Source organism: Pithys albifrons, chromosome 6 (genome assembly GCF_047495875.1).
Source record: "Pithys albifrons albifrons isolate INPA30051 chromosome 6, PitAlb_v1, whole genome shotgun sequence".
NCBI lineage: Eukaryota > Metazoa > Chordata > Aves > Passeriformes > Thamnophilidae > Pithys > Pithys albifrons.
In genome coordinates, this window is record NC_092463.1 from 50430639 (window position 1) to 50574817 (window position 144179).

General features: G+C 41.6%; 2 protein-coding genes across 7 annotated transcripts; one reads left to right on the forward strand and one right to left on the reverse strand.

The window, feature by feature from the left end:
• Positions 1–1412: 1412 nt before the first annotated feature.
• On the forward strand, positions 1413–81947 carry PTPN5 (protein tyrosine phosphatase non-receptor type 5). 6 transcript variants are annotated; one of them, XM_071558842.1, is made up of 14 exons: positions 1413–1495; positions 24557–24667; positions 47917–48098; positions 48960–49079; positions 50880–50963; positions 53236–53474; positions 56215–56404; positions 59763–59847; positions 62409–62488; positions 62978–63115; positions 66381–66491; positions 73236–73396; positions 76109–76222; positions 79903–81947. In XM_071558842.1, exons 2-14 carry the CDS (start codon positions 24568–24570, stop codon positions 79994–79996), a joined length of 1698 nt encoding a protein of 565 aa, XP_071414943.1. In that variant the 5' UTR covers positions 1413–1495; positions 24557–24567; the 3' UTR covers positions 79997–81947. The 6 variants fall into 6 exon arrangements, with proteins under 6 accessions (XP_071414943.1, XP_071414941.1, XP_071414940.1 ...); XM_071558840.1 differs by lacking the exon at positions 1413–1495 and adding an exon at positions 1765–1966; XM_071558839.1 differs by lacking the exon at positions 1413–1495 and adding an exon at positions 1765–1962.
• Positions 81948–109917: 27970 nt separating this feature from the next.
• Positions 109918–138062, reverse strand: TMEM86A (transmembrane protein 86A). Its single transcript, XM_071558846.1, has 3 exons — positions 137955–138062; positions 120835–121099; positions 109918–116744 (listed from the first exon to the last, which is right to left on the reverse strand). Exons 1-3 carry the CDS (start codon positions 137973–137975, stop codon positions 116317–116319), a joined length of 714 nt encoding a protein of 237 aa, XP_071414947.1. The 5' UTR covers positions 137976–138062; the 3' UTR covers positions 109918–116316.
• Positions 138063–144179: the final 6117 nt, after the last annotated feature.

The window sequence follows — 144179 nt, forward strand, 5'->3', positions numbered from 1 at the left end:
TACTGATTTAAAACAACTCAGAATCTGATTCTAGATTCATGGGACGAAATCCCATGTTTATTGATTATGTAACTGCAAATGCAGATTTGTCTCAAGTGCAGCATGCAATGTATCTAACAGCATACAACAAGATATTCCATGCATATTCAGAAGTAGAAAATGTCCTGTTCAATTTGAATTGTATGAGATTTAAATAGATAAATACTACTGGATTTTCTAATCAACAATTTCAATAGATAATGTTAATACATAAAGTATTAATTAATGGATTACTGACCTTCAGTGAGTGGACACTGAGGTAATTTCACTGACTTAGCAGGCCACCATTATATGAACATTTAATTCTCTGATTCTCCAGTAAGTTAGATTGCTAAAACTATCACTACAAACCAAACTTAACAACAGTCATGCAAAAGCACTGGGAAAATCTCTGTTCTTCGGCCAAAGATTGTGAAGGATGTGTTTCACCAGTCACAATCATTTTTGGGACAACTGATCTTAGCAGAAAAAAGGATTACAAGGCTACCTCACAGTACCAACTAAACGCTGGGAAAACCATGTGGTCTTAAAGCAATTTTTTGACATAGTTTCCTCTCTCTTATTACTTCTGGACAAGAATCCTGTTTCGGCTATTAGGTGTTGTTTTTATCAGTATAAAATGGGTTGCCTTTGGTGCAGCAAAGTGGATTTATAGAGGAGGAACCAGCCACTTGCCTACGCAGCAGTCCAGAGTCAAGGCTCTGGTCTGAGAAGGCATCAGCCGTTCACTTTCTGCCAGGGGGAACAAACGCCAGAGGAGGCATAGGAGTGTCTTCAAAGGGCCTCTCGGCTCTGAGAGGAGATGCTGGGGGTGCCGCTGGCAGTCTGCGGCCGCCGGCGCCCCCCACTCAGAAACGGCAGCGGGGCCAGGGGCTCCCCAGCGCTGCCCGCCAGCCCACCCTCCTGGGGCGGCCGCGGAGCCCTCGCCCCCAAGAGCACCACTGCGGCAGCAGCTCCAGCCCTCTCGGGGGCCGGGCCGGCGGCTCCCGCTCGCTGCCTGCCTGTTTCATTCATGCTTTCTCCTTCGCCATCTCCCTCTCCGACTGAGGGGAAACGGGAGCGCGCGTGGGCGGCCGCTGGAAGGCTCCCTGTCAGTCAAGCGGCCGAGCTGAAAAGAAGGCGAGCGAGGGAGAGAGGGAGAACAGCTTTCCCGGGGGAGGGGGGCGGCTGTTGTCGCTACCAGCCTCGCAGCCCCTCCCGGGGGCATCTGCAGAGACGGGGTGGCGGGGGGAACGCGGGAGCGGTTTTGCACCGCAGATCTTCCCGCCGAAGGGGGAAGCGGCTCTTTCCTGCCGCTTGTCACCTGTACCCCCCCTCGACACACACGCACTCGGTGCCGACGGGGCGGGGGGCGGCAGCCGCCCTGTCTGGCAAGCGCGCCGGGCGGAGGGGCCGGTGCCCCCGGCGCTGGCTGCCCGTACACGTCTGCCGGGGGCTGCGGAGGTTGGCGAGCCTGGTGGGTGTCGGTGTCGTACACGGGGCGGTGTGTCTCTCTCAGCTCCCTCCGGAGCTGGGGAATTTCCCGATGCTGAGGGGCGCTCCGTAGTGTCGGCAACAACCGCAGCACTGGGGATACGGGGAACTGGTGAGGAGGTTTTGAGGGGAGGCCGGGGGCTGCTGAACGGCTTCGGGCGGGGGGCGGCCCCGCAGCGGGCTGAGGTGGGCTGGCGCTCGGTACCGGGAGGGGCGCGGAGGGCTGGCGGCGGCGGGAGCGCCGGTGCGGTGCAGCGCGGTGGGACTGGGGGCTCGGCGGGGGAGGACCCGCTTACCCACCCCTGCGCCGCAGCGGGCGACGCTGCCTTTGTGATCCCTCTGCACCTGAGCGCCAGGCTGAGAGGGACGGCGCAGGTGGGGGCGGGCACGGGCACGGACACGAACACGAACACGGGCGGCAGCGGTGAGCGATCGCCGGAGCCGGGGCGGGTAGGTAAGGCAAGGCTGTGCTGTGCTGCGGCGGCCGCTCCCGCGGCTGCGGGAGGCGGCCGCACACCGGGGGCTGCGCCTCCGGCCGGCGGCGGAGGCGGCGGGCGGGACAGGTCCCTTGCTTGGCTTTTCCTGCAGCCGCTTCCTATTTCGTCCTGCTGCACAGGGAGAGATGCAACAGCGGCAGCCGGGTTCCCCGGGGAAGGACGGGGATCGGAGGTGGGCGAGCCGCCTCAGCCCGGCCAGTGCGCGGATGGGCTGCCAGGCGAGGGGCTGGGGACGGGGGCAGCAGCCGCGGGTAGCGCTGCGGGGGCCGTAGCCCGTCCCCGCCGGCGCCGCTCGCATGCCCGGGGCGCCCGCTCCGCTCCCCCCTTGCCCGCCGGGCGCAGGGCCCGGGGCGCGGTGGCGGCGTGCACAGGGATGGGGATTTTCTCTGTTTTCCCCCGCCAAAGAACACCACGATACGCGGAGCAGACGCTGGTGCAACCGCGTAGCGGATCTCGCTTGGGAAGGGGGTAGGAGTTGTGAGGAGGCTGCCGGCGCGGTCGGTAGTTAACTGCCGGCTGCAGTTAAAATTTTAGCATCAGCAACAGCTTTGCGATGCTTTCCGGGAATACTGCTGTCTGGGAGCTGATGTTCCAGGCAGTCCGTGGTACGCCGCCGCTTTCTCCTAGATGGCAGTGCTGAGAGCAGGACAGTTGCTAATATAGTGCTGGTAAGCTGGAGACTTATGTGCAGCTGGATTTTGATGGAGTTATGGGTGGAAGAGAAAATAATTCACATGTGCGCTGTGAACTTACTTGCAATTAAGACGATTTTTTTTCAAACTTTACATATGGTTATCTTGCTATGCAATTACGTTTTGGTAAGACTGTTATTGTCACATTATGGTAGGGAAAAAAATGAAATTTAGGAGGTTAAGCCCTTGTATTGTAGCATTATTTATAAAGTTGCCAAGGTTCAGACCCAGCTCTTCTGGATGCCACCTGATCGGCAAAGATTTACAGCTGATGATGAGATTCTGTACTCATGTTAGAGCAATAAATTACGGATTCAGAAGAAATGAGGCTGCATCACTTTCTTTTCTTTTTTTATTTTGTAAGTGCTTTATATACTGAGGAAGCTATTTTTTTTGTTTGATCACAATGTAAGTCAGTTTGAGATGATAACCTCTTTGATGTATAAACTATGCAGTTAATGGATCAAGTTCAAATCTTGGACAGACCCACAGCTCACATTAAAATTTCATCAGAAGTTGTGTGGTACATGACACAGTGCTGAATTTTAATGTGTAGACTATCTGAAGTAAATTTTCTCACTATTTGCCCTACACTTCCAGTTTGTCCCTTTGGAGTAGCAGAATGTAGTGATTTTTGCCAAAGTTTTCATTGATATACTTGAATTAGGATTGTATGTCCAAAGCCAGGGATTGTTCAGGGGCTCAATATGTGCCCATTGAGAGAGAAAATTTAGCCCATTGACCTGAATGTGAATGAAATGGATATAGATGAGTCCAAATATTTTCCGTAGGTACCTGCTGAAAGGTAAGCACATCACATTCACTTGCTTTAATCATTTTGTTATAATTGAACAGGCATTCTTTTTAGTATTTTGTTGTTGCTTTGTAGAAGTATTTTTGCTTCCTATTTAGCACTATGCTTTAAGGGCTAAGCTTTAAAATGTTTGTCACTCCAGTGCAAAAAGAGTTGCCAACTGGATGTCATGCATGTGAAACCAGAACAAGAGCCTTTGAATAGCAAGACTATCAATTTAGTAACAATTCAGTATGATAAATGGCAGAATACACAAAAAGAATGCTAATTTGAACAATTATAATATGCATATTTTAGTATTAATATTGATAAAGTACAAAGCACAAAAGCAAATAAGCACATACAACTTTTTAAGTAAGCAAGCTGGTTTGAAATGGAAGACCTGTCTTCTGTTAGGCAGTTTATGCTTTAAAAAAAAAAAGGTGCAGGATTGGGAGAAGACCAGCTAAGTTTTTACAAGCATTTATTTTGTTTTCTGGATATCAAAATTCCATTTTGTAGCAGGATGCTTTCCAGTATCTCCTTTCTCAGTATCTGGAAAGGCAGATGTTGCTGCAGCAGTAGCAATTACAATGATCTGCAGCACAGCAGAAAAATACCCCTCTGTTCTGAATTTCTGCCTCTGTCTAAAACAGTCAAACATGTTGCTCTGTTTTAGTCTTGTCAACAGAAGAGATGAGATAGGGAAGTTAAGTTTTTTCAGTGAAGGAGGTGAAGCTAATGTAAAATTAGGAAATTTCTGTTTCAAGAATAAGTAAGTTTGCCTAACAAATTGCATTGAAGAATTCCATTTGCTTGAGTTTACCTTGCAAAAAGTCAGGGAGTTTTGCTAGGTTTGGTTGCTTGTTAACCAGATTCCTTTGTCCTGTGGAATGAGGAGTCAAAAGGCAGAAGAGGCAGCAGACTACAGCCCTGTAGGCTTTTGAAGAAGAGCCTTTCAGACCTGTAGCTTTTTAAAAGGGCATGACAGATTCCCAGCTTCACTAAAATGATTGAGAATTTTGCTCTCACAGTTTCTCAGTTCTTTTTCAGTTTACTTCTTATCCTGTGTAGGCCACAGCAAAATGTGACTGATGTGACCAAGATTCAACCTATGATAGGGAATGGATTCCTGGTTTAAACTGATACTTAAAGAGTTTATCTTTAGTTTTCAGAGATAAAGTGTTTCTACTTTAGAGAATATTTGAGACTTCCTGTAAACAAAACATGCAAGTAAAATTTAAGAACTGAAGGGCAGATTTGTACTGAAGCATGTTTAGCAGTATAAGGTCAGAAGAGATGCAGAGTATGTGTGTGCTAAATATATGAGTGCTACCACATAGCGAGTGAGCCATGATATTCAGGAAAGGCAATGATTTTTAATATCTCTGGAAGGTGACAGGATTTTTTATCTCACAATGGAGCTCATGCTTTTTTCAGACTCTTCCCTTAATCCTATGGAAGCAACCTGTCCTGTGATTTTGAGCAACATTTTGAAGAACTAATATAGTAATAGTTTGTATGTTAGAAATCAAACTCGAGCTCCTGTGTTGTGAGTCCTGATTTGTGACCACATAGAATGACAGTAAGTGGTATGTTACTGGTTTGTGTCTTTTTTCCTCTTAGCCCTTCCTTGTTTAGTGACCTGCTGCATGAAATTTGACTGTTAACCTGTTAGGAGCAGGAGCAGCCTTTTCTTACTTTTTTTAGTGGAACTCAAATCTTTCTTTGCCACTCTAAGAGATGGATGTAATAGAAAGTAACAGACCCTGGTTTAAGGTCATGGGTAGCTGCCCAAAATATTTAGTATTTTTAAGATTTGGGCTTCTAGTTTCTTGTTTTCTTTGTGGTTCAGTATCATAACTAGTTTCATTCTGTGTTTCACTGCAGTGTTCATGGGTATAACAGGCAGATAGTGCAACCTCCTGTATTTTTATAGCAATTCTGACCTGTGGACACAACTACATGAGCAAACAGGAACTCTGATGTTTGACACCAACTCACCTTTCAGGTGTAAGCAACTTGATTAAGTTACAGGGAGATTGTGACCTCCCTTATCTATCATCAGATAAACACCTTCAGACTAGCCTTGTCAATCACTGCAGTATATAATAAAACCATTTAGGCTATTTTAGAAAAGAATATCTGATGCTGGGTTCAAATAGCAGTGAGTGCTAGAATGAGTAAAAACTGCATGTAGTATCTTTTATGTGCCTGGACTTCTTTAATATGATACCTGTCTTCATAATTCTGTGTGTGCAAACTTGGTGCTTCTAAACGGCCCATGGTTTCAGACAGGTTTTGGAAGCTTCAAAGAGAAATTACTAATCCCTGCAGTGTGCAGAGCCTGTTCCTTGCTAGTTATGCCCACTGTCAGACCCACAGCTAACGTGTCACTATCCAAACTGATGTATGTGTGCATACACTGCTCATCAACCTACATAAGCTGTGACACAGCTAGTCTTAATTACGCTGCTTTTTAAAAAATCATTCAAATGTTGTAATTTATATAGCACTAGAATTGTTCTAGAAGATCATGTTTTGTTAAAAGTGCTGATGAGCACTTAGGACTCTGAAGACAGCAGTTTTGTGCAAGATAAGAATGTTCTTTAAAGAAGCTGATGGAGGATAGAGCTCCTGAGTTCCTGGCAGACAGTGGCAGCATAAAATGGCACCATAGTCTAGTCTGAAATTTTAAGGATTAAATGTCCTTGACTTTACAAGAAGTTACTGCATTGAAGAAAATTAGTAGTGGGCTAGAGACTGCTTTCAAAACCTCTGTATGTAAGTTTGTTTCTGTTCAGTTACACTAATATGAGTATGGAGCAACTAGTTTTTCTCTACAAGTGAATGTGAATTGAATCCCTCTACATTAGAGGAAGTAATTTTATTTATACCTGAGATAATTTATTTTATATATACCTGAGATACTTTTATAATTTTATAATTATAATTTTAACCTGAAATCTGCACCCATCAGTTCTGAATGACTTTGTTTCTAGAACTGCTAGTTAATTGAGGAAATGGATGGTGTAAACTTTACAGCATAACTGAAACTGCTTTTGCCAAAAGAGTCTCCATTTCAAAACTGTGTATTCCAGAGATGTTGGTTCATTTTTGGAAGGCTGTTTGAAACCTGCAGTTGACAAAGGTCATGAAGTCCGTGATGTCACAAAATATGCACAGTATCTCGTATGAGTGACTTCCACACCCTTGCAAAAATTTGTTTTTATCACCAAGGCCATTTGCAGTATAGAGTCCTATCAGTAGGGAACAGATTAGAAGTTAGGAGTCTTGGACACATGCACTGCATAAGATTCCTTGAAATACACTGCATGGTTGTTACCCCACTGTTAAATACAAACCCAATTCTATCCTTGGCAGATAAATGATTGATCACTGCTCTTGAGGAAAAAAAATCAGTGGATATTTTAGTGGGCAAGTCCAGTGGACTTAGATTTTTTTTCCCTTTGAAAATGTGGAAGAACTTATCTCTGTTTTCCATTTCCTTTCATCTTCATTACACAGTTCTTGTAAGAAACAATAAATGCAGAAAGAATCTTGCAAAGTATGTGTCTGTTTGTAAGTAGGCCGTTATCAAATGCTGGCTTAGATTCCTATGATACCCTGAGAGATGAAGGAGATGTATTTCATTGGGAAATGGAGGGCTAATTTACATATGGAAATTTGCTAACATTAGTGTACCAAGCTTATTTAAGCTTGCCTCTTACTGAACCAGGCTGTGAACTGGAAATATTTATGCCTAAATAGACAGAATGGCTATTCTGGTAGATTATCCTGTGTAGACAGATCCTTAGATTGAAATTACCCTTGAAGGAGTTGATGAAATCAAATCTAAACTTAAAGGTAAACTTAACGGAGAATAAAACAACAAAAGGTGTCCAACTGCAATGCAAGTACAGATGTAACAAGAGCCTAAAGATCTTCAAAGTACATGTGCTTTAACAAATATACATTTTCATCTGTGAACCCAATATGAGAATTTAAGGTTAAATATCCTCTTAGATATCCAGTCCTTTGTTTGTTCTGTATGTGTGTAGTGAACAGAATACTTTCTCTTTAGAAGAATAGATGCTGATCTCTTCTCTGTTGTGACCAGTGACAGGACCTGAGGGGATGGCCTGAAGTTGTGTCAGGGAAGGTTTAGGTTGGATATTAGAAAAAGGTTCTTCACCCAGAGGGTGATTGAGCACTGGAACAGGCTCCCCAGAGAAGTGGTTACAGCACCAAGCCTGACAGAGTTCAAGGAGCATCTGGATGATATGGTCCTGCGCAGGCCTTAGAGTTGGACTCGGTGATCCTGGTGGGTCCCTTCCACCTCGGCATATTCTGTAATTCTGTGAATACTGTGTATTTACTTCTGTTTCTGCAGGTAATGGTGTGTCACATGTTATTACTGCAGCAGAAGCATGACAGACATTTGTTACTTCTTGAAATGCATGTTTACTGAAATCAGAATTATACCTAGAAATCAATGTGTCTCCAGATCCTGTGAGTTTTGTGGGTCTTGAGATTTACATGCCTTTTTTCAAATGCAAGGAATACAGGTAAAGATAACTTGCCCTATGTCCTATTAAGAAGTAAATGTTGAAAATTGATATAAGAATAGCACTAGTCTGTAAACTGAAGTCAGTAAAGTATAAAATTGTATGAAATAAATGGCAGAGGAGGAGCAGACATGGGATGGTAGGGACTGTTGATGCAAAGCAGCAAACAAGATATTTGAAGGAAATTGTCCTTTCAGAATTGTAGAAATTTTGTTAAAATCAGTAAGCAGTTTAAATTTACTTTGTAGTACAAGTTATTTCAAGCTCTGAAGTAATTGGCAGTTATTTGCACTGTGGGACCCCATCAGCCTATGAAGTCATTGCAAAGGAGAGTCAAAAGACATATTATAGTAAATTCAATGCTGCCTTGTGAGGTAAAATATATTCTAGAATTGTGATTGAACTTAAATAGAAAATATTTTCTAAAATAATGTTTTTATTGAGTAGATATAATTTGGGATATTTTGTTCACCTTCAGTTATTTAATTTTTGTTTTGTTTTGTTGTTGATTTGATTTTTTTAACAACCTACCTCTATTGTTTGTGACATTCTTAGAAGCAGTAACTTGAAACTTTCACATACTTGAAGACTGAACAGGACAGTTTGTTTTTACTTATACTTAATTTGTGCATACCTTCTATCGTTATCAAAACTACAGCATACTACTTATGTTACTGTTCATGCAAAGTTTAATTCCCTTCTGATTTCACCTCTTAGAAGGGGTGTCTTAGGTGAATTTAGATGATGAATTCATTTGGGCCAATGTATACCTCACTTTCAAAATTAGATTGTATCTAGTTTTTTCCCTAATTTCACATTTCAGAAAATATTGATCCTTGTGGTTTATACCCTGAGAGAAACATTTCCTTTTTCCCTGTAGGTACTTGCTAATCCCTTTCAGTGGGAGACCATATTCTGTTTCTAACACTAGTGTTATGATCCTCTAAACGTATCATAGCGTTCAATAGAAAATACAAATGATGGTATTTTGTAAAGATGCAGAGAACTTTTTCGGCTATCACTGAGCAACCAAAACTTCTGGGGAAAAAAAAGAAGCTCAGAATTTTGCAGTGAGGGTATTTGTTCTGAATTGTACCTCTCAGTTGCTATAAATAATAACCATTTTCATAATAGATGACTTGAAGTCTGTAAAAGCAGGTCATTCCAATTACTACCTTCTTTCTCTTCTTGCTGTTTCAATGGCAGGAGATTTTTAGCAGCCAACAGCATTGCAGACCTTTTTAGGTGGAGGTGACTGCTTTATAGATGTGAGAAAAGAAGTTCCCCTGTGGTATAACAAGCTTTGTATCCTTTCAGAAGGCAGGATTAAAAAAGCTAAGCAAGCAGTTACCTTGCTTCTTTGTAGCCCCATTCCTGCCGCCCATCAGCTTGCCAGGACCACAGCTCTACTTCACTTGTGTAGAATGACAGTTGTTAAGTGAATAGTAAGGGGATGGGTAGAAGAGTGCTTGAGAAATTTCTTCTTTGGTTGAGAGAAGTAAAAGAGAGGCGAACAGTCTGTTGAACCTACTCATTGACCCCAGCTGGTGTCTGAAAATGGGTTTGTGACAAGCAGTCCATGGGTTGTAGCTTCACAGTTGTCCCATGCAGCTGTGGTGACAAGACAAACAGCAGATTTTCCGCATAGTCATTCTGGAGATCTGTTCTTACAATTCTCTGCTGCCTACTCAAAAGACAGGCCACTGGATCTCCTTGACTGTATTCCATGTATTTCTCAATCAGTGATAAAATTTTGCAGCTCATACTGGTGTCTTGGGCTTGGCCAAAGTTTGGGCTGTTTAAAATACAGGCATATACACTCCCATGAAATAGTAAGGAAGGCAGATTGTTGCAGGCCTGCTAATGGTAGGGAGAATCCATGTGAGTTTGAGGTTTCATTTTTCTCTCCTCTTGCAACATTTAGGTCATAATGTTTAGGTCAGGACACTGACCTAAGAAGAAAGCTAGGCGTCTTGATTCAGCCTTCCTAGGAGAGTACTTGGTTTACCAGAGATGTTATTTGAAGCATTCCCTTGGATATGTGATACCACTTTTGAGTTTACTGTCAGTTCACTGAAATACACTTGCCTGTTTGTTTTGAGGGGGGTTGTTTGCTTTTGGTTTTTTATAATACAGGTAAATAAACTATGCCTAATATGGTTTTTTTTCTAGCAGCATCTAGAGATTCTGGGAACAGGAGACTATTTTATTCATCAGGCAGTACATTTTTACTGATGGTTCTGCAGAGTCCTTTTTACTTCTCAGAAAAGAGAGTTCCTGCTTCCTTCCTGTACCTTGTCTGGTTGAGTATGGCTAGGTTTGGTTTTTCTTTTCCAGAACATCTTCCTTTTGAGACTCCAACAGCACCTGTTCCCTCATTTTCAGTATCAGTTGCAGCACATACTACCAGACTGGGGCTTGGCTGTAGCTGCTCCTTTAGAAGCAGAGCCTCCCTTGCCGGTGGAGATCACTACCACCATTCCATTACACTGACCGAAGCCTTTGCTCCTTAAGTCTGACAAAGCAAGCCAGAGAGGTGGAATAATTTAAGTAGTTGTCTTATTTCAATCCTCTTCCAAACATGGAAATCGGAGCCTGCAAACACTCGTGAGATGAAACATTGTCACAGATATGATAATTTCTGTGGAACTGCAGATGTGACTACTTTGTTATGAAACTGCTGGGAGGTTCAAAAATTATTGTAACAAATCCTGTGACTAAAGAGCATGTAACTGTTATTTTATTCTGCTGGTGATTGCTTTAGCACTTCAGAGCCTGTTTAGAATGGTCACATAATTAAAAGATCTAATGTTTTCTTTTAAAATAGAGGAGAACTTCTGTCATACTTAAATGATGCCTAAGTTGCACTGATATACACAAGGAGCTGAGTGTCTAAATGCTGTGTTTATTTTAGCCTGTTACTTATTGTCTTAAACCATGTTTTCAGATGGTACTCTGTGGTAAATTACTGCAGGCACGTGTAATATTCTTTGTGCTATGTACATTTTCTAACATGCCTTATTTCTTAATTGTGTATTTTGTCCCTGAACAGTCACTGTCATTTGCTCTTTTATCTCTTTTGAGCTTTATGCATCATGTACAACAGTGTATAGCCTGAATTTTTTAGGAAAATATGTCATCCCTTTGAATTTCCTATGGGCTTTCTGACACTCTAACCCCTCAGACTCCTGACTGGAAACACTGTAGATCTTGAATATAGTTTTAACCATTTGCCACAGTTCTCTGTGTTGCCAGCAGGCAGCAAATCACAAATGGAGATTCAGTGCTCTAAAGTTACGTGTTGATGAGAAAACCAGCAATTAAGTACCAACGTTTTATTTGCAGAGTAGTCTGTACAACTCAGAACATAAGTTTTCAGTCTATCCTTGAGTGGATTAGATTACGTTATATTAGTTTGTGTAAGTTTAAATTGAGAACTGTTGCTTTGTTGTTAGTCCTGGACATAACTTTAAAATTAAACTTACTAACTTTAATGAAGGAGTTTTTCACCAAAAAAATTGTGCCAGTGGTAAGATACTGATTCAAGCATGATGCTGGTTCCAGTGTTCAGACAGAAGAGCCATTGTCCTGTGTATCCAGGATTTAGAGAAAGATTCTCTTCTGCTTGGCAAGCTTGCTTAAAAGTTCTGCTAATACTAACTCTGGCTTCACTGTGTTCTGTCAGCCTATTGGTGTCTGTCTTGTGGCCTGGGATTTGTAGAGCTGGGCCTATGCAATTGCTGATTACACTGGGAAGAGAAGGCAGTCCAAAGATAGCTGGAATAGTGTCTGCTGTCATTTGGGAATTTGCTTTATTAAGGCATCCAGCTTACTCCCTTGGTTGTTGATGCTGAACAGAAGTAGAATTTGAGAGTAGATGTCAAAGCTAATTTACTGTCTGTCCTTGAAACCAGATGTTTATTCCAGTTTGGAATATAGAGTTTCCTTTCTATGTCTACAAGCTTTTCTTCCCTTTTTTTTTTTTTAACCATTCTCTGCTGCTCTGTGCATGGCTTTCACCCTGTCCATCTGTGTTTGTCAGCTCTCTGGTCCAAGTGTCAGCTCTCTAGCTGTGTATTTCTCTTCCTCTCAGAAAGAGCTAAGTAACCTGCCACAAAGGCTTCAAACCAGGGAAGTACAAACCACCTTCTTTGTCCACTACAACCTGTCAGATTAGCAGCTTCTGATTGATATGGATATTGTCCAAGTTGAAAGGAAGCAACGTTTTCCCAGAAGGTAAAGAATCCCTTGTTTGTAAGGGCTGAAATGAGCTGATGGTCACCACTACAGGATACATGAAAGTAATTTGCTTCTGTTTTTTTACTCTTTTGCAACTGATTGCTATGGACATCATCTTGATTCTGAGAACACAGCAGGTATTTGGAAATATCATCTTGATGTACTGGTGGAAAATGCCACATTAATCTGTCCAGCCATTTTTAGACCAGTTTCCTGGAATACTGAACTTAAGCATTGCATTTACCTGGTTGTGATTGCCAATTTTCTTCTTTGGTTGCTGAATGATTTTAGGACCTGATGCTTCATAAGTTACTACAGGAAGAGACAAGCAGCAATCTGAGGTCCTACTAGCATGCCAGGCTACATAAAGCCTTTCTTACTAGTCACAGTGATTTGCATGGTATTGGTCCTTTGTTCTAGAGAAATATTTTTTTCCTGTTGTTCATGAACTGGTCTCAGATCTTGGATGAGTGTAATTTTCAGTGCTCCTCTGCTGTGCTTTAGTTGTTAATTGATGATAATTCTGAATGCTTAATGCATTTAGTTTGGTGATTTCTAAACCTTTTTCTAGCAGACTATTTCTCAGTGACATTGGTTAATGTGGAGAGTGGTTTTGGGGAAGCAAAGGGATTGGAAAGCAAACCAAGCTTTTTCTCTTTTCTGTCTTTTGTGTGCAGTGGTGCCATGAAAAGCAAGAGCTGGAAAGGGTGAAAGACTGATTGTTCCTATTCCACTCTGCACCTGCCAGGCTTTCACATCTGAAAAGTATGATGGAGAAGCAGGGCTCCATCTGCTGATGTTCTCTTTTATGTGAGATATTTCCTTTAAAAAGGGATCTTACATAAATGACTTTGCTGACCTTTGTTTCTGTGTATATGCCACATCACATCTGTGGGTGTGTTGTTTACTACTACAGAAAAGGAAAAGGGAGAAATCAAGTCAGTGCTAGAGCTGCAGAAAATAAGTAACCCCTCTTAGTTGTGTGCAGGTTATAATTTCTAAGCAAAGTTTAGCATCTTCACAAAACTTGGACCAAGGTAACTTCAGAAGTTATGCCAAAATGAAGCTTAATTTCTCTTTGTGTTGAACTTTGGTGGCAGAAATCCCCCATATGGCAGAGGGAACAAGATCAGACTACATGGTGTTGGCTGGCAAGCTGGGAAATTTCAAGGCCTGTCCACACAGGGCATAGGTATTTTTTTCTGTCTGAAGGGTTCCTGATACTCAGCTGGGGGGTAAAAACTGCTCTTCTGTGTGGATTTGAAGTGGTGTCTGGGGAAGAGGAAAATGGTATTGACAGGAGCTTCTTTTGCTTTGAGCATTATGTCTCTGTATTCCCTGGAGAACTCATTAATTTTTAAGGCTGTGGCAGCAATAGGCTAAATGGATAAAGTAGTGATACACTGATGGTGCATTCATCCCTTCGGGATAACGAGTTCTTCTCCCTTCAGATATGTGTCTCACCCCAAGTTCAGTGGATCAGTTGAACCTGATAAGGCAGCTATTTAGCAAACAAGAAGATGACATTTGCTATAATGGTGGAAACAAGAAAACTGTTCTTTCTAGAGCATTGACTGCCCTCCGATTCAATCTTTCTGAAGATTTTTTTACCGTGCCGGTAAATTCTGCCTGTTTGTGGAAAGAAGGGAATTATGCAAGGCCAGGCTCACCATGGTTTATGCTGAGGAGACTGTGTGGAAGACATGATTCTGAGTTACATTATGATTTCTCATCAGTAATTGCTAGTCAGGATGAGTGGTAATTGTCGACTTACTGGGTCTTAATGTTAGTATGTTGTGAATTGATAAGCTTTTCACACATGGATATGTTATAGTCATGTTTCATGCAAATGAATATACAGCCCTTTGGTGGTTTGTAATGTCTACATACTTAATACAGTTAAGCAAAATTAAGACAATACTGTCCTAATGTGTGGGAAGGCTTATATTGGACAGGGTGGGGAGCTCCTGAGTCCTGACCAAGGGCCTGAGTTGTTATACCCAGCTTCCTTTCCAAGAAAAGTCATAGCAAATGCTACTGCCTCCTGAACTACACCCTGGACCCTATGAGAGACATACTGCCTTTTTTTCAGTAGGTGGGTGCTTTGAAGGGGTGGTAATCAATGCTGTGCTGGCAAAAAAAAAACAAGCAAGGGAGTCTGCGTCATGGCCCTGGAGCCTGGTACCAGTTTGCTGTCACCTGTCACACAACCCCAGTGCATAGGGAGGATAAAAGGGGGTCCTTGCATGCCCCGCTGTGAATTGGCTGGGGTTCACAAGGGGGACAATTGCCTTGGTGGCAGCCAAGGCCTGTGGCACTGAAGGTGGTTCTTGAGCACATGTGCATCCCTGTGAAGGTAACAGGAGTATTGAAGGATACAAAGTGATGCATCTCAGAATATTTAGAGGCACTCAGGACAGTGAAGGCTGGAAGCAGTCAAGCAGTGGGCCTCCATTTAGTACTGAAAGCACTTGCTGGCTTTACTTTGAGCTTTCCATCCTTACTTTTAAGTTTTCTGGCCTTGTTTGAGTACTGAAACCATTCAATGCAGACTTGGATGGTCTTAAGTGCCTCTGTCCACTCTGATTGTTCTCCTAACAATGTCAAATGTTGCTTCCCCTCCCCACTGTTGCAATCCATTTCCAAGAACTAGAAGTCAGAAGCATGCACTTTGCTCTAGGTGGTGGGGCTGGAAACATAGGAGCTCCAAATTTGATACTGTATGTTTTATAGTTAAAAAAACAATGCCAAAGTACTGTGAAATACACCACATACAAACATCAAGGGGAAAGTAATGGTCCATCTAATGCAAAGTGTACTCTGTGCATAAAGGTCTTATATGTACTGTATATTTCATCATGTTTGCAAGTTTATAGTCCTTATCTTCCAGACCTTGGACTGTAGACATCTGCAGCCTTGTATAGAAGAAGCATCAAGCTTTCTAAACAAAGAATAACAGAGAAAGTATAGATGGACTGTGATCCAGACCACAGAAGCAGCTCTGAGCTGTAACAACTATTGGTACAAATGTACTCAGACACTCTTGATCTCTCATGCTTTGGGGGGATGCTAGTGACTCATATGTCCCACTTACCACCTCCAGGATTCAACCTTAAATACCTGCCAAAATGTTCTCTGCCTTTGGAACTTGAAATGGTTCAAAGCTTCTCTTTTTTGTGTGTTTTTGAATTAAAGCATGAAATCTAATGGACTGTGGTCTAACACTTTCTCCCCACCTCCTTTCCAGAGTCTTCCTGGATTGGAACTCTGTATATCATGTTTCAGTAAAGCTTCAGGATTGTTCAGCTAACATATAACGATGGATGTATAACCTAAATGCTGACACAACCTTAACTAGCCTAATGCAAATGTGACACTATTCATTAAGGACTCTCTAGGGTGCAGTATGCTCCTTGGTGGACTGGCTTCCTGGAAATTTAATGGCAATTTGCGAATTGGCACCCAATTTTGTTTTTAGTCTATCTCTTGCTACTATGGAAAACAATTTTCATTCTGATAATGTGAGAGGTTCTGTTTTACTTTACTTTCACGCTGTGCTTTAGGAAGGAGGATGAGTCAGCTGGTGAGATCTTGGAGAAACAGTGCAAAGAAAGATTGCTTTGAGTCCACTTAGTCTTTTAGAAATTAAGCAGGATATTCGTGCCCAACCATCAGTAAGCAGCTGAATTCCTCTCTCACCTGTTGGTGAAATTCAGTTAAGTTCAGAAAAGGCATCTGAGACTTGTGTGTAATTCTAGCTTTTTTTCTCTTCAGTAACTTTATGGAGGTTGAGATAGGCATTATAGGGTGATGTGGGATTTACATAGTTCTTAGTGCATCTGGCTTGATTATTTTGGTTCATGGCAGAAAAGTGTTGAGTTGTTTTTATTGTGGTATGCTACACTATTCTGCACTACTTACGTGTTGTCCATACAGTGTCATTGTGCAGTAACTTTCTAAATAACTTCATGTACTGACATAGACATTCTGGGATAGTTATTTATAAAATACTCATCCTTCTATACTGTGACATAATTTGTATCTGTAGACAAATTCATAAATGGTAAGTACTTTGGGGGATCTCTACCCCTAAGACCCAAACTGGCCTTTGTGGATAAAATACCATCTAAGATCAGCCACTCTAAATTTGTTGCTTGCCAAATACTTTGCAGCCACTTCATTTAAATACTTAAGTGAGAACCAGTATTTCTTACAAAAATCTATCTCCTTTTTTCTTTCTTTTTTTTTTTTTTAAGAGAGAGTAAGTGAGTTAGTGGGTTCTTTAAAATGCTTCACTCTAAAAACAACTGTCCCTTTTCAAGCAATTTTATAGATTGAAAATGCGCTGCCCTGATCTCCCTGCTCCGGTTTAACATTCACCTCAAAAATAGCTTAATTTTTAAAAAAAATTATAGATGACTACTGAAAACTAAAACTTACTCAGTGATGACATCTTTTCTTCTGTGTATTCTGCTGTGGTTTGACTGACTTGTGGAAATACTTGACTTACACTATTTGAACTGTATGAATACTGGGGAACCATGACAGTTTTGGCTGCCTTCACTCAGTTCCTGCAAAGGGTGAAAACAGGTGAGGCAGTTAGGATCTGCAGTGCAAACATGGTTGTCAGTGGCCAGGGGGTAGGAATGTGTCCAGTTCTTTCAAGGTAAGGCTGGTGTAGTGAACTCTGTTTAATAAAATCTCCACATGGATGAGTTTGATGCAAGTTCCTAATGTGATGTTAAACCATCTGGCAAAAGTATTTCTTCATGTTTCCACAAACCATTTCACAAGCTCTCTGGACATATGTTGAATTCAGAATTAAGTACTTGCATTTGTAAGTTGTCTGTGATGTGTCTTTGCTTTGTCCCTTAAGACCAACCTGTGCTCTGGCTCACCCAGAAGCATGCAGACAAGCATACACCTTATCTGATCAGCTTAAAATTCTGTAACCAAGTCTGCACCACTTGTATTGAAATTTATTTGGGTGGTAAGAGGCATTACATCATTTTATCCAGTCCTTAGTTTACAGCTGAAGAAAGGGGAAAGTGATGGCTGTGTGGAGAGGTGGATGCAGAGCTGAGTAAAACTGGTAAAAGGGTGAAGGGTCATGTGGCAGGACAATAACTCCTTTTTTCATATCAAATTTCTTTGATGCTGCTACACTGTAGATCACATGTGTCAGTGCTAATGGCCAGAAGGTGTTTAGCCCTCTTTAGCCTCTTAGAAAGATGACCTTGAAAGATTATGTGGATTTTGCTGGGCTTGTAAGACTAGGCTCAAAACTGTGCACTCTGTGGGTCTGGTATTTTTAATATTTTTAGGAGTCCTAGGCAAAAGAATGTAATAATTTTGATGCCTACTATAGTGCCTTGTGAAATCCAGTGAGAGGAAATTATCTTTACTGCGCGAAGACTGAGAACTGATGGGGATATTGTGACCACTTGTGGTGGCAGCCTCAGTGGCAGGGTATTTTCTGTTATGTGGGAGGCTTAGGTTTCATCAGAGTGGAGAATTTAATTTCCCCATTTCACTGAGGTTGGATTTTTACAGAAATGTAACTCTATACCTTGCAGGATCTGCAGGAGAGTGGGGCTGATTTGTGTTGAGACAGATCTCCCACACGACTGTGAAGACAAGTGCACAAATTCAGAGTAGCTGGATGTAAATCTGAAGTAACTGTCATGGAGATTGATATTCTCTCTAGGAGTTAATCTAGATTTACATCAGGGTAACTGTGACCAAAATCTCCCAGGATTCATCTTTGCTAGACTTTAGTAGCTCCCTAAATTAATTGCTAATTCACTTGAGATGGTTGATTATTGTGGATGCTTCCCACATATTTCTTCTGTGTTACCATCACAGAATTTAAAGACAGAGCTCCACTAGATCAGACCAGATCTTACCTATTCTAAATTCATGCTTGTCAAATGCCATTTTCTTTACCTAGATACGAATACACTGAATGCAGTCAGCAGATATTACACGAAAGTACTGCAGTCCTCAGGAATCTAAACTAGTGCACATTTGGGTCAAAACCAGCAGAGACATGACAGTCCATGTTGCTGAAGGCACTTAGAATAAGGAAGGGGTTTAAAGACGTCCTGCAGGGTAGTCCCAGATTGCCCTTGAAGGCTGGCCTTGCCAGTTTCTACAGTGGAGCGAGGCAGTGTGAGACTTGTCCTTGGCATAAGTACAGTAGTCAGCGTGAAGTGGTTTCACCACTGAGATATTGAAGAAACATCATGAGCTACCTCCACTCAAAACACTTCTTTCCTGGAGTGTCAGAAAGCAGTTGCTTTGGTGCTTTGCTATTTCTATACAAAACGGTTTTAACATGAAATATCTCATGGTAAAATACTAATTTGCAGCATCCAAGGCCACTGGGAGGGGAAATGATCAGAGTCATTCCTTCAAAGTCTGACGTTGAGGCACCTGGAAATTCTGCCTCCCTTCCTCTTCAGATTTCACCATCAACATTACACTAAAAAGGCACACCTTTCTTTTACATGTTTTGTATGGTTTAAATGAATTTGGGATGCCAGAAGGATGGGTATGTCTGATCCTGCCGTAGTTGGGGCAAGGAGGTATTACGACAGTGTTACTTGAAAACTAAATTCAGGTTCTGCTCAGGTCCTTCCAGGATGGAAGCAGAGCAAAACAGTTAAGTTAGCTTGAGAACCTTTAATGCCATTGAAAACGGTAAAAAGACCTGCACCAGGTTGGAAAGCAAAATTAAATTAGGCCTCTATTCAATAGAAGGTCCTTATTCTGAAATAAACATGTTAGGTCCCACCAGTAAATGTATCTAAACAGCATGAATCTAGAAGTTTCCCTTGTCTTTAGAGATGTGCTTAACAATCTCCCTGGCCCTGGACTTCACTTTGAGCTGGTTTGACATCTAACAGGCTGTAGTTTGATTTGGGAGGGCCTGGTCATGCTGACTGATGAACTGCAGTGAAGATGTAAGGATACAATAAACTGGTGATCATCTTCCCTGCCTGCATACCAAAGTAAAGGCATCGTGCCAAGCAAATATGCGCATTAGATGACTAACAGCTCCCACACTGTCAGTGTAGGCAGGGAATATGCAATGCAGCCACATATGTGTCTCAGAACCATACTGAGTGCTTTTTATTCTTAATGTTTGGTTTTGTTTTTAAATAGGAGTTCAGATCTTTGAGCAGGATGTTTATCTCTATGCACAGAAAACAATATTGGTCATAGTTTTAATACACAGTCAAGTTTTTAAAACTACCAGCTGATCTATCTGTTGTGAGTGACATCAGAATTTCAAACAATTGCTATAAATGTTTGCTAGGATAGCTGTGCATATCATGTATAATTGTCTGACTTTACCTTTATTAATGGCTGGAAGACACTTTTTTTTAAAAAATGAGATTTTTTTTCCAGTGGAAATGTTATTTTGAAGTTTTGTATTTAACTGCCCTGATTGAAATTTGATCTTTCTTTCTTTGATAAAATTACTGTGAGGTGTTCACAAAAATTTGTGTGCTGTAACAAAGGAGTTGAATTTCATTTGAGACTTGCTTAGCCATAGTTTTAAAATGTACATGTAGATACTACTGAGCTGAACACCTAGGGATGGCCTGTAAATCCCAGTAAGCAGAGTGCAGTTCATCTTGGCATTTAACCTAGCAAGGAGCTTCCACTGAAGAGTGCCCTCTTTTCATTCCTCCAATGGTGACTAATCCACCCCCCAAATTAATTAATTTTCTGTCAGCTCTGCAACCTGAAGCAGCAGCCTTGTTGCTGCATAGATAGGCAAGATAGGGAAATATGATGCAGTAGAGGAAAGTGAACAGGATGAAACAAACCTCTTTCTTTCTGCAGCACTATAAGGTAAGATCATCTTAAATGCAACATGAAGTGAACCGTAAGTGTTGGTGGTTTGGACAGTGAACTCATTTAAATTTGTCCAGAAATATTAAGAACCTGCTGAGCTAAGAACTCTACAAACACAGAATGGTAGGCAGTCGCTTGATCTGAATCTTGAGAAAGTGGAGAAACAGGAAACCAAGGACAGATTCTCAAACTGCTAAGTTATAGTTTTGTGGCCTGACAATCAGATGATCAAGTATTCAGTGAACAGACCTCTGATGTTCCCAGAACTAAAAGTTCTCCAAGTTTATCATGCTTTCACTGACATCTCAGAAACATACAGTATTGCAGAAAGCAGACTTCCAAAATACAGGTAGAGAAAGGCTGAAGTCCTCAAATGTTTTCCCAGGACACTCTCATTGACAGTGGCAGAATCTGCCAGTATCCATTTAGCACTCAAGTACTGTCTGATGGCAAACTAATTTTTAGGAGTTCAAGAAGTAACAAAGCCATATTTCCCTTACAGAGCTAAATAGCCTGTGTAATGTGGATTGATCTCTATTTACTCTGTTTAAATACCATTTCTTCTTTTTTGATCTGTCTGTAAGTTGGCATCTAGATCCCTCATCCCAATTACATTTTTTTTGCCAGTAAAAATTGCTATTATATGCACTACCAGTTAGAAGGGGTTGTGTGGAATGACTGGGGTTAACAGTCCACAGATAGTGGAAAGCACAGTTTATATAATGCAGACTCAGATGATTAATTAAACTTGGTCTTCAGATCCCAAGACAGAAACCACTAATGTGCACACTTTATTTTAATTACATGTTTCTGTTCCTCTGCCCCAGGAGACTTGGCCCAGTCTTCCAGTTTGTCTGTTCTCAAGAGGAAGAAAAGGGACTGTCAGAACAAAAGGAGAGCGTGTGGCTCTGTGTATTCTCTTCTCGGGCAAATAGTCTTGTCTGATTGGAGGTTGTAGATGGAATGAGGGAACATCTTACAACATTGCTACAGATTGCCTGAATAAGGTGTTCGTTGGAATAGATTCTATGCCCTTCCCAGAACAGGGAAAAAATGACAGGGAAAAAGTGAACAGTAGCAATAAACTATTTTATGATTTTGTGTTCCACCCTCTGGATTTGCATTACTGTTCTGTGATGATGACCCTTTACATTAACCAGCTCTGTCAGTGCCAGGGTATATATCCAAATAATTATGTGTACAAATTTTTCTTGCATCTGGGCAGACCATGTCATTGTTTTCAGCAAAAATTAACTTGGTAACTTAAAAACATGGGATTTTCTCCATTCAAAGCACAAGGCAAAGTCACTCTTGCTTCCATGAAATAGTCTGAATGTACTTCTGAGTACTTTCTATGAAAAGTTTTTCAATTGCTTTTCAGTCTTCTATGGCACATCCTCTAGAGGTTTTACACAGTGCTAAATTAGGTGCCAGAATCTTCTCTTAACTTGGACCCTGATTTTGCTTGTGCTTATACACATGGTAAGTGCTGCTGTAACTGGTTTTGGCTGCTCATGTCAGAATAACAAACAACATGCAGGAATTCTAAAGGGAAGGTCATGCAGTTGTATTGCCCTTATTGTTTAAGGTGGGTAAAAGTACTGTGCCTTCACAGTTTTACTAGTGGTCATGGGCAGATGAAAGTCCATCTTCAACATCTCAGTGTAAAGTAGGTGTAAAATACTGCCAAACTGGAATATTGTATTCACATCAGTTATGCATTGATAATAACTGCAAGGGGTAGAGAATAATTGAGAATAATAATTGAGTAATAATTGAATAATCATTGAGAATAAGCCTTTATGCATTTTCAGAGGCAGGAGTGATTCCTACCTGTCCTTGCTTTAGTGGTATTTTATTTTGATCATTCACATGCTGTTGGAGAGACAGAAGGTTAAGGTCTGTTAGGCAATAAATGGGCTTATTTCCTTCAACAGTGTAAAACCACACTTGTCCTTAAGTTACATGGTGGGGAAAGGGGAAGCAGTGGAGAAATGCTTGAATTTGGAGTCAATGTAGAGAAAGGATTTCTCTGGCAAGGCACCTGTACTGAATGCAGACTACAACAGTAGCATATAGCTTTAGGAAAGGTAACTCTCTCTTTTTAGAAAAGTATAGAGCTTCAGCAGTAGTTCTTATTTGTTTGGCCCCTCTGGAAATGTTGTGATACCAAGTTCTTTGAACACCATGTTCAAAGAAAACAGGTTTATACCAGCATTAGAATATTGTGGCGAACTGCAGACACTAAGGAAGGTCAAAGAACAGCATTTTGGGCTACTGTCATTGCAAACAGCTTTTATGTTGAAAACTGAGACATGATCAAGTTACCTTGTGTCAGCTGAACCACAGAAACTATGTGTACAGATTCTTAGTCTGCTTTTGTGAAAGCACTAAGCACTTCTGACTTAAATTTTAGCTATCTTGTCTTCCATTCACATTGGACTGAGAGTATGCAGAGTTAATTACATTTCCACTTAACAGAAGTAATAAACTTTTATGCTGGGGTAACCTGTTCAGGTACCAGAGCCTTTCATCTGGTACATAAGGAGAGATGGATAAAGAGATATAGCATCCTTTATTAGATCAGTTGATGTTATTTGGGGATATAATCTGGCCTTCAGTAGTGAGTCAAGAGGCACCAATTCCTTTTATGCAGTGGCAGTCCCTTATGAAATGCAGTTACTTCTTGGTTCCCAACTCATGGCCATTCTGTTGGGGTGAAATGATGCTTGTTAGTTGTTTTGAATGGCACCTGCTCTTTAAAAGAAGGTTGACTCCATTTGGGACTTGCCTGCAAGACATCTTTTCTGGTTTTGAGCTTTGACTGAAGAAATCTCATCAGACAACAAACTTAATAAAAAACATCTAGATGAAAATACTAGGTTGTCATATTTTCCTGTGATGGAGGGAGAGGTGCTTCTAAGTGGCTATAAAAGTAAAAATACCATCTGTATGCTTTATGCTTATTTTGTCTGGTTTTAAGAATAACTTTCGAATTATGTTTTGACACACTATGTACACAGACAGTAATTCTTATTCTTGGACTTACATAGTTCTTCCATACTATGTTTGTATTACAGTTGAAAGAGACAGGATGTATCCAGGCCTTTACAGCCAGTTTCATGCTTTTACTTAGTAATTCCTTGTCCTGGGTAGAAGAGGATTACTTACTACTAAGATGTGCTATATTGGATGAGGTGATTTTTTTGCAGAGTGTGTCACATGTTACTCTGCTGACTTGCTTTTACCTGGATGCTGTCTTCTTGTGTCCTGGTGTCTTCTAAGGATGTGACTTGCTTTTAAATACATATTTCTTTAACATGTGGATGTGCTTATCTACATGCAGTGATCAACTTGAGTCCCAGTGTCAGAGGTGAAGTCTGAATGTCTAAATAGTCTTGAATTTATTTGTCTGTTCAGAACTGGAAATATCAGTTTCTAATGAAAGGATTTCAACAATACCTCTGTAGAAGACGGCACTTTCAGAATTTAGCCTTTTATACTCTTGTTCTTCAGGAGTCATCTTGATTGGGTTTTGTGAGGCACAGTGTATTGGCATCAATAGTAAGACTTTTATCAGCTTTGAGGACTTAGGATGAGACTGTGTATGAACTGGCCTGATGTTCACAGTGTGAGGTCCTTTAGAAATAGATGACAAATCACATGAGCCTTGAAGGCAGAGCACTTTATAATCTAGACAAAAAAGGCATCTCTGGCCCCTTCCTTAGCTGAATGTGTGAAGAAGGAAAAGATCCTTGCAGTTCTTTAGAGGTGAATTGCTTTCTACGTGCCTGAATGACTCTCTTTTCCCATGTCTGGCATACTTGGAGTGGCATGTTGGACATATGTTCTCTGAGGCTATGGTGTTCTCTTTCCAAAATATGTATTCAGTTAGCCCCACTCTGTGGTGGGTATGACACATTCAACAGTTCTTCACAAATAAGTAGTAAGCTTTTGTCTTGTGCTCACAGACCTCTAAGCCCTCTCTGAGATTTTCATGAAATTACGATTTCAGGCGAACGCTTTTTCCATGTGGTGCAGGTGGCATGTAAAGGACCTTGGCTTATGGATCACCTCTTTTTCCTTAAATACTAGAAGAATTTATGGTACAAACCCTTTGGATACCTGGAAGGTTTCATGTAGTTTCCAGTTCATATACGCAGGCAAGAAGCAAAAGCAAGTGTATCAGTAACAATACAGGAATACACTTCATTTCCTTTCTGTGTTTCACTTCACCCCACACATCAGTGGCTTGACATTTTCTTTATAGATGGACATCACATCATGGTCTTTTAGAATTTATTGTCAAGAAAAATTGGGTGTAAAATCCCTGAATGGTTCTAAGACATCTGATAGTGTTAATGCTTCAATTTTGCACTTATTTTTCAGGATTCTAGTGCATGAAGGATGTAAATGATAATCCCAGAGGACCATCTGTCCTGGAGCAGACATTGGAACCAAGCTACTATGTGACTGGAAGAACTGAGTGCAAGTCAGATGGTAAGTGAGACAAGGAAGATGAGATACATCATCCTGTACCTTCAGTACAGCCATACACTCTTTCAGAACTTGTCCTAATTTTCGGAAAATTCATTGCAAGTTTTGAATGTTTTGCAACATCCTTTTAGCATGAAAGGACATTTTTGCTGGTTTTTTCATAGTGAAGTATATATTTTAATTTATCTGTGGTTCTCACACCATTCAAAGAGCCCATTTTACCTCTATTGCCTGTTTGATGTCTATAAAGTTCTTTCTAGCTTAGATTTCTAAGGTAGCCCAAAGAATTGAGCCTTTGTCTCCTAAAAACTCCTTAAAAAGTCCTTTTTAAATTCAGTCCATAGCTGTGTCAAAAACTTTTTATTATTTTTTTCTTTATTTATGTATGCAGTAAGTACATTCATTTTGTTTACTTATCAAGGAAATGGGTGTTTTCAAGCCATTTTTCTAAATATATTCTGTCTCTTATAGGAAAGTGTTTCCTGTCTGCACAGTGAGGGCTCTTGGAGTAAAGGGGCTTTGGACTTTTAATCATGCATCCAATGTAGATAAACCTTTTTTTTTAAAATTGGTTAGCAGATTTATTTACTGGTTACAGCTAATGCTGCACTGGACCGGCCTTTCATACCATCTTGCAGACTGTTGCAGTTGCAATTGCAATTCTTTTTATGATAGAGGAGCCAGTTCAGCTGGATGTGGGTGAGCTTTTGATATCAACTCCACACTGTGAAAGAGGCCAAACTTACGAAAAGAGGATGCTGAAAGCCTTTACTGGGCCGTGTTTGGAGGGCAAAAAATGTTCTATATCCAAATAAGCTGTAAGCTGCATGGGTTCATTCCACTTGCTGTATGCCTTACTTATGAAAAACCCTTTTTGAGCTGTGATCTTTTATTATTTATATAAGAATCCCGAAAAGCTTCAGGTAACCTCCAGATATTTCTCCTGAGCATTCACATTCTCTTTACAAATTACATATAAGTGGTCATCTTTGGCCAACTAAGTCAATGCTTGCCATTCATTTGATGTCAGAAAGTATACACTTTCTTTTCTGTAAGCTCAGAGAGTCATGTTAGTGTTTTACACATTTTGGTGTTCCTTACATCCTTGTCCAGACCCTTTGAGGTGCCTGTTATACCTAGGCCTTAAAATACCAGTGTTATCTAAATTTTTATTGAGGTGGTGTGTTAGTGTGCCAAATAATTGGAAGCTTCATTATGGTAGAACATGTACAAATACACAGTAAATGACAAATACACACTTTTTGCCTCATAGCAATTTCTTGATAGTTTGACAAAAGTGGAAACATGATGTTGTATGTTACATGACCCTGGTAGTCGTAGACTATATTAATTTCAAAGCAAGATGTAAACACAGTCCTGCTGGTTATACAAAATAATGAATTCAAAAATCACTTTGCTGAGTTTATCACATTTATCCCTGCACTGAAATTTGTACTAAAATGAAGTTAAAATATGGAGTTAAACCATGAGTGAATTTGTTCCATCCGCTAACAAGGAAACACACAGATCCTGTTTTTAACTGATATTTAAGAAAAATTCATTTATGTGCTGTAAATCCAATATATGATTCTTATGGATAATGAGTATATTCAGAGGTCTTTCACATTTCATTTCCTATGAACCATGTATTGATGCACAGAGCCTGCAGATTGTTCATCGAAAAGATCTTTGATCCAGCAGTGATACTGGCTTACTCTTTATACGTGGGCAATACAAAGGGAAGTTTTTCAAACAGTTTTGTTTTTATTTCAGAAGAAGGTGTGGGTAGTTCTGCCTTGCAGAAAAGCTTAGCCAGGAACAACCTCATGTGGGAGGGCAGAAAGAAAAGATCAACAATCATTTATCATGTGACATTGAAATGGAATAGTTACACCAAAAAGACTTGTGCTAGAACTTTCCAGCTGAATGTGAGCTGAAGGTCATGCACCTGCCTTCATGTTAACATGATAGGGCCAGCATGGAAGCATTGGTAAAGTACTGTGGAAGAAAGTCTGTGTGCTGGCTGAAAACACACCCTGCAAAGTCCTCTGTCTGAGGTGGCTGAACACACTGGTTTGGACACAAGAGGCAAAGATGCTTAGAAAGTATCAGTGACACTAATTTTAGGGATGGCTCAGATGTATAAAATGCAAATCCATGCCTTTAAAGTTGATGGTAAATGCTCCAATAAATGCTTGAGGTAAAAGTTGTCCAGGCATTGTCAGAGAACTGTAGACCGGCCCTTGTTTCAAATTTGGCTAAGAAAAGGGGTATCGTTCCATTCAACTGTCACAAATGCACTACTAAACTTCAGTTTGCATAAAATGCTATATAAAATGTGGCCAGACTTTTTTTTTTTTTGGTAGTTCTTAAGTTGAGCCATGAATAAACCTCATACAAAGAAAATGTTTTCATCATAGGTCATAGGAGCTAATGAAAAGCTTCTAAGGCATGGCTTGATTAGTGTAGGTTGGAGGCCTAATTCAAATTCTGAAAGATCCCTTGGAAAACAGTTAAGATATGTTTATGCCAGCTGATCAATAGGGAAGGTGAAACCATAAATGATTTACTAGATTGAAAAATGGTCGTTTTAAATAATTGGAAGGCTATTTATTTCACAGAACTGCCTCATGTTCACATGCTCACATCCAACATGAAGCAGAAAGTATGCAGAGTGAAATTAAAACTAGAGAGTGTTCCTGGAAGATTGTAGTTTTCTTGTAGCTGCACATCATAGCAATGAGCTGTTCTTGTGCGGGTGGAAAACAGGATACAGATGAAAGAGGTCACATGAGTCTGTGGAGATGAGCAAAATTAACATGCTATTTTTGAAGGAGTGTGCACTCGGGGTGACAGTTTGAAGCTGAATTCCTTCAGTTAAATCTTAATGGAAGCAAGTTTATTCTGCAGTGTGTACACAAAACACTAGAAAATAAAACTGATGGAAATCTCAGTTTGTATCTTAATAACATTTAAGAATCAGAGAGATGAAGAGGATGAGGCAGTTTGCAGTGCCAAAGTATGCTCTAGCTACAGGGACCATGATTTCAATGAAGAGTTAAAATAAAAATCAGTCTATTCTTTTTGACAGGTATCTGTTCGGCAAATTGTCATGTGCCAATTTTAGTTCTATGGTCCTTACTGATTTAGTACAGTTTCTTTCAGTATTATCATATCTTAATGTAGGGCTGGATGAGGTCTTAGTTTTTGGGTTTGTTTCTGTATTTTGTTTTTATTTATTAATTCTTCTTGTACTTGATACTTTTTCAAGCTGGACAGGTGGCAAGTGACTTGACTTGATGCTGCATAAAATGGTTATCTTGCTTCACACTAAGCAAGAGCTATAACTTTGGTAAACTGGCATTTGTAATTTAAAGACTTGAACCTGTGGATGCTGTCCCCTGATATATGTTTACTCCTCCGTCAGCTCCACTGGTCCAGCATAGCAGTCACAATGTCAAGGATATCTTACTGTTTAATACCAAAGATAATACTCTGTTATTCAGACTGGGATTTTGAGGCATGTAAGGGAACTGATTACTTGCTTTCCACTGAAGTTCCAGTGAAAGCTGGAGTTTTTGGTTGTATTTCCTGCATGAAAAGACAAGAGAATCCATTTGCTGCTATGTCCCTGGGTCTCTATGTTGCTAAGTACCTTTCTAGGTCACATGGAGAAATTGCCATTCATCGTGTCACTGAAAACAGTGAAGTTGGCTGGTTGCTGGCAATGCTGACAGCGTGGTATTGGTGCATTGTCAGATTATAAACTGGTACAGATATTTACCTGGAACTTCAAAAGGCCTAGCAGGCCACATCAACTGGATTAAAACCTGCAGGTTTCTGAAGACAGCAGTTTGCAGTGGTATGTTGTGAAGTAGTGTGTTGTCTACAACCTAGTAGCCCAAGTAAAAGATATACACAGGCTGATCTAGCTGTTTTGGTGCAAAGCTCCAGCTTGTGAGCTGGGTTTCCCCTGCACAGGTATTCTCACCACTGTGCTGCTGTTCCTCCTCCAGCAGCTGTGAGTTTTTCCTTGCTTTCCAGATGATGTACATCTGTTTACCTCCTGGTGCATTCCATCCTGCTTCTTTCTTTCCCAGACAGGCACTGCATTTAGAGTTGCAGTGACAGAATGATTTGGTGTTTTTTTCCAGATTGACAAGATGAAGCTGCCTCTTGTTTGCTTGGTGAGTCAGTACTGTGCTTGCAATGGTGAAATAACCAACTGAAGTGGAATGCTCCTGAGTTTGGCCTCATGTCCATATTCATATGATCACACCAATTATTTGTTTTGGTTTCAGTCTTTGAACCTTAATGCAAGAATGTCACTTAAAAAGTTTAAAGCTTTTTTGAGAATCATGAGCGTATACTGACAGGACACTGGGGCATACTTAATATGGTATGATTCAGGAGTGCTAGCAGAAGTAGGCAGCTGTATTTCAAAGGAAGATCATGGTTTGGGTTTTTTGCAGAGAGATTGGGGTCCTGAGGCCAGAGTAGGAGTACATTCTACTGTGTCTCCACTACTACACAGACAGCAAAATAGTATTTCTGGGCTGCCACTCTACTCCAAGGATTATTCTGAGCTGTTCTGTCAGTACTCCTTTCACCATTCATATTCAGACAGTTTTCCCGTCATTGCTCTTGCTTCTGTGTGTACCTCCTGCCTTGTAAGCTTGATCTTCAGGAATGGGGACTGTACCAGAGGGTAAATCTGACCATGTGCTCTTTGTTAGAGTGAAGTCTGGAGAGTATCACCTTTGTCCATGGTTTCTGGTGAAGAAAACATGGGTATATGGACTTGAGGAGAGCAACAGCACACTCAGTTATAGTGCTGCTGCAGATGGTCATAGGGATGAAGAACTGTGGTTGTAGTTTGTTCCTGCTGTGCAGTCAGATGGAGCTGTGCAGGTAGGTGTGCCAGCCTATACACATGCACCATGAAAAAAAACAGGTGGGACATGGTGGAATATTCCCTAAATGGCATTACTTGTCTTGGCATATCTGCCTGTAAGGCCGTTTTCTGCCCCCATGAGAGCTGACAGAACTGAAGTTCTATTAGGCCCTGGCTTGCACTGTAATACTTCCCCACATGGGACTTTCTCAGATTTTGTGCAGGTGCAAATATCATAAACATCGCTGCAGTTTAAGGTTTGGAATGATGGGCTGTCCTCACACTGCCCAGTTTGTAATATTTGGTGTTCTCACAACTGCACCTGTGTTTTCTTAATTGTGAGTGACAATAGACACATTTCTGTGCTGTATTCACAGACATGCAATTAAAGGAAGCACATGGTAGGCAGCAGTTTGAAAACCGTGTCAGTCTCAGTTTCAAAAGCAACTCTGCGGTATTGTATCACTGTCTTTTAGTGTGAAAGGGATTCCATTTTTTAAGATGCTTTTGAAAATGAAATTTAGGCCCATGTTTTGAAGAACAATTAAAGTTGTTTCAGCAGAACTAGGGGCTAATCTGGCTGGATTGAGACTTTTGAAAATTTACCAAGACCTTTTGAAAATTTGGCCTCTTGTTGCCCTAATTGAGCTGGGGAGATATATCCACCATCATGTTTCCTACTAGAAAAATGGATCAAAATCAAAATCAAAATCTGACTTCTGCAGCCTTGCCTTTGAGAATTTTCTTTAAGAGCTCACACTTGAAATTGGGAAATAACAATAACAGAAAAGTTTAACTAGATTTTTTTCTCTTTCAGGGTTTAGAGCAAGATATTTCAGAGGAGAGGAAGGGAAGAATGTCTACCCTAACTCTGAGGTTATTTAATTCCCAAGAGGGAGGAAGTTTTCAGTGTACTGTACTTCTTGCATATGCTACCTTGTTTCATTTGAGCTATTGCCAGATGCTGTTTTTAGTCTCCACTGAGTCCTTCTGTCAGGCTTTCACACTCCTCCTCCTATGGGCTTCTCTTCTATGGCCTTGTATTTATTTTTTTCTTTCATCTCTTATCAGATATTCTCATTTCCATTATTCTCAAACATACACCTTCTTTTGTAATCTATATTTTATCTTTTTCTTTCACTGCTTGTTGCTGCAAGTATATCGTGGAGCTTAACTGATGAGAGTGGTTTTATAGGACCTGGTTTAATGCCACAGAACAGACATTTTATAAGTCAGAAATACCAAAGATCCTGTTTCATGGATGTAAGATCCAAAACAGTGCAGTATGTTGAATTGGTCACATTGTTACATACTAAATTTTATGCATGCCTCATGGTTGCTGTTACAATTGGTAGACTAACTGATTAATTAGTGGACAAATTAATAGCATGACTACATGTCGAAATAAGCTGAAAATCAGCCTGGTGAAAAAACTAGTCATTTTTCAGAACGGAACATAGCTGACACATGTGTGTCTGTGATAGTTTTCTAATCTTGTTTTAGCTGAAGCAAACCACCCTTTCGAAGTCTAACATCATCACAGTATTTCAAACCTCTACTGTTTCTGGAAATCATGCTTTCTTGACTTCTGCCTTACCAGTTTGGAGATTGGGGCTTCATGTTTTCCTTGCACCTGCTAGTGATGTCACCATGGGGAGATGTAAGACATTCAAGAAGCAAAGTATTCCAATAAGGATAGTATTAGGAAGTGAGTTGTTGGGGAATACCATCATCAAGAATTAGTTGTTTTAGTGATGAAATGTTTTTTCATTGTATCACTGTTCTGTCTTGGAAAAGAAGTCTTAGGAGCCTGAGACTTGCTTTATATTTGTGCATCTTCTTATGTCTTTCTACCTATACATGATCTCTGATCTTTGTTAATCTGTGCTCTGCATCTTCACAAGGTAAAATTCTTAAAGGAAAGAGGAGGTACTGCAAGAATTGGCAAGTTAACAAAGGTGATGGAGAGCAGGCATTGATTCATGTTGAGCTGTCCAAAAGCAGTGAGGAGCAATCTCCCAACTCTGCTACTTGAAAAAAAGAGATGATCATGGCATGATCTCACCCATTAGGTGGTGCCATGTGTTGCACCAGGAAATTTGATTGAATGCAACTTGGGAGTTCCCCATGGCTCTTACACCACAAAGTGCACCTTCCAATAAAGGACTAGCTGTTGCAAGAAAAAGAGCCGTATTCAAGCATATTATTGAAGGAAAGAACACAAAGGGGAGTCTGGCTTGGTGAATATTCCTTAGGAGCATTCAAAGTGTAACTGAGAATCTTGAGATTAAGCAGATTAAGAGAAAAGAGAGATTCAAGCACTTCATGAGAAGAGCTTTTGGGAGGACAGAAGAGGAGTTGAGTAAATACTGGTGTTTGACTGTTTAGTGGTGCCTTTTTGCAACATCTGTCAAGCTTCCTTTAAAAATACCCAGCAATCTATGGCTTAACTGTGGATATTTTTCAAACTTAATTCCCAGTGTAAGGAATTGTCATTTTAATTTCGCAAGCAAATCTACCAGCTTACTAAATTTATCAACCTACTCATGCAAATGGAAACCCAGTAGATTGATTTTGTTCTGTGCTTTTTTGTCATAGCTTTCTGGTTGTCTTCTAAGTTTTACATGGTCTATTTTGGTCAGGTTCTGTGTTGCACTGTATTCTGTATAATTTCATCCCTGAAATTGCGCCCACTGCTACGATACGTGGTAGCACTGAGCTATTATACTGTTCTCCCCATGGGATCTGAATGCCTCTTCACTGTAGGCTGTTGGCTTTCTGTGTGCTGCACCCCATGCTGTGGTAGCAAGCTGCCTGGATATTACCATATTGTGGTTCTTTGCACCTACCAAAAAGAATGAATGCTTATCAGGTGTCCTTAATGATGTGGATCTAGTATTGCTTTAAACTCAGCTGTTTAGCTAAAAGAATGTGTTATTCAAAAGAAAAAGGCAATTTTACCTGAAAGTAACTGGCGAAATGAAGTTTTACTTAATCCCTACAATAGATGCCATTTGCTGTTGATGATTGCCATCATGGCACGCTTTAAGTGAGAACAAACATACTACCCCCCTCCAATACACACAAGCCTTTTTTCCTAACAGATTTATTCATTAAGCATATGTTCAAAGACTACAGCTATTACCACTTTTAAATAGAACCATTTTTTCATTGCTTTTCATAGATAAAATGCCACAGCATTATGAAAAATCTACTAATGTTCCAGGTTTAATTAACATATTCTATTAAAAGTCCTTTCTACTCAAGTTGTCTGACAATAAGCAGATAAATACTGTCTGTTGGAGACTGACCTTCAAATGACAGTCCAAAGTTGTTGCTTTGCAAAGTCTTTAGCAGTTTGAATGCTTTTACCTTCCCTCTGTGTATGTTTAAAAGGTCTCCACTTCTGAACCCAGACATAGAAGGGGAGGTTGTTAGACTGTAAGGCTCAATCCTAACAGGGTCTGAATGTCCTTTACCAGCACATTGAAGAGCCTGTGTTATTTTCTGTAGGGAAAAACGCTTTTGCAAGAGCTCTAAGGTGAAACTTCCTTTGTTCTGGAGGTTTTTTTGCATGCTATTAAAGTGTTATTCCTACTGGGTACACCTCTGGGTTTGGTGTTGCTATGCCCCTTCAGCTGGTAAAACCATTTCAAGATCTGTAGAGATGAAAAGGTGAACTATGTTATAGTTACCCCTCAAAAGTAGGAATTGATACTGCCTTGCTTCATCTTTTGTCTTTTATGTCTCTGCTCAGCATATCTGAAATAGATCACAGGGCTTCTTCCTGGGCCATGCATCAAATGTAGCTCTTGTCCATTCTTCTTATGATCTTCCCAATATAATTAATGCTGTTGTGATGGTTTGGCCCTGGCTGGAAGGCAGGTGCCCACCAAAACCACTATGTTGCTCCCTCCACAACAGGATAGGGGAGAGAAAATAAAACAAAAGACTCATGAGTTGAGATAAGGGCAGGGAGTGATCACTCACCAGTTATTGTCATGGGCAAAACAGACTCCAGCTTGGGGAAATCAGTTGAATTTATTAGCAATGAAAATTAGCAGGATAGTAAGTAGTAAAACAAATCTAAAAAGCACTTTCCCCTCACCTCTCCCTCCTTCCTGGTCTTAACTTTGTACCTGATTCTCTACCTTCTCCTCCCCAGTGATTCAGGAGTGGGGAATGAGGATTGCAGTCAGTTTATCACAGGTGTCTACCACTGCTTCCTCCTGAGGGAGAGGAGTCCTTCCCCTGATCCAGCATGGGATCCCTCCCATGGGAGACAGTCCTCCATAACCTTCTCCAATGTAATTCTTCTGCAGGCTACAGTTCTTCATTAACTGCTCCAGTGTGGGTCTCTTCCAGGGGATGTGGTCCTTCAGGAACATGCTGTGGTCTGATGTTGAGTCCACCACAGGGTCACAAATCCTGCAGGCAAACCTTCTCCATGCTCCTCTCTCCATGGGTCTGCAAGTCTCTGCCAGGAGCCTATTCCAGCACAGACATCCCATGGAGTCACAACCTTCTTTCGGCAATCTACCTGCTCTGGTAGGAGGTCTTCCAGAGGCTGCAGGTGGATTTCTGCCCCCCTGTGGACCTTCACAGGCTTCAGGGGCACAGCTGCCTCACCATGGTCTCTGTGGGAATCTCAGGTCCAGCACCGGGAGCACTTCCACCCCTTTCTTCTGCACTGACCTTAGTGACTGCAGGGCTGTTTCTTTCACATATTCTCTCTCTTCTATTCTCTGGCCACATTTACTATTGTGATGTAACTTTTTTTCCCTTCTTAAACAAATTATCACAGAGGTGCTACTACCATTTGATTGGCCCAACCTTGGCCAGCAGCAGGTCCATTTTGGAGCTGGCTGGCATTGGCTCTGACAGACATGGGGATGCTTCTAGTGCCTTCTCAAAGAAGCCATCCCCATAGCCCCCCACACTCTGCTACCAAAACCTTGTGACATAAACCTTTCAGGAAGGGATCAAGCAAGTTTGTTGTCCATAATTGTCAATGGGAGTTGAGGGTTGCAAGGAAAAACAGTTCTTCTGGTAGAATTTTCAGGTAATGTGAAGGAATACAGAGGTGGGGTGGCTTGAAAGTGCTGTACTGGTCCTTAGAAGCTAAGAATGAGATTTGCAAGATTAGTCAGTACTTAATTCTTCATATTGAAGTAAAGTGTGGGAGGAGACTTGGTATGAGGAGTTTGGCATCTCCTGTTAATGCAGATGAAGTGTTCTGGATACCAAGGCAGAAATACAGTTCTGTGGATGAAATCTTACTTCCATTGACACATACTGTCACCCACACTTCATAAAGAGCATGCTATGGAAAGCAATTGACTACTCATGTTTCAAAATATATATACAGCCTTTTTCAACATGGAGACAAAGCAGTGGGGCAACTAAGAGTCCTAGGGATATGTTTGATGCCTTTGTGGTGATTGGAATTATAAATGTTATGAAATCAGGAACTTCTGAAAAGAAAGAAATGCTTCAGTCAAGATCTGAGTAAACAATGTTTTTGATTAGTCCCAGTTTGTGTTGCATAGTTGAGAAGGTAAAGTAACTTACCGTCTTTTCATTCTTAGAATAGGGAATACTGTGAGAACTTTTATGCTGCTAGCAATGGGAGGTTTTGAGTGTGTCTCCTTGGCAGCTGTGACTCCATCAGACACAGCCTGCCACCTGCTTCCATGCAACATCAGATCATATTCAAGTCCTCTCCGGAAAGGTGTTGCATTAAGGTATTAAAGAGCATTTGTGCAGTATTTGCTGAAGTACAGAATGAAAATCCCTAGGCTAACTGTAATCCCAGTCTGACCCTAGAACTAGAAGTAGAAATCTACACTGATGCAGGATCCAAAATGGTTTTCGCTTACCACCTTGGAGATCTGTTGATTAATGTCAGCTCTTGCTAAGGTAACTCAGCATGAGGCTGTGTGGTATGAAAGTCACCTCAGGTCAAGCAGAGCCTTGGGATATGTGTGCCCATGAGAGGTTTGTTTCTTTGAATTGTTTTGTAGAGTGAAGCTCAGGACTGCAGGCAAGTCATGCAAAATCCTCCTGGAATAATTGCAAAGCTTATCACCAGCATGTGCCTTTTTCCTCTCACCTTCTCTGACAGAGATCCATAACAACTTGTGCATGTCTACTTCTCTATCTAGACAAAACATTGCTCAGTGCATGTTTCCTTTCTGGGAAGAGGAGAAGGCAAGCTGTTGCATTTTTTTAGTTTACTATTTAAAGCTGTGTATCTGTGTTGATAAGCACAATACAGAAACCCTGACAGACTAGGCACAGGTAAACCAAGCGGACTGTTACCACCTTTTACATGCACTATTCCCTTTTTGTGCTTCTGTATGGATAGCTGGGGAGAAGGAGAGGTTGAAACTATTATGCTTACCACATTTTATTAGCCTAAGCATGCCCCTAACATGAAAGGACTGCAGTTACAGAGCTAGCAGAGCACTGAACTGGAAGCAATGATATTTAATTGTGCAGGTTTTGCATTAATGGAGTAGCCCTGTATGACAATAGGGTTCTAATAAAAGGATAAAGTTGAGTGTGGTCATCCTGTTGCTGGATGTCCATGCTCCTATCTATAGAAGTGCTTATTCCGAAGCCTAAGTTATAATATCTGAGTGATGCTGCTGCTTTCTGGGGAAGTAAAGCAGTGCAAGCATAGTCTTTTTAAATGCATGAAAGAAAGTGAAATGCTTATGCTTGGCATAGTACCCTTGGGGCATGTCTCAGGTTTGCGGCTGAAGATGATTGTTGAGACTGGTCTTGATATAATTTACTTGGCTCAGGAAAGAGAATGTCTTTGAAAGAAATCTTGAATGTGATAGTGGTTTTCCTAAATGTTTTTGGTGAAGGCACTAGGGCATAAGATTTGAGTCACTTAGTAAAGCAGGCTATCCCCAAATGAATGACATCAAAATGTTCACATTTGAACCTGGCAGGAAGCCAGCATATCACCCATCTGTTTCATGGTGCAAACCTTCTCATTCACCAGAGCAGAAAGCAGATTAATACCTACAGAATGCCAAGCTAGTAAGTCACTGAAGAGAAATTAAAAACACGCAATGATATTAGAATTATGAATGTAGAAGTTATTCATTTATCAGGAGAAATATGCTTTTTTTCATCAATACCAGTGTGCTAACACCAATTCAGATAGTAGTATGAGTTGTAAGTACTTTCCAAAGTGTGTGATACCAGAACGTGCTTGTTGCTTTTAATTGTCAGAGTCACTCTTGTATTCCAGAGGTTATTTGACTGGTTTTAAATTATTGCTATTTTTTGATTATGCATTCGGGCACATCTAAGTATATCCTGTAGTTAAAGACTAAAGGCTCAAAAAATATAATTAGAGTTTGAAAAAGGAGAGTTGGTTATCCTGTTTCAGAGAGTTTAAGCCTGTACATTTCCATCTGCATCACTGTGCTGCTGATGGTTTTCCCTAGCTGTGTTGCCTGTGCAAGGCTGATTCATGAGCAGTCAAAGCCTTATCGTTTCATCTATGGAATTACAGAGCTGCTTTGTGGGTTTCAATTTTCAGTGTTAAAGGGAGTTTTCAACCTGAGATTAATTTGGGACAATCAACTCCACTGAAAGTCAACTTGTAGTCTGTTTGCAAAGGCTCAAAGTGCCTCCAAATTATCACCATGTACTTGATAACATTCACTGAAGAAAACAGCATAACAAAGAATATATTCTTTATTAAAAAAACAATTTTTAAAAATTAAATCTAATTGTTAAGTGGTAATCAGATGGACCTTCTGTGAGGGTGTCAACAGGAAAGAAGGAAAGAGCCTTATGAAAAAAACCCAAACAGACAACAAAACCAAACCAAACCAAAAAAGCTTTGAATACAACCCTGACTGAAAGACGGCAAATGCTAATTATGTGTGCGTGTGATACATGTTAATATTACATGTGTCTGCCCATTGAGGGTTTGCACTCACTTAAGAGCTGTAATTTGACACCTTTTTTTTCCAAAACAAACACTGCTCTAGGGGCCCTACCTGCCATGAGAAATGTCCTTTAATGTGACATTTCACAGAAGAAAGGGAAAAGAACACTGCTGGCAGCATATCTTGTGGTTAAGCACTAGGAGAGTCATTGAGAATAAACCTCTTATGTATTTGATTTAGTAGTGGGAGTATGATTTAAATGTGGACGAGGGCACATACAAAATTAAGAGCAACTCCCCCATTATTAGTAGAAACATGTCAGTTTATATTGAGTGTTGGACCTCACCAGTCAGACCCTACTGATGGTACAGTAGCTCTCATGTACTTCCCATATGTTTAATTATCTGACCATCCCTTACTGCTTCTGATGGTTCCTAGTAGTTCATCTTTGCTGTTTTTCTAGAGCAGAGAGCCTGAGGTTTTTGTTTTCTTCTCTCTCACTTCTAAATGAGGCTTACACCTGCTTCAGAATGGTGTCAGCTGAGTGTGTTCTCAGCTGCTTCTGCCTTGCAGCTTTGTTTCTTATGAATTATTATGGATTAGAGATATGGTGAGATGATCAGGTAAGTTAGTTTCTTACTGGGTGGGTTAGATATTTTATAAAGCAGTGAGTAGCACTGTGTGGGACTTCAAGTCTGGGAGAAGTGCTGTCTGGAACATTTCGTTCCTTCCAAAAGGGATGAGTTTGATGACAGCTCAAATGAAGTCTCTCGTACTCACCCTTGAGTGAAACAGTCTCTGGTGTCAGGCTGCATCTTTCCCCCCTCAGGAATGACTTCATAGACCACAGTCCTGTCTTAAAAAATCGTGTTTTGCAAATTCTTTTGATTATTTGGAAAAAAAAAAAAAAGACTGTAGGGAGGCAGGAGAATTTGAGAAGGTTTTGAGTTTTGCTTTTCTCTTTCCCATATTTTCTTTCCTCTGTGGTTATAATATTTTCATGAACAATTTCTTGAGCAACACCATGATGAGCCACTCTGTGGGATGGAGAGTGGAAGTTGATATTGAAAGGCATATTAGTGCGATGTCACTGAACTCTGAGTTTGGGTTTTGTCTTTGCATTTCAGGTCTGTAGAGCACAAACACATTTTGAGGCAAACAGATTTGCACCAGAATTACTGAGAAGCAAGACTGAACATTATGTAAGAACAGATTCTTTTTCACACGGCTTACTTTTTGAATCACTAATTCTGTTTAATAAGACAAAATCCTTATTTAGCTCCTAACAAGCCCTCAGTTTTTCTAGTGATATTAACAGTAGCAGCAGGTTAAAAATTATTTTGAAAATTAATCACAATTATCCTGGTTTACTCAGAAAGTTAGTTTCAAAAGTGGTTTTTCAGAAATTGATTTAATAGATTAGGAAGCTTCTGGGCATTTTTTCCATGACCTATAGACTCTACTGTCCAGAAATTTAATCATAGAAGAAAATTCTACCTTCTTAATTTAATTAAATGTATGTTTCTATATGTACAGCCCAACCTAAGAGTAATCTGAACTCTTTGTAACCATGATGAACATGTTTCTGGCCATTGATAGCAGATTCCCTTTTCTGTATAGGAATTTAATAGGTAGTAGGAGATGTTGGTTCCTGTTATGCTTGGGTTTTATGGACCCTGCAAGTAAAAGGCTGGGATTTTCTTTTCATCTTCTTGAATGATGAAGGTTGGAGCTGGTGGACATTTCTAGCACAACTGAAGATGCCCTTAGGAACTGGAATCTATCCAGATGGTATTTTCACTTAGCATTGTGGCACTTCCCTGTGGCAGCCAGACAATTACTACACAGTAGCTGCTGGACTTCTGAAAAAATCACAACTTGAAAGCTCTTAAAAGTCACAGAAAAGAGGGAAAACCTCAAGGCCTCATCTCTACCCTAAATTCTCAGAACATATCAGCAAGCGCATAACATCAGTGACTGACTGGGAATCAGACGAGGTTTGCAACTTGTTTGCTGGCCAGTCTTCTCTTGTTGAAGAAGAGTGGGAGGCAGTTTGTCTTGCAATCTGGTATTTCTGTCCTCTATCCTTCTATAGCAGCTTGCAGGCTTGCTTTTATATGTGACCCTGTGGTCCTGGGTGAACATGAACAATTTTTTTGACTTCACCTCTTTTTCTCTCCTCCCACCCATCCCAGATGAAGTGGCAGGTGGACTGAGTGGGAGCAGTGTGAAATGAATGCAGAGAAAATGTGTGACTCAGCAGTTCATCGGGGAGCTGCTGAGTGGAAGGGCAACAATTCTCCTCACACACTGGCATCAGGTTCCTGTTCCCTCAGAGATGAGAACAGGCCATTTACGGATGGAGCTGTGTGGCCCACCAGCATGGTGAAGGGTCTGCTTATTCTTTTCAGTAGAACTTATTTCAAATAGAGAGAAAAGTTTTGATTGTGTTTAAAATGTTGCCAGGGAAAGGGGAGAAGCACTGAGCTAGAAATACATAGACCTCGTTTTGCTGCCTGGCTTGCTCACAGATTTTCTGCATGACTTTCCCCCTTGCTTGCTTTTTCTCTTGATGTGTCTTTTGCTTTTGGTAATCAGAGTTTGGCTTAAGCAGCAGCCAGACTCTACCAGCTGAGCTTGAAAAGTGCAAGTCTTCAGTGCTTTTCCTGGGTAGTAGATGACACCTCTTTTCCTCTCTGAGCTATTGTTCAAAGAACTCCATGGAGAATGTTTGTCTTCCTCAGAAGGAGGCTGCTGGCTTTAAGCATGCTGGGAGCATGAACAAACAAGTGTGAAGGAGAATTAATATTTGTGAGTTGTCTTCTGTTGCACAGGGGTGAATTAACCTTCTCATTTCAGTATTAGGGAAAGACCGTTTCTAAGTGGTTTTGTAATGTTATAAAAATTTTAGTACTTTATTACCAGTTTCAGTGTCTGTCCTTCAGAAGAGAGGACTGAAGTTGATTTTGCTGTATAGACTAATCAACAGCAAGTAGACATTTTATATCAGTGTTTGTACTTACTCAAAGCTCAGTTTTAAAGCTGTAGTGTATGATGTGTACCACACATCATTCTCATCAAGTTTTCCCAAAACACACATGCCAAAAAAGCAAGCATGAGGAGGTGTTCTCTCAAATCTTTAGAGAGCTTGAAACAGTGTCACTTGAGAGCTGTTGAGTAGCTGAATTGCTTGTGATGGACATATCAACCCAGAAGTCAGAGCGAATGAAATGCAAATATTCTTGGCTACTTCCAGTGTGATCATTTTAGCAAAAATATTCAGCTTTTCCAAATAGAATCCTTAAATATTAGAAATCTCAGTTTTTCTCCACACAGTTCTGAATACCTGCAGCGTGGCCCACCTTGTTCTTGCAGTTCAGGGTACATACACTTAGTGCAAAAGTAAAGCGTTAGAAATTCTAAGCTGAAATTAATTTCAGATTAAGTAACATAGGGGACTGATAACTAAGTTGCTGGTATGTAGACTGAATCTTGGTGAAGAGGCTTCCATTCCTGTAATGTGTCAGAGAGGGTAATTCCAGTTTTTTGGAGCTCTTACTTAAATTGATAGTATGTCAGGCTTATTTCTTTATTTCTTCTTTAAGTTCTGTTACACAGAGGCAAAGGAAATCTGCAGTTACAGTTTGCAGTCTTACAAAGGATTACTGGAATGATCTAACTGGCTTCCAGTTAGAGACCAAAGAGATTTTAGAATTGCTTTGGTGCCTTGCAGTGTTTAGTGGTAAACATAGAGAGGTACATGGATCTGTCTGGGTTGTTGCTGGTGTTTGAATTAAGCTGTCTTACTCCTTCAGAAGTAGCTCTCTATGTGGTTTTGCATTACAAATGCAAGATCTACCAACCACAAGTTCTTGGCAGCTAAAACTTGGACTTTATCCAGAGAGGAATTGGAAGTACTGAGGCTATTAAATTGTTGTAAATCCCTTCTATCTCCAGTCAGTCAGTAGTTGTAGCTGTAGGGTGCATCTGCGAATATTTTTCTTTGCAGCTCTTAATCTGGATATGTTTAAGGACTAGATGCCCTCCTCCTGAGCAGTGTTCTATTCAGCCATTTGGAAAGCATAATTGTATTGCACTCTTGTAAGCAGAGCAGGTCAGGGATTAAGCAGAGTAGCAGTTGTCATGATCCAAAAGGTCAAAAAAATTAATAAAGGAGGAGGATGCATGCTTAGGATAACAGCAAAAAATATTCCCAGCTTTCAACACAGATCATTCAATCTTTACTGTAGTTTTCAACATAACTTACCAGTTGAATTAGGAGTAAAGAGAGCATCAAGAAGAAACAGACTTTGCTTGGTGGTGAATTTTATCTGTCTGTAAACAATAATGATGCAGCCTGTCATGTTTACTACTTAATATATTAGATTGCTGATTATAAAGAAGTTCAGTAGAAGTTTCAGAGTTATAAAATAGTAGCCCACGAGTTGGTTTCCTGCAGAGCGAGGAATGTAAGTACACAAGTTGTATTTGCTATGCAAGCATGAAAGGTCCCCTTCCTCTTACCCACTTCCTCCCATACCACTGCAGTGCTAAAGAAAGCTCATTATTCAGTTCCCATCCTTATCATGCTGCAGTGGCAGCAAAAAAGGGAATGTTTTCTCAGCCAATACCTTTGTCCCAAAACTTTATTCTTTGGATAGGTGGCCTGATTTTTTACCCTCCAGCACAAGTTGCCTCTTGTTCACGTGCACTCTGAGACAGTTCATTCAGCTTTGATGTGTCTTGCCAGCACCTGGACTTGCCTACAATCAGGATGTCTTATGATATGCATAGTTAATAAGATCTTGACCAGATACGTGAACTACAATGCCAAGGGCTGTGTCCTGCACATGCAGTTCAAGTGCATGTCAAAAGAAGCAATAGGCTTGCAGACCCATATCAGGAGTGTACCTTCATCTACTGTTCTTTCATCAGTAGCAGGTTTCCCTAGCAGTTAGATGGAAATTGGAGAGGAGGATTTCAGTGGATAGTTGCATTTGGATATATGAAGATCTAGAAGCTATACATGTATGTATGACTCTGATGTGAAGTGTTGGTAATCTTGATGGATGTGAAGTTCTGCTGGCATGTTCATACTTTGTGATGCTGTGGTCCATTCCTATAAATTCTTGCCACATATGGCCATCATGAAGATACAGACATATTCAGAGGGATATATATCTCTATACACCTTAAACAATCATTGGACATTGCAGCTGAGCTGCTGTGGTGTGTTGACAGCTGCAACTTGAGAGCTGGCAGAATAGGTGAGGCCCATTTTTGCCTCTTCTTGTGTGTCTGGCAGGTAGCTCACAAAACTTGGGGATTCCACCACTGGTGAAGAAGAAGCCACTGTTAACAAAGTTTGTATTTCTCAGTGAAGAGGGAATACCATTCCAGAAGCATAATTGCCACAGGGACAGTGTAATGGATGTACATAAATGTCTAATAACTGTAGAGCAATGTATTTTGATTGATGGGGTGCATTTTATTTGTTGTAAAAATAATTTCGATGAGTAGCAAGTCTTTCATACATTATTAAATTGTGTGCCAAAGCAGATGTGTCAATTTCTCGAGCACTAGCACCTATCACAAAAGAAGACACAAGCTTCTTTCAAAGTGTTAACTTCATTAGAAAATACGCCATGATGTGTGGTTCTGGGGAGTTGTTTTTTGTTTTGTTTTGTTTTTCACTGAAGGCCTTAAGTATGAATCAGTTGAGTTCCAGAACTGCTAATGCCTCACCTACAGCAGGATTTGATGGGATCGTGGCATGTTTGTTACTGCAAGGTTTGTTGACTTGCTTGTCGTTGCTACAGTGCTTTTTAGTGTCTCAGTTAAGCCTAGTACTCTAAACAATTATTTTCCTGAGAGTGGATATAGGTCTTGTTTCATCCTTCTGCCTTTTATGTACTCACATATGAAGTCAGAAAAAAAAAAAGATATGGAGACACAGGGGTTTTTAAATGGGCATTTTCAGAGTTACAAAAGCCAGCTTGTACCTTCTGAGTGGAGAAAGATGTTTCGTTATACATATTACTCCATAGCAAAGTGTTGTGCCAGTGTATTTTTGGCAGCTTGTATTGGTGGCAACATTTAAGGAAAGAAAACAGAATGAATGGATCCCTGGCATGATATGTTCATCCAGGAAGTTCCTTTCCCTGAACAGCATGGATGAGGTTAAGTTTATGGCGCTGTTTTGAAATTTCTAGTTGCTTTAATAAGCCATATGGCTGCTACAGATGTCAGAGACCTTTTAATTCTTCCGCCAAAGGGTTTTTTTCTAGCAAGCATAGTCCTGCACCAAAGCAGAAGTACTTGTGGAACTTGAATCCCAATCTCCATGATGCAGGAATTGAAAAGGATGTCATGTGAATGTTACATTTAACTGTCAGTCAAATCAGTAGCACAGGAGGGGCTCAACTCACTCCTGGATGTAGTCATCTTTGCCAGCTCTCTCCAGACCTTCACATTCACCTTGAGACATGAAAGCTTTAGTGATGTCTCACTCATTTATTACCTCATCTGCACACTGAAAGAATCCAGGGTCCATTAGGGCAAATAATACAGGAATATAGGACTGCAAGATGAAGCGTGAGTGGTAATTGAAGTATTGTTTAAATCTGACATGGTTAATACAGAATGTTAGGTGAGCATCATTATGTTTGTTAGAATCTAATCTTTTGGGATTTGTAAGAGCAAATTTTTGAGTGTACTATAATTAATACAAGGTCTTTTCTTTATATATCCACGACATGTATCTTAATCAGTTCTCTTATACATACGAATATAGACAGTTCTTCAGTGTTTTAGTTCTTGCCCCTCCTGTCTCTTATTTCATTAGTGAAAATATCTGTTAATTAACTGTGTCAGTTCAGCAGAGCTGGAAGCCTGTGCTCTGAGGTCCACTGATTGGGTCTCTACCTTATGCAGTGAAAATAATTGAAAGTAGAAGTAATCTATTGTCTTTCATATAGGGCAGTCATGTGACTCCTGCAATTGTGCAGGTGATACTAAACAACTCTAAAATTCCAGGAACTGGACTTCTGGGCTGTAGAAAGGCATAGATCCCCATGGTTACAGATGCAGAGCAGTCCCCTAACTTTGACATCTTTGTTCCAGAAGGCATGTGGTTAAGTGGCCTCCACATCATTATATTAGACTCAGGGCTTTGTTTCCAACCTAGACAAAAATGACCTTGTAAAATCTCAGGCTGTTACAGATATGAAACAAAGAAATTCTGTTTATTTGCTACATAAGGCAGGTGAATGAGCCTTTGGTCAGTTAAATATTCTGAAATATCAAATATTATGACTTACAAAAAACAGTTGAAAGCTGAGCTTGAAATCTGCATTCCCTGGCTCCTTGTTGTGTCTTCCCAAGGATGTTTTAGTTCTGCACTCTGTATATTTTATTTGGAGCTTTGGAGATGAATATCCAAGAAAGGAAGTCATTAGAATTTGGAAAAATAATAAATATGTTCATTAACCATTCTTAGGGATAGAGGTGCATTATTTAATGTAGATAAAGAAAAATCAGAACTTAAAATATGTTTAGTGAAAAATGGAAGGCTAAAGACTTTAGGAGCAAACAGTAATAACTATATGTTAACAGATATTTCTGAAGGTTTAAATCTCAGCCACAGGTGCATGTCTCTCTGCAAGGATTATAAAAATAGTTACTGACATCAAGGTTCTGTCTGTGCTAAATTTCAAATTCATATTCCAAAACACAGAGCAAAAACATCGCACAAAAATGGCAGGACAAAAATTGGATATCATTAACAAGTGTTTTCCGCTCACTTCTTGTTCGAATCCAATGAGACATGAAGAAGTTCAGAAGCTTGAAACAGTTTTAACTGTGGGTGTTTAATGTGGCTGCTGTGTTGACCTGCTGGAGAACTTCTGAGTCTAGCTTTATGTAGTGTGGTATCAGAAGTTGGGCGTTAAGCACATGGTCAGTGACCTTGGACACCAAGGACCCTGTCTGTGCTCGCTGTGTTTCTTGTGGAGGTTTGTCATAGGCTGTAGATTACTGTAGGCTGGAAGCCTGAAGGAGTGAGAGGTAGAGCTGCCATTATCTCTTGAGCTGTATTCCAGAAACTTTGTGCTTTTTCTTTGAAAATCACTGTTTTCAAGTGGTTGTCTTCTAGCATTACCAGACACATTGGTGAAAGTGAAGGGTGGGATTGTTGACACGTGTGATTTTACCTCATCAAGTTCCATATTTTTCCCTGTTTTTTTGACTGTATTTAATATGAAATTTTGGCAGTGTTTGTACAAATTACTGAGTCCTTCATAAAGTGATGTTGCTTGGAAGGGACCTAAAAGACCATCTTGTCCCAGCTACACTGCCACGGGTAGGGACATCTCTCACTAGACTGAGTTCTCAGAGCCCCATTCAACTTGGCCTTGACAAATAGTTAATTTCAGCATATACCTGTGGTATGAGATACATGGGTGTATGACTGTTTAGGTGCACATTCTCCATGTTTCCTGAGAAATATCCATGTAAAGACAACGAAAATAGTTACATATAACCAGTTATACTCAGCATACCTTGCTGAGGCCATTACCCATCATGAACTGACTGGAGATACTTTGAGAATGAGTAACCACTAATCTGAGCTCCTGGGGAAGTGCGTGGTAGTACACTGCAGATGCTCCTTGTGTCTTTGGGTCTCCCCAGTCATTACACAATGATGACCTTTTTGTTACTGGGCAGCTGTGGGAATGGAGAACCTTGTAGATGAAGCTATCGGTGTTTTGTGAGCACCCTGTTCTCATGTGCAGGAATGGATGTCCTAAGGTTTCTTTCAGTGAGGGAAGGGAGAACAGTAGCAGAGTGGGAATAAATACCTCAAGTTCCCGTCTACTCTCACATTTTTCTATTGTAGAAATCCAAATGCGATATTTGTGTGAATTCTTACTGTGGCGAGACCCTCAGCTGTTACATAGGTCCTATATTTCATTTTCCTAATAAGAGCTGTGGCTACTGATGCCTTAGGAGACCACAAAAAACAGGACTCCAGCCAACTTACTGTAAGATAAGATAAAAAGGTTCCTTTAATGTCTAGGCCTAGGGCAACAAGACTAAACAGAGTAATTGCAAGGCATTGATATGACATAGGGGTTAGAATGCATAGACATTGAACTTAAGTTGCTAAGTATGCTAAAATCTGCACTCACTGCAGTTGCTTCTAAAATCTATAAAAATTACAACACGAAAAATCAGAAAAACCCCTGAGGCATCACTACTTTATGGATGCCTGTCTGACTTGCAGTTACTGTTGTGATAGATTTAGAGAAATGCCTGTTGAGAGAAACTTTTTATAGAAACCTGACATCAATAAACAGTTTAGGTTGGATATTAGAAAAAGGTGCATCACTCAGTGGGTGGTTGGATGCTGGAACAGGCTCCCAGAGAAGTGATCACAGCACCAAGCCTGAGAGAGTTGAAGAAGTTTTCAAATGATACTCTCAGGCACATGGTGTGACTCTTGGGGGTGGCCCTGTGCAGGGCTGAGGGTTGAACTCCACAATCCTTGTGGGTCCCTTTCAACTCAGTGTATTCTGTGATTCTGTGAAACCATGGAAGGACTAATGATGTGGCCTTTCCCTGGGACACAGCTGGCTGGCTTAGACTTAAGGCTACAGTGTTGTACAGAGGGCAGCCTTGGGGCTTTCCTCATGTAGAAAGTTGTAAATCAGTTGTACTTACATCAAATGGATCAAATCTTTCACTCCTTTTAGCTTGTCAATTAATTTTTATCTACACAGACTCAGTGCGAAATGCTGTTGCTGAGGGACTAGCCACTCCTGTGGTTATTTCCAACAAACAGAACAACATTACAACATTATTAAATAGCTCTTAAGTATGAATTCATCCAAGAAGTAGGTTATTAGAATAAACTCTATTTTATTAGTGCCTTAGGACACTCAACCAAAACCCAGAGCCCTTGAGCACTATTCAGACACATAACATGAAACAATCTCTACCTCAGAAATGTATAATCAAATTAGACAAAGCAGACAAATAAGGGGGAATAGAGAAATTGAGGCAGGAAGGGACAAAATGGGTTCTCTACCACCACGTAGCTGGGAAGTGTGTAGCTAGGCAATTGCACAGATAGTTTCTTTTAAAAAGTGAAAATGAAAAGATGTAGCAATGTAGATGAGAATTTATTAACAACAAAGCTGAGAATCTGCACCTCTGGAAAGAAAGGGAAATAATTTATCCGCCCACACTCACTTTTTACTGACGAAGGCAGGTGAATAAAGCTGAACTAATAGAGTGTGACGCTCACAATCCTGAGCTGTGCTTACTGATGCGGAACTGAGAGGTAACCATCCTCTCTAGGAAAACAATAGCCCTCACAAGCCCTGCAGTGCCTGCAGGGTCACACACTGTTCATCCCCTGCACATGTCATTTTCATGCGAAGGTTGTTCCGGTCCAGCTGATATGGAGTCAATGGATGAATCTGAAGGACAGCAAGGAGAGCTGAACAGGAAGGAGCAGTCCCTGAAAACCCCTCAGAAAACAGCAGTGCTTGGTTGGCCGCCCCGATGGAATGGATTAATACCTGGAGACAGCATGTATCTGTTTGTCCTCTCACAGATACTGGTAAGGCAGCTTGCCATAGCTCTGAAATGCTGAGACCCTTCTTTTAAGATGTGTTGGCTTGGGAGGTTTCCTCCTTGTTCATTGAAGATGTAGCAGTGGAAACAGATGGAGTCCTCTCATTTCTGCAGCCACCTCTCACAGTTTTGCCTTGTGAACAGCCCCTGCCTTTTGGTGTCCCAGACTCCCATCCCATTTACTGCCTCTCTGCAAATGCCTCCTTTGCCCAATGACCGATCTCCCACCAAATCATTTTCAGTAGGTGGTGTGTATGGGGGTAAATATCCATCTTGTTAACAAGTGGACCAAGAGGTGTATCCTTTAAAGTTGTGGTGTCGTGGATGAGTTTATACCTCTCTGTGAGTGTATTAAGTATAGCATCATTGCTTTTGTACTTTTATGTTACCACTGGTGGTTCAAATGGAAAGTTCCTGTGTGTGTCTATTTATAGTCATGTCTATATGAACACAGCTATTTGTGAAAGCTTTGAGAGAGGCCTTAATAGTCTTTTGATAACATACTAATTTAATTGAATTACCAGTTTTGATCTAAGAGAAATAATTCTGAAAGTTTAGAAGTCAGAGAAATCTGTTGCTCTTTCAATGTACAGACATCCTGGGCAGTCCTTTTGCTAGTGTGGATCAGAGTAAGCCTGTGCAACTCACTGATGCATATGTAGTTAATAGTGGCTGAGCACGTAGCCTAGAAATCTACAGCCTAGAAAATACCTGACTTCTTAAGGCAAAACTGATAATCAACTTAAATCAATGCTAACTAAATTAGTTAATTATGCAGTCTTGAAATGAAAATTAATGTTTGTATAATGAGAAATTCTCATTATGTCTTTTCTGATTGATTGCACAGCTTCTCTGCCTGATGCTGTGGTACAGCACTTATGGGACCATCCCAGCAGCTCAGAATGCCTTTGACCTGCTCTCGTATTTACTTACCCCATTTAAACAGGTTTTGTCAGATCAAGGGGAGGTAAGTCCCTGTACTCCTCTCTGACTATATAGCTGATGTCAGTAACCTTGGGTGGTGCTTCTAATCTCTCTTGTGATTACAAGTGTAATACGCATGTATTTCATGTATTGTAGTGACTGCTGTAATTTTTGTGTCCTGAAATGGTAAAGAGTTTTCTGAAAACAGAGCAATATTTTATCTTTGATATATAGGGTTGAATTTTTTGTCTATTATGTTAGGTTAGTACAGCAGATTTTTCATAATGTGCTAATGATTGCAGATGAAACAAAGCAGTAAGAAGCCCACTAAGGTGTAGCCCACAGTAAAGGGAGAGCTGGAACTTATTTTATTAGGATTAATAGAAGATTAAATTCTGGAATAATGGATCAACCCACATAAAAGATGCAAATCACAACACAAAAATCTATTTTTGTTGAGTGTTTAGAATATATCTATGTGCAGTAAATGTATTTCAGGTGTACTAGGTGTACAGATTCAATTGTATCTGCAAAGCTACACCAGTAAAATTGCTTAGCTTCTCACCATGACATAATGACACATATACCAGAGTGATTCATCTGATAAATTACTGGTAATTATACCCAGTGCAGCTTTTTCTAGTGTGGACAGAACCTTAATTAAATAGTGAACAGCTACTTTCAAAACTCAGATGGAATACACTGGCTATCAGAATGCTTAGATTTATTGTATATAATCTTTGTAGCAGAAGCTATGAGGTACAAATAGAAAATCTGATTCAGTCCCTCTTTGGACTGAAGTACAGTGGCGACTGTTTTCTGTTTCCTCTTAATGTTTATGTACTGCATGTCACCTACTCCTTTTTGGTTGGTTTATTTTTTTGGAAAGAAACACTTTTTCTTTGACCTTTTACATTTGAATTTATTATGCACAGAACTCTTCATAGACTATTACCTGCATCTTATTTGCAGCAGCTGAATCATTAACAAATTGTTGTTGCTTACAGAAAATCACTGATTTGTGTGATTTTGACTTAAAATAATTGTTCAGCATGGAAGAAGCTGATTCCAAGAACTTACTACAAGAACATCTCAAGTATGACTGTGCAGATGTTTGTGCATATTTTTGAGGACTGTTTATTATAGCACTGTTTATCATGCAAATTTAGAATTGAAAACAGTACTGGCAAAGATATCTTCTGTCATTAAAATAAACAGCTTTTTCCTTAGCTATACTAGTGGGACAGAAGCAGAAGCACATTAGAACTGAATTTTGCACCTACTACTGAGAATAGGCCAAACTATAGACTACTAAATATGGCTAAGACACTGGAATTAATTTCACTGCCAGTGGTGTGATTTAACCTGATGGTATTTCACAGACTGTATAGAAAACATAGAAAAGTCCTCTGTGGCTGAATTTTGTGTAAGAACCCCCAAACACATGAACAGTGCTAAACTTTGTTCAAAGCCCTTTGCCAAAGCATAAAATTACACTGACTACAGCCATGAAGCATTGGGTCCAGGCTGCAAAGTTGAAATGTGGATCTGGATCTATCTCAGTTTTGGCAGTGCATGAGGGTAGGAAGCAGAATTCTTGTTTGCCTTCATAGTGAAACCTGGATTTTAGACTCCCTGAGGTGCTGGGTCTTGGAGATGGTTTCAGTTTCAGTCTTCTCCAAAGCTTGGAATTTTTTTGGTGCTGGTGGTGGCTTTTCCACAGGTGAGTGTTGTATGACTAAATCTTCATGGGAAATAATACAGTTTGCCAAGAACATGCATGCAGACACTATACTGTGTCCCTAAATATTTTACGAATCATTCTCTATTCTTTATTTCACAGAACCTGACAACAGTTGGGAGCATTGTGGTATCATACATCCTGCTGTCTTTAGCTTCTCTTGGACTTCTTTTTGTAGGATCTCTGGTAAGTTATGATACTATGCAAACTATATTCTTAGCCTTTTTCACTGAGTTTTTATAAGATGTCTGATTTACCTGAAGTTGTTGGTATTATGCCCAAGTTGTAAAGCAACATTTTTGGGGGCTGTTTCTATATAATTATCTGCTTGCTTTATGTAGAGGAGCCACTTAACCTTACTCAATTTCTTGATTAACTGGGGATCACACTGATGATTTTTATTCTTTCCATCCACAGATGGGCTATTTGTACTTAAACTGAAGGGATGTGGTACAGTAACAGGATCTTAATCCATTGACTTCAGTGGCAGAAAAAGCTGTTCCAGAACGCCAGTGTACTTCTGAATGTAAAGCCCCTGTAGATGTAGGCCAAGGCCCCAGTTGCAGAATAAGCTTAGTGTCATGACTGCAGTCAATCTAGTTAGCTGTCAGCTGTTTGGTAGCAGGAGGAATATATTGAGATTCTCTGTTGATTGTGTAACTGGCACAAAGCTGTGTGGTAGATGGGAAAGCTACGAAAAATTATTTCTTTTTAGGGAGCTCTAATTGAATGTAACTTTTCATACTCCTATATGCTGTTCTGTTAGAGTGGGAATGCAGTTACTGAAGATACAGGCCGAGCATTACCTCCTGTCCTTAACAGAGGTGTACCCTCAGGTAGCTTAGGAAGCTGAAGCTGTACTATTGACATGCTGTTTGAGTGATGAAGTACATCATAGACTCATGGGACTTTCAGTGGGAAGGGACCTCTGGAGTTTGCTAGTCTAACATCCTGCTCAAAGCAGCCTGTTGCTAACACTCAGTTAGGTCAACCATGCATTTTTCTGTACAAGTTTTGAAAACCTTCAGGGAAGGAGATGTATGGCACTTAGGGGGAAGAATTTTTTCATAATGTCTGGTCAGAATTTCACAGAACTAAATGTCTGAGCTGAAGTTCTGCAGCTTGTGACCATTGTCCCTTGCAGTATCAGCTGCCACAACCAAGAAGAATCTGTCTGCATCATCTCTGGAGCTGCCCTTCAAGATGTTGCAGGCCACTGTTAGACCGCAACCTCCTCTTTGCCAGGCTGAACAAGTCTAATTCCCTTCACCCTTATCAAAGGTCCTGTACTCTATACACTTGACCTCTTTTGCACCCCTCTATCAGGCCCAGTTCAGTTTTTCCATATTTGTCTTAAACTCAAGGACTTAAATTTGTAAACAGTATTCAAGGTGCAGCTGCATCAGTTCCAAGAAAAGGGGAATACCTCCTTTGATTTACTGGCCACACTCCCTGCTAGGAAGTATGTCATGTCATATATACCACGGTTAAGTTCACTCAGAGGCAGCATAGTGGCAAAATCTTGTTTAGTGTGTCAGGTGAATGTACTTTCTAAAAACTATTCACAAGGCAAAGTAATTATAGTTAATGCCTCCATTACTGTGATCATTGATGCAGGCAAGAAAGTTAGCTGGGTTTATGCAAGGACTGTATGAAGGATTTAAACAATCTACTGTTCTGATTTCCAAATTGTCTATCCTTCCACAGCATCTGTGCAAACCAATGTAATGCAGAAATTTTTGAGCTTCATGCCATTTCAAACATTCCATTAATTTGTAGTATGAGCTTTATTATTACATTTATTGTCCTTCACAAGATTTATTATTTAATGTTTATACCATATTTAAATCAGATAATTAGATTGTAAAACAGTCTTTGCCGCTGGCCAAAAATTTATTGGCTATTCTGAGCCTCAGAATCAGGTACATCAAAATTGAGGCCTTTTTAAAAAATGATGGGTTTATACATAAATTTAGGGTATAGTGCCAGGTTATCAAAGATGTTCAGTTCAATTATATTTACTTAACTCAGTCATATGTAAGTTTTAGATGGAGAATGATTAAGTCAGGAGAGGTATGATTTGTAGAATATTAGGGTAGATTTTTATTTTGTAAACAAGCCTAGGAAGGATAAGAAACTGAACAAAAGGACAGTGATATCACGTTGGCTTGCATATGATGGTCACAAGCACATTCCACTTCTACTGTATGCCCGAGTTAAGCCTGGCCAGCTATGTGGAAACCTCTGTGGCTGAAAGCAGGTTTGAATGGGTAGATGTGAATCCTTATAACAAGCACCACAGAGCTACTCCTGCATGGAACATTCCTGTCCTCTTCAGTACTCTCCAATTCTAATACACTGTAGTGAGCTGGGATGCTGCCCTGAAGACCCATCCTCTAGGCTGTATGGAAGGGCTGGCAACAAGCAGAAGGCTTTTTTAAATGTTTGTTTCCTTTAGTTTTGGCATCTACTCAGAGCCCAACCAGACCCATCCTTTCCGCTACAAGAGGACAGGCGCCAGTCTGTGAGCCGGCAGCCTTCATTCACGTACTCAGAGTGGACAGAGGATAAAAATGAGGATGACTTCCTAGATTTGGATCCTGTACCGGAGACTCCGGTCTTTGACTGCGTAATGGACATTAAAGCGGAGACAGATCCAGCTACTCTAACGGTTAAATCCGTGGGCTTGCAAGAAAGGTAGGGTAGATGTGGCGAATAGGGGAAAGTCTGGTCCCAGATTTTGTGGATTTAGGAGTTCTGTGAAAAGTAGGAATCTTTATTGCCTTTGTGAGTGTCACTTTAAAATGGGGTTTAAAGTGAAGCATCTGCTTTATTTTGTGTGAATATATATATTTCCTGTCTTGTTTTCAGTCCAGTCATAAAATGTAAGCATATTAACTAAAAAACATGCAGTGTCTAGGCAGCTGTCAACAAGTACTATTCTAAAATATAATTTCTTTCTTTTGAATATATCTATTTGTGTTTGGTCAGGATTTTGCCATTCCTCGTGGTAGCAACTGCATAGCATGAAATCCATGATAGGGTGGCAAAAGCTTCTACCTCCAAATGAGTTGGATCTTGGATTTCTTTTCTGTCACTCATGCTGAAGGATGATTTTCAAAAAAAAACACCATAGGAGGAGTGGTCATCAGCAGTAATTCTTGTATAAATTAGTTAGTCCAAAAGTAATTGAGTTTGTTTTAAATTAATCCAGTAATGAAACTTTGAGGTGAGCTGGTGTTCACTGATTTAACCATCAGTGCAATGGAGCTTCTCAGAGAGATTAACAGCTGATAAAAGGCAGTTTCAAGACAAGATAAAGATCTTTTTTCTGTGCTTCTCATTCTCTTAGTGAAATCGAACAGAGGTCTCAATGATATAATTCCTCTGTAGAAATTCTGCAAAGGTGATGATGTTGTAAATATGAATGAGGTTACTGAAGGGCCCAGCATGGCAGAGTATCACCTTTCTTTATTTCTAGCTTTGCAAGTTTAAATGGGTTGCTAACCCAATTAATTCTCATACCTAAAACCTAAAACAAAGGGCAGAACTCAGATGTTGAGAAGTGTGATGCTGGGTTTCCAAAGCTCCACAGGATGCAGGACACAGTACAAGGAATGTACAGAATTTGCACTCTGTGAGCTTAGAATTTTTTCTCTCACTTTATACTTTGTTATAACATTTGTCCTAAAGTCTCCAATCTCTTATTGTTATATTCTACCTTTAATATGAGATTGCAGTAGCCTCTGGGGCTTGTCCCTGAACCTGCTGCTATCAGTGAGTTTTGTTATTTCTTTCATTATGGCAAGGTGAGGTTGAAAAGCATGAGTCATTTGTGTTCTTCACTATCCCTTATTTCATTCCATTTCAGTCATTTTAAAGGTACTGACATTTCTCCTCAGGTGACTGCTAGCCTGCAGAAAAGATACTCACTCTATCAAGAGAGATAGAGAATATCAGTTGGGGAGTAATCAATTGCTTAAAGTAATGAATTGTAATTAAAAACCTGTCAAAGAACTAGAGGTGGGGAAAAAGAAATAAATTGCTTAAAATTCTCACAGTAGGTAGAATGTGTACTAGGCGTACACTTAAGATTTAAAAGAAACTTGTTTTCAACATATGTATGTGCTTGAGAAGACAGACAACATTTGAGTTTTGAACTGTGCCCTGGCAAATTTAAATTAACGTTAAGCACTGGTCACTTTTCCTTTGTTTGTTAACAATGTTGTTAAATGTTGTATTAAATGATCTATCTATCCTCTTTGGTACCCATTCTGCTTCTCTATCTTATTTTCTTCTCATTCTTGGACTACCTACTCCATTAGAAGGGTAGTAAGTGTTGTTAGAGAAGAAATAATCTCCTTTCCTTGTGACGAAGAACTATTCATGAGTGTAGCTTCTTCTACCTTGAAAGAACTAAAAGCATTTATTATCAAGCGCGTCTGTTTCTGGGGAGAAATGTGGTAACTGTTTAATAGCACACAGCAGGGTAAGGTCAAAATCCTTTGAAAGCTATCACTAAAGATTCAGTGTCTGCCACTAGTGGTCATCTTTCATCCCAAATCATTTCCTCATGACTGTGAATCATAGCAGGATGCTAGCTGCATGTTCCTTTGGAAAAACTCCTGAACCCAGGAAAGGGCTGTGACACAAGTAATGACTTCTATGGTCTTCTCTGTGAGCTGGTCATGCCTGCATGTTTCCACTATTTTTCAGCAGCTCCTGCACAAATCTCCTAACTAGATTTTCCCAGTTGAGATTCATCAAAAATAGGTTTGCTGTGTGGATGTGTAGAACATTTATCTAGTATTCATTGTGTTGTGGGACTTTATTATTATGATAAAGATATTATATTAAAAATATTTACAGATAGATTCAGTGATGGCACTTGAATCTTACTTTTGTCTATGATATGCAAGATTGGCAGAAGCTCAGAAGTACATTAAAACTGTATTCAATAAACAATGTAGACATTCTGACTTCTTTTGTGTTGTTATGTGGCTAACTTATAATAAAGCCACTAAAAATTCTACTCTCAACAGTATCTCTGTTTTTAATTGTTAAGATGTTGGGACCTTCATTTTACCCTTCTCATGTTGTACAGTTGTGGAAAGAATGTTTTTCAGACAGAAAAGTTACTCACTGCAGTGGTTGGCTTTTCATATCTTTATTGATGTTGGATGGGTAGTCTATCCCAAAATCCTACCCCACTGATCAAAGTGTTGGCCTTTATGTTTCAGTGCACAAAATCCTCTTCTGGTCTTGTCTACACAAGAACATGATCTGTTTTTTACGGTTAGTGACCAAAACGTACCCATCAGAACCAGCTGGGTACTTTTCTAAAGTTGTTGATATGTAATTAGGAATGTGTCCATTAGTGGCAATGGTGGGTGTCTCTGCTCTATTGTAAGCAAACTTTGACTGCTCTGTTTTGCAGGAGAGGTTCAAATGTTTCACTCACCCTGGATATGTGTACCCCAGGCTGTTCTGAGCAAGGTTTTGGCTATGTCATGTCACCACGAGAACAGTCAGCCCGAGAATACCTCCAGACAGCATCAAACATCCTTACTGAAGAGGAACTGCACAAGAAAGCACTGGATCCTTTCATACTCCAGGCAGAATTCTTTGTGAGTGTCTGACCTCTCTCTTTTAGGAACATCACTAAAAATGAGATGTTGTCTCTCTTCTATGAACATTGCTGTTATTTTCTACAAGTCTAAAAGTAGTACATAGAAACTCAACTTCTATCAGTGAAGCATTTAATGCAATTCCCAAATTTATCATCCCTTCAAATGACAATGTCTGAAAGCTTTCACTCATATTTTCACTTTAAAGAATTAGTTCGAGCAACAAGAGCAAATTTTTCACAAGTATTTTGGGGTTTTGCTGCTGGTGTGCTACTTTCTTATAAAAAAAATTCCAGTACTAGAGTACAGAAGAAAAGCCATGTTTTCTATAGGCATAACTTTTTGAAATGTGTCTGGAGTTGCTCTAGGGATGCAATGACAGCATTAAAGAATATGCTGAGTTGGAAGGGACCCACAAGAATCATCAAGTCTGACTCCTGGTGCTGCCCAGGACCACCCCCAAGAGTCACACCATGTGCCTGAGAACATTGTCCAAACTCTTCTTGGACACTCTCAGGCTTGGTGCTGTGACCCTTTCCCTAGGAGCCTGTTTCAGTGCCCAGCCACCCTAATCCACCCTGTTTGCTGCTGGAAGTTTGATGTGAAGCTACTCTGTGTTCTCTGGTTAATTGAAGCACAGCATGGCTATTATTTACTTGTCATAAGCTTCTCTGTCAGTTACTTTTGGGACTCTGAAATCTGTTTCTTGGGCTCAGTGTATCCACTGATGCTTTGGCAGAAAGATTCTTTGCTTCGTTTTGGGAAAATATACTTACACAGATGATGGAAGCCTTTGAAAATTAGGTTTCTGAGTAGTTTAGGATAAAGGCCTGATGCATTTTGGTGTAGTGAGTACCCTAGCTTTTTAGATCTTTGTGTAGTACAGACTCTCCTCCCTAATTGCTGGAGTGTCGATGTAATAAACATTGTCATGTTTGCCGTCTTTATTATACCTGACAAAAAAATAGTATGCAAAATGCTGCAGTGGTTGTATTGTCTACTAGGCAGGGTTTTTAATTCCTGCTCAAGATGGGAGGTAACCTGGGCACAGACTTTGCATGCTGGGGTGTTGCAGGGCATGTGATCAAGAGCTACTGAAGTTAATACTGCCAAGTCAAATATTCTCTTAAGCGTGGCATCTCAGCAGAGCAAGAGAAAGACTGTGTTTTGCAACATAATAGCCCTTTCAGCCTGCCCTCTTCATGGCGTGTAAGTGTCTGAAAGGGAAGGAGTAACACTGAGTATCATTTGTTGTCCTCCCTCCTTGTGCAATTTCAGGCTTTTTTTCACTTTACAAGAAGAGGGGGATAGTCTGGGCTTCTACTTTAAAACAGAGCACCAGCTACCTGTGGTCTTTAATTCACTTAGTGCCATACAAGTTGAAGAAAAGCAGATTTTGTGTAGGCAAGCCCTGATTCTTTTGAAGTAAAGCATCTATTCCTATTTTATGGAGGAAATGTTCACTTAGTGCCTGAACTGACTGCTGAACTGGTCCACATACAGTTTCATCGGTCTCTGAGGTACACTGTAGCTTTCAAGCAAAGAAAATAATGTTAGAAACATGAAAAAATAGGCTTTGTTTATCTAAGAGATTTGGAATTAGTTTTTTCCTGGTGTTCATAGGATCATTCAGCAGCCAAACTATCCAAAGCTATTTTCATTCTTTAATGAAAACTGAAAAAACACTGAAAAATGCTGTGTAATCAAAATGCCATATCTGTAATTTAAAATTGTGAACTAGTTATTTTTTTATGAAACAGTTATCACCAGCCAGCTCTGCACTGTGTATTTTCAGTCCAGATCCATGATGAAGCAAGCAGCTGTGTTTAATTTTGTAAGAGAAGTCAGAGGGGACATTTGCACTACTAAATCCTGAAATTCCTACAAGGGTCAGAGTTTTTACTCAGGCAGAATTCCTGTTGATTTAACCACAAATTGGCTTGAGCAGTGAACGACTTAAGACCCAAAACCGACCCTGGAGCTTGGCTCAGAAAGAATTTGGGGTGACTAAATATCACGTAACAATTGAGAAAAATATGAAGGTTTTGTTCCCATGCAGTTCTCTAAATTCATAGCAAAGTACTGCAACAAAATGTTTTTATCACAGATTGCCACTGGTTAAACCCAACGGCATTCTCAGTGCTATGTAAGAGACAGAGTGCAGACAGTCTTCTAAAGTCCAGAACTGGCCTCAAGTTGTTCCAGGGAATGTTTGGATTGGGTATTAGGAAAAATTATGAGAAGGCTGCTTAGGCACTGGAACAGGCTGCCTAAGGAGGCAGTGGAATCACCATCCCTGAAAGTGTTCAAAAACGTGGATGTGGCATGTAAGGATATGGCTTAACAGTGAACATGGAGGTGCTAGATGAGTGGTTGGACTCAATGATCTTAGAGGTCACTTCTGATCTTAATGATTCTATGTTTCTAGAGTCCATAGCTCTGCTCATCTTAATTTTTTCCCGGAGTGAGGCTTGTCTTATTCAACCATGACTCCTGTTACCAGTATGCCCAGTAGTGGTGTCTCAAATCAGTGTGCAGCTGGGAGGACCAACTCTGCTTCCAAGTTCTCATGAGCCATATCTCTGCTAAACCTGGTTAACACATTTGTTCCCATCACATGCCTACTGACTACTACTGGTGTAAGGTTCCTGTTTGCTTCCTGTTTGTTCCTGCCTGGCATTGGCCGCTTGTTGCTTGAGATAAACAGTGGAGAATATGAAGGCCATCCATCTTTATGTGTTCTTCGCATCAGCAGAGTAGAGAGCAGGTAATCCCTGAATACTTATTTGCTGTCCTTTTCCGTGAAGCTTGACAGCATGATGAGCAAAACCAGTGACACTCCCCCAGCTCCACAGAGTCAGGTCAGTATGCCAACATGTCATAATGTGTGTCATACTTTGTTGCTGGTGCAAGTGCCTAGCAAGCTATTAACTTCCACCCTCAGAGAGGAAGCAATATGAGTCAGAAAGGATGGTGTCTGAGGTCCGTCACTTTTGGAGCAGTGTCTTGCATACCACCTTTTGCTTAGTTCTGTGCCTACACTTGCAATTCAGTTCTAATATTATTAGGAGTGAACATAACGCCATTGCGCACATTACTCAATGAATTAGTCCCTATGAGCGTTTTCGTATTAAGGATTTCAGAAAAGAAAGCCAGTGTCAGTAAAAGGAAACATCAATCATACTTTGGTGGCAAATTTCTAGAAGTACTGTACCATATGTCTCAGTTGACTTCATCATTTTGCTTCCCTCACAGGAAATAATGGGCTTGCGACTTTTATTCCTCTTGTGAATATAATAATACTACCTACTGTCTTTTATGGTTTTTTGATGATGTTGTTGTTGTTGTTTTTAAACAGGAAATTCCAATGAACTTTGTTGACCCAAAGGAATATGATATTCCAGGCTTAGTGCGTAAGAATCGCTACAAAACAATTCTCCCAAGTAAGTTTGTGCTTTTTAAGTTGCTGGGTAGGGTAGTTTATTCCACATGCTGGAGGGCTTTGCGTTTTCCTTTCCAGATGCATGAAGTGTACTGTCACCACAATGTATTGTCCAAAGGTCATGTTTATGAAGCAGCAACATGGTTTGAAAGTGTAAATCAAATTTCCAAAGAGGTACAGAGCATGAAGAACCTAAGTGCTGATGATTTTCAGTGAATCTTAGGTTTTTATCTTACTAGAATTGCATCATTTGGTGCTACTTAAAAATTTTATCTAAGACCTTGGTGTTTATTCAGGGGTTTTTTAGTGGTTTCTTTGACTAAACATTAGAAGGACTGAATTCTGGCAATGTTATTTTCCTCACTGATGTTTTTCTCAGTATCATGCCTCAAATGCAAAATGAGAATATTGGGAACTGGCCTGATGGCATTAAGATCACACAGAAGATAGAAATATTTTTCTTTTCTATTACATTAATTTTATATATAGCTAGGAATAGGAGTTTTGAGAAACATTTTGGTACAAACTTTTATAAGTGTCATGATTTCCCCCTCTGTCACACTTAAAGTTACTTTGAAAAGTGATGCAATTGGATATCATGGCTCGTTTTTGCCCTAAGTCGTTGCTGGAAGATGTCACCACTAGCCATAGTAGCACTGTTTGCAGAGTGCAATAGGCTCACTGTCAGGTTAGCAAAGATAAGTGCAGAGAAGTCAAAAATATCTAACATCTTAGTCAATGAACCTGGATTGGAAATGGTTTCAGAAGAAATTTTTTTTAATCTGTCTTGAAACTCCAGCAGTTGCAGCCCAGTGTGTGCAACCCTTCTGATGACTTTGTACTCTACCTTAGACCAGAAGTGTAAAAACATTAATCCGCCTTTCACTATTGCAGTACTAATGACTGAGGTGAATTTTTCAAATACTAATTCCATGTTTTTGCTGGAAAGGGAAGATTGCAAAAGTGGTTAATGATATCTAAGGTGCCAGATTTTTAAGTGATCTATGTATTCTGAATTTGGTGGTATCTAATGTGTACTTTGAGAGCTAGATCCATTTTAAACACGTCATATTGGATGTATAAACTGAAACATCAGAATTGCTCCCATTTTAAAAACCCTGTTCCAGAGTTGTAATCAGATGACTGAGGGTGGGGCAGTACCATATTTTATTAAGAGTGATCACTCAGTGGGTTAGTTTTTTGCTGCAAGCTTCATCACAGCCATATGGATATCTGCTAGGAGCCATTGTTGTCGCTTTGACCTCTCCTCTCAGCAACCGAGTTTCTACTCTGCCATGTCTTTAAGTGTTAAAAAGCATCTTCTGGAGTTATTATGATCTGAGTATTTTTTCTGAATGAATTCAAAAACTAGTAACCTCTGTGCAACTTTGTCCCTGCCTGTGGCCAAAGGAGGGCTTGATATTGCTGAGAAAGGAAGAGGACTAAGTGTTCACTTGTATCCCACTACCTCCATTCCAAAGGGCTTGGTGCTGGCATTAAAGAGGGTAGCAAGGAGAGCTAAGCATTCTCTTTATACCCCAAAGCCAAGGTTCCCAGTAAATATGAATCTGATCTGTCTGATGACAGCATTTCATGCAGAGTCTGTTCATAGAACTGTAGAAATTACCGTGTGCTTAGTCCTTAATATGGTAGTGGGAAAAGCACAATTTTTGTGTACTTTTTTTTTCCTTGTTTCTAATCAGAGTGAGTTTTCTTACAAAAACATCATCTGTGATTTGTATTTAATATTATCCTGGTGATACACACTGTTGCTCTTCACTGAAGCCTCTGTCAGCAGTAGGCTGTTTCTTGTCAATGGTAACAAAATGTGTTGCACTTGTGAAAGTGGATGAACATGGGCCTGTGTCAGTTCACATTGAAATCATTGGAACAGCCCTTGACTTCAGTGGGAATGGGACCGAATTTCTGAAGTGAAATAATACTTTTTTTTTGTCGTCTTATTAGAACAGAAATAATGCTTCATAAACAGCCTCAATGAAGGAGACTCAAGTACTGAAGAGAATTAAAGTACAAAAGACTGTTAATATTCTTTAAATTATCCTTAACCATTATATTTGGCAATAGCACCTCATGGAGTATGGTTCATTGCAAGATGAAACAGGGAAAGAGTTACTGTCATCTGGCTTGCCTGGACACAAGAAACACATGTTTATGGTTTGGGAGAAAAGCTGTTTGCTGTCATTTCACAAAGAATATTCTAATGTCTTTCAAACTAGAATGAGTCTGTTGACCTAACACTCTGAGAAATAATTTCCTGGAGCAGAAGACTGCTTTTCCAGAGTCATGCTGAGACACTGACTCTGCAACAGGACCAATTAAGCAGGCTTCAGAGAGTGGATGGAACTCTTAGAAGAAGGCAAATTACCCCAACCATCCTTTCCTTTTTTTATGGTAACTTCTTAACATGGGAGTTCTCCAAGGCCACTGACATCTGTTGATGGCCACGAGTGTATGTAAATGTCTTGCTGTACAAAATAATTTTGTGTGTCTCTTTCCTCTGAGGAACTGATAAATTATTACTTATCTGTTTACACCTTTCAGATCCTCACAGCAGAGTGTGCCTTACCTCAGCTGATCAGGACGATCCCCTCAGCTCTTATATCAATGCTAACTACATCAGGGTAAGAGCTCAGTAGTCCAGTGTGTCTGCCTAGCCGCTACCAGCTGCTGTTAATGTAAACAGAAAGAATTGCAACATTCCTTGGCTTTTAAAAGCATCCTAGCTGATCTGATTGCTCTTCTTTCCTGCTTACATTAGCTGAAAATCAAATCTCAAAGTGCACCTGTACAGATTCAGACCAGACAGAAACATATTCTGCAGTTCTTGATGCAAATTCCTTGTCAGCTGGCCTCACCAAGGTGCTGGATAATCAGCCTGAATAAGGCTTTGACCTAGCCAGAGTCACCTCAAGGCTGTCAGACAATTTTCTGGAATTATGTGAGTCCATACTGTGCCTTCACTCCATGTACACATGTTCAGGAGAGGGAGAGAGGAGAACTCATGCCACAAAGTCCCCATTTCAACCAGTTTAGCTCTCTGTTTTAAAGACTGAACCTTCAAGGTTATGCTGGACATCCCTGTTAAAACTGATCTCTCGTTTTGTTGGCAGGGCTATGGAGGAGAGGAAAAGGTATATATTGCTACTCAGGGACCGATAGTTAATACTGTCACTGACTTCTGGAGAATGGTGTGGCAGGAGCGTTCTCCCATCATTGTCATGATTACCAATATAGAAGAGATGAATGAGGTAATGGTGTTACATATAATCTGATTTTTACCTGTACTCTAGTAAGTACTTTCGGCAGACACTAAGCCAGAACACAGAAGTTACTTTAGTGGCTTATGTAATCAGAGCCAGGATTAAATTCTTCAGGCCTAGAGTAAACGTGGGCTTCTCTTTCAGTTCAGTTTACTGTAAGTCCTGTTTTGCTGTCTGACTTAGGCTACTGCTCATTTTGCCATTTTTGTCTCCCAGCTAAACTGAAACCGCTCCTAACATACCTCGATTTGCAGGCAGTCTTTGAAGTTCTCTCTAAAGGAATAAAAAGCAATAGCAGCCCATAACTACTAAGGTTAAATATCTTTAATCAGTAGAGTTGTGCTGCTTTATCTTGCATTTCATTGACAGTGTACCTGAGTTCTGAAAAAATGATAGTTATGATAATTAACGACTAGAAGTGATTTGGATGTGGAGAACCTTTTCCTGAATGCATCTAGGAAATGCTTTTGAAATACTGAAATTAAGATGCTGAAATTGTCTATTTGCCACCTACTTCCAGAAATTAAATTGTCATGATATTTCTGCTAATCTACCCGCAGTGGATTTTTTTTTCAGTTTAAAATACTGCTGTGCTCCAGGTGTTCTCTACTTACCTGCTGAAGTATTTGCCCTGTAGTGGAGTTACAAGAACTATGTGCCTGGGCTTCAGCTTACAGACATGTGGCTGAGCTTACATCTGCCTTTATTGGCAGTGTAAGATGTGAAAAAGTGGTCTGGGTGTATGTTGTGCTCTGCATTGTCCCTCACCACTTCCAGTAAGGTGGAGTGGAGTTATCCAAATGATGTTTCTTAACCTGCAGCAGCAGTGTATGTCAAGCTTGTCCTTGGTGAGAGAGTTTCCTTTGGAAAGACACTTTAGACACTTGGAACTCCAAGGATATGGGCAACATCCAACATACACACAGAGTTATAATGGCTTATTGGCTAGCTGGAAGCTTAGTGCCCATAATCATGCACATGCACAAATCTTTAGCTTTTCACAGTTACACAGTAAATAATAGTTAACCTTGAACTTCATGGAAGAAAAGGACATGGACAAGACTGACACTGAATTATCAAGTTAAAAAGGGTCAGTTACTACAGCTGGTTGATTGAACACATACTGTCAAGGCATTGCTGATGCAAAACAGAGTATGTTATTGATCTAAATGTTTTGTTTTCACTAACATTTTAAACTTGCACCTGCCTGTGTCTGAGCAGCAGCACTGAACTAATAACTTGCTTATTGATCAAAGTTGCCAGTTTCTGGCATGTAAGATGTTAAAACGTCATCACATAGTATCCCACGATCTTTTGAGGACTTTGAGGCTTAAAGAAGAAGAAGTAGAGGAAATGCTGGTCCTGAATGACATATCTGGTGATAAGTTCTTCCACTATAGTTTTCATAGCCAGATTTTATAACACAAATGCAAAATGACCTTTATGTCTGAGTTGCCTCTTAACTGCATAGGCCAGGTATGTCACTCTTCATAGCAGTCTTGGGAAGCAGCTCACTGCAGTGCTGATTCTCTGTATAACTGGAGCTTGCTATACAGCCTATATATCACAACAGCAGTGCTGAGTCTTTTCTGATACCTTTTGTGTCAAAAATTAAATGGTGTCAGGAATCTCAGGCATAAATACAGGGTCCTTTCATGTAAATGTCTTCTATATTCATTTCCTTTTTCCATAACACATATATTAAAATATGAATAACAGGACTCAGAAGTACCTAGATTCAAAAGGAAAACCTTTGTTCAGCAATTTTGCCAGTAAGAGGGGCTTTGTGTTCCTCCTCGGTGCAATGACTTCACTAATGTGAGTATTAAAAGCTCTGTACCTCAGCCCTCTGTCACTTCCAATCTGAATTGACAGACAGCCCACAGAAATGAGTGGGCAATCTTACTCCACTCCTTTAAGCAGAGCAATGTCTGTGCTATTGATAGCTGCTAGCTCTCTTGACAATTTTTACAGTGGATTCTGCAGTTTATGGGAAAAAACACAATCTGCGTAAATAACTTTGCAGAGAAACAGTGGGCCACACTCCCAGTGGGTTATTAACTGATGCACTCTGCAGATGGAACAACACTGATTCTCCCACACAAGAATTTTGACTCAATAACTTTGCAAGGTACTTTTCTGTTGCTAGCCTTTCTCCTGAAGCAGAATTAATTTTTGGTGGGGGAAAGCAAAATGATCCAACTTGATTCCTTCAAGGTTGAGTACAGCTATGTAAAAGAGGAGTCCAAAGAGCATCATCTTTATTGTTTGTTGAATAACAGGTATCTACTCTTCTGTGATAACAAGATTCTCTTGTGATAATGCAGGAGGCTTCCTTTTTCTCAGACTCTGCCTTGTTCACATCATTCTTTGTCCATGAATTAATTTGTGCACTGTCTTGAAATGCCTGTCTCTGCCTTTGCATATTGATTAGTTCAAAGAAACTGCATACAGAAAAAAAGACAGTCTTTTTTAGTCCTCTGTACAGGATAGGAGTGCTTGCAAATTTTCAGCTGCTTATCTGTAGTGTATTGGTACCACAAAGTAGATTTGCAATTGGAGTATAGTTTCTGCGTCTCTAATTGTCAGGTTGTGCTGGCTATATTCTAACTGGGTTTTGGCTAAATCAAATGTAGTGGTCTAATATCTCTCACTGCTATTGCTTCCTTTTAGTTCCTTAGCTTTGAAAGATTCTTACTGATGATTTTAAGTAGATTGTGATACATAATCTATTTCCCAAAACATTCTCAGTATATTATTTTATACAAAGCAAATGATCATTTTATATTCAGAGAGCACTGAGCTTTTATTAAAAATAGAAAAGTTGTACTTATGTTTTCACATCAGTATATATACAGCACAGATGTAGTGGTAACTAGTGAATATTATACAAATCATTATCTTTCTTAAGAAAGGGATTAGTCTAAAAACACAAGCACATTGCCACTGGTCTCTCTAATGAACCTTCAAAATGCACATCAGTTGCGCAAAGATAAATAAGGATATGTGTATTTAAAGGCATTAGTTAGTAATTACTTGATTTGTGCATTTTTAATCAAGCAATCAGACTATTATGAATGCAGCAGAAATCAGCTGAAATGTGGTCCCTGTTTAGAAAGAGAAAATTTGTACTTATTATAGAAACAAAGTTTATTCATATTCATCTATGCAAGTGCTGTATCCAATTTCAGAGGAACAAAAATGAATCTCCCTTGATACCTCCTTAAGTAGATTTATTTTATATTCCACACAGAAATGCACAGAATATTGGCCAGAGGAACAGGTCACCTATGAAGGAATAGAAATCACAGTTAACAGAGTCATACAAGCAGACGATTACCGTTTAAGGCTCATCACTCTAAAGGTAAATCATTCCAATGTACTTACAGTAGTTTAGATGTCTAAACCTATAAATTGAGATGTTCATGGAGAGTTCTGTAGAAATGTTCTACACAGTGTACTGCTGTACAAATACCACATTTCATTACTGAAGTCACCATAGCTTTGCTCAGTTCCTCAATATGAAGACTACAGTAAGATAAGTAGTCAGAGATTTAGACTGCATGTGTACAGTCTGAAAGCTACCAGGTCAGTTTTGTAGCAGGATGGGGTTCACTTGGTGAGAAACTCATTCTATGTCTGTGTCCTCTGAGTTCACTGATCATTTAGAATGAGAGGTTAGCTCACAGAGAGCTGCTTACTAGCCTTTGCAAGTCGAACTACAGACAGCACTTGTGGAGTAACACAACTAAACTCTGTGATGATGTTCTGTAGAATTCAGAGATTTGTTTGTTCATTGGGTCATGGGCTTGGGCAAAGAGCTACTGAATACTAACAAGGAATTTTTAACCTCCATGGCATGTTACATATTTTGCGTTATGCGTACACCCCTAAGAAATATTCTTGTCTTTTTATGGTCATTATTAGGATTCTGTCAGACTTAGCTGTTTATATCTAAGATGACTTGTGCTACTAACCAGAAGTGGAGGAATTGAGAACTGAGCAAAAGTTTTCAGTTTCTCTCAGCACTGGGACTACTGGTCTGCTTGGCACTTGCCAGTGGTTTGATAGCACCACTTTTGTTCCCCAAGACTAAACTCCTTTTAATAGGTACTATGCTAATTCATTCTTTGAGTTATTTGGCTGACTTGACTTCCAAGATACTTTAAGGGATCATTCCACTCCAAGACACTAAAACTGTTGATGACCTTTAAAAATATTTTCTCCACGGCATTCTCCATGCTTACATTTCTAAATATTAGTGTCTTTCCAACCAACTGTATATGTAGTTCTATATACCAGTAACCATTCTATCATTTTGTGGATAGAAAGCCTAAACACAGGTTTAATTTTCAAAGTACTTAGATTCTACTTAGTCTAAAGTAGCAGAGCCCTATTTTACAACTGTTTTCATTGCTGGGTTCTAGAATATCAAGCTACATGTTTTAATAAGAACAATCTATTTACATAAACTTCATACATCTTTCATCTACCAGATCTACCCTTGCCCTCAGTATAACACTATAATGTCTTTCCAAGCTGAAAAAACTCTCCTTTTATCCAACCAGTTCCAAGTTTCTTCAGCCATATGCTAATAGGCAGAAAGCCAGCGTATGATATCCCATGTCTGGATTCAGAGTGTGGAAGTCTGTCACTCACACTTTTGGCTAAGGCAGCAAGGAGAAAATCACACTCCCTGACAAGTAGGAAGTGACATGTTGCAGCCTTGCAGCTTCATCCAAGTTAAACAATGTTTTTGTTGTCAATTCTAGTGCAGCAATGTCTCTTTCTCCCCAAATGTGAGGATGTGAACTGTTGAGTTCTAAAGCTGAAATAAAGATTCCGTTTGTTAAGTTACCATTGCCTAGATCTATACATTTGTCATCTAGTAGTAATAGTGGAGTAGCAGCTTCAAACCATGCATACATTAAGTGACTTGATAGTGAAAACTGGACAAGCCATAAATAGAATTCTGTTTTTCCTTAAACAGGAGTGATCAGAAATGTATGATACCACCACCAGGAATATATGATTACTGCATAGAGTGGACTGTAACATTTCTCTCAGCATAGGGGTCAGGATTTGACAAGCTTCAGGAATTTGTAAAAAGCTCAAGCAATAGGGAAGGCTTGTTTTCCTTTCTCAGAGAAACCTGATAGTGTCTAGAGAAACCTGAGGTCACTGATTCATGACCTCAGCTACAGCATATGAGATGGTAGACTTCAAACGGTCAATTAAATCTTCCTTCCCAAGTGTTCTCTGTCTCAAGGAACATTTTGAACATATTTTGTTAAAGTCAAAGCAGAAGAGCACGGAACTACACAAGTCAGGGTTCTCTAAGCAGAAGTGTAAAACTTTTAACACTGTAAACAAAACTGAAGACATCCAGAGTTCATCACTAGAACTTAGGTTGTTTTCTGGTGCTGTCAAATAAATGACTTTATGTAGTAATTCATGTTTTTCTTTGGATTATTTTTATACTTCTCTTTTTTCTCAGTATTACTGACAACATTTTTATTACAATTTTTCACAACTGAGCTAAGAATCAGGTGTTCCTAATTTCTGTGGTTCACACATAGTTTCACATTCAAAAGCAACTGTGTATGTTCCTTTTTCAGAACAGTTATTGTTACTGAAGTGAGCTCAAGTACTGTTCAAGACAACTGGTTATGCACTCTTAAACGAAATATTTTCTCATTAGGGTAAATAACCTAAGGCCAGGCTCTGTGCTACAGCAGTAAGATTCTCTTTTCCCAAAGTGAGCTAGACATAGCCTTAAGGTTCCTATGGCTGTTCTTCAATGAGCACTTTAAACACAGTGTAAGATGGAACAGCATCTCAGTGAAGCTGAGCCTCCTGTTGTGCAGCTCCCTTGTTCCTACCCTTGTACCATATCCCATGTCCCCTGGCAAGCATTTATGTGACTGTGTGGTAAGCCAAATCCTTCTGAAAATTAATCCATCTCAAGAAAGTAGAAAGATGTATCTTGATCACTTTCCCAATCTAGTTCACCGTGAAGCTGTGCAAAAGCTCTGTTAACCAAAGAGAAGGATGGAAAATGTCACAACCACAGAGTACTCTTAGCATTCAGTCACTGAGGGACTTTGGAATACAGATGACAGAAGCTATTTTCAGATTTTTGTGCCTAGTTCTGTAGAAAGAGCCAAATTTGTCTTTTTTTTCTCCCCTCTTCAACTCAGCCAGCCATGTGTTGAAGGGAGGGTTGTGGAAGCTAACGTTTCTGTTTGCAGACCTTTGAAAACATTTACTTAGCCCTGTGCCAGCTGGCTTATGTAATGGCTGTAAGGCTAAGGCCAGTTCCCTGAGCACCATGTTCCTATTTTGCACCTCTAATAATCAGACAGAAGAATATCGCTTTGAACATGCAAAATCAGAAGCACACAGTGCTACTTGGCACTCAGAAAAGGAAACGGCATATTTGCTGTATTCATAGCCATGCTGAGACAGAGAATCAGAATTTGTGTCTCTCCAAAAGCCATGGTCTGCAGTTATAGACAACTCCAGCCTTCCACAGGGTCTCTGAATTTCTCACCGTGTCTAAAGGAGGAGTAGAATTGACAGGAAACTGATGTAAGTGTCTCTGTCAGAAGAGATAAAAAAGTAAGCTCCCATCTTTCCCCCTTATCTATTTATCTAGCTATCAGAGACAGGGATATGGCTCCTGGCTCTCTGTCTGTCAAATACATTATGAAAGCAATTATGTCACAAGCACAGCTCTGGCTTTGCTGAATGAATCTTTCAAGAGGGAACAGACTGCCTGGAGTGTTTTGCACACAGCTCTTGGCACTAAAAGAGCAGGATAGTTGGGTGGGGGGTGGAATTGGTTTTTAAGGCTGTTTTACGAAGTGCAGATATGATATTTGAAGTCCAGACTTCTACGTTGTGGGGCTTGCAATATGGATTTCTCCACTTAGCATTCTCATAATGGTTGGGATTGGAAGGGACCACTAGAGATCATCTGGTCCAAGCCCCCCACTAAAGCAGGTTCACTTAAGCAAGTTGCACAGGATTGTGCGCAGGTGAGTTTTGAATATCTTCCAAGAACCTCCGCAACCTCTCTGAACAACCTGTTCCAGTTCTCTGTCATCCTCAAAATTTTTTCCTCATATTCAGATAGAACTTCCTATGTTTCAGTTTGTGCCCATTGCCCTTGTCCTGTCACTGGGCACCACTGAAAAGAGCCTAGCCGCATCTTCTTGGCACCCTGCCGTCGGATACTTACATACATCAATAACGTCTCCTCTCAGTTATCTCTTCTCCAGGCTAAACAGGCCCAGCTCCATCCCCAGCCTCTCCTTATAAGTGGGGTACTCCAGTGCCCTGATCATCTGTGTGGCCCTCTGCTGGATCCTCTCCAGTAGTGCCTTGCCCCTCTTGAACTGGGGAGCCCAGAACTGGACACGGAGCTCCAGGTGAGGCTTCACTAGGGCTAAATAGAGGGGCTCATGGATTTGTGGGTGTCAGGTTTACCTAAATGATCTCTAACCCAATCCTCCTCAACTAAAGGAAAGTTGTCTTTTTCTCCAGTCTAGCCTTGGCAGTGAAGACTGAAACAAAGAAGGTGTTCAGTAACTGTCTTCTCTGTATCCTCCATCACCAGGGCACCCACTTCATTCAGCAACAGGCCTGTCTTTTCCCTGGTCTTCATTTTGCTACTGATATAATTGAAGAAAGCATTCTTGTTGTCCTTGACATCCCTTGCAAGATTTAATTCCAAATGGGCCTTGACCTTCCTTGTAACATCTCTGCAAACTGATGACATTCCTATATTCATCCCAACTGGTTTGACCCTTTTTCTACAATCTGTAAACTTCCTTCTTCTGTTTGAGTTTTTCCAGAAGCTTCTTGATCATTGATGCATGGCTCCTGCCCTCTTTGCTTGGTTTCTTACCCAGAGGGATGCACTGATTTTGAGCTTGGAGGAAGTGATGCTTGAATATTAACCAGCTGTCTTGGACCCTTCATCTTCTAGGGCCCTAACCCAGGGCATTCCTTCAGTTAAGTTCTTGAAGAAACCCAAATTAGCTCTCCTAAAGTTCAGGCTTGTAATTCTACTTCCTACCCTCGCTTCTTCTGAGCAGGATTCTGAACTCTACCATCTCATGGTCACTGCAGGCAAGGCTGCCCCCAAGCTTCACATGCCCATCTAGTCCCTCTTTATTAATACAAGGTCCAGCAGCACACCTCGTTGGCTCCTCTACTACCTGTTATATATATAGTTAAGGAAGATGAGGAGAAGGCTGAGGTACTTAACACCTACTTTGCCTCAGTTTTCACCAGTAAGACAAGTGGCCCTCAAGACAACTGGCCTCTGGAGCTGGTAGACAGGGAGAGGGAGCTGAATAGCCCTCCTGTATTCCAGGAGGATATAGTTACTGACTTACTGAGCCAGCTGGATCCTAACAAGTCTGTGGGACCAGATGGGATCCATCCCAGGGTGATGAGGGAGCTGGCAGAAGAGCTTGCCAAGCCACTCTCCATCATCTTCCAACAGTCCTGGCTCTCTGGGGAGGTCCCAGAGGACTGGAGGTTGGCCAATGTCACCCCAATCCACAAAAAGGGCTGCAAGCAGGACCCTGGCAACTACAGGCCTGTCAGCCTGACCTCCGTGCCTGGCAGGGTTATGGAGCAGTTCATCCTGAGTACAATCACACAGCACCTTCAGGGTGGACAAGGGATTAGACCCAGCCAGCATGGGTTTAGGAGGGGCAGGTCCTGTCTGACCAACCTGATCTCGTTTTACGATCAGGTGACCCACCTGGTGGATGAGGGGAAGGCTGTGGATGTGGTCTATCTGGACTTGAGCAAGGCCTTTGACAGTGTCTCCCATAATATACTCCTGGAAAAGCTGGTAGTCCATGGCCTGGACAAGTGTACCCTCTCCTGGATTAAGAGCTGGCTGGAGGGTCGGGCCCAGAGAGTGCTGGTGAATGGAACTGCATCCAGCTGGCGGCCAGTCACCAGTGGTGTTCCCCAGGGGTCTGTATTGGGTCCAGTCCTGTTTAACATCTTTAGTGATGATTTAGATGAGGGGATTGAGTCCATCATCAGCAAATTTGCTGATGACACCAAGCTGGGAGGGAGTGTCGATCTGCTGGAAGGTAGGAGGGCTCTGCAGAGGGATCTGGATAGACTTGAGAGATGGGCTGATTCCAATGGGATGAAGTTCAACAAGGCCAAGTGCCTGCAGCGCTACAGGCTGGGCACAGAGTGGCTGGAGAGCAGCCAGGCAGAAAGGGACCTTGGAGTACTAATTGACAGGAAGCTCAACATGAGCCAACAGTGTGCCCAGGTGGCCAAGAAGGTCAATGGGATCCTGTCCTGTATCAAAAATAGTGTGGCCAGTAGGACCAGGGAAGTGATCCTTCCCCTGTACTCTGCGTTGGTGAGGCCACACCTTGAGTACTGTGTTCAGTTCTGGGCCCCTCAGTTCAGAAAGGATATTGAGGTGCTGGAGCGAGTCCAGAGAAGAGCAACAAGGCTGGTGAAGGGACTGGAGCACAAGTCCTATGGGGAGAGGCTGAAGGAGCTGGGGTTGTTTAGCCTGGAGAAGAGGAGGCTCAGAGGTGACCTCATCACTGTCTATAACTACCTGAAGGGAAGTTCTAGCCAGGTGGGGGCTGGTCTCTTCTCCCAGGCACTCAGCTATAGGACTAGGGGGCTCTGCCAGGGGAAATTTAAGTTGGATATCAGAAAAAAAATCTTTACAGAGAGAGTAATCAGGCATTGGAATGGGCTGCCCAGAGAGGTGGTGGATTCACCATCCCTAGAGATTTTTAAACGCAGATTGGACGTGGCGCTGAGTGCCATGATCTAGTAGATGAACTAGAGTTGGACCAAGGGTTGGACTCGATGATCTTGGAGGTCTTTTCGAACCCAATCGATTCTATGATTCTATCATTCTATGATTCTGTGTCAAAAAGATACCATCAGTGTTCTGCAGCAATCTGTGTGTGCCCGACTGTGTTGCCTTTCCAGCAGATCAATTGAATCACCTCATTCTTAACGGGAAGGCTACATTTCCATATCAATTTGCAATGAGAAGTTCTTTTAAAACTTTGTGGTGTTTGTCTTGACTGGATTGCAGAAAGGAGAAGAAGTCAGAAACCTGAAACATTACTGGTACACATCTTGGCCAGACCAGAAGACACCAGATCAAGCCCCTCCTCTGTTACAGCTAGTACTGGAAGTAGAAGAGGCCATGCAGAATGCAGAGGAGAAGAATGCCCCAGTGATTGTTCACTGCAGGTAAATAAATGTTATATCTGAATTGTGAGGGCTTCTTCACATACAGTGGCGTAGCGCAGATAATGTCTTTTAGGCCATCAGTCAGACATAGGACATCTCACCCAACTCCTTTCAAAATATGCTTGGAACTTCAAAAATTTAATTACAATAGATTTTTATTATCAAGTGTTGCATTCAGACACAAATTGAGCTGAACACAGAAGTTGGTGGAGGTTCAGTTACTTATAAGAACAGTTTCATTTCATTTGCCTTACCAGTAATATATGCCTTAAATAGTCTTTCAAAGGCCAGGTTAGCAAAGATCAACATACTTGTGGTGAATTTGAGTTGGAAGACACATGCAAGCAGAAAAATAAGAATATTCAGCTTTAAATATCAACACACCCCCCCCCATTTTGTATATTCATACTTTGCTTTACTTTTTTAAAATCATTATTAGACCAAACACAATAATTTAAGTATAACACATAAATGAAACAGTGGCAAAGCTGATTGCAGCAAGTACTAACCAAGAGTTGGGAAATGTATGCAATTGATAGTAAAACTGAAGTATCAGTAAAAAGCCCTGGCAAAGATGAAAACTTCTTATATGGAAGGAGCAAAATCCTTACAGTGGTTGAAGCCCGATGAGAAAATTATAATTATCATTCAGAGCAGAAAAAAAATAGATGAAGATAGACGCCTCTGTCTTCAGAAAGAAGTAGAATTATGTACTTATCACTTGTAGACACTGCTAACTTGAGAGTGTGCTAAGCAAGAACACCTACTGACCATTATTAAATCAGATATACTGGATGATTTTCATCCAAAGGTGTCTAAAAAAGTTGGTTCACAGATTCTAAACCATTACAGTTTGTAATATCTATAGTTCTTGGAAAACTGGAGAAGTTCCAGAGGGCTAAAAGCAAGTCCTGTTTTGCCAGTGTTTAGCAAGGTTAAATGTGATTACATGAAAACTACAAGTCAGTTGTCAGAGCAGGTATTCTAGGTAAATAGCAGTAAGACTGATAAGAGATGTAGTTATCTTGCTAGTGTAATCTTCCATAATTTCAATAAAACACGTTTTGCCAAATTGATTTTTGTAAGGAATTTTACTTAATTTTGCATAACATTTTCTAGGAAACAGCAAGTGGTTGCTCTCCAGAAGCTGTGGTAAATGGGTATTATACAATGAGAATGTTTTTAAAGAGTCTCTTGGCATGAATGTTTGATTAGCTTGGTGCCACCAAAGATCCATCTATAAGCTAATATGGAGTAAACACTAGTGAAAAATTTGTAGGATAGCACATGTCCAGTTTTTCTGCCTGTGTTTTTAAACATAAGGTGTTGTCCAATTTGGGAGAGTTCAGATAAAAATAAGAAATGGTTTTTAAGAAGGTCCCCTTTGTCCTTGAAAATCTGTGACTGCCTAAGGTTCTTTGAAACATCATGGTATTTGCTGCAGGTGAAGCTGCTGGTCACCATGTCACTCTTGCTATGCATATTTGTTTTGTCCTCTTGTATGGTTCATCCCTATAACAAAGTAATAATCTGTAGAGAAACTGGGCACTTTTATTTGAAAAAAATACTAAGAGACATGGTGATAGGATTATAAAGTGTTTTATGTGGATAATGTGCCACTCTCGTGCAGTCTTGGAGGGATTATGATGTTGTCTTCGCCACTGAGACACCTGCAGCTTGTCCTGGAACAAGTGCTGTCCCAGTGCTGCTTGCTTTAAATAAAACTAGGTGGTATTCCCTCCCTTTGCAAAACTCTCTGAGGTCTGTGGACAGGAAACGGTATCAAGAGCTATGTGCTGTCCTCTGTTTGGTTATGGCCACCTGGAAAATGAAGGACTTTGTGAACAGCAGTGAACCGCGAATTCCTCTGTTGATTGTCCCTTTGTTGCCACTGGTTTTGCGTTAAGACTTTCTCACCATGTAAATGAAAGCAGGATTTCTTGTACTTGTGTCAAGTAATTATTCCTGAGTATGCTCATTTAATTACTTCATGCATAAGAAGGGCTTCCAGCATTTGCTGGTAGTTTTATAGGTGATAAGAAGAATTCACAGCTTCTATAGCACTGTGCCTTTGAGAATAAATTCAGTTCTTGTCGTTAACCAAGGACTGAATTAGATACAAAGGAGTTTGGGAAAAAGAAAGAAGTGTCTTTAATAGTGAATTTGTTGTATCCTGCTCTAATTCAGAGAATTACTATATTGTAGATCTGATCAGCATATGGCCTCACACTTACTATACTGCTGCTAGTGTTAAGTATTTAAGCAAGAGTTGGGTTTTTTGATGAACCTGTGAATGAAACTAACTTTCAAGAAGCTGTTAGAATTAAAAATATCAAAGCAAAGTTTGCCTTCAAAGCAAGAGTTGCCATCAACCCAAAGCTAAGAAACACAGTTTAATTGCTTTTTTCAGTGGTTCAGTGTCAGGTTGAACAACATATTAGGTCAAATGGTATCTAATAGTCCATTTTTAGCACTCTATGTGCAATGTTCACCCTTTTGCTATGAGTGGCTCACACTTAATTGTGTCATCCCACTGAAGTTATTATCTTTGCCTAGTTAGGGCTTTATGTCTGGAAGCACCCACCTGGCAAAAGTTGGAGGGGAAAAAAGGAGTAATGGGGTTTGTTCTGGTTTAATACCGTTTGTTTAACAAGAAAGCTCCAAAGTCATTCTGACATTTCCACTGCCTCTCTTTGTTTTTCCCTTCCTTAGTGCAGGCATCGGGAGGACTGGCTGCTTTATTGCGACTAGTGTCTGCTGTAAACAGCTGAAGAATGAGGGCATAGTTGACATATTGCGAACAGCCTGCCAGTTACGGTTAGACAGGTAAGAAAGCCTGCTTCCTTTCCAGAAAAATAAGAGGAAGATGATATTACTTCCCTTTATTTAAGGAGAAACAAATGGAAAGAGGGGAAGAACAAAGGCAAGTAGAAGCGAAGAGAGAACGTTCCTTGCAGGAAGTTGTCATGTTCGAAACTGTTCTGACTTGTAATCTTCGCCTGTTTTATGAGCAGTAGACCTTAATGAACAGCTCCTAGAATTGAGCTAGATTCACAGCTGGCATAAAAATCTGCTTAGCTGCCCATCTATGTGCAGCAAGGTATGACCTTTTACCAGCTGAGGAATTAGCCCCATTCTCATACAGAAGCAAAGGCTCCAAGATTCTCCTTTACTTAAGTTCAGAGACACAGATCATGCCTTTCCTCCCAGGTGGGGTAAATAAAACTGGTCTTACGTGCTTGTAGGAGAGACATTGCTTGGAGAGAGAGAGTATGCATAACCTGAAGTATTTGCAGACATATGAAAGGAGCTGTGAAAATCTCCACAAATTCAATGGTTTCCAGTTAAGCATTTCTTAACACACCACCTTGAGTTTGATTATGAAGTAAACAGACTTGAGTTTTGCACCAGAGATGTTATTTTTCCTCTCCCACTGGTTTCAAGTGCCATCAAAACATGTCTCAGCACTCTCTCTAATGATAATGATAAATGTAGTCAGGGGAAGAGATGTCACGAAAAACATACCAAAGATTTTTCTAAGGGAAAAAAAGAACCTCAACCCCACGCTGAACTTTATTTCAGATGAGAAATTATGCTCAGTGGGAGGCAGAAAATTAAATGCTTGCTGCCCTGCTGTGGCTCTGATAGACAGGAACCTGCAGGGGCTTAGAGATTTGGCTGTTTCAATGGATTTCAGGCTAGGCAAGGAAAGGCTTCTTGAGGAAAAGAAAACCAGAATATGAATGGTGAGTGCTGATCATCCACAGACCAGTGAAACATCTATCTGGATGTAAAATATCTTGTCTCTGTGACTAATGTTACACAGAAAAATAGCCATACAAATGAAGGTTGAAGATGCCTGCTTACGAAGGAGTGTGATACAGAAGGCCAATTAAAAATACTAGCTTTGCAGGGAGAGGGGAACTGGCAGTCATTTTTAGAGGCTGAAGAAGGGAAATCACACTTAAAGGACACCACAGAGGGAAAGGAAGACTGCAGAAACCTCTGTAGCTGCCATGTACCTCTCAGGAGTGGGATGGGATAAGAAAAAGCCATTTAAATGTCATGGGATAAAATACGAAAGATGGAAAGCAGATCACCATCCTTCCTACAGAAGTGGGTGGTTTCTTCAAAGACTGAAAAATGGGCCTTGGAACTCATGCTGCCATCCACTCTCATTTTAAGTTAACTCCTGCAAAAGCTCCAGGTGACTTCAAAAGTAGCATGATATGACAAGACAGTGTCCAAGCAGCTGTAGGAAGGGAGACTGTCTGTGTCTCCTCCTCTTGCCTGATCATTACTGGCTAGAAAACAGGGTGAATGGGAAGGAGTCACCAGCTACTAAGAGATAGTTGCATGCAGGCCAGAGTAGATGTGTAAAGGAATGCAACCTCTGTAGAGAGGTTGGCATTAGCCCTGAGAACCACCTTTCGGGTTGCTATGGGTGGGAAGAGAACAAATGTTTCTTTCCCTTCGTTCCCTCACAGATCCCTTGGAAAATTCCTATGCACTGAGCCTTGCATCAGTGGCCAACAGTTGATTCTAAAATAACCTAGTATGACTGAGGAGAGGAAGTAATCATTCCCGTATTCTTCACACAGTGCTGAGAGACATTTGCTGTCATTGTCCACAAAGCAACTCAGATTTGAAAGGTTTCTGTGGCAGAAAGGGGTGAAAACATTATTTGTCTGTCTTTGCCAAAGCCTGGACAGCAAGCACATGTCATGGCGTGCATATGTGTGGGAAGGGAGGAAGCCACTGCATAGCAGGGAGTTGGATAAAAATGAAAATAATTTCCTGTGGTCTGAAATTCAATGGCCACCCTAGTGCTTGTGTTGCTACAACTTCAGGCTGCAACCCCACCGTTAATGGAATTGGTTGGGGACTAATTGTCATATATGACTAATGTTTCTTGTGTGTCACAGACTGATGTAGATGTATTTCAATGCTGTGTGCAGCACAGAGGGACTCAGAATCTGATCAACTGTGAGCTTGTATTAAGTAGCTAGGAAATACATTTTTTAGAAACACAGTGGATGTTTCCCACCTTTGCTAACTGATGAGGGGTTGTAGCATGGGTCCCTGCCCTTCCCTTCATTGTTAAGTGTTGTTTTAAGGAGCTGCTTAATAAAGTAAGTGTAAGAGGCTGAAGGAGGAGATTGTCTTGCCTGCTCACCTGTTCCCTACTGGTATGGTTATGGTGTGATCCATAATTGTTAAGCTGAACCCCATAGAAGAGGGCAGTCCCCTAAGAGAGTGTTAGCAGTCTGCTATCCATTTGGCTCAGACAAAGAAACTTCTCATTAATTTCCTCTGGTGAAGGTTTCTAAGGAAATGCACCACATGTGCTCTTCTTCAGACTGACAGAGTCTGCTTGGCTCTGGTCACCCACGGATTAACCATGTTGCTCAACCCCACTTGTCACTTCAGACTCCTTTTGGCACTGTGGTCCTGGGATCTGTGTAGCAGCACCAATGCTGGCACAATTCTGCATACACTTTTTGTGAGTGTGAGCCATGGGTTTTAATTGTTTTCATAATGGATTATCAAGAGGTCATATTCACTTTTGATGGGGTACTCTTAGCAGAATGTTAACTATCAGTAAAATCTGCTTAAAATGAATGACTTTATCCTGATTCTTTTTGTTAATTTCTGTCTCCCCCTGTAGTGCCCATGTGTTGGTTAATACATTACTTGCAGAAATAAATAGGCTAATGATATCTGGAAAATCAAACTGGTTTTGCTCCTGCTTACACTTTCTTTGAGGTTTGCAGTTTTAAAGAGAACAGTAAAAGCTGAAAAACAAGCTGAACCAAAACAGATTACTGTGCTGGGAGTCTTTGACTTTCAAGGTATGCACAGAAGTCAGCTTAGTTACAAATCTGAGTAACTCTTCTAAAGTTATGTTTTCTGTTCCAAAATCCTGCTAGCTATCCCTAGAGCTCCCTGGTGAAGTTGACAATAGCATGGTGTGGGTGTCATAGAGAAAAGAATCCTCATTGCAGAATGAGAAATTTGCATTAGTTGTCTGGCCTGGCCTACCTCTCTATAGCCTCAAATTCAGTCCTTAGTGCAGCTGTGAAGTCTTGGATTAGCTACTTCCCCTCTTTATTCCTTCTGCTCCCATCTATCTCTCTATAGCTTTAGAGTGGAGATTGCTTTTCATGGTGTTTAAAAGGGTGCTTGGAGTACAGGTCCTCATAATATGAATGTAAATGCTAATGATGTTGCCTTACAGAATAAGGACCTCTGCTAAGGAAAATGAACATAAAGCCCATTCCTGTTCTCACTACTTCTGTTCCTTGCTTAGCAGAGACTTTTAAAATGGAGCTCGAGGTCAGACTGCAAGCTGGGTGCAATCAAGGGGCACTTGTCACTCATTTCAGGAAGCTTTGGAGTAGACCTTTGGTGTGGAGCACAAGTTTCATGTTAGCTGTGCTATTTCCTCACATGTTTGCATGTAATAAGACTGCTGTTTCCCTTCACTTTTCTTCTTTCCTTTTCAGGGGAGGAATGATCCAGACTTGTGAACAGTATCAATTTGTCCATCATGTCATGAGCTTGTATGGAAAACAGCTCTCTAGAGCAGCAGAAGAATAAGTGTTCATTATATTCCTAAAGGCTAAAGCCAAGAGAACTTTTGACTGCATTCAGATATATTTCAGATCTGATAAGAGACACATGGTAACCTGGCTGTTTTAGCTGGAAAGATATATTATTTTACTTTGATATTGCTTTTACGCTCTTGTTTGCATTGACATTTAAGAGCTGAGGTACACCTTGTCTTAAACATATGTGACAGGACATAATCTTCACCAAAAAAGGCTTATTTATACTGTAAATAAGAATTATAGCTTCATTTGTTACAAAAACAAGAAAAAAATCAGAAAAAATCTACTGTCTTCAGTTTGCTTTTTTTTAAAAGATCATTGCTAATAAATCCAAATACAGTGTGAAACTTTTTGAATTGTCATGCTGAAATGTGCCGTATGTTGACTAAGCTTGAAAGTAACTTTTTGCCTCTTTCTGATTGTTTTTACATATAAAATTACCGAATACTGTGTATATTGTAAACTTTCTGAGCCTCTGCATTGAAAGATTCAAGTAGATTCACATTGAAATGATGTTTGACGCATCATGTTTTCTTGTTTATTTTTAATAAAGCAGTCTAACACCACCAGTGTTATCAGAACTAAGGGGGGAAAAATACTTCAATTAAATGGGTCAAATTCTTGCCTCAAATTCTTACCTCGAATTCTTACCAGCAGGGTACCCCAGTATCATGACAGCTGGGTGAATCTGAAGCAAATAGTAGAAATAAATCTGAATGTAAATTCTTCACGCTTTACCTTTTCTTTGTCAATATTTTGGCATCTCAGTCATCTGGCAAACAGATTTGATTTTTGCAAATAGTTTCTGTTTTTAAACAGACCACAATTTCAATACAATTTCCTCTGAAATGTGAGAGTCAAAATCAGATGAGGAATTCTATGAGTTCATATTTATTAAAATTCTAAAAATAAAATCACTTACAATCTATGAATTTAAACTAGTTTCATAGCTTTGAATTAATTGAAATTAATGCAAATTCTACAGGCAGCTTGAAAAAATAAATCTGTCTGAACGTGTTGGCTGCTTTTTGGTAAATTTGCCCTCACATCAAATTTAGACAATCATTTGCCCATTCTGACCACTAGGCCAGTTAGCAGTGTTTCTTTTTCAGTAATACAGACTGCTGCCCATGTGTTTCATTTTAGACTTCAATCAGGCTGTGAAGACCATATTTTGTGTTTAATGCTTACAGGTAAGCACACGTTAAAGTGCTTCATGGGAAGAGAAAAGCGGAGGTACACAGGATCCTTGACATCAAAGATGAGTGTTTTGTGAATAGAAGCTGTAATGACCTACTAAAAGTATTTTTGCTTCTCTTTATTTGTAACAATAACCAAATCTGATTGCTTATATTGGAGCAAGAGATTCTGCAAATTTACTGCACTTCCTTATCAGGAGAAGGGAAAGCAGCTCTCAGAACAATAAGGGCTGATCCTGCTCCCACTGACGTTTTGCCATTGACATCATTAGGTGTGGGGTAGGGCCTGAAATGTTATGCCTACAACTTCTTCACTGTGGGGAAAATTTCCCATTATTTCAGTACACATCTTTGTGTTTACTCTGTATCCATGAACCTGTAAAAATCCTGTCTGCAGGGTTTGCATGAATGTGTGGCAAAATGTGTTATCTTTATACCACTTGATTTTATTGCTGTATTTAAAATATTTTCTTCAGTGAGAAGCTAGCAGGAAGAACTGGCATTCTTTTTTAAAATACTGGTGGTAGTCATTAAATAGAGCAATAAACTTAAGCTTTTGAGCATAACATGCCTGTTAGTTTTATGTAAATCTCAATAGCTATATTCTCCCCACTGCTACCCATTTTTTCAAGGGGGTAACTACTCCATCTGAGCACTCCTTAGAAATAACAAAATCACCACTGATGTTCTGAATAACATTGTATGTGGAACTCCCCATAAATGTTTTCAGCTGTTCAGTATCCTTCAGTGTCAAAACTGCCTCAATGAATAAAATAACTTGCTCTGTCATCAGCTTCCCGTGCATCTGCTAAAGAAAATTTGTTGACCATTTATAGGAGTGTGCATATATAGGAACAAAGTTCATTGTATAAGCTGCCTTCTGCACAAGGAGACTTTCTAGAGGAGAATAGTTTTATGGCAGATGAGGTATTAAGGGCTCTAACACACTGACCTTGATGTCCTTGCACAGATCCTCAGCAGGTGTTAATAGTCAGTGCTTCATTGACTTGAATAGAAGTGAACAATTTATACTGATGAAGGAAATCCAGCCTGCTGTCCATTTCCATTCTACAACGTGTGGAATGTCCTGAGAGAGTGGTAACTGATAAAACCAGGCTGTTTTGCATCAATTCACTGCTACAAAGCACATGTCAGCCTAGTTGCACTAGTTATGAGGGCTGCACTGCTGCCATCTCATAGCAGGCAAGACCATACCACTTGGACAGGATCTAAATATTCAAATGCCTCTTGAAATGTTGTTTTGTCTAAAGGATTTGAAGCTAATCCTCCTATTTGCTCTTTGGCCTTATCATAATTAATATATTTCTGTCTCATTTTTTCTTTAATCTTTTTAAAATAGAATTTGAGGTCTGAAGGACCTTTTATCAGCTGTTTTGATCTCTTCTGACAGCAGAGGTAGTCTTAAGAAGTGCTTAAGATTAGCAGAAAGGAGCTCTGGCCATGCACAAGCACTTGAGATGAGTGGGGCTGCTGCTTCTGTAATCAGTATGTTTGAAACTGAGTTGACAATAGGAACTAAGTTAAACTATGTGTCTTGCTAAGTTTGCCATTTCACTGGGCACTCTTTCTGTGTTAAATGAAAATTCCAAGCATACTTCACTCTCTCCAGCTCACTGCCTGGGCTTCTTTGTACTGGAGACTACAGCATTAATACCTACAACACAGTTGTTTCCCAGAGAATTGGATTCCTCTCTCCAGATGGGTAAGCATCTAACAAACATGAGATGGTTTTATATAGAACCAGCTGTGATGTCTTCTGTTTCATAAGCTTTTTCACACTTTGTGAACAGGACAGACCCTAGCTCAATGCCATGCTTATTCACTGGTCGTTTGGTCACTGGTCATCATGCTTAAGCAGTTTTATCCTGTTTATATTTCTCTCATGGTAACAGAATAATGGCATGTTCTGTCCCTTTGTAGGTAGTCTGAGATCAGCAGATACCAGAGTTATGTAAAAACAAAAACTAAGATTGCACTTGAGCATAAGAGCCATCCCCAGATAAAGCACATTTCACTCTCTGAAGGATCAAGATAAGGATGACTTGGTCAAATTATTCTGAAATGTCAACTATCCAGCAGTCAAGTAGGGTAGAAAACTGATTTCTTGCAAGACTTTCAAAAGTATCTATTTATTCTGGACTTTTCCTCTATAATTAATCTAATTTGGAAATCTTAACCTGTGAATTTGCAGTTGCAAAATGAGCTTGAGAATAAAGACATCACTAAACAGGGCTTTGCTTCCTGTCACTTCCCTGCTCTCTCTTCAGTGGAGAATCATGCAACTTGCTCATAGGTGGCTTTAGAAAGTTTATGACTGTTGATTGTGGGGAGGTTTCAGAAGTGGACCTGACCTATTGCTTTTTTATCTGCTCTTTCTTTCCCTGTAAGCCAGTTTAAACAAAGGGATATGATAAATCTAAAATTTGTTAATCAAAACTATGTCACTATATTTTTGACATAAAGTATGCTTTATAGATTTGCTATGGAGAAAAAACCAAAGCACTTTTTCTGAAATACGTGAGGGATAACCTTGTTTCTTCTGCAATGTCTGTAGATGTGTATTTGCTGGTGTCTGTAAGAGTGACTGTCAGCCTGGAATAATGTAGGGCAGCTCAGGAGTTCTACAAGGGGAAGAGCAGAACTTCATTCAAAAGCACAGAAGAAATATGTGAATGAAAGGGGCATTTGCAGCTTCGTGCGTAAGGTACAGGCAGTCAAAGCGCTGCCTGCTCTAGGCAACACAAGTGTCAATTTCTAGTGCCTCGAAGTGACTTTCACATATTGACAAAGAGGTTAATTTCCTTTCCAAGGAAAGAGAAAAATCCACTTTCCTTTGAACACTGATACAGATCAGACTCTCCAGCACCTGAATACAACAAATGCTACATTCTCATGGCCTGGTGTGAAAGTCACAGGAGGGGTTATGATTAGACCTGCCCAAGCCTGTGTGCCATAAAATCCCCAGCTGGGCAGCCATGTCAGGTTTACTCAGTCGATAGCAAAGCTGAATGAAGAGCAAGACTAAATTATTTACTCAGAATTAAAAGCCATTTTGGCAGCAGAGCTGGCAATATGGCTCAGAGCATTTGAGAAGATAAAGCTCAAAACAGTCTGGCAAAGGACTCAGGTATTGCAATTCCTGACCCTGTCTCTCTGCTGGACCATGCTACTAAACTTCATTGTTCCCTACTGCTTCTTTATCTCTTATCTGCCTGTTGCTGCTTAGGCTTAAAATGGAATTAAATAAGCTACTGTATTGCACAAGTTTTATTTTGATAGCCAGAGTTTTCCAGAAATCATCTCTTCCCTTGGAGAGAGCCTGACTTCAGAGGGCTCAGCTTGTTCTGCCTACCTTTTTATCTCAGAATTTAGGGACAGAAGTCTGCAGTTGCATGCACCTTACTAAAGGAGTTTCTCCTTTGAGAAACAGTAGCATTTGCTTGCATCGAGGTTTTCTTACTATGTCTGACCTTAACTCCCTTTGTCCCAGTAGCAGCTGCAAGGTGTCTACTTTCCTCTGTAAAGGGAAAGGCAATACCTCTCTCCAGGGATCAGAAGGGGAAAATCCTATACAGATCCTTTTACTCTTTTTTCCTTTGCAGTTTTAGCTTGTTTGCCTCTGAAGTGAACACAAGGAAGACTGTCAGGAATTAAGTCAAAACTAATAAAGTGCAACAGAAACCTCCTCTTGTAAATTAGTTTTGACTCCTTCTAACTCAAAAGAAGGAAAACCATATGTGATTAGTTTCACTACAACCACTTTTATCTTCTTGTTCTTTAGGCTGTTGTGAGGAATACAGAAAGCAAAACAATCAACACAAAGGTCAGGGTAAGGAAGCGATCATTCAGAGTCCTCCTCCCCTTTCGCAGGCTTGTGTCTGGCAGCGTGGCCAAAGTGAAAGGTCTCGTTCGCGTGCATTGGTTTTCCCCCACAGCAGTGTGTGTGCACACACAGGTGCCACAGTAGCTGGTGTCAGAACAGATGCATGAAGGAGGATTCATGAGCACTGTAAAGTGAACATAGAAGGGGAGTGCCTGGTTTTTTGAGTCAGTATGAACAGGTGGGAGGAGGTGGATCGGGTTGGCAGTGTTTTGGTTTTGTTGGGGAAAATACAGCTTCCAGCCCAGATACCAGGTTTCTCCACATCTAAGTTGGGCTCTTTTGTCTTAGATTTAGAATACTGAAGAGGTAAGTGGAGGTTAGTTTCTCGATATGTTTATTAGACAACCAAATAATAATACCTTATCCACTTTACAACATGACCAGTCTGATTTCCATGCAATTCTGATTTGATCTGTGTGAATAAGAACATGATCTTCTAGATAAGGGAGCACCAGAGCATCTTGTCTTGCTGGATTCCTTCTTTAGCCTGTGAACTACAGCATGTGTTTATTTTGGCTGTCTGTATGTGGTATTTTTTCCTCACTGGAAAAGTTCACAATGTTTCAACCTCTGCACTGTTTTTCCTTGAATTTTGTGAAACTTTTCACCTTCCTCTTTCTTTCCTAGACTAGCAGAAATCACTTTAAAATCATCAGGAAAAGGTGCTATGTTCCCAAAGGTTGGGGGGTGGGTGGGCAGTGTTGGTTGGCTATTGCTTTTTCCAGAGTTTACCCCTATAATTATTCCCATCAGCCTGTGGAAGTTGGCTAGATTTTTATGTTCTTTCGTTTTCTAAGTTCCTGTGTTTTGTAAAATATAACCCAAGTGTCTCTTGCACTAGACTCCTTTTTCAAATTAATCTCATGTAAATATGGAATAGATAACAGCATTCTGTTCCAAACAGAAATCAAATGTGGCCAGTTAAGCAGTTTATTGCTACTGTATTTTTTAAGCCTTAGTGGCAAACAAGATATGTCATTTGTGTCCTTCAGAAGGGATAGGTCTGTGTACACATAAAACAATCTCCTGTAGCTGCACTATGTCAGCACTGCTGTGGTTGACACTAGTAAACTGAGACAGCTAAATACACAGGCTGATATGTAATTCATTCCCTCCTGGAGAATTACCTTGCTCATTGGGAATGAAGTCTTTCTCCATAGGGAGAAGCATGACAGAATCTCAGATTTATTCAGGAATGGAAGAGAACCAATTAAAAAATTTTGTCTGTAATCTAAAGTTGTGAACTGATTTTCTAAAACACCAAGTCCCTGCTCGAGTCACTGAATGAACAGGCTGGACTTGGAAATTACAGTAATTGCTGCATGTAGAGCATTAAAATAAACAAAGCCAAAGCCTGGAGGTGTGAAAGGAGCACTGGGGAGTGTTTAATTTTTTCAAACCTGAACCCATATGTTTTGTTTTTAACATGAAAAACAAGACTGGTAAATTGTTCAGTAGTCTGACTTCGAACAAAGATTTGAAATGGTGTCAAAATCAATCACAAAGAAAACCTGGGCTTGTGGGAAGTAATGTTTATTTTTACATAAAAAAAGGTATACTTTTGACCTGAAGAAGATTTATTCCTTTTAGCTTCATACTTGAAGTTTTATTGTTCTGTTATTTCAAAAATGAGAAACTGCTGAAGCCAGTGTAAAGGATGTAACAACATACCACAAGAGGCCAGTATGTATTTAAATTTTGAACTACTGAAAGCCATGTTTGTCCATTGTAAAGGGATCCAGGGATCTTCCTAGGAGTGCAGTGATCTACAGGACTTCATGTGAACTGAGGGGCACAGGAAGGGTCAGCTCCTGTCCCTGAATAGGAGTGACCAGGACCTTAGCACCTGGATAAAAAGGTAAAATTTACACAAATATACATGATCAAGAATGTCATAATACTTTGTGTTCGCTGGCTGTGGGCAGGCAGGGTAGAAATTGGCTGTATGAGTTCAAAAACCTTAGACTTACATATGCTTTGCTTTTCCTTTCCTTCCCTTTCCAAGAAAGGAACTTTGAAAAGTAACACTAAAGTATAGCTCCTTGAGACACTTAAAACCAGGAGTAAAAGGGCTGTGAAAATTATGGTGCAGAGAAAACTCGGTTACCTACAAAAGAGTTAGTCAACCTGTTCAGTTCTGTCTTCTGTAACTAAAATTAAAATTACCACTTGCTTGTACCAATTCTTTGCTGTGTGTACTTCAGTGGTACTGACAAGTTTTTTCTTGAGATCTGTTTTTCCTGACAAATGCCTGCTGATGCTGTTAATAGCAGCCATAGTAAATAGTGTGATAGCCACACTGTTATGTGATGAGTGAAGTTAATCTCTCTGCAGAATGCCCATGGGTTGACTCATGTTCCTGAGACCAGAGGCCAGAGGGATGTCTGCATTATCATTTTGTTTTCTTTCTTGTACACAGTCGAGGAATGTAGAAGTTGAGTCTTGGTAATAAGCAGTAACAGACAAGGCCACATCCTTCAAGTGCAACCTTTCAGGCTCTGGAAGTCAGTTCCAGTCCCATAAAGAAGACTGGAGTCTTTTAGCATGCTGATGTGTTCCTTAGAGATCCTTGCTGGAGAAAGCATTCCTGAATTTGTGGGAAAACCTTCTCCACTGACAACACCCGAAGGTGAGTAACAATTGTTTTGGAGGAAAGACCTTTAGCTAGTTCATATTAATAACTGACTGTACTTTAAGGTGCTCTTCACTCATCTCATGCAGGCAAATACAATCTGTCATCTTCTATAACAGAAGAGTGGTAAACAAAATCAGGTGCAAACTACAGTTACCTATCCCCATCTTCACTGTTTTTAGAGATTTTTCATGAATCATTCACATCAGTGGGAATGCTGCTATTCATTTTAGCTGCTGAAAACTTGTCATTATTGATTTAAATACAGCAGTTCTTATTTATGCAAAACTCATGATTGAATCATTTGGCTGGGACTGGAAGAATGTGACCTTTAATGCATAAGTAAATAAGCCTTTCCATCATGTATAATCTCTCCCATATGGCAGATATGTAACTGTCTGAGATGACAGAAAGATCATATGAGTCTTTATTTTTTGTGATATATTATCAGAAAAAGTCACAAATCATCCCTGTCGGTGTGCAGAGAGCTGCTAATGAAAAAATTTCATTCCAGAATGGTATCTGTGATGGATCTAAAGTTGTAAGAAGTACAGTGAGTAAAATAAAGCAAGATTAATCTAATACCTTACATAAAACAGATAGAAAAGGAAATCATGATTTAAAATAAACTCAAACAGAGAAAGTAGGTAACAGGCCTTTGTTTGATTTCACTCAGTCATTCATTAATGCCAGTGTTTCTTCTTGAATTTTAGGAGACAAAGCAATATTCTGAGCTAAAGTTAGAAGAATCCAAACCCTATTGTAACATGGAAAAGAGAGAGTGAGTACCAATAGAAGGATCCAGAATGTTTTTGACAGTATTTTTAAGAAGCGTATGCCGTTAGGTCATTATTTTTTTATTTCCACACTAAGAACTGTAAAAAAAAATAAATATTTAGACACTATGTTATTCCTCAGCAAAAATAATAATATTTCTGTTCACAGTCAGCCTACTGCAGAAATGCCACTTTCAAATACTGCTCTGTGTGTATAGGGTGGTGTTTCTGATCAACAGAAAAAGAGCATCAGAACAGGAACCATTATTTTTGTTGCTTGGTTTTGTGCTTAGCATAGCAAAGCCCTAATGCATCTTGTCTGTTACAGAATCATAGAATGGGTTGAGTTGGAAGGGAAACTTGAAGATCATTTAATTCCAACCCCCCTGCTGTGGGCAGAGACACCTTTCACTAGACCCGGTTGCTCAGAGCCCCAACCTGGCCTTAAACACCTCCAGGGATGGGGAATCCACAACTTCCCTGGGCAATCTCTTCCAGTGCCTCACCACCCTCACAGAAAAAATTTTTTTCCTAATACCTAATCTAAATCTACTCTCTTCCTGTTTGAAACCATTCACCCTACATGCTCCTGTAAGTAGTCTCGCCCCATCTTTCCTGCAAGTTCCCTTCAGGTACTGGAAGGCTACAATTAGATCACCATGAAGCCATGTTTTTTCAAGGCTGAACAATCCCAATTCTCTCAGCCTTTCCTCAAAAGAGAGGTGCTCCATCCTTCTGATCATCTCCTCTGGACTCATTCCAGCAGGTCAGTGTCCTTGCTTCAACTGCCATTTGGGCAAAAAACAATGCTAAATCTTAGTAATTCATAATATTATTCAGGACACATGTCCCAGTTCAGCCCTGTTTAATTTGTGTTGTTCCATGGCTGCAAAAGTTCTGCCCTTCTTCTGTTCTTTTCCTTCCCTTGCTTTGTCCATTTCTCTCCTCTTTCCTTAATTCTTAGTTCCCCCTAATTCACCTCTTTTCAAAGGCAGTGCTTTGTTTGTAAATCTGCCAGCCAGGACAGGTGAAACTCTGTTTTTCTTTTCCTACATTACTCTAGACTCTTAAGTCCAACAGCTTCCATTCACCCTCCTCTGGTCTCTGTATTTCTTATGCAGTGCAGGGGGAATACTCACTTCTGGTGCAGAGCATCAAAATAAACGGATGACTCTGAGAAGAAAGGTGGCTTCATTTTGCTGCCTTAGGCCAAGAATGTACCTGATCCAAAATACATCACTATTGATGGAAAGACTTCTCTCTCATTCTGGGGTTGAGAAAGGCCCTCAGGGAATCTTTAAAGAGGAGAAGGAATTGGATTTGTCCTCAGAATTTCTGCTTTCAGAGATTCTGAATTTTGAACAGGTCATTTTTGTTAGAGTAAAAAACCACTGGCATAAACACAAATAAAAGAATTCACCAATACCTTTGTCATATCCACTCCCTACCACATCAGTCTATGTGGAGATTTTGCTTATTGCTTTCTCTGTTTTTTTTCTTTCCAATCAGAATGCTTCTCCTGAGATGATACAGATAACTACAGTTCTGCAGTGTGAATTACCTATGCTGATGCTGTCTGAAACTACCCTTGATCATGGCTAAAGGTAAGCTCTGGAGGTCTTGCTTGACTGTGGGTAAAGTAACAACTAAGCTTGTAAGAATTTTGGAGTTAGACAAAGTGGAGTCTTTGCAGAACAGATTTGCTGCAAGTAGAGTGAAGTGAAGCAGGATGAAAGAATCTATCCCCTGGTGACTTTGAGCTCTATGGTTCTTGCCCTCTGAGTCTGCACAAGAAGAAGAATGTGTTTTCAAAGGTGCAAGCATTGTGCTTATTGTGGAGGAGAGCCTTTGTGTTCTCTATAATCCCTGAGAAAAAGTAGTATGAAGCATATAGATTTTAAATACATGCTCTACACCTCCAGTGGGAATGGGGCAGACCAGACACCTACAGTCCTCTGTGGCTGACAGGAAACTCTCTGTTGTGCACAGAATGATAGGTACTGTTTGTTCTCAGATTCGTGAGGTTCTGTATACAGTGTTAACATCTGCAGACAAACATTTGAGGGTCAAAAATAGGCGAGCCAAGCTGACTTACTTTCTCTTCTCTTTGCAACATTTATGATTCACTGGTGTTCTTAGGCTCAAACAGAAATCTAACTTGTACAAGTCATAAACCAACCCACAATTACCCCAGCACCCATGTGAAAACACCTTTCAAGAGACAGCAGATTTCAGTTTGAAGCCTAGTTATTACACATAATAAGCCAAATTCTCCACTGACGTCAGTGTGGCAGGGGTGTGAGTCACTACTGAATTTGGACTAGTTTTAGCAGAAAAGATGGGAATGATAAAATGCACCTTGGCACCGTCCTTATACTGAAAGTGAACTTTGTTCAAGCAGTGTTACAGCACTTACGAATGAATGGATGGGTCTGGGCATAATGAGAATTATCTCTTTTCTTCTGCATATTTTCCTTTGACCAGCCAAATGTGTTTCTGCTGTTTGAAGGAAAACCAACCACATTATATACAGCAAACTTGCTTGTAATCAATGCTGATTAGAAGTGATGCTGCCCACCTGCCTTTTTATTGCAGCAGGACCATCTCCTAAAGATGAGCTTTGCCATAAGGACCATTTTTTAACTTATCTTTTTGATTAAGCCATGGGCAGGGCTCGGGTACAGGCTCTTTCATAATGTGGTAGATTACCTCACTTAATCCTAATCCTATGCCAGGCACTGCAGCACTCTGACAGAGAAAGCAGTAACATCCTTCAACTTGCCAGATGATTCCAGGTGTGCTTGCAGATACCATCTACAGTTATCTGACACCATTTACTTTACAATGACCTACAGCAAAGGAGAGAAAAAAGAGCAGAGCTAAGACAGAAGAACTGAAGAGAAAAGCAGTGTATCTGTTGGTAACCAGTTTTATAGGATTATATGCAACTTTTACTGAACATTATGAGCTGTGGTTAGGTTAATTTGCACTAAAGTTAAAGGAATTAATTGATCTTTCTGCTGCTGCTCAAGAGGTCAAAAGTACTTTGTTGACGTCTTGCTACTCAGTGTAGAAATTTGGATATCAAGAACTGAAAATAAACAGAATGAATGTTTGTCTTTTTGGTATTTTAACAGGTAGGCTTGGAACACCTGGCAGAACTGGAACCAGTGAAAGTGACAGAAAGATAAACAGCAGTGCTTGAAATCCACCTGGCAAAAAGAAGTGCAAAGCTTCATCAAGAATTTCAATGGGAAGTAGTTGAAGTGGGATGATGAGCAGTAGAGCAGCGCTAGTGTAACTGTGGAAGGTAAGCATGAATGACTCAACAGAGAAGGAGGAGGAGGAGGAGGAGGAGGAGGAGGAGGAATAGTTGTCTTTACCTTGTGCTTCAGTGAAGTCTTCAGTGGAGCAGTGCTGATTTGCTGTAACGGATAGGAGACTAATGCAAACTTACACTGCTCTGCAGTCCTTTTATTTTTTAACATGGAATAAGACATTAGTCTGTACCTCCTCTTGGTAGTATAAAGGTAAAAATGAGGGACTTCCCTTCGCTGTATGAAGTGGTAGAAGCATAAAACAGTAAATCTTCCATTTAAGTCCTCACACCTGTCACCTAAACCAGCCTAGTAAAGTGTATCATGTTTTTGGGTTTTTATTTCTATAAGGATTTCCCTAATGTGTTCTTATATTGATTCTTTAAAGTGACCCCTGGGACATTTAACTGCAGTGTGCTGAGGACCAGCAGCACAACATGAGACTGGTAAATATTTAATGTCACATCTATTTTGTGAACTAATTTTGCAGTAGCGTTATTGATGGCATAAACTTAAGTCTATGATCTTTACAGAAATACACAAAACTGGTAAGAAAGCCTGAAAGAACAGTTGGACAACTTAGCTTCATGCTGTCAGCACAGGCTGAAGTAGAATTTCAAAGTTAGGCTGTGGATTTTAGTGACTGTTAGTCTTCAAGATGACTTCTGTTAGATATGGACCAGCTTTGAACTATTCTCAGGTGCCATCCATTAAAAGCACAGCATTTTAAGACCATTTTGGAACAAACCACATGGGAGGAGGGTAAAATTATACTACTGTGTCCTTCACAGGTCCAGTAACAACTGAACATTCTGTTGGTATTATGGTAAGAGATCATCTGGTACAAGCCTGTGCTAAAGCAGGTTCACCTAGAGCAGGTTGTAGTGGATTGTGTCCAGGTGAGTTTTGAATATCTTCAGGGAAGGAGACTCCACAAGCTCTCTGAGCAGCCTGTTCAGTGTTCTGTCACCCTCAAAGTAAAAAAAAAAGTTTTCCTCATGTTCAGATGGAACTTCTGTGTTTCATTTTGTGCTGTTGCCCCTTATCCTGTTGTTGGGCACTGCTGAAAAGAGTCTGGCCCCATCCTCTTGACAGCCTCTCTTCAGATACATCAAAAAGATCCCCTCTCAGACATCTCTTCTCCAGGCTGAAAAGGCCCAGGTCCCTCAGCCTGTCTTCATGAGAGAGATGCTCCAGTGCCTTAATCATCTTCATGGCACTCCACTGGACCGGCTGCAGGAGCTCCATGTCTCTCTTGTACTGAGGATCTTTCTGTGGTACATGAACAGGGTGGCCTGAAGGGATGGGGTGGGGGGTGGGGGGGGGCATGCCTGACCACTGCTCTGGGATAGAAACCACTTCTGTGGCACAGCTAACCTGGAAGCCATGTCTGAGCTGCCCTGACTCCTATGGACACTGGAATTGCAGTCTGTTCTTAGTTACAGATTCATCTTTCCCCATGTGGATTTCAGGTTCAGATACAAATACCATGTAGGCTGTAGAGGAAGTGTTCGTCTTTTCCTCTGAAACAGCCTAGGGAATGGAGCAGTGCCAAGGGGCAGTTTTCTGCTTCAGCTTTTTGGTTCCTATAGCTCTACTCCCATCAGTGAACACACATGAAGGAGGATAAAAACCCTGTAGTAGCAGCATTTCTCCATCCCCCTTTCTTCCCTGAATTTCTTCCACTTTACTATACTGCTTTCATCTTGAAAACCTGTCCATTTTCATCCTTGTTTGATCTCCCTGTTGTTAAATACCTCCTGGGTGTTTGAAGTGCTCAGTTGACAATTCTGAACAGTTTTTCTGTTTATATGCTTCCACTAGGATTTTTTTTCCAGAGACATAGTACCAAGCCTGTCAGAGTTTAAGGGGTGTCTGGTCGATGCTTAGTCATACGGTTTAGTTTTGGGTAGTCCTGTGAGGAGCAGAGAATGGAAGTCAGTGATCCTTATGAGTACCTCCCAACTTGAGATATTCTATGACATTTTTTACCATGAAAAGTGTGACGTTCATACTCTTAATTGGGATCCTGACAAGCTCTGTGTTGTTCTGAATGATGCAAAGGTGGAAGGAATATAGATCAAGAAGGCAAATAGGTAAAATGCCCATAAGATCAATATAATGAAAGGCTGCAAAACCCTTGTGGAATTTGGCCTGGTGTTGACAAAGAGCTTCTAAGTAAGGACAAATACATGGACAGATCAGACAAGAACAGATATAATCTTTCCCAGTCTACTCCAGTCTCACTAAGTTCTGGCTTTGGATCTTGTCTATTTCAAAATTTTCCTTCACAGTCGCCTGTAGAGATGCTTTCACATTTGCTAAACTGTTTTCTCAGCTGATAGGGTTGCACTCTTTTCCATAAAATTAGCTTCTCACCACCCACCCTTGTCCCTTTCCCTCTCCCAGTCTCTGACTTTCAGAGCAATCAGAAGACATATCCTCTGCGTACTAATGCACACCCTTAGGTACCTGCCATGTGGCTCATCTAGGCAGATGCACAGATCCTTGTAACAATCAATTCATTTTGTCCAGAGATCACAGAGCATTTTACCAAAGCAGGAACCAGAAATCCTGACCACTTAGACATCTTAGAGCAGGAAACTCTGATCAGAGAATTCAGGGACAGCATTGGAAATTATGTTTGCTTCAATGTGGGTTGTTTCCTGCCTTGATCTTTTTGTCAGACTACAGACTTGAAAAGGATTTGGATTGTGAAGCAGGGAGCCATCCACAAGCTCATCACCAACATTGGGAAAGGAGCATGAGGGAGGCAGACATTCAAAGCCATGGGGGCAGAGTTGCCAGTGCAGGTAGGCATGTCATCTCCTTACTGTTCTTTACGAGGTGTACATAAACACCTGAAGAATCAGTGCTTCACCAGGTCTTCTTACCTGGGCTGATAGCATTTTACAGGCTTATCTGTGCGTGTGAGCAAAACGTCTTTTCTGGTTCTTGGTTCCTGGAGGGGAGAAATGGGAACAGTCACACTGGTTGATTTTAAGTCACTAAGCATAGATTCTGTGTTTATAAATCAGTGATCAAAAATTTTGGGCTGAGCCTTTACTTCAAACGTTGTTGTCATGAGCAACAAGAAAAACACCTTTTCTGAAATTATAAATAGAAACAGCTAAATGTGCGTATTGCTCAGCTCTTGGCAGGCAGATGGCGCCAGATGGGCTTTCGACGTGGCAGTGAGCCTCTTCCTGCCTGCTGGATCAAGGCAGCGAGGACAGAGACTACTGCCCAGGCAGCATGACAAACTGCGGTAAGGGTGCTGTGTCTGCAGCACTGAATATCTATCACACCTGTGTTGCATAAAAGTCTGCTCACAGTAAAGCTTTGGTATAGGGAAGGTTGATTTTCCTACATTCAAAAATATTTTTGAAAAGCTTTTAGGTCTTGAAAGAATTTCAGGAGAAAGTTGCCCCTTCTAAAAATACACGTTGTGTGACAAAAGAAATACCAAGAAATATGTTTAGAATCATAGAATGGCTTGGGTTGGAAGGGGCCTTAAATGTCATCTAGTTTCGACATTTCCCTAGACCAGGTCGCTCAGAGCCCCATCCAACCTGGACTTGAACACTTCCAGGGATGGGACATCCACAGCTTCTCTGGGTAACCACTTCCAGTGCTTTGCCATCCTCACAATAAGGAGTTTCTTCCCAATATCTAATCTAAGCCTACTCTCTTAGTTACAAGATTTTCCCCCTTGTGCCCCCATACCCTTGTAAATAATCTCCTTCTCTCTCATAGTCTCCCTTTGGTTACTGTGAACCTGTTGTTTGTGGGTTTTTTATTGTGTGCAGGACGTCCCTATTGTTTTCCCATATTACTCTCTAACAAATGAGGAAACATTTTCTTTAAAAGCAGTACCTAATTTTGATTATACTGTCTTTATCATGGCCATAAATATATATCCCAGTGGGACTTTAGAGAAGAACAGCAAAAAGGCCTTCTTGTGCTTTACAAAACTGAGAAGCTGCTTGGAATCAAATCTCCAGGTCCTGGGGAAGTGAGTGGCTTTGGGGCTTGCTACTTCTCAGAGGTGCAGTCCCTCTTTTTCTGCTGGGGTGAACAACTAAAGGAGGGCAGCTGGCTCACTGTACAAGAAACAGAAGTAAATTAACTGAATCAAAACACATTGGAGATTTTGAGTGTCCCTGAAGATTTGCACAAAATTCAGAGTTTTTATAGTAAAAATATGAAGGACTGTGTGAAGGGCCCTGTTTTGGACCATCTTTTCTGTGAACTTACAGACATAGGAATGATGTCAAGCTATATTTGCAGCTGCAGTCTTCAGGTGTCTTCTGTTCTTTCCACATTCTCCAGTTATTGAAGAATCTGTCCTCGAGCTTTTTGCAGCACACAGTGTTACTGTGAAGACTAAGTGCACTGCAACCATTGAGGTACCTTTTGAGGCAAAACCAATGCCCAAAGTCACATCACGGATAGTACTGAGGAGACAGAGAAAGAGAACGTGACGATGGAGAAAGCCAGTGGCTGGTTAGTCACAATCAAAACCTTGGTGAGAGGAGACAATGGAGCCATTATGCTGAATCTGAAAAATCATTGTGACTGCAGTGGGATGTCGTGACAGGACAAGGGATAATGGCTTCAAACTGAAAGAGTGTAGATTGAGATTAGGTATTAGGAAGAAATTCCTTACTGTGAGAGTGGTGAGGCACTGGAACAGGTTGCCCATAGAAGTTGTGGGTGCCCCATCCCTGGAAGTGTTCAAGGCCAGGTCGGATGAGGCCCTGAGAAACCTGGTCTAGTTAAAGGTGTCCCTGCCCATGGCAGGGAGGTTGAACCTGGATGATCTTTAAGGATCCTTCCAACCCAAACCATTCTATGAAAAACTAACTGGGTTAGAAAACACTGATGGAGAATCTTCTGGGAGTTACAATTCAGGTACATGTTCTAGTTGAAACTCTCCCTGCTTATTGCAACAGTTCAACTAGATAACCCTTAAAATTCCCAATGCAAATTATTCTATGACACCTCTTGTTCCTATTTTTGCTTTATGGACTGGAATCCCCAGTGGAAGGGTTTTTGTAGTCCTCTTTCCCTAAGATCACAGTATATCACAGGAGATACAAGTCTGGCCTATTGAAACATTTCAGAAAGAAAATCACAAACTTGAAGGATATATATCATTTTTCATTTAAAGTTTTTCATTTTTGTCCAACTTCCTATGGATTAGGAAAGGCATTTTTGAGGTGCTCTGTAATGCATTGCAGAAGGAGCTCATTTTCAGAATAACTGCAAGAATTGAAATGTTTCAACATTTGAAATTACCAAGGGAAATAGACAGCAAAGAAAGAGTCCTTGGAAGAAAGTTGTGACAAACCTAAACACACGTTACCTCCCTTGACTTCTTGCTATACATACAGATATATATATTTACACACACAAATACAACACATACACACAATTTGGAGGCAATCAATTCTGATTGTACTGTGCTAATTTGATTTTTGTCTGTGTAAAACCTCTGTGACAGGTGTCTTATAGAAGTTAAGCGCCTTGTTACCCACAATCAACAGTGAGAGGTCAGAATACTCAGCACCTCTGAAAGTCGCACCTATGGATTTGGGTGCTTAATTTCAAGAATCTATATTTTACATATCTGACCACCTAGATTTGACTGCTGTTTCCTGACTTAAACCAGAACTGAATTAAACAAGTGACTGATTTTGTTGTATCCATCAGATAGCAACCATATGATCTGTGCTTAGCACAGCTTGTATAACACATGGGAGTGTTCCTGTCTGCAGCAGCATCTGACTAACGAGACTATTGCTTTTCTTTTTCTGTTAATATTTTGGTTTTTTCTTGGATTCTTTCCTCTGTCTCATTCAAAATGTTAGTATTTCATATTAAGTTCCAATCATCCACACTATTGTCCTGGTTTCATCTGGGATAGAGTTGATCTTCTTCTTAGTAGGTAGTACAATGCTGTGTCTTGGATTTTGTAGGAGTATAATGTTGGTAGCATAATGATTATTTAGGTTGCTAAGTAGTGCCTTCTCTTACTAAAGGACTTCTGAGTTTCCCACACTCTGCCAGTGAGCAGGTGCACAAGAAGGTGGGAGGGAGCATGGCCAGGACAGTTGACCTGAACTGACTAAAGAGATATTCCTTTGCCACAGACCATTACACTCAGTGGATAAATTGCAGGGAGTTGGCCAGGGGCTGCCAGTCACTGCTCAGGGACAGGCTGGGCCATAGTCCAGGTCAGGAACTCTAACCTTTCTTTAAGCTTAGGTTGAAGAAGGCTTGCCACTCTGTTGAGTTCATTACATTGTGGAAAATCCCACTGTAGTCAGTGGAGAAAATCATTAAGTTATTTTTCCCCAGCATGTATGACTAACCGAGGCCATAGACCATAATCTAGTGGAAAGCAAATTATGCAATTTTCTTCTCATTACATGTATCAGAATTCCATCTCCTCCTTGGGGAGAGAGAGGTGAAAATAGAGCAGACCACTAGAGAAGTAAAGTAGACTTAGTGAAGGGGTTCCTGAACCCTTGAAGTTTATATTGACTCCCAGCAGTCTGTGAGCTGAAATCTCTTCTTGGTTTATCTCAGTCCAAATGCAATTAAAAATACATTAGTAACCACTTGGGAACACTTTCTTGAGTGATTTAGAGAGTTGTGGATTTGCAACATGTCTCTAGTACCAGATTCCAAGTGAATGATTTCCTGCAGGATACAGAAAGACTTCCATGTAATAGCTGTGAACCCTGCAGATCCTGAACTTCCAAGCATGCCGTAGACCTCTTGTTGCTCAGATTCCCCTCAGTATCTTTCTTTCACTGTTTAATTTCTAGTTTCCTTAAATACGTCTGCACTATCTAGATCTATGCACTTAGGACTGAAGTCTGAGGGAATGGGAGCTCAGTGCAATGGACTGCATTGTGTTAATAGCTCAACTAAAGACTAAAGAAGGCCTTAATACTGTTGCCTGTAAATGTAACTGTAAGCGTCTGAAAGTATAGTTACATTTACTTCAAATACATAACTACTAAAACAAGGAGACTGTCAAAGATTCTCTTCTGGGGGGAAGTAAGGATATGCAAACAGCCGAGATCAACATGATAAAGGTGTTCTGAGGTGTAGCTTTTGTACTTAATGTTCACATATAGTTTGCCAAAGGCCCTAACGTATGACAAAGGATATAATTTCTCATACATACTACTATGCTCTTCAGTCCCCCATCAACATTTTTAAAAGAAGAGAAAACTCTCAGGGATTCGTGGAAGTTGCTTACATTCTTTTACTTTTGTACTGGATTTTTAGTAGTAAAGAATCTGTGCCTCATTCTGAACTGATCGAAATCACAAACTCCAAAGGATTACAGTAGGCTCAGAACTGCTGAAATAGGCAGATATTATTTTGTGCCAGGTACAGAGAATTCTTTCTCTGTATGACTATATAACTAAAGCATTTGACAAGCAAAAGAATGACAGGTGCCATCAATAAATAGCTTAAATTATTGATGGAATCCTGTATTAGATATTGAAGTGGGCACATGATTTAGAAAAAAAACTGACCAAGTATGAAAGTCAGTATAGCTGAAAATCAGAGAATTCTACAGAGTGGACAAGAGCCTTGAGGTTTAATAGTTACTCAGATGGGAAAGCGTTTAGGCTCCTTTACATCAGAAGACAACACAAAAACCAATTTAAAGCCTGAAGCTATTATTAATCTCCTATTAGAAGACTTGCATTATCTCACATTAGGTCTAGGAGAATCCATTATTTTCATATGCACCATGCTCCTTACGGTTCTGTGTGCTCAGATGAGAGTTCTGTATAAAAGCCCTTCGCATCAAGTTATTATGACATGCTGCACTGGTTGACTTTTTTCGTGCCGGGGGGAGGGTTGTTGCATTTTACCTGAGACTTTCAGAGCAGACTATGGGTTTGGACAACTCCCTATTCATTTGACTAAAAACATACAGATCTTTTTTAACAGTCCATCATTTGCTCTTCTTATGTATTATGGAGGCTGCTGCAAGGTGGATGAAAGAGCAAAAAGCAAGATCTGTATTTTTTAAAATTACTAATATTAATTAGGGGTGCTGTAATTCTTGGCAAATAAACTTGAAGATCATTAATAGGTCTTGCAATCAGTACGGACGTTCCCTAATCCAAGCAGTCCAGATAGCACCTGACCACTTTAAAAAGAACTGTAGGAGGGATTTATTAAACAAGAAGAGACGCAAGGCGCTCAAAGTCGTAGGAAACAGGTTTTAGGAAATGTACTGCAGAACTCACCAGCCAGCTAGGAAGAGACAGAAGCAAAAATTATGCTGTAATAGTAGACATCTCTTCCAAACCCATATGGAAAATTAGTGGTGGTCAGTGCCTATAGCAGGTTCCCTTGCCAAGCTGAATCCAAATGGTCCTGTGCCAAATGGTGTGTGTTTTTATATACCATGTTAGGAACCGCATTGTTATGTCAGACAGAATTTGCTCTGTGTTTATTAAGGCTCCTTTTACCCCAAAAACCTGCAGGTTTGGCATCTTGAAATGGGATTCATTCTGTATTCACATCTGCAAGCATAGGCCTGTGGGTACAGTGGTGTGTCACAGCTCTCCTGCTGTCACAGAGCCTCCAGGACTGCTGAGGGTGGTGAATTTTTCAGCTCCAGCATTTGCTTAGCCTGCTTAGCCTGGCAGGAACCAGGCTGAGGAGATGTGCTGTCAGGATACATACTAGAGACGGAGGACACCAAAAAGTGGAGAAAATTAACCAAGATCGCTATCTCTAGTACTTACAGTATGGGAAGCTTGCAGGAGAGACAAATACTACTTCTGAATCCAAGCCGTGAAATGAAGCTGGTATGGGAAAAGCAGTGGAGTTACAGGAAGGAATTCTAGCAATGCCACCTTCAGGTAAGACCTGCAGTACTCATCCAGTTGGAACTCTTGTCTATCAGCTGTTACTTTATTTTGGTTTTAGTATATACCATGTTCTGTAAACTTTTATGAAATTCATCTTGCATCATGGCTTTGCTGGGTTTTGTTCGGTTTTCAAAGGTGCTGAGGGGAGATGGAGAGCAGCACAAGCTGTGCAGTTCATGAACCATCCCTGCAATCCCTCACTCTCTTAGTTTTTCAATTTTTTCTTTCTCAGCCAGTTTTCATTTTATTTCTACACACACACACCCCTCCCCTCCCCCTTCCCTCTCGGTTTGATTTCATTGTGAGGCTGAAGAGCCACATAGTGGTTTGTGCTGGGACAGCATCACACATTCATACATGCTTTTCTGTGAGATTCTATGTTCTGTCCTGCCAGAGGAGAAGTCTTGCAATTAGTATTTTCTTGGGCATCTGGTGAAATATAGTATCTGCAGGGCTATGGAGACTGTAGTCATTCTTTGGCCTCTATCACATGAGCTGTCACTTTGGTTTAAAAGTTGAGTGTTGGAGAAAACTCATGCAGTGCTTTGGGTTCATCAAGTTCTGCTCACTATGTTTATAGCAAGTGTTTTTATAAAACTCCCTGTGCTGGTAAGTGTGGGGGACTTCTGTGCACACAAATTTATCAGCTGCACAACCCACCCCTTTACAGCTGGAGCATCAGTGTTCAGCAAACCATAAAACATTGGGGAAGCTCTCTGATTCATCAGGAGAAGCAGAGTCTTTCAAAAGCATGCAACTACAGTTCATGTTAACTGGAGTGAAATCCTTCTTGATTAAACCTTGAGTGACCCAAGGGAGTCATCAGGTTGTAAAGATGATGCTTGAAGTCCCAAAACTCTCTTGTCTGAGGTACAGTTTCTAGTAACATGGATGTTGAGCTCAGTTCTGTAGAGGCTAATGGCAATTTATGTGCTTTCCTTTTTTTTTAAGCCTAGACTACTACATGAGCTGAGGCTCCAGAGGAGCTTGCAGAATCAACCTCAATGTAAGAAAGTATCTGTCAGTCTAAATTGTAAACATTCATCTGTATCACACCAGGGGTTTTCCCTCAGCTTTCAAGATGATCAAACTAATGAACAGTAGCATAAGGTTTATGTGGCATCTCCCAGGGCAAGCCAGCACTCTGCACTTTTCTAGGGGCTAAGCTTGCTGTTGCCTTTACAGCTTGAAATTTCCCAGATTGGTGTTCTTGAAACATTTTTCTATCAGGCCAATTATGTACAAGTAACAGATATCCCTTTTGTGCTCAGAGATGCAGTTTGTTTCTGTTGCTGTCCAACCTAGGAAGTTGGACATTACAGTTGCAGTTGTCTTGGCCAGTGCTCCCCACCACAACCAGTGATGTAGCAAAAAGAAAGCATTTCAACAAGAGGAAGGACAAGAGCCATACCCAGTCCTTATCCACAGCACCATGTGATTTGTTTCTGACCTGTAACAAGAAGAGTTACAATGTCCTTTACAACATTCAAATGCAAGTTGCAGGTACAAACAACATAGAGAAAACTTGAGCCCCTCAGTCACCCCTGGGTAATGTTAAGGAGGTGTTCTGCTGATGGAAATTTCTCACAATTGCTGCGCTAATACTAGGGTTGGGAAAGTTGTTTTTTCAAAAAAAAACAAATCCAAACCCAGATGCTTCCAATGCTAGAGCCCTTTATCCAAAAACTGCCACAGGAATAATGCAAATTTTGTTTCCACTCAAGGAGAGAAAGACTCTCTGCTCAGAAAGGATTTTTGTACCTCTTGTCATCATGTTTCCCAAGTCCTTCTTTCACACTATCTCAGAGCCTGTTAGCTGAGCCATACCTGGAGGCAAGATGGTTCAGAGCTGAGGAATAAGGATGGTACTGCTGGGCTTTGCTCACTCTGTCCAAAGTGGAAGGAAAGAGCGAAGCAGTTACTGCTCCAGACATCCCCCAATGCTACCTTGTTTTTCATGCCACTATTTGAACAGGCAAATTCCCACACCAGCACTAACACAATGGCGTCTGTCCCCTCAGCAGTCTGGTGACATCATTTCCATTGCAAGTGGGTTTGTGCCAGCCAAGTGGAGGCAGGCTGGCTTGGCTACTTACAGAGACTTCTATTGCTATAATGATCTGTTGAAGGTTAGGGACCTTTGCAGTATGGTTTGTATCTGTCATCTCTTCAGAGTGCTTTCTAAAACTAACAGCCTTATTTCTTCATCAGAAGGGAACTACATACACATGGGGCAAATTGGTCCTAAGGTTGCTCAGGGTAGAAGAAATCAAGGCAGGAAAGAAGCACTTTCCCAGAACACAGGAACTTCAAAAGTGAAAATATTTTGCCCCAGAAAAGGACAAAGGGAGGGTGCCAGACAGAATAAACTAATTCTTAAATGGGCTCATTAATTCTTAGCTTTCCCCTGATAACCCACTAATCTGCAGCTGATTGAAGAAGTCTCAAAACACCATGACCCTAAATCACAGCTCAGATGTAGAAGACAACTAGCAGACTTACGATGTCTTGCAGTGTGATGTCAGTACTGCCACCTGGCCCACAGAGAAGATCTACAGCTATAAATATGTCACAAGCCTGCTTCCAGGGACAAAATACTTCTTCTGAGTCATTGTCTGCAATGACAGCATGGACAGTGACCCTTTGGATTCAGGAGCAATGGTACACTTCGAAAGACAGAGGTAAGCATAAAAATTCATGTCAGCACTGGAGGAACATGGGTGCTCTTCTACAGAAAACTCTGGGTTAAGCTCAGGCTCCCTCTGTGTTCTTGGCTGTACCACTGCCCTGCTTTGCACCACAGGTGCCCACCTGGGGATTAGATACAAGAATACCTCCTGTCCTATCCCATCCATTTGTTGGCAATCTCTTCAGAACCAGGCGTCCTTTTGCTACAGGTGTATGTAGACTATTACATAGCAGTTCATACAGATGCTGTTTAAACTAAAATTCAGGACAGTCAAGGCCATCCATGTGCAGGGGTGGTGGTATTATAATGTCTTGACATAGCAGAAGATTGGTGTTACAAATCATTTGTCTTTTCGCACCTTTCCAGTCTGGTTAGGATCTGTTTTCTAAATAAAAAGCAAACAAATCTGTCACCTGTAGGAGACTGTGTGACAGTCATTCAGGGCCAGAACCTATAATAAGTACATAAAAGCACATTAAATTAAACTTTCAGACCTCATCCTGCCCAGTAAATGCCTTTTCCTTTGTTCAATTGCTCCCTGCTCATGCCTAATCAGTAATAATCTCATCAGCAGCTCTCCCAAACAAAACTCAACATGGCCCAGCTCAAGTCAAAATGTAAGTCATACTTCTGCCCAGTCTGGGGCAATGCAGAATGCAGTGACTCTAAATGGTGAGATCCAAGGCAAATTTTTTTGCTTGGCCTGTTCCTGGTGTAGTAAACAATATATACTATTATAAAACAGATATATATTAATATATATTATTAGATTAAGCATATATGTCTTCAGAAGCCTATCCACATGCTGCTAAAAGTCTTCTAATCCCACTAAGAGTGCTGGGCAATACATTTAAATAACACAATGAGTAGTACACTAAAAGGAGTAATGAGGTGTCAAATTGTCAATTTCTATTTAACAGTCAGCCTTTCTTGATTGAGGTAATGAGACCATTGGTATGTTACTTGGGCTACATGTGCAGCTAAGAAAGAGCACTTCCAGTTATGTGGCTGTGTTTGTGTTCTTGTGTGGAAGTGCTCTAGGCCTGGATTTTACAAAGTCTGATACAACATCAATAACTTCTGTGTATGTAGGCAAGTGTAGCCGAGCAGTAAATGGAGGAAAGTTAGGTTGGCTGTGCCTTGCAGTTCATTCTCTCAACATTCATTTGATAACAGCCTACCTACCTTCAGACAGGACCAGCAGGACACAGGCAAATGTGAACTGATTTGTTATTCTTCATTATAAATGACAAGTCATGAGGTTTATTTGTACAAACACAAGAGGGCAGAAAAACTGAAAGAAAAGGAGGAAATAAGCTGTTTTCTCTCATGAAAGAATTTTGTCACACAGCAATACATTTAGAATCCAAGGGACTTACCTGATGGGATCCTATGCCAATGCAAAAGGCAGTAATAAAGACTTCTAGAAATATGTTTACATACTGGCTGAATATGTGAGATTTGCAATGGACACTGGAAATTAAATTGTACATGCAGTTCCCCTTGATTTCCCCAGAGTATTCTGCAGACTATTAATGACTCAGAGCAACACCAGGAGAGCAATATCCCTTCCTTTACAAGATCACCTGCTTTGGTTTATAATTGGGTGTAATTTAATCATGCATTTCTAAAGTGCCTTGGGAGCCAAATATCCAAAAGCACTTTACAATTCAGTGGCATTAGTGAGAGAAGGCATTGATATATCCCTGTGGAGCAAAAATCTGAACACCTTAGTTACAGACCAAGAAACAAAGAAATTAATTTCTTGCTTACAGTTGCATAGCAGATTAATGGGAGAATGAGACTTCCAATTCCTTTCTCTCTTGCTTTGCAATTTGTATTTGTTTACATGTTGAGATAGGTGTGCTGGTCAAATGCCAAGAGTAAAGTGGTGTATTGTTCATTCTTCCTCCTCCATGGGCTTTTTCTGATGGGAAAGAAGGTCCAGATCATGAAATGTCATACCCAAGCTTGTTAAGATTTGTTCTTCCGCAGAAGACTCTGTCTTGGTGGTGCTGGCTCTGCGTTTGTATGTTTGTGTGTGCAACACAAAGTGCAGTGCAGAGCAGCCCGCAGTGACTCTGTCCTTGGCAGTGTTTTGACTTCATGACAGAGTATCCCAGGAAGGACTGTGCTTCCTGTTTCATTGACCCACTGAAGAATCACAACATGAGTTATAGCAACAATTGTGCTCTGAGCTGTGCTTTCATCAGCACTCCACACCCAACAGTGACCCCCTATGAGGGCAACATCAGCATCACATCCAGGTCTAAGTTGTGGTTCACCTCAGCATGTAGCATCTGTCTGCTTACGATCCCTACAGCTTGCAGTTGTAAGGCAATCATCTGTGGTAGGTCAGATTTGCAGCCACTCTGATTTGTTGGGGTTGATTCCCCAGGCTGAGTAGACATAGATTTCATGTCAGAGTATAGTTGACACTCTGCTGTTTTACCAGGGCAAGTGCACTTATTGGGACTGGCACTGTGAATCACACTTCTCTGGGCCAGTTTGGCTCTCATCCATGTCCACAGAGGAAGAGATTGCTCAGTCTGTAGGTCCTGGAGCTGGAGTTGCAAGGGTCACATTGTCAGATTGTGCCTTCATATAGCAAAGAGCCCCAAATAACCAAACAGCCTAACTCTCCTTGTGTCTTCCTCTGAGGCCACCGAGATTTGTCCTTAGTTGCTTGAATACAGTGTTGCATCCCTTAAAATGGCATATTTTGGCCAGCTGGCCTCATGAATTCCCTAGATGGCTCAATAGCAAATATGGCCATTTCTCAGTCCTGCCCTGCACCTGTGACATACTTAGCACTTCCAAGCTGTCCACTTGATGGACTCTGACAACAACTTCATGCTTTTTTTGTGGATACCACAGACCCCACACTGGGTAAATCTGTTCTCTTCCTTTGTAAAATGGCAGGATTTTGCTAACATTGTATGATAGCTAGCTAAATTTCCAAGACACAAAAAGGAAGAGACATTTTGTATCCCACTCTCCCTTTCCTGGTTTGTTAAAGCCCCCACCCAGTGAAGTTTTAAATCCAATTGTAACACAGAGCTTGGTTTTACTTGGCTCAAATTGATCATGTGAGCCTGAACACTTCAGGTGCATGAAGTGAGGTTTTCCTGACACTAACCCATGTCCCACACATGGTTTCCCCATGTCACCATGCCCAAACTTTGACCTTGCAGAGTGGTCTTACAGTGTGTGCAGCAATGCCTTGAAACTGCTCTGTCCTGTGAGTGTCATCAGCCCCTGGCAAGCTCGCCCTGCTTATGGCTGATTAACTATGGAGCCTTTGACGTTACAATATTTGAGAGCAAGGATTTTCTGTTCTTTTGTTGGACATCACTGAAGTATGTTTCCCCTATTCTCCCTTTCTAGAGAAAGGCACTGGTGCCTCAGGCCTTTTAGTGTCCTCTGAAAAGGAACAAGAGAGGGAGACTGCCAGGCACAGCTTGAAATGAAACTGATACAGCACCAATAATGAGGGACTATATTTGGTATTTGGAAAGATCTTTCAAGTTATTTTTGCCTGAGATCATTGCTTGTGGATCGCCTGCTTGACAACTGCTGAGCACACACACCCCCCACACCCCCCCTGCCCCAGATTTGGAACTCTCTGCTAATGTGGAATTAGCTTGCAGGGGGTCAGCAGAGGGAAAGGATGTGCATGCTGGGTTTCCTGCTCTGATTTTCAAGCAAACTGATCTGTCTTTGTGCACATACAACACTTCTTCACTGAAGTGAAGAAGCAGTGCTTTACCCTTTTTTTAAATAATTCCTGGTTTCATTACGTCTCCCACTTCCCATGCTCCTTGATGGACGACTCCTTGAAGCCACAGCTGGAGTACAGCTTCCTTGTTCCTATAACCAGTGGGAGCCTTCTCTGGCTGCCAGCCAGGCTAACACAAGGAACCCTAGCAGCACTGCTCACCCTTTGCAGGGAGGCCAGGCAGGCTTGGGGGGCACAAGAACAGCTTTATATCCCCTCAGAGATCTGATTGCTGGGTAGCATTTGCTTCTGCCTTTCCACACAGAGCTTGTCTAGGTGAGGATTGTTGTAACAGGAACATACCTCTTCAAAGTTATTCAAAGCAACCTGTTTACAGCAGAGCTGGCTAAGGAACAAGGCTTGCAAAAGCACTGTATGGGTGAGGTGCTGATTTGTACTCAGATTTCTTAATGGGTGCCCGTGTCTGAGGGCATCGGAGGCTTCTCCTTTACCTTGACCTGGGCAGTCTCTGGGGAGGGTTTCTCTGCTGCCAGCTATTTGCGGCTGAGTGAGGTGGGATAGCTGGAGTCAAAATAAGTTTATAAAATTGACTTTGGCAGATAAGGCATTCACATCACTTTGAACTTAACTGTAGGTTAGTCTTAGCTCTCAGGAAATATATTCTCGATGATTTTAGTTCTGCAAGAGGGGTAGGTTGCAGAGAACACAAAGTCTGTTAGACCCAAAGCAAATTATTCAGAATAGTGCTGAACTAAACAAGGGGAAATGGGAGTGAAAATGAGAACTTCCTAAATTTGAACTGTTGGTTCCTACAAAAACTGCAACCAGACAACTTTTTCCTTTTTTACAGGAGAAAGCCTTACAGAGTTTTATAAGCTTTAAAATTTTTACTATGCATTTTATCTGTAACTTTGTGAGACTTGCACTCAAAACGTAGGGTTGATTGCACTAATTATGGCACTTACTCCTTTTGTTTTTCTTAAGAAAAAGATGGACACAGTGACAGGAAGTTTGCAGAAGTCAAAACACAAGATATAATCAGTGGAACTGGCTGTGCCTGGTCCATCACGCAGAACAGCATTGCTGTGGCTGTGTAGTTTGATTTCATGTGGCTCAAAAAGCAGCTGCCCTTGGCTTCTGTCATGGTCAGTTAAACCAGGTGGTAGAGTGGGGTTTCTGCTCAGTAGGGACACTTCTGATGTTTCTATCTTCCTTCCCTCTAAATGGTTTCAGACAGCAGGGTGCATGTTAAAGATGATATTTCTAACACCATCTGCTCATGTATCTTAAAGGTAATAAAAGGAGCCATGGATAGCAGTTCTCTCTCCTCTCTATGTTTGCTTCCACACTGGTCACTGAGAACCCTACTTCTGCTTCAGGAGGAGACTTGGGTTCTGTCTCCATGTCCCCAGATAATCCAGCAGGACCTCCATGATGTTTTAAGCTTCCTTATGTCAGATTGCATATAAACACAGAATAAGTCATAAATCTGAAGTACTTGAATCCCTGCAATACCAAGAAAGTAAATACAGCTTTGCAAACGAGGGAGTCACTTTGTGAAAGAGCTGGCCACAGAAGATCCAGGAACTTCACTGTTGGTGGCCAAGACTAGACAAGGAATTACAGAATATTTGAACCACTGAACAATCAGCAGATTGACAGATAGATAAATACAAATATACATATACATTGGTGCCAGTTCTTTTAATTTAGACTGAAGTCTTCCAGTAGTCACTGTGGAATAAAAGCATAGCAGTGGCCAGACACAGCCATACACTCAGTCTGAGTCACTTTTGTTCCATCTGGAGCTAGGAAGGAGGTATGAGGAAACAGGATGCTCCTCCCAGCAGGTCTCTAAGTTCTTGAAAGGAATTGTAAAAGACCAAATTAAAAAAAGAGGAAAGACTTGCCTGCTTTTGCCTGCTGTTAACCTCTTTAGGCTGCTTTGAAAATAATTCAGTAGTATTTCTGCCTGGTGCTGATTAATTCTCACATCAGGAACCACTTTACTTCAGAAGGGGTCTCCATTAAGCCTGTAAGTAGATCCATTTAACTTACTGGGAGCAGTTACACACACTCTGTTTCTATGCTATAAATCCTTGAAACCTGTTCCACTGGTGACAGATGGCCTAGTTCAGGATTAATGAAACAAAATATCTGTGCCACTGCATCAAACAGCTGAGGAATCTGGCATCAGATCCCCAACCAGAATAAAATGTGCAGACTACCCTAATTTTTTCCTCCCGGAAATTATTCTGGGGCAGGGAGGGAAGAGAGATTTGGCCATTTGTCTGGAACTTCTTGGCAGCGAAGAGCCTTCAGAGAGCAATCCTGTGCAGCAAGATGCCTTCTCCCTGGAAGTGTGGACAAATGACTATTGTATGTGGGACTGGCTGGAGCAGCAAGGGGCAAGCTTGCTTCAGGACTTTGCATCCCAGTGCACGCAGGATGTGGTGTAACACAAGCCAGGTGCCATCACTATGGTGGTGCCTGGTTGGTTTTTGTTGGATGTGTTCTGTGGCGTGCACATGGCTGTGTTTCAGGGTTCCCCAGACAGGAACACTGCAGGGACTGTAACAGCTTCAGTGGGATGCCACGTAGCTCCAGCATACCATATGCTGATGGGCATAGCAGTGGCACAAAACTGCCCACAACAGAGGATCATTTGGCCTCATACTCTGTCCTGAAAGTCACAGGAACAGAAAATCAGCAAGGACACATTTATCTGCACAGTAAAAATACCCAGTAAATTAATATCTTTAATTGCTGTTAGACACAGAAGAAATGAGGAAAAAAATACATTCCAAACAAAGAAGTAAAATAGTAAAATCGGCATAAAAATGTGTTAAGAAAAGATCCCAGATCAACTGGCTGTACTGTATGTGGTGACCTTTACAATCACAGTAAAGAAAGTACTACAGACTTTCAAACATGGCAAATGCTTGACTCCCTAAAGGAGAGCAGCTGCTTCAGTCACATCTTTCAGTGCACTTTGCCTGGAATGTGTGGGAGAGGGGCTGGAGCAAGAGGCTTGAATGGGTCCAAGACAGGGAGATTAGTGTTCAGGACAAACCAGCCACTCTGCATTCTCAGCCAGGCAGAATTGCCACTTACCCAATAGCATTTGTTTTTTCCTTCCTTGGTTTTTGCAGTGTTGGTTGTTTGGGTTTTTTTTTTTTGTTTGTTTATTCTTGTTGTTGGTTGTTTTCTCATTTTTGAATTTTATTTAAAAAAGGGTGAGGTTCTGCTGCCTGATCATGTCAGCACCATAGATGCGGAGCAAGCCTCCCCAGGTGAATTAGCAACAAGGCTTGGTCTAGCAGGAGCCTGCACCAGCAAGGTCTAGATAAGTATGTTTGTAGTGATTCAGAACCATCACCCAATAGGCTGGTTTTGGCTTCTTGCATTTCTTCTGTCTATTTGGCCCTGTGCTTCAGCCTTAGTGTTGAGCCATCACACAATTCCAGTAGCTCATCCTAAAGCAGCATAGCATCACCACAGAAACAATAGAAACCACAGAAGTCTTGGCATTCCTGCCAACTGGCCAGCTTTTCTTCATCTATAGTCTATCTAGAGTTGTGTATTTTTTTAATTTACAGTAAGAGCAAAAAATAAAATAACATTAAGAAAACTAAAACCCATCATATATTTTAAAGAAACCATAAAAATTTGCATTGTGTTTGCTTTTGAGTTCATATTAAGATAAGATTTTACTGCAGCTGCTTCAAAATTATGGTCCATTTCACATGTACACAGCTCACATTCCTTGGTGTGTAATTCCTGACCTTCATTAGTATTTGTACAGCAGTTAGTGCTACCAAAACTAAGTAGTTTCTAGCTGTGGTCCAGATTTAAAATCAGTGAACAGTGGCATTTTTTATTGTATCTGAGAACATGGTGATGGTTCAGAGCTGTATTTCTAGATCAACTTTTGTTGCAGGCTGTAGGACCAGTGTTACAAGCACTTCCTTTGCTACTGAACCTGCTATTTCTTTGATTCAGGTGAAAAGAAAGTAATTCAAGGATGTGCTGACCTTATTGAGTCCATCAAGGCTTTCCCTCTCTGCTGATTTTAAAGCCAGTAAAACTTAGAATCATAGAAATTAAACATCCCTTTGCACTTTGTCCCATGAAACCTTAGCTGACCTTCTGCAGAATGAAGGTTGAACAGAATTACTTCATTTTCTGTTCCAGTCTTTTCAACAGCCATAGCAGACTGTGAGTGCACTGTGTTTTGGCTGGATTAGCTTTATTCTAGTTAACAGTCAGGGACAAGACCAGACTGCAAAATTTGGATGCAAGGTTCACATCTAAGAATTTGGTCGAAGCTTTTAAAAGAACTAAAAGGCATTTGCATAACTGAAATTAGAGTTCAGATTTTTAAGCTAAACCTTCCTCAGAGCTGAAGAGGAGCTGAGCCCATCCTGTTAACCAGTATGAATAAATATTTTGCATTTGCATCTGATGCAAATTGAATAGGTAGTTACACATTCCATGCTTTAAGAGAAGTCCTGCCAATCCCTAAAAGTATTTTTAACACTAAAGTTGGATAATATTTGGGATTTATATAGCACTTTACATCTGCAAAGTGCTGTATGAGATTAAACCTCACAGAATCCTTGTGAGGTAGGTAAGTGCTAATAAGCCCATTTTAGAAATGGGGTGAGGGTCTGGTCCCCTGCTGTGGTAACTTGGCATAGCACTGGCCCTCATACACTTCTGCCTTTTTACACCAGATGAGGACCTGGCCACAGAAACTATGAGTGACTCACCCAAGGCCACAAAAGGAGCAAGCATGGATAAATTACCCAGGAGAATTACCCACGAACACTTCTGTCATGAGAAGCCAGCAACTTCCCATCTTCTTCCAAGAACACTGTTATGATGCCTCTGCTTAAAAGAGCCCATCTGTATCTAGAAACCAAGCAAAAAGAAAGAGGCACCTGCCACTGAACTTTACAGTTTGCTGTTTGCTTTGATCTGCTTATTCCAGAACAGCTCCCAAAATTTCCATCACAGCAAGCTGAAAACATACAGGAGTTAGTGTCAAACTACGAGACTGGAAAACCTTTAACAGCCATTAAAAATTCTGCATAGTTAGTTCTGGGAATTTTATATACTTGTGCAAAAATTTATTAATTACCTCCACTTTTTACAACATGAAACATTCAGCAACCTATATAAAAGACATGCTAGAGTAATTTTTAAACCAATTCCTCTTAGAGTTGCCTCAATATGGAGGAGTAATAAGCCAGGTAATGAGTGTGAATACCATTTCCCTGGTAAAGTAGGAGTAAAGCTGTTAAAATCCTCTGGCTTTGTGCTTCTCAACCTGCCATTTCTACATAAGCATTACCTTGCTGACATGAGAGTGCCTGGCCAGCCCATAAGTATTATTAGCATTTAAAAACCAGTTGCATTAGCATTGCATCTTCGACTTCACTGGAGTTCTGTGCAAGGATGTGTCTACAGGAAGAAGCTGAAGTAAATGTGTGACATCTTTTACATGTCCAAATTAGGAGCAAAATGATCTCCAAGAGAGTGGTAACTACAGAAAGAAAAGTGCAGGTAATCAGACCATGTCTGTAAACTGAAGTGACCAAAGACAAGAATTGCAGAGGGGTGTTTGGATACAGTAGTGTGAAGAGAAAGTCTCTGTACTTAGCAAGCAAAGGAGCTGCTACTGCTGGGGCCAGGCACATTACACACCACTTGGGATGCTTCATTCCCCCTGTAATGTTTGTGGGCCAAAGACTGAGTGCTTCTCAAAGACTGTATCCCTTACAAGGGGAAGAATGGATCAAACCTCACAGTTTTATGGTGCAAAGAGACAACAGGAAGGTCCACAAAGGCAGGGCCACAGACAAGCACACCATTCCCATTCCTTGTTTGTTCCATTTCAAAGCGGAGATTGCTCTCACTGGGGTCAAGGGAACAGTTTTAATCCCGTGAAAAGGTAATTAACAGAGGAACAGCAATTGATTAGTATTTCTCAGTGTTTAGGAATCTCAAAATTGTGTCAAATCACTGTCCACAGCAGCTGGTCTCTTCCCAGCAGGAAAGAGCCTCCAGGAAAATGGTCAAAAAACCCATTTAAGTAATATGGATTAGAAGGAGGAATGCAGAGCAGGACAGAGATTATGATGATTGAGAGCCTTTGTTGACAAACTTCTGAGCCAGCCAGGACTCTCCTTTTTTGTATGCTGAGGGCTCTGCCTTGTGTTCCTGGGAAGGCTGAAGCTGTATCAACACTGGCATAGGCCAGCGGGACTAGCCAGAACACGTTCCAGCCAGGTCACTCCACGTGAGGGGACAGCAAAGGAACAACAGCCCACTTGGGCTGCACATGTTTCTGCTGTCCCACCCAGAGATATCTGCCACCAGAAACTGCACCTCTGATGGCCAGTGGAGAGGAGAAGACTCCCAATAACGTTTAAAGACCCTTTTCTGCAAGTATCCAATGGTTGATGGCAGAGCAGGACAACAAAGCAAGACAAGATGAAAAAGCACAGAGAAAAGCAACTCAACTGTCTTCAGGAAGTTGAAGACTACTCAGTTCTTGAGAGGAAGAAAGAGAGAATCAAAACTCAGACTTTTAAATAAAGCTTATTTTTTCACACACACATTTCCCTCAGAGCAAAGGGAAGCTCAGGATGTGGGGGGTTCCTCTGAAGAGCTGCCAGCTAAGGTCTGAGTGTGCTGGACCGACCTGCGCCAAGGAGCTGTGACTCACACTGCAATGTGCTGTTTGCTTACTTGCTGGGAGGATGGTGGGGTTCACCCAAAATGCTTAGATTTCCTCTTAGCTGGGTCAGTCTGTTGCAGGAGATTTGCCAACAGTCAAGCTGAGTAACAGCAGGTGACATCTGCAGAGAGCTACACTGCAGGGTTCAATCTGTGGCCAGGAGATAAGCAGTGCTGATGAATGAAGATACTTTATGGCTCTAAATTCCCTTAGCTGTTTACTCCAGGCAGGCCCCAGTGCACCAGTGAATGAATACTGACAGTATTACACAACAGCATTAAAGGAAAGGGATTACACAAGGCTGTGCTACCTACCATGCTTTCCCTCAATAATGCAGCTGACCTTTCTGATCTCTGTCTGAAAAGCAGCGGATGCCTCCAAAGGGTCAGGATGGTTAACCTAGATTTTTGTAATACTGGCTGCGTTTGCACTGATACAGAAGTCATGGCGAGGCAATGCCTATTCCCCACTCAGACACACCACATAAGGCCAATGAGAAGCAAGAGACTCGCTTGGTACCTCTGAACATCAAGGGAAGAACTAGCAGGGTTGGTAGGGGTTCCTCAACTCTCCCTGAATTTGCCAGACTCCTTGCAAAGAGGAATTACTGCTCTGCTGACTGTGTCAGGGACTCAGTGCCAGGCTTTTGCCTGGAATGGTCGGGGTGTGCTTGGTATAGAGACTGTGGTGATTTTCAGCCCACGGGGCTGGTCTGGAGGGCTGCTCCTCCTGCTACCTCTGCCCATGTGAGCATGTGGAAAGGGCCGTTGGGGATTCAGTGGATTCAAGTTGTGCAGTCTGTTCTGGTTGTCCATTTTGCTGCAGTTTGAAGAGGTTCAGGAACCCTCAGAAAGCTTCTTTTGCACACTGAGTGCAGTTAAAGCCACTGGGGAAGCAGCTCAGCCCATGGGAGCAGCTCTAGGATGGACAGAAGGAAGAAGCACATTCAAGATAGATAGTTTAAAATAGAAACAGAGCTTGCTGATAGGAATCCTAAACACGAGGAGAAAATACACATATGATCACAAATTAATTTGCATTAAAAATCAGGGCAACCTCTTCCTGTATCTTTTTAAGAAAGTTTGAAGTCAGAAATAATCTTTCTTCAACAAACCAAAGAATTTGAATAAGAATTAAATAGGCTTTCCCAGCCCCATCTATGCATTTTCACTGTGTCCTTGTGAGTTCAAGAATGAAGCATCGGGCACTTTGAACACATAGGACAGTGCATTTCAGGAAGTTCTGCTGAAAAGGGGCCTTCTGAAAAAAAGAAGTGGCACAAAGATGATCATTTACCACCAGCTGGCAAAGCCCAGTAACAGTCTACATCCAAAATCAAGGCCTTGACCGCAGGAAATGCTCAGATGAAGATTTGAGATACTGCAGGCAGCAGTACTATAAAGCTTAATGGGTATATGGAATATTACTTGTTAGAAGACTGGGGAAGAAGAACTTGAAGGTTAGATTCCTGTCTCCTGTATAAAGGACAATTAGGGCATACACTAGTAAGACACAGGCTCAAAGTTCTGCTGTAAAAAATCAAAGCTCCTTGTGTGCCCCTTACATCCCACCTGTCACTGGTGGCTGCAGGCACCATGTAACTGCAAACATGTGGTAAGGGAGAACATGTTGGACTCGCTACCGGGACATCCCTAAAATCCCACCAAACTCCTAGTTCTGCCACATGTGGCGATGCTGGCTTGCATCTACAGACCTGCCCTGGAGCAGTGATTACCACAGTCAAAGCAAACGGCACTGCAAGTCAGCATACATCTTGCTCTGTGCTCTCAGCTTGGGGTTCTGCTATCATGCTGGTTCTGCTGGGCACTGCCCCACATGCGGCCCTTGACTCCAAACCTCAGTTACCTCACGGATATGCTGTTTTTACTCTTCCTCCAAGTTTTCTTTCAGCAGAGGCAATAGCTCCAGCTTGCATACTGAGTTTGTAATGCACGAAGAGACAAACATCAGTTAAATTAATTTTTACCTATTACTTTAGCAGAGATCTGAGCCTATCTGCCTACAACTGAGAGCAAGCCTTTTACCACAGTGCATGGCTAAACCTCCTTTCCGTTATCTCTCCTCTTCCCCGACATTTAGCATCAGTTTCAAGACTAACAAGTAAAATGCAGTAGTACAGCACTTCCAAGGAGGAAAAGTTGAATAAGTAACTACTGCAGGGACAGTCTAAGCTTTCTGATGTGGACTCCACACTGAAGTAAGCTTTATTCAGAGAAAGCCATTGAAAAAAAATAATTCCCAAAGGTAATGCTTCAAAGAAGCAAAATCAACATCACCAGTGTGCCTAGAGAAATGGAGATCTTTCTCAGGGGTGAATGCAGCTACAGCACCTGAGATAAAACCCACGTGTTCACAGACTATTGGCACTCCACCTAGCTCCTCTTTCTGCAGTCCTCTTCATCTCTGGTCTCTACAGCTGACAGTGCAATAAGCATTTGGGCTGCATAGTAAGTAGCCATGATGATGAAGCGCGAGTAGGGCACAGGGAAGCAGAACTCGTTAAGTGCAATGGTTAGATCTGACACCATGAACAGCATCGCGCCGATGCAGGCGGAGAGCTTGGTCCATGTCCAGAGGTCGTTGCACAGCTGCATGCCAGCGACTGCTCGCCAGCCCATGAAGCCAATCAAGGCAATGTAGACAGCTACTAGGTAGGTGAACGGGCCTGAGAGGTAGGAGTACAGGAAGGCATAACAGGAACCAGAAACCAGGCCCATCAGCAAGCCGGCTTTGAGGTCCAAAGGCTTCATGCCAAAGGCTGAAGAGTACAGGATGTGTGTGATGGCGAACATCAGCAGACCTGGAAAGAGGCATTGACACAGATCATCAGTGACTGGCAGTCAGGAGCAGAAGAAAATTTGTGGCTACATTGCATTTTAAATATACCACCACAAGCACAATCTCCTTGCAGTGTTACAACAGTTAACACTATCGGTGAGAACCATACTGACCACTTAAGACCATCTTAATATAAAAATCTGTGCTTGGGAGATCAGCATTAACACCAAGCCCCCAGCGTAAGAAAAAGTCGCAGCACATCTACAACTGTGGCCAAGTGTAGGTCTGCTGGGAGGCCAGGTGAACTAAGCTGCTGCAGAAGGAACTGAGTTCCTGTTCCAGGTGGTTCCTCTTCCCCCTGCTTTGGGGGGAAGGGTGGGGAACAAGGGAAACCAAAGATAATCCCCTTCAACTATCCAAAATATTTTGCTCATAGGTCACATGTGGGACAGGAAGGCTGGAATCAGAGCAGTGTAGGAACAAAACATGACAAAAGATACCAATCCCTCTGAACCCAGATACAAAGCCTGACCATATTTAGCCACAAACCCAAAGGCACTTGGGGTCTAAATCTGCCTTCTACTCCTTCTCTGCCCATGCCTGGGAGAAGCCTAAGCTAGAAAGAAGCAGCTGACATATTTCAGGGACTGCACCAATGTGATCTGCCAACAATTTTATGGCTATTTGCAATCTTCAAATGAACCTTAACAGGAATCAATCAGTGAACATAAAATGCCAGCCTCCCTTTGAAGTGCAACACCCCTGAGAAATGCCTGATGGGGGTGTTGGAAGGCACTGCTCACATGTTGTTATGCACTTGCCACTACCCCCTCTTGACAAATATATGTCCCAGTGTGTTGCTACAGCTGCTGACTTCTAGCTGTCATGACAATTGTAGATAATGGGCCCTAAACTGAGTGCAGCTCCTCAGGTCCTCTGGTTCCCAGACCCATGCAACTGCAGGCTGTCCCACTTTATTCTGGCAATGTTATTAGAGGACCTGGAAGTTTTCATGCAGCTGCAAAGCATGAAATAGAGAAAAGGATCTGGAAAGCTGAGTCCTCCAGCAGGACACTGTTTCACATTTAATGTGATGCTATGGTGTAAAGGGCAGTCACTAAAACCTACTGCTGGCAGACAATGCTTTATCCTAACACTTCTGTGTTGAGGCAGCTCAAAGAAGGGGAAGTGTCTCCCTGCCTTTGGAGAGGACCAGATCAGACATCCACTGAAAGCTCAGCCATGGTGGGATGAGATTGGAACCCGCAAGAAGGAGAGTGTTGGTGGGGATCTGGTCTGCAGGGGGAGGCTAGAGAAAATGGAGTGTGAAGGAGAAGGAAGAGGAGCAGAAAGGAGGGCAATGAGAAGCTGTGTTCACAGAGCTATTGCACATCATGGGCACAACACTGAGGAAACTGAGAAGATATTTAGGCCATTTATACTCTTACAGTGCAGGAAAGGTTAGAGCTTGGGGAGATGGTAAGGAGAAGAAAGATACATCATCCTAGCAGTGAGGAGGGTTTTTTCCTTCAGTGGCATTATAGGGAACATTCTAAGACAGGGAACTGAAGAATGTGTTGTCCTTCATGCAGGCATCTGGCAGCAAGGAGGAGAAGGAGAGGACAGGATGCAGCAGCCAAACAGAGGCCCAGAAAGGCAGTGGGAGTTATGTGATATGTGGTGAGGCTGGTCACAAACAAGGGAGTCAAGTCCTAGGTTTACTCATTCAACACCCACAAATCAAGACAGGAACTGGGGAAACCTGTGATGGCTGCACAGGGAGGGGAGTGCATTGCTCATGTATTTCTCAGCCTTTAGCTAGGCCCTCCCACATCAGGCAGATCAGCCCTTCTCTCTGTCAACTTCCTTGCCCCAGGTTTCTTCAGGCTGGCAGCAAGGCCTTTTTGCTAGTCCCCATCTTCTTCACTAACTGCATAAATTGTTTCTAAGTGCCTGCTTTCTAAGGAGGTGGATACTAACACTTAAATATCTTCTACATGCAGTAAGACACTAGTCAGGAAATAGTGTGTTATTAGTGGACTGAAACAGCAAAAATGAAAAAAGTCAAATGTGCCAGGAGTAGGTTCCCAGGCTCTCACTTCCCTATAAAGTAATGAACAAATGTCCTTTTACAAACTCGTTGTCTCAAAACCTATTCAAAGCAGCCCAGTTTCCAACCCTTTTCAGTCCAAAAGCTGTGGAAATTGAACAGAAAGTACATTTTTATCCAGTATCAACTCATACTCTCCTGAAACTTCAAATTCCCACAAATGATGATGTCAAAAGGTTAAATACTGTCAGCAACTGCAATCTGATGAGTTTTAAATAGGAGAAAATAAATTTTGCAGGCAAGGTGAAGGATGAAATGGAGCAGTATGCTTTATCTGCTTACAGCTGAAATGCAAATATTAACACTTCTCTATGGAAGATAATAGCTCAGTGGACTGAGATTTTCAAAATGCTCCCATAGAGCTTTTTCTCTCCTTAAGAAGAAAAATATGCCTAAACCCAAAAAGCAAAATTTATCGGTTGTGAGACTAGGGTTGAAAACCCAACTTATCTGGAGATTAGAACACATCAACTATATACTGAATTGCTGTGACTCGTGAACCCTTCCTCTAGCACTGAATTGGAGGAAGAACTTGAAGATGTACCAGCTACATGGAATGGAGAAGCGCAGAACAGTTTGTATACAAAAATGGTCATGGGGAGAATTGGGCCTTGAATGTTTTCCAAGCCACAGCTCAAGGAGCAGCTCCAGGAGGCAAAACAGAAGCACAACCACTTGGGCTGAGGCGACCTGCTCTGAGCCAGGTACTCCTGGCAGGAGAAGGCCTATTGGTGGGAGTGTCAACACTCAGCACAGAGGGGATGGCATCCCAAGAGAAAGCTGGAGCTCTACAGCAACATGCCCAAGATTCAGCAAGATAGATCCAATGCTCAGGGCCTAATACAAACACCACTAAAATCAGTAAAAATTTTTACGTGAACTTTTAATGAGCCTGGGATAAGCCTTTTCCAAGCAGGATTAAAACCAGATTCAGAGTATTTGGCCTTTCATATCTAGCACTGCACACACTTCCCCCTCATAAAGAGCGAGCTTATGGGAATCCCAGAATAAAACTAAATATTAACCTCATGAGAGAGGGGTAAAAATAAGCCTGTGACTTTCAGAGCTGACAACAGCACAAGTCAGAAAAGTTTCCTCGTCTCATCACATTTTCCAGTGGAACAGTCACAGCAGCCAGTTAATGGTGGGTGTTATGTGAGATCCCAGTGCTGGTTAAATTAACTTCAGAAACCCCACCAGTCAGTTTAGTGAAGGACTCAATGGCTGCTGATTTGTGACAGTCCAAGGCCAGGGAGAGTGTTGCTCCAGGCAGGTTCAACTTGGCTTTAAAGATTAAACCAAGTTCATTTTGCTCTGAGAGATGTGGATTTTTCTGTAGAGAAGACAGACCACTGTGGTAAAGTTTGTCCTTAACTGACCATCATTTGCATGTGTTACAAAACATACATGTCTTGTACAGCAGGCTGCATGATTCACACAGATGAACCTGCAAGTAGGACAAGATTTCTGATGTTTCGGTTTCCAGCATCCGCTTAAAAACCACCCCCAGGCTATGGGCTTGTCTATCAAAACATAAAGGTCCTCTCCACCTGTTCTCCACTGAGGACTTTTGCACAGTATGTCCCAACCCTGATCCTTGTAGCAAAGGGCTGACAGATCTCCTTGCAGAGAGATAGGAGGTAGATATTTCTCACAGTTTCATGGGAGCTCAGAAGAACCATAAGCATTTCCTTCTCTTCCCCAGGAATTCTGGCATGCCACCTTCTCAGCTCCAGCCAGCAAAGATGCTGTGACACATGCCAGGAAACCAAACCTGACCCAATTACCTCTCTAACCTCAAGAGAAGCTTGAGAGAAAGGCTCATCCATGGTGTGACTTCTCTCACCATGATGGATTTTAGTCAAGGAATAAGTGCTTCCCAGTGCCTGGGGCTTGAACTGTACCTGAATAAACAAAATATGTGCCCCAGCAACTCATTGTTACATAAAGAAGGTAACAGCTGGACACAGTGGCATCTCTTTAGGACTGACACCATACTCACCATGAATGAAGTAGCCCTGCTCCTGCCAGATGAGAAAGGCGTCTCCCACTGCCGAGAATATGAGTCCTGCTAGGATGCGGCTGGCACTCCGGTGTGACACTAAGAAGTTGATTCCATGAGCCAGAAGGAAAACCCACAGGCAAAAGATGGGCAGACATTTAATGAGAGCACTGAACCAGGAGGGGCTGGAAGTTGGCAGCCAGAGGACAAAATAGACACAAGTGGCTTTAAAGAAGGGCACCAATTTGGGGCCTTCGCTCTTCACCTAAAGAAAACAAACATTAAAAAAAGTTAAATTGGTAAGATCATCAGAAGCATCAGTAGAATAAACTTCATAACAGAACTGTCTCCTTCCTTTTGAAAGCTGCTCTTTCATGTATACTGTCAGCTAGCAGCATTCCTACCCTGAGAAATGCTGGTTGAACTTCACCATAATCCTCAACCTAGACCTTTGTGACTGTCTCTGCTGAAAACACTTCTTGGCTGGCAGGATGGTGTTTGGGTGGTGGATTTGCAGGATGATTTAAATACCTTTTCTCTCTATGTGTTCTACTGAAAACATTTAGGCCATCAGTCAAGCTCCTCTGGTGCTTCTTGCCACCTATCATGTGTTTAGACCACCCTTTCCTGGAGCTGTGAAAATACTGCACCCCCAGATATGTCCCAGCAGCAAACAAACCAGTTAAAGTGCAAATCTTCCTTTTCACAAATCCTCCCGCTTAGCCAGCTGCAGATCACCCTGAGGATACAAGCTCTGTTCTAACCCATTCTTTCTCCTGCTCTGTAGCCTCATGCCTGGAGCTTGCTGTTGGCATCACCACATGACTTCAAAACCCATCACATCAACCTCCCAGGTGAGGATGCCACTTCCTCAGCTGACTAATACCAACATAAAACACGTGTTGCTTTGTTCTATCATTACAGTAATAATACTGTACCCGTATTGCAGGAAATGTTTTGACTCAGGGCTCTACTGTGTAAATACAGACACAAAAATGTAGTTTGAGCACTTGGCTACTCATAAGAAAGTCACAGCAGGGGCAGGGCACAGAGCTACAAACTACACAAGCTGGGTCTGCTCTTGACATACACTTAGCTGAGAACACTCTGCACAGTGATAAGATACGTATTGTGTTCACCTGCCCTCATGTTACAATTCTGCATTTCGGTGTAGGTGGGGAGAACCTCACATGAGAAACAAAATTATGATTTTATTCTCTCCTGAAGGGCAGCTAAGGGCCAAAACAAGGAGCAAAGACTGTAATTGCTTCCTGTGCCTGCCTGAGCTATGCCTTTTTCCTCCTACACCTAAGGCAGTGCAACTTCCAGAGCTCCTCTGCAAGCAGAGGTTCACTCTCAATCTTCTTATTTCTTTGATCAAGAAAGATTTAGTTGCCTAATATCACGACAACTTCTCTCTACTCATGGTCAAAGTACACAGAGGCTTCATACACTGGAGGAGGACATGGGAAAATTTAGAAGCATCAAAGCTGATTTCACACTGCAGAGTCCAACTGCTCTCTTTTTTTTTTTTTTTGAAAATCCCTTGGCATTATTTTTGCCAGTGTCTCATTGGACATTGTCATGACACAAAACCATCATCCGTGTTCCTTTGATGCAGTGTGCCTTGGTGCAGATACCCCAAATGGATGAAGACTGCATAGGAAATACTCCATGCTTATGGTGCTCAGGTAATAAAGCCTAATCTCATAAAAATTCCAGAGCTTTTACAAACACAAGAAAATGGAGTCAGGTGAAGCAGGAAGACAGAGGCAGAGGCAGTGGAGGGCATTTTCACATGCAGTATCTAAAAAGGGAATGCAATCTCTGAAGCAGTAAGACTATAAATAAAGGGCATCCCAAGAAGACAGTGCCTTCAAAATTGTTCTCACGTTGGATGGAAATTTCCCCAGAATATCAGCAGTTTCTTGGCAGTAAGGTATTTCATTATACATTATTCATAGGATATTGCCAACACAATTTTTAAACACTTCATTAAACAACCAGGCTACACAATTCACTAACAAAAGGACATCAGCAAGCTGTTAACTTTCTTGTATTACATGGAGAGCCTTCATGAGTCCTTTACTTAGGCTGTCTAAATTAATCACCATTTACCACTCCTTGTCTGCATTCCTTGGGAAAATTCTGGCAGCAAATAACAAATGAACTTGAAATAAAAGTTATAAAAGCCCATATAGTCTCACAGTACTGGGGTTGCCTGGGAACTATCAAGTATCATAAGGGAAAGTGCACCCAAGCTTCCCCCTCCTTCAGACCCAGTGCTTTACTCTTCTGAAGTGACACATGAGGCTCAAACTGTCCAAAGTCAATGCCCAGCTCCAGCTCTGCTTCCTCCCCTTCTGACTCTTTTTTTATTAAATGTAGTTGATCACATTCATCCTCTCACAGTTGGAGGCAACAGATGACAGTGCTTCTGGCAGGGTTTTCTCCTCTCCCCCACCATGTCATAATGAGCCTAAGATCTTCATCACAGAAAACTAACAGGCTCCAGAGCTACAAAGTGCAAAAGAGTTGGCAGCAGCAGCAGTGTTCCAGGCTCCTGTAACAGTCTCAGCTAAGGTAGGTAGTTTTGTACCTCTAAGGACAAAAGTTTATGCTGAAGGATAGAGTTGAAGTTCAACCTGTTTGCAACACATCACAGTGGCACTGTTAGAAGCATACAGGAATGTATTTGGGTTAATAAACACAGAAAGTTTTATTTAATACCTCATGTTAACAGAAAAACACCTGCTAGGAGCAGTCATCATTACAAAGATAGCTTGCCCTCCCTTGTGTGCAGGCACAATGAGATAGATTTTAATTACATTTGTCATTTTCCCCAGAAACCTTGCCTTACTGAATGTAAGCTAAGCACTTGTGCAGAACAAAAATGTTTGCTTGGTAAACTTAAAATTACCATTTCTTACTATCTGAATATGAATTTTGCAAGCTCAGCCAGCATTATTTTAAAAGAATTATTTGTTTTATTTCCATGCTAATAATAATTAAGGATTTTTCCCTACATAAGGGATCAGATTCCAGTCTCAGTTAATCACCTACAACCCAGGAATTTACAGTGTTAAAGAGTCCCCATGTAAGAATGACCTCATATAGAAGGGGTACAGGCTTCTCATCACTGAATTGACACTTTATTTCTTTACACTTTTTTTACAAGTACACTTCAGATGAATTATTTCTGAACATGCCCTTGCCCATCACTGGATGTTGCAGTTCACTGTGATGGCTTTGACCAAAATGAGGGTGAGACCTGTGCAGCTGAGGGGTGGGCAACACAACCTGCTGGGATAGTGTGGCACTGGAAATACCTGGGAGAAGTCCTTCAAGAAGAACTGAGGCAAGCAGTGGGTGAAGCTGGGGATTACCTTCTGTCTGGACATGTGGCTGAGGCTTGGAAAGGCAATGGGGCAACTTGCCATCTGTAGGACAAGTTACGGCTGGTATTGGGAAACCAAGTACCAACACGACTGGAGGCTGTGGCTTGAGGAAAGCAGGGCCTGGACTTGCCTCTACCTTAGGGAATGGAGCATTAGCTCTCGCTGCATGGATAAATTGTATCAGAGATGGAATGTGAGATGGGGCCATGCCATGGTGTTGGAAAAAGAAGCACGTGACAGAGGTGACAAAATCCTTTATGGTTATGCATGTAATTGTTATGGCTTTAAGCTGAGGTTTGGCATTTTGTTAAAAATATATTTTATTTTTCTTCCCAATTCTTCTCTCCTTCCATCACTTATTTACTCTATGTTGAAATGCAGTACAGAAAACAATGACAGGCAGGATTTCCAAGTTTTCAATTTCTAAATTGAGCACAATTTAGGGCATTTTCTCAGCTGCTATGACAATTAAGTTATTTGAAAAATTTGTTTAAACTATTGTAAAGACAAAAAATTTACACCTGAATCCTCTACTCCAGAGTAAGCCCCATCCACAGAGGAACAGCTACATGAATAAGACGGTGCACTGATTCTCTTTTAACATTTTGGAGCCAATTGTCTGGGTCTGTATCACAAGTGGGATGAAGAAAATCTAGATGCCAAAGAGAGGGAGATATCTTCCTGAGGTACAGAAGAATGTCAGAAGTTTGTTGAATTGAAATGCTAAAGTTGCACAAAGTTCACTGTCCTAAGCCTTGCGCTGGTCCCAGGAAACAACATGCAGTATCAATGGTCGTCTCTCCACAAAGTCCCCTAAATCAGCCTGCACAAAAAATGAGTATAAAGACACCTGTTGTGTGCCAGCCTGCTGTGGGGATATGGCTCACACTCACTGGACGATAAAATGCTGCTTTCCAAGAAAAGTACTTTAAAAAATAGTACCCCAGCTATTCCACTGAGCAGCACTTCAGCACAACTGTGTCCACTGGCCAAGAAAATGCTGCATTGTTGTCCTCCACCCATCCGTCCCAGCAGCCTTGGCTGGCCAAGTACCATTTTGTGTATCCATGTCTGAGCAGCTTCTCCTGACTTTTGGCATCCTGCATCATGGATGCTGCCTTGGTTTTGCCCTATTGTGACAATAGCTCTTACCCCCAGTTGTGTGCCAATAAACATTTCTTTGGCTTTGTTGCCATGTTTGCTGCCACTGCAAGCACACGGCTCATGCTTCTTATTCCCCAGAATACGTGGGGTATCCTCCGTGCAGTCAGAGTCACAGAGCAGAATTGCTTCAGCCTGGGGATGGACCACAGTTGGGATAAAGTATATGTACACGCTACAGGTTCTTATCTATGGAGCAATGGGGAACACACACAGATCACCATCAGGCTAAGCCTACAGAAAACCCACCTCTGGCACAGATCCTAGCCAGGGGCAGCAGTTTTTCTCTGGAATTCAATGACCTATCACTTTTTCTGAACTAAGGAGGAACTCAGTAGTGCTGGGCAATTCCTGGCCATTAACCCATGTGAATGAACTAGAAAGCTGCCATCCTCATCTTCCTGGCTTGCTTGCACATTTCCACCTTTGCTCAGATGGTGCAACATCAAGCCTTCTGAATGTGTACACACTGATATGAAAGAGGGAATTCTTAGGCAGGGAATTCAGACTGTGTATTAGGGAGGATTCAGCTGTTTGGTACCCAAATGCACCATTTACATTCTCCCTATTCTGGATGGACACAGAGGCTATCACAAAGACCAGCCCTGGCATGGGCCCTCACCTAGCCACACAAAGCAAAGGCCCCAGTGGCCACTCTGGCTGCTCAGTGTCCTGGGCAGCTTGCAGAGGTTAGCAAGGGGGACACAGGATGAGAGGTAAAGGGGTCATCCAGTCAGTGCTTTTCATTCTAGAGGGTTGCTGAAATATTAGGGCTGACTGGGACAGCCCTAATTGGTACTCACCTAACTGATGACTGTAAAGTAACACAAAGCACTTCACTTCCAACTCTGCTGTCTTGCAGAAGCAAATATGCTCCTGGAAGATAACCGATTGTCTGTCACCCTTTGTCACAGAAGGCATGGGCTCATATATGCCCCAAGTTGCTCTTGAATAAAATTCTGAGAAAAGAAAAGCTTGTTATGGACGGTAGTGAAGAGTTACTGAACCAGCCAGTCAACCTGTCTGAAATACTGTATTGGTGCAATATATTATAATATAATAACAGGGTTTATGTTTGTGTTGGAGATGTCATGGGCCAGGCATCTGAGGCAGATGGCTCCTGAACAGGCTCCACATGCTGCAGAAAATTCAGTGATAGATAAACCCTCCTTCCCTCAAATAGAGACAAGATCATAGAGGCATCTAAAATGGGTTTGTAAAACAGCCAATAAGTCACTCAGAACACAATACATGATCTGCCTTTGGGAGAATGTATGTGCTGATGATCCTCTGTCTTCATCATGCTCATATCATGCAATGAGTTTCGCCAAGTCTTGCAGCACTTTATTGCAGCTTCTGGCACTCCCCAGCACAACTCAGGGCCTCTGATTTTGTCATAAGGGTAATGCAGTGAAACTCAGCTCATGCTTGGCTGTTCAGTCAGACCTGTTTGCAAGGGATCAAAAAATCATGGCTTTGTCTGACAAGAGCCTCTGTTGTTCAGCACAAGCCAAAAGTAATGCTCCCCATCTGCAAAAGGACCATCCTCCAGCTCAGACACGTGTGTGTCCAAGGCAGCTCTTCCACCCCCAGGGTCTCTTCAACTCCTGAAAAACAGGGCTGGTTTGTTGGCTTCTGTCATCTCTCCCTCTATACCAGCAGCCTGGGTACTTTCTTGCTCCCCTCATACAAGCAAAGTAAGGTCCAGCTGTACTTCCATGCTTTGCTCCACAACAAATTAACACAGGGGTGAGAGCTAGAAATATTCAATATCTTCTTCTTAAGATCAAGCTATGGCTATTTGCCAGAAGAGTACAATTAAAAACTTTGCACAGGCCCCTGTAGTTCTTGGGTGGTGAACTCAGCTATATTGCTGCACAAATTCTTGGCATCAGAACAGTCACCCTTTGGTGGAGGCACATGGGAGCAGGCAGTGGGTGAGGATCAGTCAAGCTGGCATCTTGCAAGGGCCCCTGTGCATGGCTGGGCTACTCCACACACAGCTCCACACAGAAATGAGAACAATAAAAAAAACTTTAATTTCCAAGCCAAAATTCTGCCCAACTCACAGTGACATCAACATTCAACCTAATCTCTGGATTAGCAATGGGGGGATGAAAACCTGTCAGCAGCAAGGTTAAAATCTTCCAGACAAGCAACTTTGCCCCATATGTAGAAAGAAGGGAGGAAATTTATAGCAGGAGTTTCCTCACAGATACCTGGCAGCAGGGCAATATTTGCCTGCACCAGCCTCTCCCAGGTGAAAGGGCAGCTCAAGTCCCTGCAGCGTGGCAGCCTGGGCACAGCAGGGGCACAGCACAGCCACCCAGCTCAGCAGCAGCAGGCGAGCATCAAGAATGGGATGTTTTGTACCAAGACAGCTGGGGAGCACATGAGCAAAGCTCATCATGCCGTGGGAGTGCCAGCAACATGAAATTGCAGACCCTGCTTTTGAAAAGATCTCTCTTCTGATATTTGCTCTCCAAGTGTAATTTCTCCACCACAGACTGCTGCCTGTCCCTAGATGTAAACACTCCTCAAGCAAAGTATGTGCTACTTAACACTTATCATAGCCATGCTGTGATCTACCACAAAACCCTATCATCTGTTCTCTGGGAGTAAATTTCTGAAGGGGATTGTCTAGGATAGGTTTTAGGAGAAAACACCATTGAACACACAAAGTATGAAGGATAATTAAATAAAAGACTTGGGGAGGTAAAAGAGAGAAACACTAGAAAAGTTCTGTGGCCTTCTCCAGAGGACAATTAAATAGCTGCAACCATGAATCCTTGTACAGTGGTCAGGGAGAAACATGAGCAGTAACAGGCAATGGGGGCAGGCAGCCTTCATTTCTGCCCCTTCTCAAGTTAAGGCAGGAGAAGCCAAACAACACCACATGTGCTACCAAAGCTGCAACACAAATATAACAGCAGTCCCAGCTGTTTTTCAGGTGCTTAATGAAGAAACCAAAACATGCTGGGTGCTAAGTAGTCACACTGACTGTTCTCACAAGGCTGCTGACGAGGCCAGTTTGGCCCAGCAGCCAAGGTGACCTGGGAGCTCTTCGACTTTGCAGCTCTTTGCTGCTACACCCACGAGTTAAAAAACATGCATCTGCAGATAACTGGGATGTAAAATAGTGTCAGAAAAAGTCACAACACAGAAACTGGAGTCTTGCCTTCAAAAGACTCCTTGCAGGAGGCTTTAGAAATGTGAAGGAACAGTCCCTTAACAGCCTAAATTAGATGCAGGTAGTTCTGGAGCCAAGGAAATCATCCCACTGCATCAGGGCACTGCCTGTGCCACGTGTTGCAACAGGAGCCTGTTCCTATTTCTTGCCTTTTAAACCATGACATTGCCCAAAGCTATCTGGAGACACTGGAGCAGGGTGTTCCCTCCAGGAGTTAAGCAAGTTACAGTATCCATAAAGGGTATCTCCTATACTGGATAACAGAATTCCTGTTAGCTTGGCTAACAATCTATGCAACAGTGTCTCTACATTACACGGGACCTACTGCACTATCGGGCCATGCAAAGTGACATACCACTACACCCACCAGTACCTTCTAAAGTCACTGTGGTATCTGCCCTCAGCTTTCTGGGACCACAGGAAAGCTTTCAAGGTGGTAAAAACCTTTCTTTAGCAGATGTTAAATCATAAAAATCAAATTACAGACAAATACATTTCACACTGAAGACTCAGCTTGGATGTATGTGTTTTTCCTAGGGCTTGTTTTTTGGGGGGTGGTTTTCTTTATTTTCCATTGCCAGTCATCTGTCCTGTCTACCAGATTGGCACAGGGCCACAAGTAGAGCTATTTTAAAAACCTTTTCCTAACCTGCGGTAGTAATGATTGACTCCACATCTGTAGCAATTCTATAGCTGTCAGCAGTTTTGGAGATTGCTTTCTGAGTACGGTCAAGGACTAACTATTAAACTAGTCAAGAATTTGAATGTCTCTGCAGGGCTGTAAGGGGATGTCATAGACTAATGCTTTCAGGGTAGTTCATTGGCTTTCAGAAATGAAAGCAAAAATATAGTATTTGCCTGCCAGCATCTCTGAGCAAAATTGCTTTTACCTCCTGGGATTCTGGATCTTCCTTTTAGTGTAGTAGAAAGCAAGCCCCTCCAAACATTTCCTTTGCTGTAACACTCACAAAAGAACTCCTTACATGTGTTTAAAAACCTGAACCACAATAGATCTGCCGTTTCAGTTTGCTCATCAGCAAGGGCATATACCCTTCCTCAGTGAGATGAGGTGGGGCTGTATCCCTACTGCTACCCTGGATATCAGAAGGATGCTGTGAAGCCGCAGGGAACTTCACCAGCCAGCCAGCAGCCTGAAATGCACAGGCAACTCCTCTCAGAATTGGGAAGGGGCAGTTACTTGGCTTGTCACACTAAAATCCAGATAAAAAACTCTACTGCTTATCGAAGAGTCTCCACAATTTATTCTGGGGACAGCTTCCAGATTACAATCCACTTGTTCTCAGGAGATTTTTCCTTATTTATATTACACTTTTCTGTGAAAGAGAGTCCAGACTTCTATCACGCAGGAAGAAGTAGTGTCGGGTAAGCCCAACACATGAGCTGTGGAGCACAGGACCACACCAAAAAGCAGCATCCCCTTGCAAGGCCCATTACTACAGACAAGTGCCACACACTGACACATGCCCTGCAAGCTGTGTGGCAAGACTGGGCCTCTCTCCAGTCTTTGGTGCAGACATAAAATAAAATAACCCAGGGAGAACTGTCAGTTCTTTCCTTATCAGCACCAAGGGCAGACTGAGTCTCTAGGTAATAGCAGTGAGGAGTCTGCACACAGAGTCGCTAGGGATAAAATTCGTATTCTGCCTGCACTCTCCCATTTACAGCATTATTTACACCCCACAAACCACTGCCAACATTTATGCACTTGTTGGAGGGCCCCAGCCAGTCTTTTGCTGTGGCAGGGGAGGATGCATGGAAGAATGTATGCTCAGAGAAAATGGGCACTTGGTAAAGCTCTACCCTGTCCCATGTTACTTTGCCAGTAGGAATTGATATTTGGGTGGGAAGGGAGGCCCTTTCATCCAAAAGCAACCTCTTCAGCAAAGCCCTTATTTTACCTACAAACTATGGGGAATAACATGGGTCTAAATGAAGAGCACTGCAGGCATTGGTGGTGTTACAGCCCTTTACACAAACAGCTAAAGAGCCAGTAGTGCAAGCAGAGAAGGCAAGTGGCACATGACAGGCTGTACCAGTTCAAATAGACAGCACCAAAGACCTGCCAAGGGTGAAACCGCCTCCAGCATTCAAAAGGCACTTCTTCAGGTCGTTTTTCTGGCTTATGCAACAGATTGGTGCATACCTGGTAGAGGTGAGGTTTTTGCAAAAGAAACAGGAAGGAAGAACTCAAACATGAGGGGAAGGAAGCTGTCAGTGGATGGAAAGCTGGCAGCTCTGTGCAAGAGACTTCCACTGCACAAATACTCACAAGCGTTGCAATAATACCAGCAAAAGCAAGTAGGGCTATGCTGGGAAATTCAGATTGTCTTGTGCCTGATGGGAAGCTGAATGAACAACTCTTCTCTACCTGCAGCCTAAAAGCTTATGAAATACTGATGTTAAAGAAAATCAGAAGGGAAAATAGCAACATAACCCAATAAAGATGTGTATTTACACTCTGCTACTTGCTAAAAAAGCAGAAGCCCTCCTCATGTTATCATGGGATCAATACATTTAAGAGACAGCAGGGTGTAAGGTCAAAGGATGACAGCAGTGTCACAGATTTTATTTCCAGTATCTATCCCTGTGTCAAGATGTTGTCACTTGGACAAGTCAGTACCAGACACAACTTACATGAGGAGAAGGAGGACCTTCCCCACCAATCTCAACAGATGTGGAGTGGGCAGGTGCAAAAACTAACCTGCGCAAACACTAACCCACGCACTCCATGGAGTAATACTAATACACTAAGGGTTTCACTTGCAAAACCCCTGCTGTAATCAGGCTGCACATACAAATGCAGATCACACTCACAAACATGTGTGCCACTGCTTACCAGTGCTATGCCCTTTGTATGGAGGGTGCAAGATCACAGATGCAACCAAGCCAAGTGGAAATTTCATAAACATCAATTAAGTAATAACTCTGTGATCACACGGCTTTTATATCAGGGTTGCAGGGAAAAGCCACAAAACGTGTTTAGTTCCTCCTGCAAGGGAGCATGTCAGCACTGTATTCATGCTGTAATAAAACCAACAGACACGAGCAAATAGGGATACAGTAGACAAGAAAGGGTCTTAGCCCAGTTCTGCTGAAGCCATGGGAGACATGTAAGTATGAGGATCTGGTCTGGTGTGTCTAGCAAGTGGTGAAAAATGAGCTCCTGGCTTAACGTCAAACTTCCCTCAATCCCAAGCAATGATTCAATCAGAGGCTACTTGCAACTAGCAGAAATGCACTCATTTTGATACATAATTGGAAAATTAATACCTGATGCCAACCGGTGCCATATGTGTCTCCAAAGCTGGTCTCTGGTGAGGGGCAAAAAATTAAACTTCACCATTCATTAAAACTTGACCAAAGTCCCAAGGCTGAACCAGTAACATGTCTTGTGTCATCTTCCTCAGTTTTGGAAAGAACATGTCTTACAGTAATCAACAGGAATTAGTTTTTGGGAAAAGACTAGCCTGTTGGTAGAAACAAGGCATTTCCATAGGATCACAGCAAAATTAATCAAAACAGTCACCATCCTCATTAATAGGCAGATTTGCAACACAAGACTCAGCCCACAATATTATCTTAACATAAGAAGCATTATCCAGAGCAAAACTGCACCTGTGCAACTCTTGAGTCAGAGGCTGTGGTGTGAGCCCCTGAGCTCTGCAAGTATCTGAAATCCTTTCACCCCAGAATGCTTGAAATCTTCAGGAAAGCTCTTGCCCAGCCCATCTACTGCCTTTCAGCTCTGGTGATGTGTAAACTCCTAGGCATAGTTTTCTGTGCCATGCCACCTGGATACTTGTTCACATTTAGCCTTACATGGAGGGATGCTCTAGACTGACACACATGTCATACAGAAACCTGTCATCAGCTTAAAACCTATCTAGATTATGGCAGAACAAAAAATGGATATAGGAAGGGCACAGGTGGGCTAGAAGAAGCAATAACCATCAACCTCATTTTAGGCATGTTGCATTAAGCAAAACCTATGTCCCTATTGTAAGGGCAAATCTACTAGGCATTGTGTGACATGAAGGGCAGTAGAAAAATTAAATGCTAATATAACATCCACTTAGGCCTCCAAGAGGAAAGGGAGTTATATAACTAATATCTTTTTGCTGTTCAAGAGTTTCCGCATACTAGCAGAAGATGGGTTCAGATGCCATCTTTTTATAAGAGTCTAATTTCACTGGAGTTATTATTTCCTCAGTACTATGAAGTTACCCACAGAGAAGATAACTTTGGCTCTTCTATTGCACACAATGTATTTTGGATAGAGATACTTGAACAGGAAGAGAACGGAAGAAATGCATCTCTGTACTTTCAGAGGAATTATGTATAAGTACAGACTTCTGAACTGGACCTGTAATCTTAATGCACAAAAGCACACTTTGAACAACAGACATGTCTGACTTGAGTGATACACCAGAGTTAATGAAGCCTTTAATGTACAGCACTGCCTGCAGCAGTGATTGGCACTAACTGCTTAAATGCAATCTCCTTGGGACTGGGAAGAGTGTGAAGCTGCATTTTCTAACCCCTGATAGCCCACCCTCTCACAGCAACAGCTACAGCAAAAAATGTCAGTGTCATAGCAGGAACATGCAAGTTCAGTCTGAAAAAATAAATTGTGGCATGTAACACTGGGCTTTAGCTGGCATAATCAGCAAAGCTTTTTGCCCAGTAGGACCAAAGCTTTTAGGCTTCTCCCAAAAAGTGGGACTGACATAAATGTTACTAAGATCTAACTAAGCTTTCCCAAGGTGATAATTCCCTCCCTTTCTTCAGTGAGCTCAGATGTTTAGAAATCTTTTCCATAATTCATTTACATTGGCTTGGTTTTCATACAAGTGCCATATTTCCATAACTGTCTACACAGTATATAAATGTGCATGTTTACAAGCCTCCTGCATAATAAAATCCCAATTTATGATGTGTTTAAGTAATGGGAGCAATTACAATGAAAGAAACAATGTTGCATATTAAAAAAAAACAAGTAAAATTAACTCTACTGTAAGAATTACATCTAACTTAGATGGTTGCTAACACTTCATTAATGCAGAAATAATACATCCTCTCTTTAAAAAACAAAGGCTGAAATAGCTCCAAGTGTGATCTGGCTTTCTTGTTTTCAGCAGCAGTTTGAGGATTATGGAGCACACTTTCTAATAACAAACCTTTAAAACTATGCTTAGGCCTACTACTTCTACAATTGCCCACAGTGAAAAGTCTCTAAGCAATGTGATTTACATCAGGTTTCCATACTCATCTGGAGCAGTGTGGTTTGGTTCCTGTGCAGAAACTGAAACAATACCCACACAGTTCTCCAGCCCTATTCCATATTTCTTACTGGTGACTACCTTTCCAGAGCACACCTTTCAGGTTTTTGGTCCAGTTTTTGTAAGTGACCTTCATCACAGTGACATCCTGAGTCTACCCAAAGGGATGACAAGGGCTGTTCTTAGGATGGTGCTGCTGCTTTCCACGCAGGGAGGCAGAGCCAAGGTCTTATCTTCCTTTATGCAGCCAAACCAACATATTTTTCCTCAACCCAGCTATCTCTGTTGAAAGATGCGCATACATCAAAGGACAAAATGAAAGGGATGGGATTGTTAAGATATGGATTCTGGGCAAAAATCTGTCTCAAGCATTTTACCTCCCCCCCACATACAGGACTGTGCTAGATCAAGTAAAAGTTGGATGCAGAGGGGATGTTGTAAGGATGAGAGCTCGTAGTTCATCTTGCTCTAAAAGACACACTAGTATCATCTATAACTGCCCCACAAAGAGACCTACCCTCAGCCTAATAACATGTATATTTGCCATGCCCTGTTTTCCTCAAGGTAGGGTGAAGCCCTATGGTAAGTTTAGCCTTAAGTTTAGGGAGAAAGTAGGGTCCCTTTGAGCAAGGAGCATTATGTAAACGTGAGAATGACTGCATGGCTCCAGGCTCATCTCCTGTACACTTGCAGCTCCTGCAGTCGTGATGCCCGCTGGGCAGAAAGATCCTTAAGGCAAGGACCTTATCTTCCACAAGCTCATGATAAAAACTGCTTAGGCAACAGTGAAGGGGGTAGGAGAAACTGGACAAAAATCACTAACTTTTATTAAGATGGGACCAGTGATGACTGAACAAGAATGGAATTAAATCTCACATGTCCATGAAGCAAATATACTATTTAGCAATACTGAGCTCCAACTGCAGGCTTTCAGCTCACATGGCTTTATGCAGAAAAAACAGTTCTTAATCAGAGCACTATCAAGAATAATTTTTAAGCAGGATGTTCCTGTTTGCCTAGCAGAGTAAGCAGTGAAAGCTTCCCTCCAAGGTGACTTCCAAGTAGAGTGAGCACCACACACCAGATGGAACAGGACTGGCAGACAAATGCATCTTCCCTGCCACAGCCCAGTGCCATGCAAGTCTAGACTCTGGCCTCAGCAGGACTCCAGAGCTTTATCCCAACTGAGGACCTGGCACAATATGTTAAAAGGTATTTTGGCACTAGATTTGTTTATTTGTGTGCACACTCCACCCTCAGCACATCTGAATTGTGCAGCATCAGAGATGACAGCTTGGCTAGCTCCGCATGATGCCACGATCTGTCCCTGTGCATGGGGCAGACATGTTAAACCCTCCAGGCAGTGATGCACACCTGGCAGCCAACACAAACAAGCTGTGATCTCTCCCTAGGTTCCTCTCCATGAACTGTGCCTCCTTGTGTGGTTTCTTCCAGCTATCAGTTGTACAGCAGATTGGAGCTTAGGGGTTTTGACTTTTTACAAGAATGTCCTAAAGATGAAAACGGAGAGACGCAGTAGAGCAGGTTGTGTGTTAGCAGTCAGGACCATCTGTTGCAGTACTGTACAAAGCCCATCACTTGGAGAATGGGAAGAAAAATCCAGTCACTCATGGATGTGTTCTTTTAGGGTCCTCCCCATGGAGGCTGATGCTGCAGTGTGCTGGAGAGGACATACACTGTAGACAAATCAGTTCCTCTGGCTAATCTGATTATGCCTCAGGTGCTGCTCCTCCAGACCGTCCCCACAATGCATCATGGCAGCCATAGCCATGCTGGCTCCAAAGACCTGGTTTATCTGTGCAGCACAGGCAGTGCAGTACAGAGATAAGGCTCAGGCCCCAAGGCTAGCACCTAGCTGTGGCCAGACCAATTGCCACTGCTCTTTCCTTCAGTAAGTGACTTGATGCAGAGAACCCACCTGCTGGACAGTCACCCTGCTTCTCAGCCCCCAGCTGGCAGCTGTGCAAGGGCAGGACAGGCTCCTGCATTACACCAATTCAGCCTCTGCCCTTTGAGGGACACAGGACAGCCACAGTCAACTCAGACAGCACAGTGTGCTCCTTCAGAGAAACAGCAATGTGACAGCCCCTGAAGGGGATGTGCAAAGAATTGCCCCTCAGCAGACCGAAAACTTGCAGATCTCTTTATTTTGTGAGCTCTGTGGCAGATCACTCTCTTCTCTTTCCTCTACAGCGATGGTAAAAAGCTACAGCTCTGGTCGCAGCTCCCGGTCTCATCATCCCTCCAGCTCCCCACTTGTATTTTGCTTTTGGTGAAGCAAATTGTTCGTATGGCAGGGACAAAGCCAGAACAGAAACGTGCTTTGTTACCCATCAAAACGGCAAGTGAAGAAAGCAAAGAGAATTTTTTGTTTTCCTTCCCAAGTTACCTTCCAAAAGAATAGGCAAAGCCTTCCTATCCAAACTATGTACACCATTCCCAACACGTACTCGTGCTTTAGTCATTTGCCTCCTCTCAAAGCTCAGCTGAAATACACTCTGCAAGACCACCATGATGCACTGGCTTAACACCTAAGCCCTGCCTCCTGCAAGCAGTGAAACAAATTCTGCAAGTTTTTGACCCATTCCAGTATTGTCCCAGCATAAGATTTTACTTCCAAGGTAAACATACACAATTCACTGGAACAAAAGCATTGCTGAAGGACAAATTTAGCTTATGGCACAAAAGCACAAGGATAAGAAGTCTCATTAGCTATTTTTGACAAGCAAAAAGGAAAAAAAAATTGGCACTACAATGGTATAATTTCCAAGCTACTTCCCTCTGCCTCTAGAGATAAAAGTCATCCCCAGATTGCTGATGAACTTACCAAGTGTATTGTCAATAACTGGGGGAAAAATCATCTGAAGTATAAGAAAAGACAGGCAGCCATGCAGAACTGGCAAAGCAATTTAAAAGTTTTGAACCCTGGCTTTGTAAGTTAAGAACAGGGAAAGGATAAGAGTTCTATCTGCAAGAGAGTATGCAACAGCCTGGCCATTAACCAAAACATTTCAAAACAGGACGATAACGTATTGACAGGGAACCAGGAATCCAGCAGTAGCTGTTCAGTGCTGCCGCAAAGCACCAGGCAACTTTCCCACCAACAGTTAACTATTCCTACAGCATGTTTTAGTCTGCTGGGGTATACCAACAAACACCTTGCTTTCTAGAAAGAGGAACCAGAAAAACAGCATGTCTAAGAGTGCAGCTTCTTTGCTGTTATGGCTGTTTGAGCATTGAAATACCTCTCTGTTCCCCTGCAGGGCCAGAACCTGGCATTGCCGGCATAAGCCAAAGCCACTTCAGTTACCAGCTTTGCTCCATCAATCCTGCTGTGCTGCTTGCACACATCACCTACTGACAGGACAGCGGTGAGTTGTTACCTTATTGCTGGTTATGCTAATTAAGCATTGTGACTCCCCCACGAAACAGGCAGGTGACACCATCCCCGTCTCATGTCGTTACGTGGTGGAAGTGCCAGACTGGATTGCAGAGCCAGAGGTCTCAGCAGGAAGTCACCCACCCTGTGGAACGGCCGCCCTACACGGTGGTCAACAGGAGCCTTAGCTCAAGCCATCACCTGGCCAGCAAAGGCACCTCCGGATGGCGAGGAGGAGGTGCCCACTCAGGCAAGGGAGGCCGCGGGAGCAGGAGGATGCTCCCGGGCGCTGCCGCGGCGCAAGCCCAGGACAGCCGGGGCAGCGCCGGTCTGAGCAGATGCAGCCCACATAAAGCGGATATATCACAGATGTTTACAAAAATATAAGTGACACGAGGAGGAAGAGACGGAGCGCCACCCGGGTAGGTGAACCGCTGGAGCAACAGCTGCCGGGAGGCGCGGTGAACACGGGGCACGGGGGGGGGTCTCCGCCGATGGTCGCACTCGCGGCGGCGGGAGCGGAGGGGAGCAGCCGCCGGACCCGGGGGCAGCGCCTCGGGGACGGAGTGGGAGGGCACCAGCGAGGAGAGAGGACACCGATTGTCTGGAGGGTGCTCGTGGGAAGGGGCGCGGGTCTCGCTCCCCCCGCCCGCCCCGCCGCTCGCACTCACCACGGTGACGGGGGACACCATGTCGGCTGTGGGGCGCGCGGCTATTACTGTGTCCGTCGCGGCTGCCCGCCCTGCCGCTGCCCTGCCTGCCTGCCGGGGCGCTTTTTTAGGCAGCGCTGACGTCACTGGAGCGGGGCCCCCGCGGCGAATGCGCTGCGGGCAGAGGGAGGGGGCGGCCCCGGGCCCGCCCCGGGCGGGCGGGCACGCGGGTTGGGCCGGGCCGGCTCAGCTCAGCTCAGCTGCTGGGGAGGGGGTGCGCGCCTCGCTCGGGCCCGGCCCCGCGGTGGCGGTGGCGGCAATGGCAGTGTCGCCTCCTCCTCCCGCCGGCAATGCGCCCGTCGGGCAGGCGGCAGCGGCCGCGCCGTGCGCTGCGTCCCTTCCTCCGGGCGGCCGCAGCGGGTAGCGCCGATCCTTGGGAGCCCCGGCGACGGCGCGGCGCCGGCCCTGGGGGCGGTACGGGGCGTCCCTCCCGGGAACGGCCCCCTCGCAGCCCGTGCCGGGGCACGGCACGGTGCCCGAGGACGGCGTCGGCCGCTTACCCGGCGCAGGTTCCCCGATGGCCAAGGGGCCCCAGGGTCGGGACAGCGCTCGTGCTGGGACAGCGTCCTTTGCTCTGCATCGCCGAGCGCCGGTGCCGGTGCCAGTGCCAATGCCAGTGCCGGCGGCACCGCACGCTGGACCAGAGGCAGCGCACCCCACACACCTCTCCCTCTCCCAGGTGCGTCCCGTCTCAGCTCCCCGCTCCGCACACCTGCTCTCCGCTTCCCTGTACGCACACCCGCACCCAGGTCTTTCTCCTCCCTTCCCTGCTTGTGGCTTCCCGCCTGCCGCTTCTGCCCTTCCTTTCACATCCCTGTTTTTTAGACGGCCCCCTGCGGTCTTCCATTCTTTCTGCTCCACCTCGACTCTTCACCACTCCCCGTTTCCCAATTTTTTTCCCTTTCCAGGGGCTTTTCTTTGTTCACAATTGCCCCCTTAACACTTTCCATCATCTCCATCTGAAGACACACAAGTCTTTGGCAAACATGTGGGTCTTTGGTCTGTAAAGCTGGACACGTTTTGCAGCCTTGTCCCTGCTCCCAGTGGCTGGTAATGGACCCTGTGTCCCGCCCAGGAGTGGGTCCCACCCACCTCATCTCTCCATCCTCATCCTCCTGCCAAGGTCATCCAGAGACAGCGAAAATGTTGGTGTTGGCACAAAAAACAAGGCAAGGAACGTTTAATGTGGGATACAAGACAGTGGGATGCAGCAGCTCAGACTTTGATTAAAGTGACCCTGAGACTACCTTCTATATTTACTTGAGGATAAATACTTAAGGATTCAGGAAACCACTTCACATGTAATATGATCTTGCTCAAAAGTTTCACTTCATGACAAAACCAACAGGTAGTTAAATAGTAGATGATTAATTAATTTGCTATTTGCAGCCTGAGCAAAAAATCTTGTTCAGTCTTTGTCAGATTGAGGGAATATTTTTTCTATAAAGTTAAAAAAAAACCACAGTATTTTTGCGGTATCTGTTCAGTAGATTGGTATTGTGTTTCTGAGGATGAAATGTATACAAACATCAGTCCCAAAATCCCACATGGGCAGCATGATTCCTGTCAGTAGAGAGTGTAAATAGAGAAGGCAGTATTGGGCCCATGAGCACCTGATGGGACTAGGATGGACGCTCCAACTTCTATATCATTTACCAATCTGAGAGGGATTTCTGCCCAAAGAAAGACACTGCAAATCGGCACTATCAGAACAGAGAGGCATTGCAGTGAAATCTGTGACAAGTAAACCTCAATCAGATGAAAGCAAACTGTTCTCTGTACAGCAAAGACCTGTGACCATGGACTGGGGTTTGAGTGCTGATCTTACAGTTTCAGTTAAAATAGTTCATAGGGCAGTAACATTTTCATTAAGCAAGAGAAAGATAAGCTTTCCCCTTAGGTGGGAGCTGGGTGAACTAAAGAATGGGAAGAAATTTCTCAGCTTTTCTTAACAAAGGCTTTGCCCTGCTGAAATCAAGGGTAATACTCCCTAGCAGAAGCAGCACAAGAACACAGAGGTATTTTAGTGTCAAATAATGTAGTTAATTTGCTACTATATGAGATTGTCAGAAGGACCAATGGACTCATAGAACTTGGGCTCTTAATTGCTTTGAAAATCCATCTAGGACCTTGTTTATGTCTTGGCTTTTCAATATCTAAAAAAAATAAATCTTTTCCTTGGTCCTTGGCCAAACTCTTCATCTGCTTATCCTGGCCTTTAAGTGATGAGCCAGGCAATGCAGTGGGTAGGGGCATGTTTGCATTTGGTATTGTCTCTGCTGCTCCGAAAGTGGGACATGATATTAGGCTGGTTGCATCTGTTCTTTTTTGGTTTAATGCAGTACCTGTCTTCACTGTCTGCTAGCTCAAGCTTTGCCTGGTGTCCCATATAAGATATTTCTCTGTGTCATTGATGCAAACATTCAAAAACATTAACAGTTTAGGGTGAGTTTTCCTACTACATTATTTGCTCAAAGAAGCTTCTCAGAAGTGAAGGGGAAACTGTGCATGGCCTGACTTTCCCATCTCAATCAGGCACTGGGATACTCAATCTCATTTAGTTTTGCTTGGAGGGAGGTTTACCTTATATTTCCAGACAGTTCCTTCCACAAAGCTTTTAAAAACAGAGACTCAGGAGCCGTAGTGATAAATACAGTATTTGTATGTAATAAAGAGATGGCTCATATCGCAAAGATTTTACAACTTGAATATAAGATGAGAGTTTGCTGTTGTTGTTTATTTAATACTAGAATAATTTCATGTGACTCACAAGATTATTCATGGGATGATGTTCAGATTTCTACAGTGAAAAAAAGTGCTACGTCAATGATAAGTAAGTCCATATAAGTGAGGACACTTTGGAACATAAGTTAGGAATTTGGATATTGCAGAAAGATTTTACATTTTGCCTAAATGTGAGCTCTGATAGAACAAGTCCTGGCACAAAGCCCTTTCCATTGTAGAAATACCAAGCATCAGATGAAGAAAGTAATGGGAATTGATGGCTTCATGTGCATGCCATGCTTTTGCTGGTTTTTTTTCGTTGGTGGTGTTGCAGTCTCCTGTCCTGACTAGTGCAGGCAAGAGAGATCTCATGTGGCTCAGCACAACATTTTCTTCTTTATCAACTGCAGGGATTTAACAAAAATTAGAAACCAGTTCTAATTTGGGGGGGGGGGAGTGGTATTTTTAGCTCACTATCAGTAGACAGAGAACAGTAATTACATGAACATAAATTTATGGGGGTTGGGTGTAGCAACACAGAGCATTAAGTACTTCTGTGGATGTTTGTTCTTGAAAATACGTCTGCTGGGCCATGTTTGTGTTGTGCAAGGGGAAAAATGCAGCAAGAGAAATCCCATCTTTAGCAAGGCTGCTACACAGATAATTTTTTAATGAAGGAACCCATGTTGTTCAAGTGTCCAGTAGATTTATTGCTCATGAGGGTGCAATATTTCTTTTTAAATTTAACTGCCATATATTTCAATAATAGCTTGACCCTTTTTCTTCCTCCCTCTGTACTTTTTTCTACTGGTTTATTCTCCTGTAGGAGAAATGTCAGTCTATGGATTCTACCAGTCCCTCCTAGCTGAGTCTCCTCAAAGCTCAGTGCATCAGGAAGGCTCACAACTCTGTTGTTGTTAAACACAGTTCAAGCAGGTCCAAAAAAAGACTCCTCCCCACAGTGATTGCCTGGGGGTACAAGGGTCTGTAGATATTTGCATGAAATATAATATATGGGTCTTTATAGGAAAATGTTGGAACAGCCCCAAAGCTCAGTGTTTTCTAGCTGTTTATTACTCAGAAAGGTTGTCCTACCTCCAGCAATGGCTGAAAGAAGAGCACAACATTTCTCACTCAAGTGCCTCTGGAATGAGGGGTTACATCTGCTCCCACTCTGATGAAATGGTCTATGCCTGTGGGCCATGGAGCCACATGCTTCATTTTGCACTTTCAGCTTTACTATTAGTGCAAAAGTGCCTTGGAATTAAAATACTCAGGAACCAGAAACAACTGTGTCATTAAGGGCTGGAAAAGTTTTATTTGATATTCATCCATGTGAGAGGCTCCTGGGCCGTCTCCTTGCTGGCTGCTCCAAGCAGTGTCCCAGATCCTGGGACAGCAGTGTACATGTCAGCTACTGATGGATATATCCAATGTGGTTTTCCTTTTTGTCATATCCGGTTCTTCCAGGCCTCTTTGTGGTTTGTGTACTGGTCGTTGCACTAATTCCTGATAACTTTTCATGTCATGTATCCTGGTGTTTCCTTCTGCACAGAAGGAGATACTGGGTTGTTTCTGTACAGATTTATTTCCTGATGCTTACAGAGATGCAGAAAGTGCCTTTGCTTCCCTTATGATGGCAATTCCCATAATGACAATAAAGTATTAAATTTAGACTGCAGAGTTAACGTCTCAGTGAAATAAAGAGGGGACACTGCAAATTAGTGTCTCCTGAGAGCACTTTTTCAGGCTATTTGCTGAGCCAGAGAGGCAACATGTCGTCTATTTATAGGCATTTTATTTGAAAGTTTTCTTCCCAGGCATAAAACCAGTTTGCTGTTTGGCCTTAATAAATGCTGTATGTATGTGTTTGTGTCCATCTTATTTCTAGAGATGAGCATGTGTGTAACTAAGGAGGATGCACAGCACATGTCCATTATGGAATTTTGCGTGTTTGTGACTGGTTTATATCCTCCTAATCACCATCAAAACAAGCACATTATAATCTTGTAAAGGACATTAATAGGGAAAGAAAAATATTCTACATTTTTTAAAATTTTCTACAGCATGGAAGCAAATCACAAAATCTAAAATGTTAACAGTTTATCATAGAGTCACAGAATGGTTTGGATTGGAAGGGACTTTAAAGGTCTTCTAGTCCCAAGCTCCTGCCATGGGCAGGAACACCTTTCACTATGTGAGGTTGCTCAAAGCTCCATCCCTCCTACCTTTAAACCCACAGTCACTGGGCATCCACAACTTCTCTGGACAACCTGTTCATAACCACTCTAAAGTAATGTCTTCTGCATATCCAATCTAAGTATACCCTTTTGCATTTTAAAACCACTGCCCCTTGTCTTATGACTACAGGCCCCGGTAAAAAGCCTTCATCCATCTTTTCCATAAACTAAGGGGCAGCAATAAGGTCATCCTGGAGCCTTCTCTTCTCTAGACTGAACAACTCCAGCTTTCTCAGCCTTTCACAGGAGAGGTGTTCAAGGTTGCGAGTTCCACCAGGGCAGGATCACTGCAACCCAGGCTGTCACCAGTCTTGTCATCTCTAATTAGTTCATCCATTTTGATAAGCAACAGGACTTGTTATGCTTCTCTGGTCAAGCTGTTTGTCAACTGGCTTAAGAAATTATCCTCAACACACTTCAAGAGTTTTCCTGGATTGCTAACAGCCCAGTGTGCTGCTTTTCCAGGAGATATCAAGGAGTGGCCCAGCAGGAACAGAGCACATGAGCACAATGTTTTCTGTAGTCAAAGCAAGAACACTTCACCAACAGGTTCCCCATGTTCCAGTGTCCTGCAGTCAGCACCAGCCATGAGTTTTTCTTGCTCTGTGTGACCGCTATTTTTTACTTAATGAGCTCTCATCCTGATTATTGCTGGTTTTCAAAGGCATTTTTATGCATTCAATGTATTTTCATATGTATGGCAAACAGCCTGTCCTCTGTCCTTTGCCTGTCCCTTCTGAGCAGTTGTTAGGCATTGACTTCACAGAGTTCTGAATGTGGTCACAGTTTCTGTTCCTCACTCAGGTGCCCCATTTTGCACATTAGAAACCCACCAAAAAGAGCTCTGATTTATCTAGTGATCAATCCACTCATGATTTAGTGATATGCTTATCTACAACCAGAGGTAGTAATAGCTGAAGGAGTAAAACATGCAGGAAAAGAGGTGAAGGCTTGTCCTGAGAATCATCATCAGGTGATCTGTACAGAAAAAACATGATGCTATTAAATGGTTAGGTTAGAAAACAGAATGTAGGTAGGGCAAATGCTTTCATGTCTATTTTCATTGAAGCAATCTAGCTGAGCAACTGACAAAAAAAAATTGTACTCATGATGAAGATGAAGCTCTGAGGAAGAAGATCCTGACCCAGCCCAAAGGTAAATGCTGGTGACTGGTGGATGACACCAACTTTTGGTAACATTTTAGGTTTTGGTGGACTTATTT

Coding starts and splice junctions, on each gene's coding strand:
- PTPN5 (XM_071558842.1), top strand. CDS start 24,568: ATGAAGGATGTAAATGATAATCCCAGAGGACCATCTGTCCTGGAGCAG. Junction 49,080..50,879: donor TTTTGTCAGATCAAGGGGAG/GTAAGTCCCTGT, acceptor TTTATTTCACAG/AACCTGACAACAGTTGGGAG. Junction 59,848..62,408: donor CTACAAAACAATTCTCCCAA/GTAAGTTTGTGC, acceptor TACACCTTTCAG/ATCCTCACAGCAGAGTGTGC.
- TMEM86A (XM_071558846.1), bottom strand. CDS start 137,975: ATGGTGTCCCCCGTCACCGTG. Junction 121,100..137,954: donor TGGTGTCCCCCGTCACCGTG/GTGAGTGCGAGC, acceptor TGTTTTCTTTAG/GTGAAGAGCGAAGGCCCCAA. Junction 116,745..120,834: donor GCAGGGCTACTTCATTCATG/GTGAGTATGGTG, acceptor GCCTCTTTCCAG/GTCTGCTGATGTTCGCCATC.